The sequence below is a fragment of the Trachemys scripta genome, chromosome 2, assembly GCF_013100865.1.
Source record: "Trachemys scripta elegans isolate TJP31775 chromosome 2, CAS_Tse_1.0, whole genome shotgun sequence".
NCBI classification, from domain to species: domain Eukaryota; kingdom Metazoa; phylum Chordata; order Testudines; family Emydidae; genus Trachemys; species Trachemys scripta.
In genome coordinates this window covers 74,864,046-74,973,369 of record NC_048299.1, presented here as the reverse complement: position 1 = coordinate 74,973,369, position 109,324 = coordinate 74,864,046, and the positions used below count along the sequence as shown (strand labels likewise).

General features: G+C 42.7%; 2 protein-coding genes across 4 annotated transcripts in view; one reads left to right on the top strand and one right to left on the bottom strand.

The window, feature by feature from the left end:
* The window catches only part of CAPN7 (calpain 7), a 40,009-nt gene extending 9,377 nt beyond the window's left edge, over window positions 1-30,632 (top strand). For 2 of the 3 annotated variants that reach the window (XM_034760898.1, XM_034760899.1), the window contains 16 exons: window positions 794-880; window positions 4,518-4,644; window positions 7,417-7,502; window positions 8,670-8,763; window positions 10,864-11,010; window positions 12,789-12,895; window positions 14,296-14,416; window positions 14,699-14,843; window positions 16,928-17,027; window positions 18,763-18,898; window positions 19,509-19,584; window positions 22,287-22,432; window positions 24,374-24,436; window positions 25,065-25,195; window positions 29,878-29,970; window positions 30,055-30,632. In XM_034760898.1, the coding sequence (XP_034616789.1) occupies window positions 794-880; window positions 4,518-4,644; window positions 7,417-7,502; window positions 8,670-8,763; window positions 10,864-11,010; window positions 12,789-12,895; window positions 14,296-14,416; window positions 14,699-14,843; window positions 16,928-17,027; window positions 18,763-18,898; window positions 19,509-19,584; window positions 22,287-22,432; window positions 24,374-24,436; window positions 25,065-25,195; window positions 29,878-29,970; window positions 30,055-30,199 (1,804 nt within the window). In that variant the 3' untranslated portion in view covers window positions 30,200-30,632. The remainder of the gene's footprint in view (window positions 1-793; window positions 881-4,517; window positions 4,645-7,416; window positions 7,503-8,669; window positions 8,764-10,863; window positions 11,011-12,788; window positions 12,896-14,295; window positions 14,417-14,698; window positions 14,844-16,927; window positions 17,028-18,762; window positions 18,899-19,508; window positions 19,585-22,286; window positions 22,433-24,373; window positions 24,437-25,064; window positions 25,196-29,877; window positions 29,971-30,054) is intronic. The other variant, XM_034760900.1, reaches the window with a different exon arrangement.
* Window positions 30,633-36,236: 5,604 nt separating this feature from the next.
* SH3BP5 (SH3 domain binding protein 5) lies at window positions 36,237-97,850 on the bottom strand. The gene is made up of 9 exons (XM_034760897.1): window positions 97,668-97,850; window positions 94,948-95,010; window positions 82,127-82,255; window positions 59,390-59,554; window positions 50,558-50,688; window positions 46,871-46,913; window positions 44,717-44,936; window positions 39,629-39,889; window positions 36,237-37,682 (listed from the first exon to the last, which is right to left on the bottom strand). The coding sequence occupies exons 1-9, from the start codon at window positions 97,743-97,745 to the stop codon at window positions 37,504-37,506; spliced, it is 1,269 nt and encodes a 422-aa protein (XP_034616788.1). The 5' UTR covers window positions 97,746-97,850; the 3' UTR covers window positions 36,237-37,503.
* Between the last annotated feature and the right edge of the window lie 11,474 nt (window positions 97,851-109,324).

Below are 109,324 nucleotides of genomic sequence, written 5' to 3'. Positions count from 1 at the left end.
GCCTTAAAATACGTTTAAATATACTTTCAACAATGTCTTTAAATTTCTATTTTCACAAAGTTATAACTATATATATAGCTCCCATCCATAGCTCTGTGTGCACTTGAGTATCTCTTTGCAAATACACTAATAAATACATCCAGTGTTATCATTCGTACCGCCTTTACTATTTGACTAAATGATTAAAAGTGGATGAATATGAAAAAAATCATCTCTTAAAGTGCCATATCAGTTGGCACTTTAAGAGATGATTTTTTTCATATTCATCCACTTTTAATCATTTAGTCAAATAGTAAAGGCGGTACGAATGATAACACTGGATGTATTTATTAGTGTATTTGCAAAGAGATACTCAAGTGCACACAGAGCTATGGATGGGAGCTATATATATAGTTATAACTTTGTGAAAATAGAAATTTAAAGACATTGTTGAAAGTATATTTAAACGTATTTTAAGGCCTTGGACCTCAATGGTACAGATTGGTGTGCAGGCAGCAGGCAGCGTTGTACCTCTACAGAGGACCATTGGTCTACTTTTGTGTGTGTCTTTCCAGGATTGATGCCCAACCCAGCAAGTACTCCAGCTTTAGAAATGTAGAACTTGTAGTTATTCTCTATTTGAGGCAGAATGCCACCGGTTCTCAAGTGCACCATTTCTTGGCTTCTGTTTTTTCATTACTTTCATTGTTATTTCCGGGGTGTTGTGCTCTGGAAGTTGGTAAAACAAAACAGCTTTGAACATTATGGTCCAACTTTGACACTTACGATCATGTTCTCCTTTTATGATATGCAGAAAGACATCAAAGATAAATGGTATTGAGTATGTCCCGTTCATGAGTGTTGACCTGAGGGAGCGTTTTGCCTTTCCAATGCCATTTTCGTAAGTGAACATCAGTTACTCCAGTTATTTTTGTCTTGTTTTCTCTCAAAGTTTTCCTGTGTCTTCATTGCATTTCCGTTCTCAAAATCCAAATTGTTCAAGTAAGGCTGTAGCTCAACCTTTACTGTTGCCAGCCAGTAGAGAGTGTGCCATTTGCACCAAGTTAGTCTGACAGTAGAAGAGAGTGCTAACAGCGAAAACTGAGGAGTTGCATGCAAAGTTGGCTTACAACTCAGCCATGATTTTCAAAAGTGACTATGGATTTGGGGTGCCTCAAATTCTGAATGCTCCACTTGACACCTTAATGGAGCCTGACTTCCAGTAAGTGCTGAACTCCCAGCCTCTGAAAATCAGGCCCTATTAAAGTGTGTCAAGTTGAAAACCCAAAACCATCTGTTAATTGAAAATTCTGGCCCTCCTTTATACTGGCTGAACCTGGTGCTACTCCTCAATGCATGTTGATCCTACTGTGCTGTGTTTTTTCACCTTGTCTTATTCAGTTGCACTTCCAGCTCGTTATAAATCTTTGGACTTGGAGAGTGGGTGTGGGAGGAGGGGGGTGGTTTTTTTGTGTAAGCCTGACATCTTCACCACATAATTTCAGAGGGCAGCTCTAGTTTCTCTTCAGAGTGGAAATGGAACTGTGGTTTAGTGCCCTGGTTCTCAACCAGGAGTCTGGGGGCCCCAAGGGGCCCCGAGTAGGTTTCAGGGGTTCCACAAAGCAGTTCCAGCATTAGACTCATTTGGACCCAAGGCAGAAAGCTGAAACCCCACGGCATGGGGCTGCGGCATGGGGCCCCAGGCAATTGCCCTGCTTGCTATCCCCCAATGCCAGCCCTGGCTTTTATATGCAGAAAACCAGTTATTGTGGGACAGGTGGGCCGTGTAGTTTTATAGCATGTTGAGTGAGCTTCGGAAAGAAAAAGGTTGAGAACACCTGGTTTAGTGGATAGAGCACTGAACTGGGACTTGGGAGGCCTGGCTTCTATTCTTGGTTCTGCAGCTAGCTTTCTGGATGACATTGGGCAAATCACTTCACCTCTCTATGCCTCTGTTTCTCCACCTGTAAAATGGGGATACTGATACTGACCGATTTGTAAAGCACTTTGGGATCTACTGATGAAGTGTGTTGTATAAGAGCTAGGTATTATTATGAGATCAGTAACCTGGGACTCAGGTGACTTCCTTGGAAGAGGGGACCACAGCAGAGACAGACACTGCTTTTAGTTCAGTTATGTGAAACTGTTGGGAAGATTTATAAGTGTAAAGTTCAGTGACAATATGGGGGAGATGGGAAATTATGAATTACAGTCCAGTATCTTGAGACCTGCCAGGCCCTGAGTGGACTAGTTCAGCACTTTCCAGCATTGAGTAAATTTCTCCAACACCAGTGACCAAAAAAAAAATCATCTTTGTTGTTAAAGATGGCTTTTGGAATTCCCCTCTCCTGTTTGGTTTCATATGGAGGGGAAATGTCAACATTTAGTATTTTATATTTTACTTATGATATGTCCCAAATAATTATTAGCTTTGTAAGGCTATTAACTTAAACTACTTTATAGCTGTATTTACATATGTCATAGAATCGTAGAAGTGTAGGACTTGAAGGGACCTCAATAGGTCATCTAGTCCAGACTCCTACACTCAAGTCAGGACTAGGTAATAACTAGACCATTCCTGACAGGTGTTTGTCTAACCTTTTCTTAAAAACCTCCAACAATGGAGATTCCAGAACCTTCCTAGGCAATTTGTTCCAGTGTTTAACTACCCTTACAGGTAGGATGTTTTTCCTAATGTCCAACCTAAACCTTCCTATCTGCAATTTAAGCCCATTGCTTCTTCTCCTATCCTCAGGTTAAGAACAATTTTTCACCCTCCGCCTTGTAATAACTTTTTATGTACTTGAAAACTGTTATGTCCCTCCTCAGTCTTCTCTTCTCCAGGATAAATAAACCCATTTTTTTCAGTCTTTCCTAATAGGTGGTGATTTCTAGAATTTTAATGATATTTTGTTGCTCTCCTCTGGACTTTCTCCAGTTTATCCACATCTTTCCTGAAATGTGATGCCCAGAACAGAACACAGTATTCAAGTTGGGGCCTTGTCAGCTTGGAGTAGAATGGAAGAATTACTTCTCGTGTCTTGCTGACAACACTCCTGCTGATAGATCACAGAATATTTCTCTCCCCCACCCCTTTTTTTAAATAATGTTACACTGTTGACTCATATTTAGCTTGTGATCCACTATAATCCGATATCTCTTTCCATATATTCCTTCCTAGGCAGTCATTTCCCATTTTTTATATGTGCAACTGATTGTTCCTTCCTAAGTGGAGTTCTTTGCATTTGTCCTTATTGAATTTCATTCTGTTTTACTTCAGACCATTTCTTCAGTTTGTCCACATCATTTTGAATTTTAATCCTATTCTCCAAAGCACTTGCAACCCCTCCCAGTTTTGTATTGTCCGCAAACTTTATAAATTTACTCTCCATGCCATTATCTAAATAATTTGTAAAGATATTGAAAAGAACCAGACCCAGAACTGGTCCCTGTGGGACCCCACTTGTCCTGGCAGCTTCACTGTGAACCACTGATAACTAGCTGGGAAGGTTTTCCAACCATTTATGCACCCACCCCCATGTCAGCCCCTCGGCTCTGTCAGCACAGCAGTCTCTCCCACCTGCCACCCCCCGGCAGAAGCAGCTCGCTCTCCCTGCCTGCCTATGGTTCTGTGATTCCCTCAGAGTTCTCCCACAGCCTCCTCAGCTCTCGGGGAGCGGCATCCTGAGCAGCTCTGTGAGCTCTCAGTGCTGAGGAATATCAAAGCAGCAAGGCAGTAGTCCCCCTCACTCCCCACTGCCTGCAGCTGTGTTCTAGTACAGGGCAGAACAGGAGCATTCCACATTAATTATTTGCTTTGTTGTGGGAGCATAGCAGCATGCCCAGCTGTCAGATACTTCCCAGAGCTTTGAAAGGGGAGGGGTGCATGCCTGCAGGGCAGCAGAGATCAAAACAGCGAGCAGAGCCGTCCTTGTGGGATGCTGGTGGAAGCCAGTTATATCAACAAAACAAACAGCAGCGTCTACACTGACACTTTGATGCTTTAACTTTGCCGCAAAAAGCTTTATGCCTCTCATTGAGGTGGTTTTATTTTGAAGGCAAAACAAAAGAGTTTTGCCACCAAAAGTAGCTTTGCAGCGTGTACACCTCCCCTGTTTTGTCAGAGAAAGGCAGCTTTTACCCAAAAAACTTTGTAGTGTAGACAAGGCTTTAGACTAGAGAGATGTCATCAGGCCCTGTTGACCTGAAGACTTTTAACTTGTCTAAATAATTTTGAACTTGTTCTTTCCCTATTTTAGCCTCAGATCCTACTTTCAATGGCATTCACTATGTTAGACATCCAATTGCTACTCACCTTTTTGGTGAAAACTGAAACAAAAAAGGCATTTAACATTTCCACATTTTCTGTTAGTGTCTTCCTCCTTCCCCCCTCGTCCCTCTCCCCCACATTGGGTAATAGACCTTGTTGATTAATGTCTGTGAATGCTGTAAATAAAATGGGACATATCATGGAAAGTTGTTTCTGATCTGTCTTTGGTTGATTTGAATTATTTTTTTATTATTATTTTTAAATCCAGAGATAAATGCGGCAAGTTACCATTGTCACCTAAACAAAAGGCAATGTTTGCCAAGTGGGTGCGGCCAGATGACCTAACAAATAACCCTACAATGATATATACTGTGTCAAGTTTCAGCATAAAGCAGGTAAGTTGTTTTTAAAATGAAATTTACACCAGCTATTCTGATAATTACAGAATGAGTTCGGGGTCTTTTAAAGTAATGTTGGGGTGCTCATTAAAACCTAGCAAGTAGGAGAACTTTGCTTTGCCCTACATTTGATTTCACTGTGGACCATTTGACTTTGTTACGGCTGTCAATTAATTGCAGTTAATGCATGTGCTTAACGGAAAACAAATAAACTAGATAAAAAAATTTCATCATTAATTGCACTGTTAATAATAGAATACCAATTTAAAATTATTATAATTATTTTTGGATATTTTTTCTACGTTCTCCAAAATACTTGATTTCAATTACAACACAATACAAAGTGTACAGTGCTCACTTTGTTATTTTGATTACAAATATTTGCACTGTAAAAAAGATGAACAAAATAAATTGTATTTTTCAATTCACTTCATACAAGTCAACTCAGTCCTATTTCTTGTTCAACCAATCACTAAGACAATCAAGTTTGTTTACATTTGCAGGAGATAACGCTGCCCACTTCTCACTTTCAGGTGACATTGTAAATAAGAACAGACATTCACTTGGCACTATTGTAGCCGGCATTGCAAGGCATTTATGTGCCAGATATGCTAAAAATTCATATGCCCCTTCATGCTTCAATTTGAAGGCTCTAAAATTTTACATTGTTTGTTTTTTGAGTGCAGTTATAGAATAAAAAATCTACATTTGTTATTGAACTTTCACAGTAGAGATGGCACTATATTACTTGTATGAGGTGAATTGAACACTGTGATTGAAACTGTGATTAATCAAGACTATTTTTTAATCTCATGATTAATTGCAATTTTTTTAAATTGTTTGACAGCCTTACTTTATTTATGAATGTAAGAATAAACAGAGGGAAAACATAGGTAGGAATGGAAAACATAACTATTGTACACCTCAGATCTCCATATCCAAAGGAATCTAGTTTAAAAAACTACATTTGGGCAGTCATGTATTCCAATGAGCAGCCCATTATAGACTCATAAGGTATCTGCCTTCTTCAGACCTCTAAGAATCAAGAGTCATTGATCTGTTAGCTATGGGATGCACAAGGTATAACTGGACAAGGGGCAGAGCACTCTAGCTTCTGACATGTTAACAGTAAAAATAAAAATCACTGTTTGGCACCATACATGGGGGGGCACATACAATGGGTTTTTTGAGCAGCAATAAGATGAGTTTCAGAGCTTGCACTGTCTAGCCTGACCTAAACTATTCTATCCTGCAACCAGCCACAAGATGGCAGAGCCCACCTTCAGCTAGCTTTAATCTCTTTCCATCTCCACTTGCTTCTGTGGATTTAAGAATAGGAGAAGCAAGGTTTGCCCTTTTGTTTCCTAACAGTAGCATATTGCACACTTGCTTATACCATATATACTCGATCGTAAGCCGGTTCGTTGATAAGCTGAGCCCCCCCCAAGATGGATAAGAAAAAATGGAAAATTTTTATAACCCGTTCATAAGCCGACCCTATAATTTAGGGGTCAGCAAACTTTTGGCTCCCGGGCCATCAGGATAAGCCGCTGGTGGGCCGAGATGGTTTGTTTACCTCGAGCGTCCACAGGCACGGAGGTAAACCTAAGTAAACAAAGTGTCCTGGCACGCCAGCCACTTACCCTGATGGGCCGGGACAGCAACTGGTGGGGAAACTTTTTTGGGGGGGAGAAGCTGGGAGTCAGGGGAGTAACCCCTGTGACCACCCCCCAAGTGACCCCACCCCTGGCCTGGGACCCCCACACTCTCCCCATCCCTTCCCACCTTATCTGGGGAGGGCCGGAGGAGGATGTCTCTGACCTGGCTGGAGCTGCTCCGGCAGGCTGGGCAGCACGGCCGCAGCCTGCCAGCCCCAGAGCTACAGCTGCTTTGGAGGCTGGGGGTAGAGCAGCGTGCCCAGAAGTGGAGACACTCTGGCCCTGCCTCTTCCCTTCTGGCTCTGCTGGCTGTGCTGCCTCTCCTTGCTCCCTCTGTTGGGGGAAGGGCTGTGTCCCACCTCTCCCTCTCTATACCCGTTCATAAGCCGACCCCCTTCTCTGGTGCTTCCCTTTTTTTACTAAAAAAAAAAATTCAGCTTATGAACAAGTATATACGGTATGTAATATTAAACCATGTGTTTAATTTGACGTTTGTTAGTTGTTGTTTTTTTAACCCTTGCTAGGAAAATTAGTGGCAACTTAAGTTATTTGTCTCCTCTACCAAAGATATAACTTTACTTTGAGGTTGGTGGAGCTTTGTAATTGGCAATTTTTGCTCTACCAATCCAAATAGCTATGTCATTGCTCCATTTGCAATCTGAAGTCAGACAAAACTAATTGGTCCTGACAAATGATTAACCAAATTCTGTGCAGGTAAATTTAAATTTAGGCCACATAAATGGAAACAGAAGTCAGACCACCGAGAGTGGTGGAGGGTTTTTGTGGCAAAACTATATATATTTTGTCCCAATATTAAGCCACATAGGGCCTGATTCAGAGTCCTCTGAAATCAATGAGAGCTTTTCCCATTGTTCACACTGTGGACATTTAGGAATCGTCTGTCTCTGGTTCTCATCCAGTTAATTCCTTCCTTCTGTCTCAGTTTATCAGGTTTTAGTTTTCAGGAAACTTAGATTTCCCAATCTGTTGGGAGTGCCTTTGCCTCTCTTGGTTCAGAAATCCTTTTGTTTGTTGGAAGCACTTCTAATTGAACTTTTTTCTGTTAAATATTAATAACAGTTAAACCCTCACTAGTGTCTTTTGCTCCTAGACAATAGTATCAGATTGTTCTTTTGTGGCATCACTAGCTATCAGCGCAGCATACGAGAGACGGTACAACAAAAAGTTGATTACAAGGTAAATGGCTGTTCCTGTCTAAAATCCTGTCAGTTATGCAACGTTTAAAGCCTGTCTCTTTTTAACATTGGCTATAACAGATCGAAGCCTATATTATGGATGTGATGATTTAACATAGGTTTATGTTAAGCTTGCTTATAAACATACATAAACCTGAGATACTACATTTTGTACAAAAAGTCCAAATGTAGACATTTGGTTCAAAATTTCAAGCTTACCTGCCTAAAGTTAGACTCCTAAATTCATATTTGGGCACCTGAATAAAAATGTCCCTATTTTCAAAGGTGCAGAGCACCTGCCGTTCCTGTTTACGTCACTGGAATTCGTGCTGCTCAGCACTTCTGAAAGTGAACCCACCTTTTCGGACATGCTGAATATGGTTTTTGAATCTTAACTTTAAACACCCATGCTTGGAAATCTTGGCCATTTGGGGGGATTTTTTTTATTTCACTTTTATCTCCCTTATTCATGCTTCATTCACTTGTTTTCACTCTTTACTATGCCAACTGCTGTACAGTACGTGCCACATTTTACCTCTTGCTTCAGCATTGATGTTAAATAGAATTGAGATATTGTTATCAACTAAAGTCCTGATCCTGTGATGAACTCCACATGGGCTTAGCAGTCTATCACATGGAGCCAACTGTGGGATCAGGGCCCAAGAGTTTTTGAAATTTTGTTTTAATCAAAATTAGTTTTTAGCAGTATTTTGCCCAAACCACTGCCATTTGTCTTTTTATTACCTTATCCCTCGGGCAATGGTCTCTTAAAACCTTAACTTCTTCACTCATAGTCTTTGATTTGCAATGCATACAAATATTGTATGTATTCAGAAAGATATACAACATTGCTTGAATGGTAAAATATACAGTTGCATGCATTTATTTTGTTTGATTATCTATGAATGACTAGCTGACTGAGTGGGTGACTGCAGAAAGAATTAGGTATACAGATCTTGTTTGAAATATAAATTAAAACAAGAAAATTTAGTTAAATTTCTCATGCTGTGATTCACACAGACATTCTAGTAATTTGAGATGGTGGCATGAATTTTTAAATTCCAAAAATAGATCCAATTAATGTAACGCTTTTTTAAACATCAGACAGTAGGTATACATACAACACATTGTTCAGATATATTATAATTTCTTTTTCTTTTTCTAATAGCATAATTTACCCTCAGAATAAAAAAGGAGAACCAGAGTATAATCCATGTGGAAAGTACATGGTAAAACTTCATATCAACGGTGTCCCTAGAAAGGTAATTAGCTTTAAGGAGAGTAGTATGATTATTGGATAAGCTAACTACCTTGAAAGTTCATTCCGTTTCATTGTGAAGCTGTGTTTTATTTCTCAGTAAGAATTCAAGATATACGTTTGTTGGAAAGCACGTGCAATTATTACACCTTGCTACATTTCATTTTGGTTACATAATAATGTGTAATATAGCATCGGTGCCTGACCCTGTAAAGATGCTGTGACACTCTGGGGATCAACACAGAGCAGTAAGGGGTTTTGCCCTGTAACCCTGGGTGCTGCTGTTCTGGGCTGCTTTCGTTCAGACAGTGTGCTTTGTAGCACAGTAGCCTTACCCTGACTTTCACCAGCCTGGTTACTCCTTGGAGGGTGACATCAACATCCTTGCAGATCCAAGTTCTCCCTCAAAACGGCTTTTTCTGCAGTGCTCCGCCCCTCTTACTGCAGCACCACAAAACATTATCACGTTTGCTGCGCCTTTAAAGAGACAGTACGCAACAGCTTATTCACTGGGGTTGACAAACTCTCCACTTCAATCAAAGCACTGAGTTGGTTTGTTGTAAAAGTAAAACAAGTTTATTAACAAATGGAGATAGGTTTAAGTTATGCCAAGTATAAGCAATAAGGATAGAAATAGTTTCAAAAATACACCTCTCAGACTGAAACTCATCAAACTAGAGTCTTTGGTTCAAAGAAGTTTTTTCACCACTGTCATTCTTCCAGCATGCCTGGTCCGTTATTTAGCCAGGACCCAGCACATGGAGCTCAGAGCACTTGATTTCTTTGCCTCCTTAGATGAAGGATAACTTAGGGGTTCAGTAAACCTTCGAAGTATATTTTTAAGTGTATCCCCAGGTAAAGTAGCTTTCCCTTGCTGAGTGTAGACACCATGCTTTCTGGCCTAGACACCGCGCTGACTTCACCCTCTACTTGTGATTTTTACAGTGCAAATGATCTTTCTGCAATCTCCAATACAAATTAATAGCCCACTGTCCTTGGCCACACCTGGCTTGAGGTGGCATCCCCTTTCCTTTGTCTGGAAAAACCTGTTTATCAACTTTCCCTGACGTGCCTGATTTAAACACATTTTAGTTACGCATTTCCAGCACCTCTGTATACGTGGTTGTAGGTTAACCATACATCACGCAAGAATATTAAGGGTCAGTGAGTTATTACATGACACCTCTTAAATAAATATCATGCCAACTATAGTGTGTGAGGTGTGTTGAGCAGGTTATGCCAGCTGAGTTTTACATAGCAGCTGTGTTCTCCTACGGTAACACCTGCATGTAAATAGCCTTACTCATGTGAATGAGTCCCATTGAAGTCACTGGGGCCACTCAGGAGAGTAAGGTTACTCACATGCAAGGTTGCGGGGTTGTGCCATAAGTTTGTGCTTCATTAATGGTCTGTACCAGTGACAGATTAGTGTCATGATGAGGCTGAGATATTTTCTTTGTGGAGCCATTACAGACCATTTTTGGAGTAAAAACGCACACACTATTCTGCCTAATTTAAAACAGAGATTTTAATAGTTTCAAAACCACCATCATGTGGCTGCTTCTTTCAAGAAAAGGAAAAACTACAAACAATCGAATGAAGGAACTGGAATAGCAGATGTGATGAAGTTTGAGGCCATCTTCCCTTTGGACAAATATAACTATTCATATTTCTGATTGACCGGGTGAGGGGGTTTTGTTAGACTTTTCTATACATTTAATAATAATAATACCTAGCTTATATATAGACCTTTTCATCAGTAGATCTCAAAGTGCTTTACAAAGTTGGTCAATACTATTATCCCCATCTTACAACTAGAGAAACCGAGGCACAGAGTGAAGTGCCTTGTCCACGGTCACCCAGCCTGCTAGTGGCAGAGCTCAGAATAGGATTCAGGTCTCCCACGGTGAGTGCTTTATCCACTAGGCTACACTGCTATTATGAATTAATTGTTGTGTTTTTTAAGTCAGGGAACAATGTTTAGTTTCCTCGCAATCTGAAAGCAGCTATATGAAATAGAATGAGCTTCTGAGGATTTTCATCTTTTGAGAAAAGTTTGTTTGAATTATCACTTTTATGATAATTTGTTTGCTTATTTGCTCAGGTGATAATAGATGACCAGTTACCTATAGATCACAGTGGAGAACTCCTCTGCTCTTATTCCAACAATAAAAGTGAATTGTGGGTATCCCTGATAGAAAAAGCTTACATGAAGGTCATGGGTGGATATGATTTTCCTGGATCAAATTCTGTGAGTACCAGATTATTCTTTGCAATAGGCAAAAGTGTCCATGTAGTTCATCCCATAGCACATAGCTTTCCTTCGAATGAATAGTGATAAGATCTAAATGAATTGTCTGAGGAGAGGAATGACTTTTTTCTTTTGTATGTTGCTGTCTGGGTTTATTTTTATATATAGATTTTAAAAGTTACTTTGATTTTAGTAAATATAAATTAAGTTGCTTTTAGCATCTCTCGGATCACATACACTAGAGACCATGGCCCCGATCTTGCAAATGCTTACACACATGCTTAACTGGACTCAGTTGGAATAGTCCCATCAAAAGAGATTTCAGTGAGACTGCTTGTGGGTACAGTTACACATGAGTAAGTCTTTTCAAAAATAGGCCCCAAATCTGCAAAGTACCTATGTTTATTTTGAGAAGTTTCATTAGGGCTCTTGTATGTTTCATAAAACCATAGTTTTGTGTTTTACACTAATAATCCTTTTGGTCTCTAATGCCATTTGTATAATAAGTAAAAGAGACATTCTCCCTTATTAAGTTGAGGAATTGGCTAGGGGAGTAGCACATCAATCATTTTAGTGCTCTTATGCACATGATGAGAATGGGTACATGTGTAAGTTAGTATTATTTGATAGAATAATACTAACATACATAGTTATGTAACTTGGTATTCATATAGTAGTTTCTTTAGCAACCGCAACATTTTTATATAATGCTTAAGTTTAATCTGAGAAGCAAAACACTTGCAACAAGAACTGGACCGGTTTTGCTGATCCAAGCAGACTTTGGTCTCTAATCACATGAAGAAATGCTTCCTAACATTTGAACTCTCGCAGCATATTTCTCAGTTCATACCAAGGTTCACGCCTGATGATGTCCTGAAAACCAGACTTCATTGCTTTTTACTTGGTTGCTCATCTTCTTTTGATCTTTTGGGTAGGTTATCGGGGACTTTCTCGTTGAATTTGGTTTTGTATAGAGAGTAACAATAGTGTAGATTTTTCTAAGTTTGTTCAAGTCATTACCATGACACAATTTCAGAGAATAGGGAAGTTGTCAATGCCAAGGAACAACTTGACTTCTAGCATTTGTTTCAATGAAACATAGAAACTCCAGCTCTTGACAGTATGTCTCCTCCTTTGCATAATCAGAGAAGCATTTCCCAATGTCTGCACCGGATGTGTTGCTCTCCAAGGCCTATCTGTCAGTACTGTTCTTAGACAAGTTGGGAGGCATTTCTTTGCACTTTCATAACCCTGCTTATTTGGGAGAGGGAATAGGGGAAAAAAAGACCTTTTTTTCCTAAGTATTTTTGGGAGAGTGAAGCCCAGTATTGTGCTTGTAAAGTGCACCACTGCTAGTTAAATTGAAATTGCTTTTATTGTGCAGGACTTTTCACCATGTAAAGCTAGTTGTGTCTTGGAGACCAGCTAGAGAAAAAGCTAAACTATTGAAGGTGCACCTTGTGGCAAGACTCGACCAAGGCTTGTTTTGGGACCTCACTCCGCGAGTACTGGGAATTTGAAACCATGAGCTTGAAACACTTTAATTGTACTTTAAAAAGATACCAGTGAACAGTACTGATTATCAAGCCACTTGTTTGAGAAAATCATTTTCTTAAGCTTAAGCACAGGCTAGTCTAATGAAAAATTGCTCTCATAAGTGTTATGAGGCTGGTGCAAAATAGCTCTGTGTACAATATAAACTAATTTAATAGGCATTTTAAAATACACTTAAAGGTAGCTTAATGTGTCTCTTATGACCAAATATGCTTGCATTTCAGAACATTGATCTCCATGCACTGACTGGCTGGATACCAGAGAGGATTGCTATGCACTCAGACAATCAGGCTTTCAATAAGGACAGTTCTTTCAGAATGCTCTATCAGAGGTAGAAGTTTGTTCTTCCTTGGTGAGAGAAGATGCTCTTCATGAAACAGATGCGTTAATGATATGAAAGTGACTAAAAACGTGATGGTCTTTGTCACTAGCTCTAAACACACCCTCTCTTCACTCTCCTTTGAAATCCGCTGGAGGAATAGGTTATTAATGGTTTTGACATCAGAGGCTAATGGAGAAACAAGGGGGCTCAGTTAATAGATGGAGAACTGGATCCCCATCTCTAGCAGAACTATAATTTAAAAAAAATAATAATCCCTCTTTCCTGGCAATGGTTGGGGGGCGGGAGGGGGAGAGAGTGGGAAATGGGGAGTGGAAGTTGAATCCTCCCCTGGGCTAGATTCAGGAGGAAGCAGGAGCCAGAGAAAGGAGGATGGATTTCCCAACTATGCAGCATGAAGCTGACTTCAGAGTGGAAACAGGTGTGGTGAGGTTGCTCTAATAGTGCCACCAGAGTCCTTACTAACTGCCCAACCAGTAGCTCTCCTCTGGAGGAGCACAGAGGTGCTCTGTACCTGTCAGGACCAGGATACTAACCTGGGGCTTAGTATATCAATCCTGCTGTCATGATACGTGTGGCCTAATTATGTTTTTCAGCTGCGGGCATTGTTCCTTTTTCCCCTCCCCAAATTAAGAAAAGTCTCATTTAGCCAACCACTTTCTCCTCATTGTCAAGGAAGGCAAAGCACCAACATGATGGGAAAGGGATCTCAGCTTGGCCAAAGCATTAAAACAAGCAAACGCTGTACACCTAACACAAAAACTCACATTTTCTTCAGTAGATTTGTGACCTCCTAGTAGGTTGACAATCACTCTTACGATCTGTTTCTCTGTATTTAGGCATTGGGGGGGCTAAATTTTCAGATACTACAGACCTACACTGATGTTAAACCAGCATTTGTGCATGCAAACTGATGTAGGAATATGGAAGCATATACTTTTCACCCTCTGGTCCTTAGAAAATTTGCCCCCAAGATCATAAGTGCAGAGACTTATTTGTTTCAGTTTGATGTATATAGCAATTGACTAGCATCAAAGGATCGAACAATGCGTTGGGTAGAAGATTTATTTCACTGAGCGTCTTTAATAAATGATATTGTCAGTGTAAGACTGAATCTGACATGTTGTTTTCATGACAACAGTAATTTTCCTACTAGAGCCTGATCTTAAATGTTGAAAAGTAACAATTATACCTTCTTTTATTGAGCTTGTACAAATAATTTCTGTCTCCTTCAGAAAAGATTACTTGCACTCCAGGTTTGTAAAGTTGGGTCTTAACAATACCACAATTTGGAAGTAGAGAGTTTAGTGTTCAATAAATGTAATTATATTACACTGGTCATTTTACATGTGCTAATAACCTAAACTAAGCTTCCTTAATTTCCCCTCCAGATTTCACAAAGGCGATGTCCTTATCACAACAGCAACTGGAGTGATGTCTGAAGAGGAAGGAGAGAAATGGGGTTTAGTTCCAACCCATGCATATGCTGTTTTGGATATTAGAGAATATAAGGTATCCAGTAAAACAAGAAGCTTTGTAGTGGGTGCTTTTTACATACTGTCATCAGTTGTAATAGATGGTGGATTTAAACATGATTGTCCAGTGACAGTGGAGTTTTGCTCAAAGACGGGGCTTGAAATCTTTATCTTGCTCGAGAGCTTTATCAAGTTATTCCCAAAAACTTAACACTGTATTTCCTTCAGTGTTTAGTTTATGTATCTGTTAGGTAAGATTAACAATATGTTCGCTCTTACCCTGACAAGATAAATCAGGCGATTTCTTTTGTTTCTCTAGGGGCTTCGATTCCTCCAGTTGAAAAATCCCTGGAGTCACTTACGCTGGAAAGGAAGATACAGTGAAAATGATGTGAAAAATTGGACCCCAGGGCTACAAAAATACTTAAACTTTGATCCTCGAACAGCTCAAAAAATAGACAATGGTAAAATGAATTTAAAAGATGTCGTCAAATCAAAAAGAATCATACTTCTGTTTGACTTTTTTTTGTTTTGTTTACTTTTGTTACAAGTAACATTTAAGGATACTATCACTAGAAGATTAGGAAAAAAGACCTCTTGTCAATTTGAGTAATTGAGAGCAGGGGTGTGGGGGTGGTGGTGGGGGGGGGCAGTTTCCTTGTTTTTGTGGGTCGGTCAGACAGGGGGGGGGGGACAATAAACAAGACTGTAAAGCAAAAAAAAAAAAAAAATGGCAAAGGCAGGTAAGAAGTACCTGATATTACTTTAAACTCATGTTTCAAAATTGACTAGATTTGAATAGAGTGGGTCGTTTAATATATTTTAAATTTAAGAGGTTATTTCTTAGTATTAGCGTCTATTTTCCTTTTTTTAATCATGTGATTTTGGCCATCCTTAATACTTCATAACACATAATGAGAAACCTCATACCACCATTTACTAGTACGTGAGTGGACTCTTCAGTACTTCATTAGCTGTTTTCCTAGCATTCAGAAATACATATTCATACACTCCTTGTAAGGAATGTTTTATTTTTTTTTTTTATTTAAGAGATTTGTGATGTCTGTAATGGGGACCTGAAGATTTTCTCCCTGTGCTACACTTTAATGTACACAAATCTTTAGTTGCATTCACTTGTTGACTGGATGACTATAAGTTGCTGAGATATTTCTTTGAGCCCAACCGGACTACTACATAATTATGTAGAGAGATTGCTTGAGCAATACCAGGCACTGTCTTGTTGCCCCATCTTCCCCAGGTAGAACTAGTGCACTGCATCAAGGAAAGCAGCATGGGTTTCCCATTTGGCAGGGCAAAATGCTGCCACTAGATCAGCCAGTTCCCAAATGCTACAATAGCTGCTCCACTTTGGAAATACAATGTAGTTCTTTTCCTCTATGCGAACAGTTGTGTCTCTTGTCTCCCCCACTGTAATTAATTAACCCTTTTTGGGTCTGGTGTCATATTTTTTACAAAACAATGGATGCAAAGGCACCGGGATTCCATGTTGATGAGTGTGGTGTAAATAGCTAGGTGGAAAAACATTATTTGTTAGCAGAAAGTAATTCCATCCTGACACTGGCTTTATAATCTTCAGGAAGGATAGCTAGTTATTCATTTATTAATGCATCACTTGACAGTACTTGGATTTAAATCCCTGGGTTCTGTAAAGGGATTATAAAGATGTTACTTTTTATGATTGGATTGGTATCTGACTAGTCTTGGTATCAAAATGTACAGTTGCCATGACACTGGATATTCTTTGTACTGTAAGTCTGAAATACATCTGTATTAGCAGCTTGTGTTACAGTGCTGTGAGCATATGGAGAGTTCAAGGAGCAGGATTTTAATAGCTTGTAGTAGTGTTGGCTGTGGTTGCAATTGGGTGTGCTGAGGAGAGGATAATAATTGCCAGTGAATATTGTAAAGATTGTACAATATTGTAAAGCAAATTCCAGTGTGCTAGAGCTCACCCAAATGGATGTTAAGTGGAATGCTAGGGAAAGATCTCAAACAATGCCATGTGTACTTTCCTCTCAGAGTAAGAGCTTGTTCTGCTGGACAAGTGATGTCCCTTCTCTGATGGACCTTCAGTTAAATAGGTAGAAAACAGTGAGCTAGATTACCTAAACTGGAGGTTACCTATTAATTGTATCTAATTTTTCAGACCCCTAAGAAAGTAGGGGGCAGTACCGAAGTGGTTAACATTGCCACTCTTAGGCGGGCACAAGGATTACGGCTTTTGCTCATCACTTAAAAATGCAAAATATTCTTTCTGCTGAGGAAAAGCAAAGGCCTAACTGATCAGCAGAGACGGTGACCAGATGGTGTCTCAGAGGTCAACTTCAATCTCTTTTGGTTTACCAAACTGGCCTATTGTGGAGGTTGTTTGTAGACGGGGAAGATGAACAGCGTGGACATTTGTATTCAGGTTTATGAGAACGGATTTTATACAAACCTTGGCGCTTGTGTGTAATTAGGGTCCTGCAAAATGTGTAGAGCAAAGATATTTTGCAAGCAAACAATGAAAAATGTGTTTCCTTTGTAGGGATTTTCTGGATTGCCTGGGAGGATCTTTGCCAGTATTACGATGTTATTTATTTGAGCTGGAACCCAAGTCTTTTTAAAGAATCAACGTGTATTCACAGGTTGGTCCAACAGAAAAGATTGAAATGTTAAGATCTACAACATAGTCATATACAATATTGATGTGGCATTTTCCTTCTTTCCATTCTCCTCATCAGTCCCCAATTTATGAGCATTGATTGGAGACCAGTCTCTTCATTCAGAGCCTGACATCCCACTTTAAAATCCATGGTCCAGATTCTGTTCATTATCGCGCTCACATAAATGCAGTGTAACTCCACTGACCTCAGTGCTAACTGCTGGGTGATTGGACTTGTAGCCTTCTGCATCTTCCATCCATGCTTTCCTTGAATAGTCTGCTGAGGGGTGCTTGAAGAATAGGGCAGTTACTTTTACTTATCCCATGTCTCTGGGAAGTTAGTATGTAGCCTGTGCAATGCACACAGTCTCTCCCAGATAAACTGAGAATATTTGCACTTTTAAAAATCACTGAAATTATTAACTTGGGATGGATGAGTCCCATGACCTTACCCATAACTCTGCTTTTCAGCATTCAGTGTCATAAGTCATCTTCCTTGTCCATTGATTTGATCACATTGCTCGCCATCCTCTGTCGCATCAAATTCTGGCTTCTTGTCACTCCCTTCTAAGCTGTGTGTAACTCTGTCTCTCCTTACTTCTCTGAACTCCTCTTACTTTGTGTTACCAGCTCCACTTTGCCAATGTTCTCGCCCTGTTGGCCCATATATCAGACTCACACAAACCCCCTCATGCCGTCTTCTGTTCCACTCACTGGCAGTGCATGGTACAACTTTTGCAAAGGCTCTTGCTGTATCCACATTTAACTCAGTCTTGAAGACCCACTTCTGCTGTGCTGCTTACAGCAAGACTTTTTTTTAATGTGTATATTAAGTAAATCAGACAGGAAAATATTGTTTCCAATTTCCCAAGTGTCTGGCTGTCCATATATTGTTGGGGACTGTTCCTCCTCTGTCAGGAAAGCACCTGGCACATAGTGGCCATTACCATAAAGGTGTAACAGTAATAGTTGGGACCCGCTAGTTGATAACGCAGCATTCCATGGATCACATCTGAGTAAAGTGGAAAAAATTAATTCTAGATGAGAAAAGAGCCTGTATCTCCATGTTCATCCCCACAGTGTTCTGGGCTTTTTAGTGAAGCATTAATCCCCTTCTGTTGTATTTCACATCAAGCATCCTCCTCCAGGCAACACATGAGGTAGTGTGAAAGCTTTGAAATTATGATTCGAGCTGATGCAGGTCTAAAGGTGGAGCTGCTAATTAAAACTAAAAAACCCCCTCTATGTGTAAAATTGGAGAGACCAATGTGTGTAGATTTTGGATCTAGCCATATTTTAATAGCTTTTAAACAGTCCTACAATTACAGAAAGCCCAGGTTCCCTTCCACGTGCCAGGTTTTATGCCATACATGGCAGTAACTCATTACCCTGTGGGTGTTTTCCTAAATCATGGTTTTCGCTTTTATAGTGTTTTGTGCATGCTCTTATTATTCATGGTGCTGTTCCTATTCAGCGTTTGTACTGCAGCACAGCCATCTGTAAAATCAAGTGTTAGGGATAGTGTTTCTCACAGCTGTGCTTTGTAACCATTGTCATGCTTATGGCTAGAAGTTACACAGGTTTGAGTGGGAAATCATTTAGCTTCTGTTACTTAGTTTTCCTTAAGTAGGAGTGGTATCACTTCCAGACAGGATTTGCAGTTACTTTTAGAAATATGAATTAGTATCTTTTCATCAACTTATTATTATTACTTTTAGTACTTGGGATGCAAAACAAGGCCCTGTGAAAGATGCTTACAGCCTGGCTAATAATCCACAGTACAAACTGGAAGTACAATGTCCACAAGGTGGAGCTGCTGTCTGGGTTCTGCTCAGCAGACACATTACAGACAAGGTATTAAATTCTTCTTCTGACTAATATAATACTATTTTTCCTGCAGATTTATTACAATTGAGAAATAGATCTGAATACAAGATAGTCTGATTCTCTAGATCCTAGTAAACCTCACTGTATGACTTTTTCAACTGCAGAAGTAGTGGGGAATTCAGATCATGGTACATAAGTGTATGTCATACAGCTTCTGTTCTGCCCTAATCATGGTGTTTAATTAGTTCATTATGGTAGGATGTATGTAATCTCTCTAACAGTTTTTATTCATATATTTTAAATAAACTTGTTATGAAATTACTTCTACTCCTGTAAGCTGTCGCGCTGTAGTGTAGACGTGTTACTGCTGTAGAAGGATTTTTTTCTATCACTAGGGATGGATTTACTAATCAGGCCTCAGAGCAATATACTAGAGGCCTGATCTGTTCTCAGTGAAGTCCTTGTCAAATTCTTTACTGGCTTCCGTGGGAGCTGGAATAGGCACCTCAGTAAATATAAGTGCCAAATCAAGCCACATTGCTAATACAAAAGCAGCGATGAAATATGCATTTGAATTACACAGTGCATTAGTAGTAATTTCTGGATCTGTGTTCAACTGATTTTAATATCTTTTTAGGATGACTTCGCACGCAATCGGGAATTCATCACAATGGTTGTGTACAAGACTGATGGGAAAAAAGTTTACTATCCAAGTATGTGTGTTTTTTAGATGTCCAAGTGATGCTCACGAGTGGATGAAGACTTGCTAATTTTTTTAAGCTGGTTAGAGTCATTCATGAATGGGAAACCCCAAGTCTGAAGGGGTGAGGGAGGATTCAGACTTCAGTGTGGTCAGTTGGGCTCTGATTGACCAACCAATAAAGTCTCAATGTATGCTTTGGTCTGCTTCCATGGTGGAGAGTCCTAAGGGCTCAGTCCTGCCCTCGGATATACAGAAATCCATTGCCGCTTAAACAGGCACAGTTTTTATATCTATTTCTCTTGTAAAACCAGCTACTGTGCCTGCACAGACAGAGGGTAGTGAATATTAAAAGGGAAGTGACAACGTGCTCCTGATTATCTAAAGGCACAATCATTCCCTACTTTTGTGGAGTAAAAAACAACAAGAAGTGGAACTTTTTTATGGCTATTTGCATTGAGTGGAAGCTGTGGGTGCTCAGCACCGCTGATAAATGCCGTTTATTTAAAGATCCAGTTCAGCAAAGCTTTTAAATCTATACCTAAGGATGTACTTGGAGATAGTCACATGTTTCAGTGCTTTACTGAGTTAAGGTGAAGTGTTCAACTATGGATTTACATTGCCTAACTTTAGCCGCCCAAAATTGAATGCCTTGGCTGTGGTCATTATGGGCTAAATCCTGCTTGCCTTGAAGTCAGTGGGACTATTTGTAAGGCTTTGTCTTCATTGCAATAATAGGTGGGGTTTCTGTATCAAGATAGCTAACTGTAAAACCCTAGAGCCGATGAGGCACAGGTAGTTTTCACCTTGATATAGCAAGCCAAGGTCCAACCCAGGTGAGAGGGTATAAAGTTGATCTTGACTTGATACTTCAAGGTAGAAACTACCTGTGCCTTATCTCCACTGACATCAAACTAGTGATCTCAATGTACAAACCCCACCCTTTATTGCAGTGAAAACAGTCTAAGGCAATCAGGACTAGGCCCATTGTTGGTTACAGCCAGGCAGTTCCCTGTGTAAAACTGAATTTGAGGTTGGGTTGCTGGTGGCTTTTCATGTCCTTTAGAGTGTTTATTATCTTATTATCAAACTGTCTGTACTGGGCTAGCTTGATTATCACTTCAAAAGTTTTTTTTCTCTTAATTAATTGGCCTCTCAGAGTTGGTAAGACAACTCCCACCTGTTTATGCTCTCTGTATGTGTGTATATATATCTCCTCAATATATGTTCCATTCTATATGCATCCGAAGAAGTGGGCTGTAGTCCACGAAAGCTTATGCTCTAATAAATTTGTTAGTCTCTAAGGTGCCACAAGTACTCCTGTTCTTCTTTCTGATGTGACTGGCACTAGCAGCAGCACTTACGTGGCATATTAGACCAAAAAATATTCTCACTGAATTTCAGTGCATTTGTACAGTGGAGGAACTGAAGGTTTAATCTGTGTCTGAAAGATCTACAAGGGATTTTCCAAAGAGGCAGTTTGACCTCTTACTTTCAACAAATGATCTGTCCAGGTTTTGTTTTGTTTTAAGGCCCAGTTTTTTTAACAGAGCTTTCAAACTGACAGAGTCATCAAACTGCTTTAAAATACTCTTTCCACTGAAACTGGGAATTGCAACAGATTTGTAAAGCTGCAATATTATTTCACCCATCTGTTAAAAATACAGTTTAATCCTTTGGCATGGAGAGGTGGATTTCCCAATGCTAAGCTTCAATTTATTTTCTATTAATCCCTTTCCCTTCCCCCTCTCCTCCCACACAGTTAAAGAACAGAGTCCCTTGTCAAGAGAATGAAGGGCCTGATCCTGGACATATTGAAGTCAGTGACTAGATTCCTATTGATTTCAGTGGAACAGAAACAATCCTGAAAAGAACCAAGGTGCCTGTAAGAGGCTGAATATTCCTGAAAGGTTCTTAAGCATTATCTGTCAGATTATGTCACTGTATTATGTAGCTATAGTAAAGCAAACATTCAGACTGCAGCTATGTGGGTAGCTAGTGGAATGCAGTCTACAGTTGAAAAGTTAGAAATGTACTGTGTCCTCTCTTCTAGGAGAGTGGGGGTGGGAGGAAAAGGGGAATTGAAAAAGAGAAAATCTAGCATGTTAGGAAGCTGTACTCTTAAAAGCTTTGGACACTTCCACAGCCCAGATCCAGTCTTTTGATTCCCTCCCAGCCGGGAGCCTCCATAAGGAACTCATCACAGGAAAAAGTTTGAGGGTCTCTTCCCCTCAAATATATTTTAATTTAAGATTCTGGGTCTTATTTAAAATGTCTACTTAAAATCACAGTAGGACTGTCTCTAGAGTAGAGCTATTGGGCCTGATCTACTCCCATTGAAGTCACTGGAAGTTGGATGAGGCCCGTGATGCAAGAAAAGGGCATTAGGTTGCATTTCCCAATGCATCCTGAAAAGGCATCTATGGCACAATGAGTGGATGCCATATCATACCCAATTCCCAGACACTGTTTGTTTGGAGTTGCTCTTGAAAGTGTTTCTTGCTTTTGAGTGTTTCATCTGTGAAAGTGGAAGATATTGTTATTTTTACAGTTAGCTAGTCTGGGTGTAGCTTGTATTTCTGTGTCACCAGCTTGTTGCCAGCAGAATGACATTCCTGGCATAAAGCCCAGTGATGAGGCAGAATGGATAGAGATTTTCACCACTGCTGGGGGGTTTTTTTGGTGGTGAGGAAACATGCATCTCTTTCTTTCCAGCTGATCCTGCCCCATATATTGATGGGATTCGGATCAACAGTCCCCACTATCTGACCAAGATAGCGCTGACATCGCCAGGGTCCCATACGTTTACACTGGTGGTATCCCAGTATGAGAAACAGAACACGATCCACTATACTGTCAGGGTATGTACTATAGAGAAACTACAATCATATTATAAGCGGAGTATTGAATTCAGTGGGAAAACATAGCAAAGAGAAAATCCTCCCCATTGGTAAGAGTGATGGGAAGTGTCTGATCCTGGGGACGGTTTTCAGATTTTTTTTTAAATTGATTGCCCTATATTTCAAAATACTTATTTTTCGATGAATATAGTTGTGTTTTTGGAAGGGGTCAGGGGAAGATGTGAATCATGGATGGGACGCACTGGAGAAAGGGAAGCACGGTGTAGGTGCTTTAGTGCATCTCGATAGAGCAGCTAGGAGGTGTGATTCCTAGCTCAGATAGACAGACACACAGACACACTAGCTCAGCTTTGGCTAAGGTGTTAAAAATAGCAGAGTGGCCATGATGGCACAGGCAGTAGCTCAGGCTAGCTGCCCGAGAACATACCCAGGGGGTCAGGTGGGACTACATGCAGGTGGCCATGCTGCTATTTTTAATGTGTTAGCTGAGCTATAGTGTGTATGTCTTCCTGAGCTGGGAATCACACCTCCAGCTGCTGTGTAGACATATCCATATATGGATCTCCATCTAGTGAGGGCAATACAGAGTCAGTTCTTGCGTGCAGTGCTTTGTTCCATTACCGCAGTCCAGAAACTCTCTCGATCATAATCTTATAATTAGACTAGGTTAAAAAGATGAAAGTACTTGTTTTATTTCCTCAGCTAAAATTAAACATCTGCTTCAAGGTAAAAGGCTCTAGCACTAGCTGCTCATTGCACTACCCAGCCTTCATCCACTTCATATTTCAGTAAAGATGGTTTAAAGTATTTTCTTCCCTAAATCCTCACGTACACAGTAATCCGAATGAAAGGTCATCCTGTAACTGACAAATCCTATGCTAATGTGTTACGCATTTTCTTTCCCACTACAGAAAATAAGACCGTTCACACCCTCTCCCCCTACATTCTTTACGCTATGAAAATGTGACATGGAATTGGACGCAGTTCAGTCATGCTTCCCCAGTGCACCTCTGCCTTACTGGACTTCACTACAGGCCACTTTGACAAGCACTGGTGGAAACTGAGGCCTCTATTGCTACTGGTTTGCACCTGTGTTGAGCTCTGCATTTAACATGACTAGACTGCTCACAAACAATGAGAGATGAGCTGCGTTCTCAACCATGTATGAGGAGGACATAGTTCAGAGCAAACAACTGGCCCTTATTTCACTACTCAAATATTAATCTCAATCCCCCCCCTCAAAAAAAGCATTCTGGGGGAAGGGAGGGCAGTGGAGGATAATGGTTGGAGCCCAAGCACTGTAGCCCCAGTCACCCCATGGTGACTTTACATATCAAATACACAAACTTTGAAGGGCATGTTATTGTGGGTGGTATCTGCTGTTTCCCAGTACTCACTGGGCAGAAAGTGCTTCTGGTTCTCATTTAATATCACCAGCCTTTTCTTCTCCATACATAATCCTCTTGGTGTCCCTCTGCTCTGCACACTAAACACATTGAGCAGCTAGCTGGAGCTTTAGGGGCGCATGCACTGTGCTAAGTATCAGAAAGCAAATTAAAGCACCACTCTAGGTGTTCACAGTTTGCTTTGGTGAGGGGACTAGGGCTTAATAGTTGAAAGGAGTATGGGTGCCCACAATTCCAGTTCTATCCTGTGCCCTCCAACTGTTAGTAATGTTCGAAGTATCTGTTCCCCCCCCCCCCCCCCCCAATGCCAGGAAGGGAAATAGGGAATGTTCTCTTTTTGTATAGACCATTATATTGTACGAATTAGCTGATGTCAGTCTGTATCTTTTACCTATTGGAGACAGATGGGGACTCAAGATCTCCAAAGTTGTTGTGCATGTAAAGCTGTTTTTTTCCCATAATTATACTTTGTCATGGTTTCATACTGTAAATGCTTGGTTGATTTGTGTGACTGAATCCTTCTTCCACAATCTAGGTGTATTCAGTATGCAAGTTTACTTTTACCAAGATTCCTACCCCATACACCATCTCCAAACGGGTAAGAAATTGGATTTTCTTCCATAAATCAGTGCTTGTTGATAATCTGTTATGGGTGTGTGAAATTCCTGATGTTTAGAAAGAAGGCCCCTCTCGGTCTCTGGAGTTTTTATATAGTTTTGTGTTTGGTATTTTCCATGCAAAGTGAGCCTCTTAATGAAACACAAATGTATGCTTTGACTTAGAATGTCTGTATTGTGCATCCTCTACAGTAGTGTGAGTGGAATAACTTGTGAGCTTCATTTTTAATCTATACTCAGAAACTCTTGCTTTTTTGGGGTTGTTAGAACTTGAAGGTAGTGGCCTGAATATGATCAAGGAAAATTTGGATACTGGATTGTTTAATCCAAATGAGAAGGGGTCTGAAGCTTAATCTAAATAGCTTTAATATTTGTTGAAGGGGAAGGCACTTTTTTTTTAAATTCTAAACACTAAAAATAATTCTGATCTTGTCTATGCTGGTATAAATCAGGAACAACTATTGAAATCAGTGGCGTTACACACTTAGTCAACTGAAGTGAGAAGAATCCAGGACTTCACTTTTTTATTTCTCTGTATTGAAACTAGACAGAGAAAAAACAAGATTTGTCTGTAATAAATTGGGCACCGTCTGTTTTGTTTCTTCTCAGGTTAATGGGCAGTGGAAAGGTCATAGTGCTGGAGGCTGTGGAAACTTCAGAGATTCCTACAAAAACAACCCCATTTATCAATTTCAGCTAGAGAAGACTGGGCCATTGCTAATTGAATTAAGAGGACCAAGGTTTGTGAAGAATAAATGTTGTGTAGCAGTAGTTAGAACATGAGATACAGATCAAGTGTAAGCTTTTTTTTTTTTACTTGTCACAAACTTGAACTTTAAAGGACACTTAATTTCCAGCTGAACCAATCCTCATTAATGTTTTTTCCCTTCATTCTCATGATTTTCAAGCAGCTTCCACTCTCCACCCAGCTGTTAAACAATGAATCCTTTTTAATGTTAAGGATAACTCATCTTTCCCTCTTGAATTCTCCCCATATGCCAGAATCCTTTTTCTATCTGCTGGCTAGGGGTCAGACCACAGCTGCACCTTGCATGGCAGGGCACAGGGGCCCTTCCTTGCCCTGGCATGGCCCCTAGGACAGCTATCCATGCCTGTGGCCCCTTTAACCCTGCAGGAGAGTCAACATGCAGGAGAACCTCACCCCACCCCTGAAGTTGTGACAGAAGATGTGCTCTCAGTCTGGCAGGCTACAGCTCATATTCTGTTTGTGCTCTAAGACTGTGCCACTCCACACGGTCACCAACATCGAGCTGCATGCAGCTCAAGGGCCTGGTCGTGCTATGACAGACTAGCCGCATGCATTGAGGGAGGCATGTGTATAGCACTAGAGCGCCATTCATCCTGAAAGCCCCCAAAGTATTTTATAAGCATGCCTGGGGCATTTGCCCAGCACTCACCTCTGAGGTAGCAAGTGGTAATTGAGCACCACCTCTACTGCACTCCACTTCCTAAGAACAACTTGTGCAGTTAAAACTGTAGGAGGAATTTGGAAAGGCAGACTCATATAGACACTGAGGCTCATCTGATCTGGCCCCTACTTTATCCTACAGAGGATAAAGTAGGGGCCAGATCAAATGATAAACATTCACTTAAAAAAGAATCTGACACATCAGAAAAGAGCAGACAAATAAACAGTGACAAGTTTTTAAAGTGCTTGTACACAAATGCTAGAAGTCTAAATAAGATGGGTGAACTAGAGTGCCTTGTGATAAAGGAGGATATTGATATAATAGGCATCACAGAAACCTGGTGGACTGAGAGCAATCAATAGGACACAATCATTCCGGGGTACAAAATATATCAGAAGGACAGAACAGGTCGTGCGGGGGGGAAGTGGCACTATATGTGAAAGAAAATGTACAATCAAATGAAGTAAAAATCTTAAGCAAATCCGCATGTTCCGTAGAATCTCTATGGATAGAAATTTCATGCTCTAATAAGAATAGAACATTAGGGATCTATTATCGACCACCTGACCAGGACGGTGATAGTGATGATGAAATGCTAAGGGAAATTAGAGAGGCTATCAAAATTAAGAACTCAATAATAGTGGGGGATTTCAATTATCCCCATATTGACTGGGAACATTTCACTTCAGGATGAAATGCAGAGATAAAATTTCTCGATACTTTAAATGACTGCTTCATGGAGCAGCTGGTACGGGAACCCACAAGGGAGAGGCAACTCTAGATTTAGTCCTGAGTGGAGCGCAGGAGCTGGTCCAAGAGGTAACTATAGCAGGACCGCTTGGAAATAGTGACCATAATACAATAGCATTCAACATCCCTGTGGTGGGAAGAACATCTCAACAGCCCAACACTGTGGCATTTAATTTCAAAAGGGGGAACTATGCAAAAATGAGGGGGTTAGTTAAACAGAAGTTAAAGTACAGTGACTAAAGTGAAATCCCTGCAAGCTGCATGGGCGCTTTTTAAAGACACCCTAATAGAGGCCCAACTTCAATGTATACCCCAAATTAAGAAACACTGTCAAAGAACTAAGAGAGCCACTGTGGCTTAACCACCATGTAAAAGAAGCAGTGAGAGATTAAAAGACTTCCTTTAAAAAGTGGAAGTCAAATCCTAGTGAGGCAAATAGAAAGGAGCATAAACACTGCCAAATTAAGTGCAAGAATGTAATAAGAAAAGCCAAAGAGGAGTTTGAAGAACGGCTAACCAAAAACTCTAAAGATAATAACAAAATGTTTAAGTACATCAGAAGCAGGAAGCCTGCTAAACAACCAGTGGGGCCCCTTGATGATCGAGATACAAAAGGAGCGCTTAAAGACGATAAAGTCATTGCAGAGAAACAAAATGGATTCTTTGCTTCAGTCTTCACGGCTGAGGATGTTACGGAGATTCCCAAACCTGAGCTGGCTTTTGTAGGTGACAAATCTGAGGAACTGTCACAGATTGAAGTGTCACAAGAGGTGGTTTTGGAATTAGTTGATAAACTTAACATTAACAAGTCACCGGGACCAGATGGCATTCACCCAAGAGTTCTGAAAGAACTCAAATGTGAAGTTGCGGAACTGTTAACTAAAGTTTGTAACCTGTCCTTTAAATCAGCTTCTGTACCCAATGACTGGAAGTTAGCTAATGTAACACCAGTATTTAAAAAGGGCTCTAAAGGTGATCCCGGCAATTACAGACCGGTAAGTCTAACGTCTGTACCAGGCAAATTAGTCGAAACAATAGTTAATAAAATTGTCCGACACATAGAAAAATTGTTGAGCAATAGTCAACATGGTTTCTGTAAAGGGAAATCGTGTCTTACTAATCTATTAGAATTCTTTGAAGGGGTCAACAAACATGTGGACAAGGGGGATCCAGTGGACATAGTGTACTTAGATTTCCAGAAAGCCTTTGACAAGGTCCCTCATCAAAGGCTCTTATGTAAATTAAGCTGCCATGGGATAAAAGGGAAGGTCCTTTCATGGATTGATAACTGGTTAAAAGACAGGGAATAAAGGATAGGAATTAATGGTAAATTCTCAGAATGGAGAGGGGTAATTAGTGGTGTTCCCCAAGGGTCAGTCCTCGGACCGATCCTATTCAACTTATTCATAAATGATCTGGAGAAAGGAGTAAACAGTGAGGTGGCAAAGTTTGCAGATGATACTAAACTGCTCAAGATAATTAAGACCAAAGCAGACTGTGAAGAACTTCAAAAAGATCTCACAAAACTAAGTGATTGGGCAACAAAATGGCAAATGAAATTTAATGTGGATAAATGTAAAGTAATGCACATTGGAAAAAATAACCCCAACTATACATACAATATGATGGGGGCTAATTTAGCTACAACAAGTCAGCAAAAAGATCTTTGAGTCATCATGGATAGTTCTCTGAAAATGTCCACACAGTGTGCAGAGGCAGTCAAAAAAGCAAACCGGATGTTAGGAATCATTAAAAAGGGGATAGAGAATAAGACTGAGAATATATTATTGCCCTTATATAAATCGATGGTATGCCCTCATCTCGAATACTGCGTACAGATGGGTCTCCTCATTTCAAAAAAGATATACTGGCACTAGAAAAGGGCAACTAAAATGATTAAGGGTTTGGAATGGGTCCCATATGAGGAGAGATTAAAGAGGCTAGGAAAAGAGGAGACTAAGGGGGGATATGATAGAAGTATATAAAATCATGAGTGATGTGGATAAGGAAAAGTTATTTACTTATTCCCATAATACAAGAACTAGGCAGCAGGTTTAAAACAAATAAAAGGAAGATCATCTTCACGCAGCGCACAGTCAACTTTTGGAACTCCTTACCTGAGGAGGCTGTGAAGGCTAGGACTATAACATAGTTTAAAAGAGAACTGGATAAATTCATGGTGGTTAAGTCCATTAATGGCTATTAGCCAGGACGGGTAAGGAATGGTGGCCCTAGCCTCTGTTTGTCAGAGGGTGAAGATGGATGGCAGGAGAGAGATCACTTGATCATTGCCTGTTAGGTTCACTCCCTCTGGGGCACCTGGCATTGGCCACTGTCGGTAGACAGGATTCTGGGCTAGATGGACCTTTGGTCTGACCCGGTACGGCCTTTCTTATGTACAACCTTTACAACCAGTGCAGTTGTAGTGACATTGCATGGTCACGTTAGGGCTTCTGCCTAAAATCCCATCAGAAAGACTGTTCATGTCTTCACTCTGTAATGGGTGAAGCAGTGAGTGGCAAGCCTCCTGGCCCCCACTGTCACTTTCTAGCAGAGCCCCACTAGCAGGCACCTATGCATCGTTCCTAACTGACACTAGAGGGTCAGTCTGGTCACTGAACAGTATTATAAGGAGTCAGGCAAGTAGGTAGGTGTTGGTTTTGGCAAAGTACTCATTCATGCTGCTTCAGGGTACACAAGCAACACTTGCTCTCTCAAAAAATGAGGATCTGTAGAAGCAGTTTCATGTAAGCAAGACTAGATCACTTACCTGTCACGAGCCTGCTGCTGCAATAACTTGGCACTTCCGTTCTGGCACCCCTGCTCCTTCGGATTTGATTCCAGGTTGAAGGGTAGGGGGTATGCACCTCCTCTGATGTGTGTGGAGCCAAACTTGTGCTCAGTTATAGAGATGCAACTTGGGGGAAATTCCATGGAAGCCAGTGAAATCTGGACCCATGTAACTTAATTTCTGTGGTCTCTGCTATTCAGCATATGCACTGATCTATAAAAGCTGAAAGCTTTTTTGCAGCCAAATACTAAATTTGTGTCTCTGAGTTTCTGAATGCAAGTGCTGACAAGTGTAGTTAAGTGGCAAAAATAGCCTTGCTCTAATTAAGAGAAATAACTTGCAGATGTGCTAGTTGCTTGCAGATGTCTTCCAGTTATAGCTCAACTTGAATTTGGTAAATCATCTATTTGACATTTAAAACAAGGGTAATGAAATCTGTCTTTACATGTAGGCAGTACAGTGTGGGGTTTGAACTTGTCACAGTCTCTACAGTAGGAGATCCTGGTCCCTCTGGCTTTCAGAAGAAGAGCAGTGGTGACTACAGGTAATGCTTATTTGCTTATATATACACTTTTCCTTTCTCCCTTAAATAAATCTTATTAAGCTGGCATTGTATTTTTTTCATCAGATGTGGATTTTGCTACATGGAGGTGGAGAATGTACCAGCTGGAGTTTACAATATTATTCCCAGCACCTTCCTGCCTCAGCAAGAGGGTCCTTTCTTCTTGGACTTTAATAGCACTACCCCTCTTAAGACATCACAACTGCAATGAGGGGGCACGTCTCTACATTACTTTCTAGGGAAGAAGTCAAGAGCTAGAGCAATGCCATCTCCTGAAAACACTGGGGAAATATATCCCTCAACCATTGACACAAGATGCATAAAACTATCTGGAAAAAGTAATAGCCCAGGGCTTGGGCCACCAATCTCACTGCATGAGCCACTTCAGAGTTTGCTCATGCTTTTTGCTGTGCAGCCATTAGGGTGAGAGAACGCTTCAGAAATTCTGATTGATGGTAAATTTTTGTGTGAAATGCTTGAATGTAAATCTTATTAATCATGTTAACAAATGGCAGGTATTAGCTTACTGCAGTTTGGCACCTTATACCTCATCAAGTTTTGAAGTCTTTCCTCTCCCCCCATAGAGGGTAGCTTAGTTCTAACAATCCTTGCTTAACTTTTACAGTAAACATTGTAGAGAAAAAGGAGGGGGTTGTGTGTACTGTTTGTTTAGAGCAGGGGTTCTCAAACTAGGGCTTGGGACCTCTCAAGGGGTCATAAGGTTATTACCTGGGAGGTTGCAAGCTGTCAGCCTCTACCCCAAACCCCACTTTAGAATCAGGGCTGGCTCCAGGCACCCAAGCACATGCTTGGGGCAGCACCTGGTAAGGGGCGGTGGGGGGAGCGTGGCGCGGCATTCCGTGGGGGGGAGGGCGCTCGGCAGGGGGGCAGGCTCCAGCAGTGTGGCACTTGGCGGGGGCGGGGGGTCTGGCAGCGCTCGGTGGGGGGCGGGCTCTGGTGGTGCTCGGGGGGAGAGGGGTGCGGTGCTCGGCGGGGGGGGGGGTGGCGCAGCGCGGCGGCGCTTTTTTTTGCTGCTTGGGGCAGCAAAAAAGTTAGAGCCGGCCCTGTTTAGAATGGTGTTAAATATGTAAAGAAATGCTTTTAATTTAAAAGGGGATGTCGTACAGAGGCTTGCTCTGTGAAAGGGGTCACCAGTACAAGAGTTTGAGAACCCTTGATTTAGAGGAATAATGAAGTAAAAGCCAGGGGGTGCTGTTCTGGATGTTAAAGCAGAGTTGTTTATACTGCCCCTTCCTCAGATAAGAGCCATTAACAGGGAGCACACTGTAGTACAACACTCCTGTATTCTGCTTCAGTAGTTGAGTAGTTAGCTACAGGAGCTGTTGATCAGCTTCAACAAAAAGGTTGTTATTTAAATACTAGCTCTTTAACTATCATTTCTGCAGGAGCAGGGCTTTGTGGAGTTCTGATGGGAGAGATAAGAGGCTACTCCCTTCTCTGTAATAATCCACACATCTGCAGCACTGGCATTACAGCACCACAGACAGAAGAGTGCTTAAAACAGCATTCAGGCCTTGGCTATACTGGCGCTGTACAGCACTGCAACTTGCTGCGCTCAGGGGTGTGAAAACACACACACACACACACCCCGAGCGCAGCGCTGTACAGCACCAGTGTGATCAGAGCCTGCAGCGCTGCAAGCTACTCCCCTCGGAGAGGTGAAGTACATTCAGTGCTGTGAATTCCTGAGTGTAGCCAAGGCCTCAGTTAGAGAAGCAACCTTCTTAAGCTGTAACCAGCCAAGAAGAGACCCTAAATCTGCAGCTAGGGGTGCCAACTGTCCAGGATTCTTCAGGCATTAATCTTTAATTAATGGTTGTTATGTGATGAAACCTCCAGGAATATAGCATTTGACCGTACTTCTACTGCAGTCAGTGGTAAAACATTGACACTGTGGGGAGCAAGCCTCAAAGCAACCAGCAACTTTGGGTTGTTTTTTCACCAGGAGAACACCAGTGCATGAGTTTGGGGAGATTAAGCAGTAAGATTCTCTCCCATTAAAGTTTGCTGCTGCAAATGTATCTAGCAGCTTAATAGTACAGGGACATTTTTTTTTTTTTTTTAAATCTCTTGGGGTTAGACAGCAGCTTTGAGGAGAAAGTAGTTTGGAAAAAAACATTAAGATGTGCCTTCTAATTGAATTCTCTGAAAGACTATCTGGGTTAGGAACTGCATCATGCCAGTAACTAACGCACTGCTTATCTTCTTGGCAAGGAAGTTGTAAGATAAAAAGTAGGACAAAAGCATTGATTTAAGAGCTGTCCCATTGCAGATTTTGGAGAGGTGATGGTGGGAGGATGGAGTTTGAGGACATAGCCTAAATGATGTCTAACTGCAGTAAGTTGATTATGGGCTCTGCAAGGTGGACTCAGCCAGCTCTAAGGACAGCTGTTCAGATGCAAAGCTGTATGTCCAGTTTAAAACATGTTGTGGGGGGAAGGTTTCAGCTCAGGCTTAACCTAGTCCTCATTATGCACATACAACTGTAGCTGCAGGCCTTTGCGTATGCACAGTTTAGGTCACTTACTCCATTTACAGGCCAGAAACAATTAAGGCCCCCTAATTGTGTGTGTTGCTCTACCTGCTGCTGTTTGCACTTTGGCCAATATTTTTTTAATGTTTTTAAAAATTACTAGTCTTATTCCTTTAAAACTCTGTACAAGGTACACTGGCAGGTTGTGAAATTTTACTATTTTGCTGACAGGGAATTAAGCACAAAGACTTGCACAAATCACCTGTTAAGTCATCCTCTTTTGGCTGATACTGCACAGGAAGTCAATTTTTCCCTCTGATCACCACCAAGCTAATTCAATGGCTTTTATATCAGTAATTTGACTTGAAATTGAACAAGTGAGAGTTTCAGCTTCCAGGCACTAGATCACAGAATTTAGTATAGATTAAATAAAGGAACAATCTTCAATCTCTATGCAGATTACAAGTTTATAACTGTCCCTGCTGCCAGGGCAAGCTGTGCCTCTGAGAATAGATAGGCTGTAAAGGCCTGCAGTGTGCCAGTGCTACAAAAACACAGCATTACTATTTGACTGTCCAGATCCCATTAATAGTTGAGGCCAGGTATGCAGAACATGAGTCAGTTATATTCTAAACCTCTTAAAACATTGCAGTCTTGGTGTTCTCTGATAGTTTAGACCCATTTTATATCACCCTACTTATCTGGGGCATGGAGCACCTTAGCACAAGAAGGAAATTTTCAGTCATAGAACCTCAGACAGTATCAGATGTATATGCTGCCTTTCTGCATGCTAGCCTTAGCTTTATGGCAGGACTTGCTTTTTACATTTCATTTGAGTATCGTCGAAAGAGGAAAAAGCAGATTACCCAACTAATAAAAACAATCAGACTATTGCATATTTTAATCTAGTTCTAGAGAGATTTATCAGATGTAAAAAAGTTATTGGGAAATGACCCTATTGCCCAGCCAGGAAAACAAAACTGCTCAACTAAATCTCCCCCACTGCCATTCAGAGATTCTGATTGTTAGGATTACAAATATTTGTAGAATGCTCCATTCTAGCACTTATAGAAGAGATGGGAGACTGACAAAGGGATATACAGATGTCTGTAAAAAGTTGCTTGCAGTCAAAGTTTCTTACTACACTATGATGGATCAGGCAGTCTGAGCTGGAATTTGCACATTGTAATTAGCTATTTTGCTACGCTTCCAACAGTCAAATATGAGACTCCTACTTCCCTTCTGCATGCAACTGTATCAACTCAAACCTTTTTTAAACCATAGAACTATAAAGATCCACATTATAAGTATGTACTGCACTTAGCTAGCTGGTGACTGAAACTACTCTAGTACACAATGAAGGTGCTGCAGCTAAGGAATTGTGTACACAAGGAGCATAAGTCACCAGATGCAAACCAATTGCCCTAGAAATGTATTTTTAAATAAAAGGAATGATACTTACTTTGATCCTCTAAGAGGAGGAATAGCTCTGTTTACTGGGTTGCACGCAGTGAGAGGAAGGATACTTACAAAGCCGTTTTCAGTATCCTTCAAAAGGATTTTTGGCATGTCCTGCACTTTCCCCTTCAATTTAGGCACTGTAGATGCTACATTGTTTGCTAGTGAATCCTACCTCAGTGCTGCTGCGGACATCATGCTTTACTTCCTTAGGGCCCAGAATTGGGCCTTCTGTTTTTTAAAAAGCCATTAGGTTAATCATCCGTCTTGCTTAATCCGTCAGAGTTCAGAAAGAGACTTAATCCACATAGTTACCTTTCAGTGGGAGTACTAACAGCATCCACATGGTCCTAAAACACAGTAAAGCTGAGAGACTCCATTAGAAGTTAGACCTCTTCTACCCCTAGCAAAATGTTTGAAATTAACATTTTTACGCAGTCTGACAAGATTGCGTATATGCATATTTTGTACAGCAGACATACCTAAGGCTTCTGTACCAGAAGGTGAACATGCCACATACAGAAGAGTTTCAGAAACATGTTAGAACAGCCTATGAAAAAATGTAAGATTAAAAAAAAAATACACTGAGTACCAGTTTTCAGTGTATATTACCGAAAGTATGATGAAGCTTAAAAGGTGATAAGCCATCAATTCACTGCTCTTTGGTAAAGCCGTTTACATTGCATCTCACTTCAAGGCTGCTAACTTGTTACCACACATGCTTTAAATGTTAAAGGCTTATTTTTATACTTTCAGCACCACACTGCCAGCTAGTGTAATATTAAATTAACGGATGTTTTGAGCAGTCTAACAAAAGGTAACTCGAAAGAACTTGCTCCTTTGGTATTTGATGGTAATATTCTATTCATATCCATTTGTCATTATGTATTTGATATACAGAATTGGCATTTATAAAAAGTTTAAAAATAAAATGGTAAGAGCAATTATTTATGAAACTGCATTTTCATTTCTACTTATGTCTGTGTGCTCTTCACAGCCTGCCTGAACACAGCGAAGCAAGCTATGCACATACACTTCAATTGTACAGTTAGCTACTGAATGCGGAGGTGTCCAGAGGAAGAGGCCCTTCCACATATTTACTCTTTAAAATTTAGTTTGCCCTTCTGCTGCACGTTTGCAGGGTACCAGCTCCTAGTTTCTTGGGCCACATCACCCCCCAACATACTTTCTGCTAGTAATGTCTCACCCTACTGGAATCTGGCTAGAACTTTCATGGAGGTACACTGGGTAATAAGGAAAACTTTCTGTTTTGGTGTCCTGTGGTGCACAAACAAGTCAACTTTCCAAGAGTGCAGGTGTTTTGGATCTTTAAGTAGTAACTTACCTTTTAATAGTAGGAAGGATTTGATGCCAAGGGAAGTAGGAAACAAGGAAGTGCATTTGAGAGTTGGCATATCTGCAAAAGTAGGTACTCAGCACTTAATTGCTTGGTTGCTTACTTAACTAGAGGCAGAATAGACAATTGGTTTAGCTACAAAGATTAGGTGAAAACATGAAAATTATGCAGTTTTATTAAGAGACATTTCTGTATTTTATTTAAGCTACAATCTATCCATGTTTCCCAAAGTATTTGTTGCTTCATAAACTGGAGATATAAACACTTCTTCCTAAGTATTTGTCTAGCTTGAAGAGGCTAATGATCTAAACCTTTGTTCTGCAAGTTCCAGATCACAGAATGCCCATCTCTGTTCAAATGATCAGTAGCTGTAACACACTGAATCTCCATTAATTCTGACAACAGGCTCCCTTCCCCATGACTTTGCCTTGCTTTGTTACAGCTTTCCATAGTGAAATGAAGCACAGAAGTGTTAGACAACATATAAGACCTTCCTCTGCTGCATACTAAGTGATCTTTCAAAAAAGGCAACACTGTATACAAGTTGGCTAATCTTTGGTCATAGGAAATTCATAATACCAAATGAGTCATGAATATAAATCTAGTTACAAAGCTGTAATGAGACAATACTTGTCCACATACTGCAGGGTATTCCTAGTGTTAGGTCTTGTTTGAAAATTTACTGTCCCAGAGTTGGGTATTCTCCAATACACTGATTCTGGAACTGCATTAAGCCTCTGTTTTCATTTCAGTAATTGCCAGTGCATTTGGCATTAGAATCATGAGAGATGATGATTTCATTGAGTGAATGTGGACCACGTGCACATTTTAGTTGTAAAGAGGTTTAAATATCAGACTATGGTTTTAGTATGGAACTACTTTAGAATAGCTACTGAAATATTTAGTACTTCAAATACACTGATACTGTACAACACAAAATAAAATGTGGAAAACGAAAATGTTTACTGTAGTGTGAAGAATTTTACATTTACTTTGAGAATAGATACACAAGCCAAGGGGCAGGGACAAAATACACCAGGACTGCAAAACATGGAATAGAAAATACTTTGGGTGATGCTAAACTCCCATCCAATTAACAAAAAAACTGAATACTTTAGATATAGTAGGGTGCTTTCAGAAATGTTCAGCTACCAAAACTGAGAAGTCCTAGGATTTTTGCTACCACTTATTAGCATAACTACCAGACACCACTACTGCCTAACAGCTGCTGCCAAAACATGCCCCCATTCCCTTTCTATTTTTAGTGAACAGTTTCTCTAGGGGATACTAAAATTGTAAGTCCCTTAAACAGTTCTAAAACCCCACGTTACAACCTACAGAGAAATTAACACATCATCAATCCACATTAGCAACTCCTTTTCTTCATGCGTATCTTAAGGACGAGCCTCGGTAGGTCGAGATCTATAACTACTTCTCTCTGGCACACACCAATTCATGCCGTTTTACAGTAACAACACTTAAGGTGCTGAAAAATGATACTCAAATTCTTAGAAACAAGTTAAATCTGTCATTTTGGCACTGGATTCACCGTGGAAAAGTCGCACACACTCCACCCCGGAAAGTAGGGGCCTAGAAAGAGCACGCAACTATTGAGTAATAATGCCACATTTCTGCCACCCTCTCGGGCCAATACTTTAGATCATGACTAGTTTCCTCATGAGCATTGGAGGCAGGCCGAAGACTTCTAGACCCACACATGCAACAGCTGCCTTGTATATAAAATACTCCTACAGTTTCAGAATAATACAGACAAATACGGCTGTTTAAAGGATATGCCAATTCCACTTCAGAGATCCACTGTATCTAAAGTGCATCTCATTCTACAAAACTGAAGCCAAACTGCTCACAAGTGTTTGGCTTGGATTTCACACCCCTACTGGCATGTGTTTATACGGGAACAATGCTAGTTATTGCTTCAGCCAGGCTGCTACAAAACAGTTTACGAAGGCTGTGAAATACAGCGAGCACAACTTACATGTTTGACAACTTGTCTGTCCTACAAAGATTTTACTGAAAAAAAAACTTCAGCCTTCAACATCAATTAAACTTCTTTAGTGCAGTTTTAAATTTGTAGAGTAAACGCTTAAGATTTGGCATATATTAAATAGTTATTGGCACAATGTTCTTCAGACATTTTGAAGTTCATGTATATTTATACTCCCATTAACCGGAGCAGCAGGAGGACTCAGCCAATTTGTACAGCTTTTCTGTCTGCAATGATCCCCTCTTTGACTTTCATGCACTGGAGTGAAAGCTGCTTCATTCGGTTATCCAAAGCCAGACCCTCAGTGGAGTTGCCACTGCTGCTCCTATTTTTGTTCACTTTGTTGCTCATCTTGTTCTCAGCTCCTTCTGCCCTATCCCCTGCAAAGACACAATTAAAATATTATTAAACCTTAAGTCTTAGAATGCTATATCGGTCAAGTGGGCACTCATACAGCTTCCTTCGCCAAAGTATCTAAACCTAGGACAAGTAGTAATATACTTAGGGCTCATCTACACTTACTGGAGGATTGACACTGTGGCAATCAATGCATCGGCAGTCGATTTAGCAGGTCTACTGAAGACCTGCTAAATCAACCGCCGATCGCTCTCCCTTCGACTCCTGATTGAGAGGAGTATGGGGAGTCAACAGGAGAGCGTCTCCAGTCGACATCGCATAGTGTGGACCCCACAGTAAGTAGATCTAAGATACGTCGATTCGAGTTATGCTATTCACAGACAGTAACTCCTCTCTTAAAGTCGTCCCAGTTAATGTTGTTATGTTGCTGATCAATTAGGGAACATGCTTGTTTAAAGTTGTGCAATGCTCCCTTCTAACACATTGTTTGACAGCCACCTGCTTTGTCCACTGCTTGCAGGAAGAGCAGCCTGTTGCAGCTAGCTGGTGGGGACTTGGAACCAGGGTGGACCCGCAGGCCCCCCATCAGCTCCCTGTGCTGCAGCTGCCCAGCAAGCTATCAATTGCTGGACAGTTCAGTTGTCCCTCCCCCCAATGCCATGTGCTGCTCCTGCCCTCTGCCTTGGAGCTGCTCCCAGAGACTCCTGCTTGCTGTGCGGGCGGGGAAGGAAGGGGCTAATGTCAGGGTGTCCCCCTCCCCCCTGCTTACCCCCTCTCCATATAGAGCAGGGAGGGGGCATGGACGGAGAGAGACAGAGAGAGCTTGGGGCAGCAGCTGCTGTCTCAATTTCCTGATCCACTTAAAAAGACAATGCACTTAAGAGTGGGTCAGCTTACTTAAAGGGGCAGTGTGCATCTCTCTCTCCCTCCCACACAAGGTGTGTGTCTGTCTCTGTCTGCTATGCGGTCTCCCCTCCCTCCTGTTTGTGCTGCCTTGATGAGAGGCTACATTAACAACAATGTGGTAACACTTGAGGGCTCAGCCAAGTGCTAGTTCATCATTTAGCAGTAAGGCATACCCTGGAAAATAGCCCACCCTCTTCCACCCTCTAACTTCACCACCTCAACCAAGCTTCACAATCATCATAGCTGTGAACAGTATTAAATTGTTTAAAACGTATACTGAGAGTATATCTATACAATATATAGTTTTTTGTCTAGTGAAAAAAATTTCCCTGGAACCTAACCCCACCCCAGCCCCCCATTTACATTAATTCTTATGGGGAAATTGGATTTGCTTAACATCGTTTCACTTAAAGTCACATTTTTCAGGAACATAACTACAACGTTAAGCGAGGAGTTACTGTAACTCAAATTGCATAGCTTAGATTGACTTTTCCCTTTAATGTGGACAAGGCCTTAAATAATGGATGTTGGCCTTCCAAGCTGAGTTTTGTCTTGTGCCCTGAATTACCAAATGTAATGACTGACAGACTTCAGTAGGAGAGTGATTAATCCTCTAAGCTCAGTTTCTCTTTGGCACCTTATTTGATCAGAACTGGGAATCAGGATTTTCCCTCAAGCAGGACATCATTCTCCCCTCTTCCCCCCCAAAAGAAGCTCAGCGCTTATCCTTCCAATAATGTAATATCAGAATCCAAATATTGGAAGGCAGCAACTGATGTATCAGTTACTGCTACGCCGCTAACATCATTGCTGTATAGAACATGGGTTCAGGCGGAAGTGAAACAGGGGAACCTCTCATTTTAGGGAATAAATAACTCAGTTTTTAAAGGGTAGTAATACTGTGGGATGAAGGGGGCTCTGGCACCACCCCCCAAGCACCCAGAGAGCAGATAATGTGTCTGAACCAATCAGCACAGCATCCCTGGAGGAGTTGAGCAAGTTCTTCTGCTCCTTTATAAAGCTGCATAATAAATTGGTCCTGTGCTAACCCAGCTCTGCTTACCTCTTTCAACTTCACATTCAGGCGATGATGCCCCACTGCATTCACTTCGAGGACCTAGTACAGGAAACACCATCCCAAATTCAGAGAGGGAGACAGGACTGGGCAGATCCAGGCTTCCAGGTCGCGTTGCTGGAGGAAACTGAGTGGGCATCTCATAGGGACTTGTAGGACCAGAACTGAAACTGGACACCGACTGGGTCTCAGAATCTTCTTCAGACACAAAGCTGCTGCAGTTGTCATCCTCAAACACTTCAGAAGCCACTGTAATGTTTAAGGGGAATTCCAGTTAGCCTACCCATTTCCACAAAGCAGCTTTTACATGCAATTTCAGTTGTTTGCTTTTCCATCAGCAGGATGTACATTGCTATCTTAAGGGCTGCATTTACACGTAGAGTTTCACTACTTCTCTGTAGTCTATTAACATTGCATCTCATTAGCAGGCCTTGGGTGGGGGGGGGGGAGATTCCCATTTCTTGAGAAGCTTTTGGGAGAAACAAGCTAATGTGATGTACCATCCAATACTGTAACAACAGCTACTACTCATTGTGTTAAGATAAGGTTGTTTTTATTTGTACTATCCCTCCCAATTGTGTGTCTTGTCCACCTATTATAGTCTGTTGTAAGACAGACAAAGCAGTTTGGGACAGTGACACTCTCTGTAATAAGTGTACTGTACCCAGCACAATGGGGTACCTGACTGGGGCCTGTCAATATTTATCTGGAGTAATACTTAAAAGCCAGATGTGGCAGAAGGTGGGAGCTCAGCTACTGCATGTTATCTTAGTGCTTATGCAGCTAAAATCCAACAGGACTCACTAGAGCAGTGGTTCTCAACCCACAGCCCAATCAGCACACAGCTGCAGCCCATGTGACATCCTCAAGGCCATACAGGTAGTTGTGGCCAGTGCCAGGTGCCCCAGAGGGAATGAACAGAACAGGTAATCATCAAGTGAGCCATCCCCCGTCGCCCATTCCCAGCTTCTGGCAAACACAGCCTAGGGACACCATCCCTGCCCATTCTGGCTAATGGGCATTGATTGACCTATCCTCCATGAATTTATCTAATTCTTTTTTGAACCCTGTTATAGTCTTGGCCTTCACAACATCCTCTGGCAAGGAGTTCCACAGGATGACTGTGTGTTGTGACACGAAATACTTCCTTTTATTTGTTTTAAACCTGCTGCCTATTAATTTCATTTGGTGACCCCTAGTTCTTGTGTTACGAGAAGGAGTAAATAACACTTCCTTATTTACTTTCTCCACACCAGTCATGATTTTATAGACCTCTATCATATCCCCCCTTAGTCGTCGCTTTTCAAGCTGTCCCAGACATAAGTAGTCCCATTGCAATTAAAGGGGTTACTCATGTGCATAAGCCTTTGCAGGAGTAATGCCTCTGACAGAATCATGTAGGGCTGAACAAGCCACATTCAACAGGGAATTTATAATGACTGGAAGTTATCTTCAGTTACACTTCCTTGCAGTTCTTGCTATTTAAAGCAAGATTCACTCAGAAACCAGAACACAAAGCAAAATAACAGTGATAACAAGGAAAACATTCAAAGGAAAACATTCAAGGATTTTCTATTTTCTCATAAACCTTTGGCTCATTATTTACAAACATAAAGGGGACAAACAAAGAAACCCATCAACTTTGTTGTTTCAAGGATCTCCAGCCTCCATGTATTACATGTTACAGAACTGACCTAAGAATGCTTCAGCAGATAGATGGATAATCACAGCAGCCACCTCCTGATTTTTTTTTAAACATTAAGTCCAAGATTGCACAGCCGAGTTCCAGCTCCTCCAGACATAAAAATGGTACGTAACTGGTTCTTCCCACTCACCATGTTTTATCAATACACATGGGGCAGTGACAGATAATTTTGCAGGGAATGAGCAACAGTGGCTGCACAAAGTAGTTCCTATTTGTAGAAATTATCTGCTTCGTAAGTAGCACTAATCTGCTAGTCTAGGACAAATACAACTAAAGAAAATTACAGTTTATATTTAATTGCCAAAGACAGGCTATAACAAGTAAAAAAACTGAACAGTATCTATTATTGTCAACAAAAATCAGTGTATGGTGCTTACAAGTTTCACCTAAGCCTGGCAGACAGAACTTTGTTCTGTATTCAAGAAATAAACAGTCCTGGGTAGAAAGGGATCACCCATTATGATGGGCAGTAAGTTAAATTTTCTGGGGCTAATGTTCTTATTGGACTGGCAGGTCTTTAATCCACTGTCGGGCCCTGATTCTGGATTTTCTCTCACCAGCGAGAGTCAGGAGTAACTCCACTGAAGTGGAACTATTTGGTCCAGGGTGGACTGATTTAAGTCAGAGCAATTTAAATCACTGATTTTAATCACCGAGCAGAAAACCCTGATTTAAATCTTGTTTTGCATTTGTTCTGCATAGTGGTCTTCCTAAAGAAAAGTTGATTCTCCTTAGTTAAATCACGTTGATTTGCAACTAAATATAGCCTTTATGCTAACTTTGGTACTTAATCTATCCTCCTGGTGAGGAGAATGTTTATGCCCATTTAGATAAGCAATTATATAGCTTAATATACAGTTATTCCGAGTTATCAGCTAGGAAATAAGTGCCTCATTCACCATTTTAGTGTGTGAGAAAGTAAAGTATTAATTTTCTTTATTTGTGATTTGTGTCAGTCTCTATCTGGATGGAAATCAGAATTCAATTAATGCATAAAACAGCATTTTAATTGTTTATATTAGTTAATTTTATTTAAGTGTACTGGATACATAAGAAAAGACGTTTATTAAAACATTATTTGCATTTAAAACGGATGCATTAAACAAAGGCAGTATTATCTGTAGTCAGAATTGAAGTAATGGTTGCTGTTTGCATGTTCAAGATTTTAAAACTAATAAATCTCATTCTTTCACACCTACTTTTTATTCATAGATTTGCAGAGGGGAAACAAGCTTTCCTGCTTTTTCAACTCCCGATTGGTTTCTGTACTAGTCATTGAACTGAACTAGTTGAATAAATTGAAATAAAAAAAATTCTCTGCACCTGCAGAAGAGTCTACTGCACTGTCAAAAGCTGGCGTAGCACTTCAACAAACTCTGGTTCCATGTGCTTAGCCAGTGGCTTCCACCAGTTGAGTTGTTTGATTTTCTTTAAAACTTGGCAGCAAACTGCGTAATATTATTGTTTATATTTAATTTAAATGATTTTAACACATTATAAGTATAGGCTTTAACACAGGTTGCCATAATTTCATATAAAAACAAAAATTAAAAAAAAATCAGACCTTTTAATTTAAAATCAGGGTATTTTTAATCATCTATATGTATTCACCATGATATGGTAGTAAGATTGGTGCGAGATCAGAACCAGGCCCAATATATCTGTCTACACAGAATGAGTTGTGGAGTAGTTGTCCTAGTGTGTATGATCTTGGAAAGTGCAGGCAGGGGAAGGGCAACAAATTGGACATTGTGTGCACATTTCTAGCTACTTTACATCCCTGGCCACCAGGAGTGTGCATTCCATGAATGAGATGTAAACATCAACTAACAGACAATGCAATATTGAGGAAAACTAAATCTAATAATGCCAAGGTGGTGGGCGATATGGCATGTATCAGCTTGTACTTATATATAGGGACGACAGACTTTCTAAAGAAATAAGCCCAGTAATACTTAAATAAATAAAATTAATTAATTAATTAATGGAGATATCCTATCTCCTATAACTGGAAGGGACCTTGCAAGGTCATCGAGTCCAGCCTTCACTAGCAGGACCAAGTACTGATTTTGCCCCAGATCCCTAAGTGTCCCCCTCAAGGATTGAACTCACAACCCTGGGTTTAGCAGGTCAATGCTCAAACCACCTAGCTATCCCTTCCCCAAAAGCTATCCCTCCCCCTCCCTCTTCTGGGGGACCTTCCTCAAAATTTCAAGGAGCCCTAATGGCTGGCTTATATCCATGACAGCAGTGTATTAGGGCTGCAGGGAGGACATGCGACTGGGTTATGGAGTTATAAACTGTGATCATCAGCACTTTGACAGGGTTCTTTCCTGCAGACAAGAGCTGAGATGCAGAGAGAAGGGAGCTGTGGGATTGGATTTACAGAAAGGATAATTTTTGGAGCAGAAAACTAGAACTGGGAACGACAGAAACAGAAGCCTCTTTTGGGTCTCAAACTATTTTAGTCTCTCCCCTTTAGCAGCTCACTCTTCCTAGTAGAGAGGGGCCTGAATCAGAATCCCAGATCCAAGGCTCCCCAGAACTTGGGGAATGTTCCGATCTTTGCAGCTCAAAATCATCTCTGCTAAACAGCGTGACTATCTGGGCCTGTGGCGCAATCTTACTGCTGTTTGTCTATCTCTCAAAGAAGATGCATCTCCAGTCCTGACATGCAGCACACTGAGCTAATATGTTCCTATTTCTTTGCTTCCCTTATTCAAAGGACCAGGCATGGCTGCACTATTTACATGGCAACATATCAAAGGAGCCCACATCATGCAAGCAGCTTGTGTAGACAAGGCCTAAAGACAAGAGTTGTACTGCTTTAACTATAGCTTACTATATAGATGTGCCAGTGAGATTAAAGCAGCACAATGCCCCCCAGTATGGATGCATTTGTATCAGTAACCCAGCATACTGGCATAACTGCATCCAAACAGGGGTTGTACTGGTATATTTCAGTAAAAAAAATAAATACCATACCAACAGAAACAGTTATATCAGTACAAAACGGTGTGTAGATCAGGCCCTAGAGTTACTGCATAATTGTTGTCACTTGTGTGCATTTATTTACATGCTTTGAAGTGTGTTGATTTTGTTTCATGCATGCAACACTGTTGTTTGCAACAGCTGTGATGCTAGGAGCAAATAGGGAGTTTCCAGTCTTCTCTATTTCCCCTGAGAAGGGAATTCTCAAGTGCATGGTAAATTGTGGAGTTAACAGAAGGTGCAACTGAGTTACCTGAAGTTGTAAAGTATCTGACTAATCACCAGCTGTAGGATACAAACAAGGTCCTTCATTTCAGCCCCCAAACCTCCTATATGACACTTGCCCATGGGAATTTCTGAACACACAACTTTATACTTACTGGAGATGGAGTCCGACTCCAGTTTACATGCGGAAAGATCTTCCAACGAGGTGTTACTGCCTTCTGCACCCACACCACACCCCCGGGGTCCCATGGCAGAAGACCGTCTCCTCTCGTGGATCTCATCTGAGATCATCTCCAGGTTTTTCAAGGCTGTTTTGTACTCTCCCTTGGCTAGGGCCAGCTTTGCCTGCAGGTCATCCACAGTCTTCTTGAATTGCTAACGAGGAAGGCAGATGGGGTTTCTTTAAACGATTGCGGATTTCAAACAAATTGTCATTATGTAAGGAGGGAAAAGGGGGCTTCATTTCCCCAGCTAAGCAGGCAACATGGCCTAGTTGATAGAGCACTGACTGGGACACAGGCGACTTCTATTCCTGGCTCTGCCACTGGCTTGCTGGGTGACCTTGGACAATTCATGTCTCTGCTCTGTGCCTCAGTTCCTCATCTGTAAAATGGGCATAATGGGGATCCTTTGTAAAGTGCTTTGAGATCTACCAATGAAAAGTGGTATATTAGAGCTAGATATTATTAAATAATTTGAGTGTATAGGCTAAAATGTAACTAATAATTTTGGTGCACAGATGATGAGAGAGGTTTTTAGTTGAAAAGTACCTCGATTATGCAACAAGCCAGGGAAGTTGTGAGGGGATACGTGGGGGGGGGAGGGGGACGAACAGTTGTGGTGTTCCAGTTTGAATGAACACTCCAGTGCATTGGAAAGGATTCTCTGTGTGTCACATAGCCAGGAATGGCACATAAGCCTCTATTAGCTGAGGGCAGGTGATCCATGTTAAGATGAAGACCTAATGAAAGTACTTAATAATAGACTATGTTTATTCTGACCATTTATTGAAGTGAATGGACATGCACAACTAGCAGAAAACTATTTGGGACAGTTCTCCAGTTCCTGATCACCTAGACTGGGCTCTGGAGCAATTGGGGGCATTACTGCCACATGTTGGAACAAATGCCTAAATCTGAATGTGCCTGAGCGGAGCTATTGTATATACCCTCAGCAATTCAGTAGCTGACAGCATGAATGCTAACAGTCCTTTCCTCTCCCCCTGCAGGGTAAGGGAACAGGAAAGGCTGAACTGCTCCACTTGGCTCCAAACAGATGCAGGAGGTTTTCCGGGCAGAAACAAAACTAACTCATCACTTCCTGGTCACTAAAACTGCATACATGAGTTCGGACCCAGGTGGCAGCAGGCTTCAAAGCCTTGAATATTGTAGTGTGCAGCTTTAACTGCCCCTTCTTTCCCCCTCCAGGCACAACCCCCCTTCCACAGCTAGGAGAGAAGACTGGTGTTAAGGAGTACGACAAAGAGCAAACATGAAATACAGCCTGACAGGATGGGATAGGACCGTATCAATTTATGAACTCCATTTTGTATTGTATGTTGAACACAAGACAACTTGCCTGAGGGCAGCCGACTGTACTGCATTTTCAACAGCTGCCCTGGGGCATATCAAAACCTGTGTAAAAATTACAAGCTGTCACTTTAATTTTCAGGGGGTTCCTGCTCCTGCTTGCAGGCTAGAGGGCTCTGTAGGGAAGCATGTGATCGGTCTGTGGACAGACAGCCTAGAATAAGGGGAGGGTGAGTTGCGCCTCTCTGTTTTAGGGAGTCGCCTAGCTTGTCACTCTCCGGTTTTGGCTCTTGTACGTTATCGTTCTGAACTCTAAGAAATAGAGTTATGTAGCAACCTTCCTGCAAGAGCACTTCTGTTTTTATCTAACTTCTCCATGTGCCTGCCATGAACATGATGTGCCCTGCCTCTGAGAAAGACACTGGACAACACAGAGCTGAAGGACTATCATCAAGAGAGCAATCTAGGGCCACCAACTTTGCTGTCTTTCAACCACTGGCCCCACTCCCATGGAACAATGGTTTCTTTGCACAGGGGCTCACAAGGTAGGGCAGACATGACTGGGGGGGTGGGGGAGTTGGGGCCCGCCTACTTCACAAGTGGAAACAGTCTCTTTTGGCCTTTTATTTTTAAAACAGGCTTCGTGTATTCTTCAACATGAAGCATTTGGAATGGAATGTACTTTGTACAGAAATGCAGAGTGATTATAGCAGCCCTTTGCAGTGTATTTAAAATTTTTTACTGCAAGCAGTCATTACTAGATCTGAATTAGATACATACCTCTAGCTGTACATAGTACTTTGCCTTCAGTTCAAAATAAGGCCTGTGGAAAAACAAAGAATAATTTGTTACAGTTGCTGGGATAACAGGGGATTGGAGTAGGAGAGAGACTCTGGCCCAAAGCATTAAAGCAGTTATGTCTTATGCCAGCAATTTAATCCTCAGGCTTGCCTATCTAAAATGTAAACATCTATAAAGTTGCACACACCAACTTTAAGCACAAATAGTCACACTGTAGCAATGTGCTTTCAAGTTAGGCAAATGCTTAAGCACCTTCTAGAATCAGTGTCTTAACCCTCTAAAAATGGATAGAGTTTCCCCCTTCCCGGCCCCCTTCTTTTTAAAACACAATTCTTGGGGCACATACACAGATCTTTGGTGTTTTTTTAGAATGCTGGAAGTAAAATGCCTGTCTCTCTCCAGACTGCAGGCAGGAGTCGGATGAACATCTGCACAGTTTTCCCTCCAGCTGCACGACACTCCAAGGTTTTGTCCTTGCTCAGTCACAAAACAGAAAGATGCTACACTTGAGCTGTTTCCTGCTTTATTTATAGCATCATCAGATATCACGTAGACAAAAGGCACAGTTTAGAGCCACGAATGCACATTCTATTCCAAAGCTTTGAAGACAGAGTCATCAATTTGATGCTACACGGGGCAATAATAAAATCACCTTACTCAACTGAGATAGACCTTCCAAGCACTCGCACATTTCAGAAGCTATCCTAATCAAGGCCAGGCAGTTGAATAGTCAGATAAGTCTTCACATACAATCAAGACTTCAACCACTACCCCGTATTTCCATACTGTGAGCTAGATTCTGAGATACCAACTACCATTGAGTAGCACCTCACTCTGCAAACAGTCCCACTGAAGGTTCTTGGGGAGCAATGTGTTACTGAATGTAAGGGTGCCAGAATCCAGATTTCAAGTACCAGACACATAGATATGGTTAACCTGGCTTATAATTCGAGCTCATCTAATAAAACCTGACCTGCACAGTACAGCCAAATTCTAGATTTGTCATGAATTCTTTGTTTGGATGCATCGCACACTCTTTGGGTCCCCTACAGCCCACTGTGCACTACAGATATTTGTAACTCAACAGCCCTCGCTCCATTATCGTAACACGTGAAACACACTTCTCTGTTTACTGTATTATCAAAAACATCTCGGGCTGCACTGCGACTCTACACCCTCAGGTAAGTCACTACTCCACTGCGGGCCCATTAACGACTATTCATATGGCTGTAACTGCCCAATATTGGAAGCAAGGATTCACAATCTGGCTCTGAAAATTAAGAATTCGTTGTCCTCTTTCCATTTAGCCTCCACACGTAATTGATCCTTACAAAGAAGATTAAGCTCCTCTGAAATTCAAACACATTCTATGGAATCTATACACAACCCTGGTTCAAAGTGAAGGTTTCTCCTGAGGCCCCTCAGTTCCACCCTAATTTTAGGCTAAACAATGCAAGCCAGTCAAGTCACAGTGTTCTCCCTACCGCATGGGAGCAACCAAGCTTGGATCCTGGTCTTATTCCTTGGGGCATCTCACCAGCTCTTAGTGTGGGAGAAAATCAGTGCCTTATAATTAAGGCTGCAAGTTGGTCACGGACTCGTGACTTCTGCACTGGCCGGTGCGCCTGGCTCAGGGGCAGCGCTCAGGCAGTCCCTGCACCAGGTTCACCGGCCACTGCTGGGGCAGTCTCGCCCCCACACAAGCATTCCCAGCGAATGGGAGCTGCGAAGCCAGTGCTCTGGGCTGAGGCAGCATGCAGAGCTGCCTGGCCATGCCTCCGCCTAGCAACTGAGTGAGGGGGATGTTGCCGCTTCCCGGGAGCCCCCAGTGAGCGCCACCCACCCCCCTCACCCCGTCCCATACCCCACACCCAAACTCTGCTGCTGGGAGAGGAGGGAGGAGGCACAGAGCCAGGTAGGGAGCCTGCCAGCCAGCCCCGCCAAACCCTCCCCCAGCACCAGCAGGGGGCCCAGACCATGCGCCCGCTTTCCCCCCCCCAAGCAGCCAGCACCACCACCCCCAGCACCCCTGGGGCCCCCAGTCTCTCTCTCTCTCTCTCTCTCACACACACGTTTTATTCACTGGTATTTTCAGTAAAACTCATGGACCCGTTACGAGACGTGAATTTTTGTTTACTGCCCGTGACCTGTCCCTGACTTGTACTAAAAACACCCATGACTAAACCATAGCCTTAGTTATAATATTTTATATATATGTTTTTTTATGGTGGTTACCACTGCCATAGTATCTGAGCACTTCCAAGAGTCATTAGCTCAGCCTCAACATCCCTGAGATGCAGGAAAGAATTTTTGTTTCCATTGTTCAGATAAAGAATACGAGCAGCTTTTCCGTGGGGATGAAGTTTGTTTTTTACATCCCCTCTACCTGAACTCATGACAGTAGACTCCTATTCCCCATAAAAATCAGTGGGATTGTCTTCTGTTTAAGTGATGAAGCTCACATGAGAAAATGAAAAGTCTGATGTTCTGAAAAGTTTTGCAGTGTTAACTAATTAAGCCTTGGAACACCTCTGTAAACTGGCAAGGCATGTAGTAGGGTCCATTCCACTCACCACTGCCATAGAAAGCTCTGAAGTGAAGTGTTGCAGGACACAGCATCCTTACACAAACAGTTTGGGGCAGGAGGGGAGGAATCTATATCCATTTGACACTGCAAGGTGAATCGAGGGTAGCAGAATGTACCCAAGGTAACAGCTGGTCAGGGCACCAGGATGAACACCCTTATTCTTATGAAAAGGCCCATAAGACCTCAATGGTAAGTGGTCAGGACCTTCATTTTCCATCCCATTCAAATAAAGGCTCTTTTGGTAACTTAATGCCCCTACCACCACTCTGATCGAGAGGAAAGAGTGCCACCTGCTGAACTGCAGAATATTTATTTCAGCACCTATGGAGATTTCCCATCCAATACTGGCACCCTGCTTAGCTTATCTTATCATAGAAACACACCGCACAAGGTGGAATGGCTGCAGGCTACAGATATGTGGCAACAACATGTGAGAGAGAACACATGCTCAGAGTTTCCTTGGAAAGTACCAATACTTGTATATGTATTGAGCAAAATAGTAACAGACATTGATAAAGTCATTTTTAGACTGAGGGATTAAACACTAAATAAATGATCACTGTTTAGTCAAGCTGCAGAAAATGGAAATTATTAAAATTAAAAATATTAGTTGGAGATTACCTAAAGCTTTTTCCACGGACAGTAAGCAAGTATTACAAAAGGCTGCTTTTTTAGACGACCACCACATTTGCATAGACTTCTATGCAGCAGAGGAGAACCACACACCAAACACATTTTATCATTTATCACACACGCTTCTTAGCTATGCCCTCTGAAGCGTGCGCCTTTCCACGAGAATAGCTCTCACATGACTTGCCAAGAAGGCTCCGGAAAGCGAACAAATCTGACGTTCGATATGCAGCTCTGAGGTAGTCTCACACTTTTGAAGTTTTTAATCAATAGCCTTGCTGCTTTCTTAGCCAGTGTAAAGTTCTGTGACCACGTGGACTGGGTTGCAAGTTAGACACCAGCTACACTATCTGTGCAGCCCCCTGGACGGAGTCCTGAAAGCCACGTGCGTGAAGCACCCTGTGCAAGTAGGCTTAGCATGTAAACGCACCACCAGCTAAAACACATACTTGGATTTATTGATGGCCCTTTTCAGTTTCTTCTCTAGCTGTTTCATCCGGCCCATGGCAGCATTGTATTTGGCTGCCGTTTCCTTGTGCACCAGCTCACTTCTTGTTTTCGTCTGCTCTGCCTCCATGACCTTCGAGAGGAAACAAAGGGTTTGATTTGTAACAGGCGTGTCACATGCTTATCAGTTTCATATAATTTTAATTAACAGCATTTCCATAACCTCTCTGAACCTCTCACAGTATAGCAGGGTGGAGGGGAGATACAGAAGAGAAGAGACATCTTCTTTCAATTAACCTACTTAGAAAAATCTTTCTTGGAAGAAACAGCAGCACGTCTGGTTAGCAAATAAAATATTAACGATACAAGGAGCATACTGCTGCTTAGTGCATTCTGGGGGAGCTTTGGTATAAGCAGCCTCAAACGTGAGAGCTCAGTACCCCTCCAACCCCAGTGAGACGTTCAAGATACACTAGCATGGCTCCATTCTGAGCTACCATATCATCCCTGTTATTTCCCCATTCTCTTCCACAAGTGTAAAAGTATTTCCTTTACAGAACATTCCTCTTCTGGCTGGAATGATGAGCCATCATGAATGCTGCCACACGCACTAGGCAGGCAGAGATGCATGTGTATGACTGGTCCAAAGGTTAAGTGTATCACGCTCTCCATGAACACTTCCAGTCCAACACACACAGGGCCATGGCTCGGGCACAAGTCAAGCAAACATTTGAACATTTATAAATAATGCTCACTGCCTCAGTACTTGAATGTGTGTAAATTTTGTTTTAATTGCTGTAAATATCCTCGTCATCTGCTCCAGTGAATGTCCTGCTTTGTTTATGATGCCAGCAATGCTATCAGGGATATTTTTGATTTACAAATTTGAAGAGCCACATGGCAAATTAGGACATCCATTTTTCTGTACTACCAGGCAAAAAACGTAAGAGTGGAGTGAACCACATAACAAGGTCCAGCCAGAAGATACACTAAAGTCATAATTACTCTCTCCCCCGCAACATTTTAACAAGACATGAAAGTTTCCATTGTGTAGGTAATACGCAGGCTCTCTCACAAGCAAGCATTGTTACAGAAAGTGATGGGACCCTGTTTTCTGTGATATTCCTTTTCCAAGAATTCAGAATGCAAACCAATTTATTCCCCAACTCCAAAGTAAATAGCTCGAAGTATATTCCATTATTTGAGCTATTCGAACACATGCCAGAAGGGGCAGTCTACCTCAGACCAAAGTAGCAGGCTCTTATTTCAGAAAAGACAACCAACTGCAAATAATTTTGTTTTCAAATAATATTAGTCTCATCAGCATTGCTGTGTTCTCCTACGATCAAATGAGCAGTATCTCTTGGAGGCCAAACCAAACAGTTAGTGGTATTCAAAACACGCAAAGGGATGCCACCAACTTGAAGCATACAACTGACCTTTGCTTTCCATTGCATTCAAAGTAAACCTGTGCTTTACCCCTTTCAATGCTTACATGAAAGACTGAACAATGATGAAATTGGTGTCTAGCAATTTCAATAATGAGAAGTTTTATTTAAGGCTACATTCCCCTTATCTATACTACATATTTTGCAACAAAAAATATATGCATTTTTATTATAGAACCCTTTACCCTAGAAAGAATAGTTTTCATAGGCTCTGACTAGATCCAAGAATATATATTCAGCTCCAGTGCCCCTCAGCTGCCTGCATATATAAATAAGACTCTCTCCTTTGGAGGAAAGGTCAAAATTATAAAATATTCAAGATAGATTCTGCTCTACATCCAGCACGTTAGTTGATCTCTTTTCTGCTACTCAGCTTGTGCAGCAGTTAGAAAGCTAGAATGATGCTTTGACCTTTCCTAGAGGACTGCATTAGACCAATGGTTATAAACCTTTTTTCATTTGCAGACCCCTACAAAATTTCAAATGGAGGTGCCGACTCCTTTGAAAATCTTAGACAGTCAGCAGATCCCCAGGGGTCCGTGGCCCACAGGATGACAACCACTGAGTTAGACAAGCCTGTCTTTGGCAAGGAAGTGTCATATTTAAGATAAGCATTCTTCTGGGACAGCAAGGAAGTGGGTTTGCCTTCCTTGGGCATGGCAAAGAAATTTAGCCATAGGTGCAGACTCCGTGGGTGCTCCAGGGCTGGAGCATCCACCAAAAAAAAAAACCAAAACAAACAAAAAAAAACCACCAGTAGTGCTTAGCACCCACCAGCAGCCCCCCTTATCAGCACCTTCCCCACACCCCCAGCACCTCCTGCCCACTGGTAGCCCCAATCAATGCCTCCCCCTCCAGCACGTCCTGCCCGCCGTGATCAGCTGTTCCATGGCATGCAGGAGGCCCTGAGGGGGCAGGAGCGAGGGCCAGACACGCTTGGGGGAGGGAGTGAATATGGCAGGAAGAGGCAGGGCAGGAGTGGGGCCTTGGAGAAAGGGGTGGAATGAAGGCCGGGCCTGGAGTGGCACATTAGAAACTTGGCACATATGAATTTAACCCTGCTGGAAGCTCTGCAGAGATGGAGCTGTTCGTTTCCGGTTGTTGTCACTTCTCAGTTGAATGCCAAAATGATTCTTTCCAGGAAGTTTGTTTGGTTGATACCGCTGCTGGCTTAGACATCCTGAATCATACATGCTGACTCATGGCGTGATGAATGCTGCAAGCACCAACATACTAGGTCGCTTAGTGGCCTCTTCAAAATATAAAAGCCTTTTATGAGGTGAGCAGATTGTTTATAATTTAGTCTATCAAAAACATTCAACCAAAAAAGGTGAAACCTGTCTTACTGAAGACACACACACACACACACTTACACTTTGTGAAAGAAGTCAATTGTGAGAGTGGTTGTTTAATCCTTTTTATAATTTCAGATGACCAAAAAAACACACCCAACCTTCCTTACTTCCCTAATTCCCACATTGCACAAGTAACTAAACAAACAAAGAACGTGCCAGATGGACAGCCCTGAAAACTTAAGTCTTTTCTCTCTCTCTAAAAAACAGGTACAGGACAGACAGTGGCTCTGAAATCGTCCCCCCACAGCCAGCTAAGAAACAACTCTAGGAGCAATAGGATAGCTAAATCCTTAACATCTCCAGAACAGCCAACTAACATGTGCTTGGGCATTTGATGTGGAAATGAGACAGCCAACTCTTTTCACATTGACCACTAAACAGCCTGCAAATGGAGACAGTTGGTCACCATGGCTGGATGCAAACCAATTATTTAAGAGTCTATTACCAGTCTCCCCACGCCTCCACCTCAACGTCCAGGCATTAAGAATGCTGCTCTAGAGGTTCACGTAGGGGCTGGTTAAGAATGCTGGTCAGATGAGAGCTTTCTGGAGGTGATCACAGCCTCTCGTTATTGTGTTATACCCTCTCTTTTGGTTGTTTATGAAAGACGTTGATGCTATTAAAAGTTACAAATGCATTCATAGAGTAGCTTGGCACACAAAGATCAGCATTATATTGACTAGTCCCCCTGCTTGCTCCTTGGTGTGGTCTAAAAATAGACTATCCCATTAATGTAGTTAATTACTAGATCATCAACAGCGTCAGGTAGAACATCGCAGCATGGACAGCAACCAGTAAGCTGCTAGATAAAAGGCAAAATCCAAGACCACCATCTGGGTATTCTATCGAAGGGGACATAATATAAAATAGATGTTCTTGGAGAACAGGTTTGTATGAATTGCTTTGTTTTCTCCCAAGTAATCAGGACAAGCCTAAGTAAAGAACGTACCCTCATCAGGACCTCAAGAGAGAAACAATGATGCAGTCAAAACAGAGAAAGCAGGGCGCGCCAATGAATCTTGTATGGACACCAAGAGTTGTCGTAGAAATTAAGTCAGGTGCCACATTTATTCTCTTTCTCCAAAAGCAATCAGTGTATCACTTAGAGGGAAATGTTAGAAACAGGGTGGTGAGAGAGGCAATGCAAGATGACTAAACCATTTTTCTGAATGCCCCATATATTTCTGAGCAACTGAAGGGTAAGATGAAAAGGAATTAGGGGAAAAACCAAAGCCATGTTGCATGTGATTTGTTTGGGTTTTTTTGAAAGATTAATTGCATACATGAAGGAAATGTGTGAAGAACGTTCCTTTTTAATGCAACTAATCTCAGACTCCAGATTTCACCCTCTCCCCTTACACATATATTTGTGCACCACATTGACATTCTGCCAAAACATTAATGCCATTATTCCCCTTTCATCCCTCTAGAACCATTTATCCTTCGGCCCCTATGGAAGCCTCTTGGTACACACGTATGTCTAAAACTGGAAAATAGTGAAGTTGGTTTCTTAAGCTCTGCTATAGAAGGAGACAAACCCACACCCGTCCTCTTCCCAGAAACCCCCCTAAACAGGGGCCAAAACATTGGGTCTATCTCATTAACTGAGAATAGCTAAGTCAACCTTAAGATGATGCACTTTTTGATAGCACTTTTCAGAGGAAAGAAAGTGTCATTATCCCCATTTTACAGGTGGGGAAATGGAGGTAGGGAGAGATGAAATGACTCACCCAAAGTCACACACCAGATTGGGGGCCAAGAATGGGACTCTAAATTTGACTCCCTGCTTCCTAGTCACTTGATCACGTTGCATAGGAGTGTCCCGGGTACCACATGTGTATGTTTGATGGAGTTCTAAAGCATGGGGGTGTAGGGGGATTATACAGACAGAGTGAAGCACCCAGCCTTTATTTAAATTCAATGGGATTTAGGTGTCTAATTCCCTTAGGCTCCTATGAAAATAGGAGTCAAAGTTCAAGGCACAGCCCTCTTCAACCCTCCCTGCAGCTGTTCATACCAGTCCTGGTTGCTCCCCTGAATAAAAATACCTGCTATATTTTATTCTTCCATCCCTTTAGAATAGGCAATATCCTTTCAATGGCCCTCTAGGTTTTATTTTCTATACTGTTGGTTTTAAAGGTCCTGTGTATACCCTGTTATAGACTGACCTGTTAAAAATACGGACATTAGCAGCTTTTCAATCCCTGAACAAATCAGGGGTAGTCACAACCGTCCAGACCCATCACCATTTCTTCCCAGAGAGAGTCTGCAAATGAAGCCCAGTTTGATATTCTGAAGTCTCAGACTCTGTCCACACCCATCAACCCAAAAGCAGCTGGGGTAATCTTGCAGTATTTCCACAGCATCTGTGTATAACAGAGCCACTTATCCTGCACCAGTTCTTTCATCTATCAGTTTGCTTCATAATCTCGGCTTCTATCGCCCTTCAGTTACCTACTTACTTTTGGGCTCAGTTTTATACCACGTCAGATAAATTTTAGCCAGTCCAAAAATACCTGCCCTCCCTGTATATGAAGAAAGAGTACGACCTTATTTTACCCTTGCCTGGCGATTTCAAACAAATGAGTTTGTAGCCAACTTTGACATTTATAGATAGATGCTATTCTGCATGTGACTCATTGCTGCGCCAATAACTGTGGAAGTCTACTTTGTACCCAACACATTTGTCATTTACTAACAAAGAGTGGTCAGTACAATTGAAGTGCTGTAACTTTCCATCAGAGGAGTTCTCTATGTGAAGCAGCCATCACAGGCGAACTAGTTTATTTGAAGCCGATTTTTGTTGTTGGCTTCCTACCCCAACCCCAGATCCATAGCTTTGTAGTTTGTTCCCCCTCTCCCCAGCCACAAAAATTCATACATTCCCAAACTCCTCATGGCATCACCTAGCTGGGTCTGGTACCAGGGAAGAAGGAGGAATCCTCCCCCATCCAAAGGACGGAGTGACCGTTGACCCCAATGATTGAAGTAGCCCTCCAGGCCTTTTATGTGTACATGTCCCTGTACAGAGATGCATTGGAGGACCTCCTGTAGGGCTCTGTGACATATATGGGGTGCCCACCTCAGCACACACCATTCCAGTCCTGCCTTCCCCTTGCACAGTAGACCCAGTTCCATTGCTGAAGGGGAGACTCCCTGAAGCCCTAGCCCCTAAACACAGACTAACTGATATGACGTGAAGAGCCATGAAATGCCCAATAAAAATCAATGGAAGTCATGTGACTAAAATCCTATTGCAGAAGCACTTGCATTTCTGGTGTCAATGTGACGCAGACTACTAGTGGAAATAGTATGGTGTATATTCCATGAATCAGCATTGATTACACCACCACTCTATTGCCACCCTTCTTAAGTACTGATATTTAGTTACTTTTAGAAACTATTTGAGAAAGAACTTTACCCAGACTGTTCTGTCAACAGCCAGAAAGGATGAGTAAGGTGGGACTCTTTCCAATGAGGAAGTTCTCCGTTGGTGTATATGTTCCTACAGGATGTTTTGTCACTAGATGTTTTGACAACTGCAGCCAATACATTAGGGTCCATTTCCTATTCAACTCTAGTCATTGGAGAGGTTTCATTATAAATAAGTCATCCTGACAGGTCCAGGACCAGAGATCATGCAAAAAGTCACGTGATTAAGTGTCACGACAGAATGGCATTGCTCCCAATATTGTTTTACTGAAGAATGTTGGGCTAAACAACAGAACAGACGCCATCTCACGTACTAAGTCTCTGGGCTTCCATAGCTCAATTGTATTTTCATCCCTAGATTCTCTCTTAGGCAGCATTACGGGTTTAGAGAAAATTTTTCATTGAGGCCATCTACAGGAGAGAGATTTCAAAAAGATTCCCAATTTAAATGCTGGTGTGTCTTCCCTCACCTGGTCCACCACAACCCAAAGCATCCTTTCTGATATAGTATTAGAGTCATCTCTCTAGAATGCATCAGCATTAACTGGAGGTCCTTCTTTGGAAAACAAAACATACATCACTCTCTCTCTCACACAGAGTTTCTAAACAAAAATGCTCATGTACCATCTTTTTTTGGAGCTTTTCCTTCACGTTCTTTTGACAAACAAGACACTTCTCCCCACCCCCTCCAGAAAGTTGTGCTTGTGGAAGGTGTTGGACTGCCAGCCCTGGAAATGGAAGTTTTCTGTTTTTCCACAGCAAAGGCAGCAGCAGCTGCAGACTTTTCCCCATACTGACTCCCCAAAGCACTTCAACCCTGTCTTAGGGTGACCCCCTGCAGAGCTAAGACAGTACTTCAGTCTGAATATTCATTCATTGCTTGGTATTCCACAGGGAAACAACCGGCAAGGGTGCCCATTGTAGCACTATCTGTTTGGTATGTAAGCTGCACAGCTCACACTAGTAACTGGTCACTACCAAGCTTAACTGAACTTTAAGAGGCAATGTTGTATTGCCCATTGCAAACCCACAGAAGCATCCAGTTTTCATTCTCATGCTTCAAGAAAGAAAAATGTTAGTGTGTTAGTGGACTTCTCATTTCAAATAAGGGCTACACCTGATTGCTTCTGGGCAATCACAATGAAGGGGTGGAGCTAGTCTTGTCATGCAATTTAGAAGTATAGGAACCTTAAACACACAACAGTGGTGACGACGACATCAGCAGTGTTCAGTTTTCACATACTAGGTTTCCCATTTCACACAACACATCTGTTGCTCTTTTAGTACTGTGCACCATCTGGCAGCGCTGTTGTATACAATTTATACATGAAGACTATGTTGTCTTATAATCAAATACAGTTTCCACAAAAGGATTAGGATTTCAGGACTAAGATAATGTTACACTATTGCTTCAGCCAGCTTGGAATAGTGGGTTAAGCTTTCCTGGCACATCTGGAGAGACTTGGCACAAGAGACTTTAAGTTTGGTTCTTGTATGTTCTTAAAAAAAAAAAAAAAAAAAAAAAAAAGACACCAAAGCCATTTTTGCATTCTTTTAGGAAAGAAAGTGGGAAGAAAACATAAAAAAAGTGAGTAAGAATTTCTCTAACACAAGCGTTTAAGGTGACTGCCACCACCTAGCTTTTATGCAATATTTGCCTTCTCTAGATTTCAAAGCACTTTACAAAGGAGGTCAGTGTCATGATCCCTATTTTACAGATGAAGGAAGCAGAGGAATGGAGAGGTGAATTGACATGGCCAGGTCACTCAGCTGGCCGGCAGCAGAGCCAGGGAGAGAACTCAGGTCTGTTGAGTGGAATCCAGGGCCCTACTCCCACATCCAGGCTTTTGATGTCTCCGTGTAGTTTTATCCTGCACTCTTAACATTTGGGGCTCATGGCACTTAAAACAGCAGCTTTGGTCCTCAAAATACTAGTCTTATTTTAGTCTCCATTTCCCCATGGATGCCTCATTGGAAGGGGTCTTCCTTGGGCAGTGACTCTGCTGCTGTCTCTGCAGCCCAGTCAGTTGGCATGGGCCAGCTCTGGGTTTTTATTTGCAGTGCAGACATACCCTAAGAGGCCTCTGGGCCTTGAGACCCGCTGGAGCTGCTTCCTCCCCCTTCCCCGGCCTTTGCAGAGACTCCCAATTCTGGTTCCTTCCCACTCAACTTCACCTGCAAGTCTGATTCGGCATTCCTCTTCCTCACCATACAATTGGGGAAGGGAGGTGCTGGCCCAGGAGCTCACATACCATAGTGACAGGCATGGTAAAAAAAACCTACGCAGATTCCACTTTGTTCACCCTCTCCATCCCCTCCAATCATGGTGGGAGCAGCTCTTAGCTTATCCAAAGTGGCTCCCCTTAACCCTGCAAGCTACCTTCTTCCCCATCTCACAGGTAGCCCCATCCTATTTCATCTTTAATAGTGCCCCAAGTACCTGATTCACAAGCCATTTCTATTCATTTGCCAGTGGAATTACAGCCCTTCTGCATCAGCCCTCGAGCAAATCAAAAAGAATTTAGGCCCTGTGGCATGCAACAAAGCCAACTCAAACTGAGCAAGAGACTTAAGGCAAGCAGCTCCTTATTGATCTCACCCTTTGGGTGGCGTGATTGAGCATCTCTTGCCAGGCAGAGTCAAACTGACGCTTGTCATCCTCCAGCAGCCTCTGTTCAGCAAGTGAAATGGTTTCCTTGGCAGCACGCAGCACCTCAGTAGCCCTCTGGAAATCCTGAGTCGCTTTCTGAGCTTCCAGTTGTGCCTAGAAAACAGACACTGCAATTAGGCATCAAGGAACACTTAGTGTGGCAGTTTTTAAAAATAGCTAAGACCAGGATTTTAAGGACAAAAACACTCCGGTGTTTTGATTTCCCACCCTTTTGTTTGGCAGCACATACATATTTCCTTGCCTGGGTCACTGCTAGTTCACAGCCACACATGTCTTCTGTAAAGCATTACCATGCTGTTCATATCCTATAAACCCAAAATGCAGGAGATCAGTTCTGCATAATAAGCATCTGGATGACAGATGGAGAAATACTGTGTGGAACAGCTTTAATCCATCAGGAAGAAACAGGAGGCAGCAAGACAACACAAAAACTCCTAATATCTCTGCTCTCCATAGCCAGCTTGGTGTTGAGTTTCACAAGAATGCAATGGGGAACAACATTTCGTGAGTGCAGAATTTAAGTCAATACCAATTTTTTAGTCACTGCAGTATTAACCAAGCAGAAGAGCATTTCTGAGCGGTTACGTTATAACACAGCATGATGCACAGTTTTCCAGGGAAGAGATCTGCAAACCAGTTCTACGTATTCTCTTCTACTCTGTTATGAGAGGGGTAGAGTAGGCACTGTAGGTCCCAGGTCTGACGGATAGGGGCAAGGGAAGAATGGAGGTAGCCAAATAGTTAAGTGCAGTACTTTATAGTGTGTGTAGATCAATGTTCAGTGGACATGTTGATTTGGTTCAGTCTCCATTCCTGGGTCAGTCACTCAAACCTAGGGATCCTCTTGTCAACAGCTGTGTTTGAAGTAGTAGTATTTAAAAGTCTGGATGAGAGCTATGAAATAACTGGCTTTATAATGACCTAAATTCTAGCTCTATGAGCAAGAGGATTCATTTAAGTACTCCACCCATACAAGTACCTACCAAGATATTAAGTTACAATACTTCCAACCAATGAAAATACAAGTTAGAGGCATCACAGGACAAATTTACTGTAATTATCTGACTTTTGAGGACATTTACTTAGGCCTTGTCTACACTACGAGAGTAGTTCGATTTTACTTAAATCGAATATTTGGAATCGATATTGCAAAGTCGAACGTGTGTGTCCACACTAAGGACAGTAATTCGACTTTGTGAGTCCACACTAACGGGGAAAGCGTCGACATTGGAAGCGGTGCACTGTGGGCAGCTATCCCACAGTTCCCGCAGTCCCCGCTGCCCATTGGAATTCTGGGTCGAGCCACCAATGCCTTCTGGGTAAAAAAATGTGTCGAGGGTGCTTTTGGGTAACTGTCGTCATCCATCCATCACTCACTCCCGCCCTCCCTCCCTCCCTGAAAGCGCCGGCGGGAAATCATTTCGCGCACTTTTCAAGTCATTGACAGCGCGGACGCCACAGCACTGTGAGCATGGAGCCCGCTGCAACCATCGCTGCAGTTGTGGCCGCTCTCAACGCCTCGCAGCTTATCATACAGGTTGCCCTGAGGCAGATGCAGAAAAGTCAGGCGAGGAGGCTACGTCAACGCGGTGATGGCCTGAAGTGTGAGAGTAGCACAGACCTCTCAGAAAGCAGGGGACCCAGCGCCGAGGACATCACGGTGGCAATGGGTCATGTTGATGCCGTGGAACGGCGATTCTGGGCACGGGAAACAAGCACTGAGTGGTGGGACCGCATAGTGCTGCAGGTCTGGGATGAATCACAGTGGCTGCGAAACTTCCGCATGCGGAAGGGAACTTTCCTTGAACTTTGTGAGTTGCTGTCCCCTGCCCTGAAGCGCAATGACACCCGGATGCGACCAGCCCTGACTGTCCATAAGCGAGTGGCCATAGCCCTCTGGAAGCTTGCAACGCCTGACAGCTACCGGTCAGTCGCGAGCCAGTTTGGGGTGGGCAAATCTACCGTGGGGGTTGTTGTGATGCAAGTAGCCAAGGCAATCGTTGATGTACTGCTGCCAAAGGTAGTGACCCTGGGAAACGTGGAGGCGATCATAGATGGCTTCGCAGCGATGGGATTCCCAAACTGCGGTGGGGCCATAGATGGAACTCACATCCCTATCCTGGCACCGGACCACCAGGCCAGCCAGTACATTAACAGAAAGGGCTACTTTTCCATGGTGCTGCAAGCACTGGTGGACCACAGGGGACGTTTTACCAACATCTACGTGGGATGGCCGGGCAAGGTTCATGACGCTCGTGTTTTCAGGAACTCTGGTCTGTTTAGACGGCTGCAGCAAGGTATTTACTTCCCGGACCACAAAATAACTGTTGGGGATGTGCAGATGCCTATAGTCATCCTCGGGGACCCAGCCTACCCGCTAATGCCCTGGCTCATGAAGCCCTATACAGGTGCCCTGGACACTGAAAAAGAACTCTTCAACTACCGGCTGAGCAAGTGCAGAATGGTGGTGGAGTGTGCTTTTGGACGTCTCAAGGGGAGATGGAGAAGCTTGATGACTCGCTGTGATCTCAGCGAAACCAATATCCCCATTGTTATAGCAGCTTGCTGTGTGCTCCACAATCTCTGTGAGAGCAAGGGGGAGACCTTTATGGCGGGGTGGGAGGTTGAGGAAATTAGCCTGGCTGCTGATTACTCACAGCCAGACAGCCGGGCGATTAGAAGAGACCAGCGGGAAGCGCTGTGCATCCGGGAGGCTTTGAAAGCAAAGTTCCTGAGTGAGCAGGGTAACCTGTGACTTTCTAATTTTGTGTACAGAGAAGCCTTCACCCCACTTCCAACACACGTTTCAAAATAAAAATAGTTCTACTTTGTTAAAGCACACCGTTTTCTGTAATACTGTTTTCGCGGGAATTTTTTAAAACTGGGACGCAGACTGTGGTGCGGAGCGGGTGTAGTGTAGTCGCGCGAATGCAGCTTCTAAACTGAAGGACTGACAGGCTCCGGTGCGGTGGGATGGTTCTTTCAACGGAGCCTGTCACCCCTCCTGATAGGGACTGTGTGTATGGGGGTACTATGTGACTTTGTGGCGGGGGGGGACGCTTACAGATCCCCTGCTGTGTGGCTCTGTGATCCTGCCTAAGGACCGCCGCTTCAGATCTCTAACTGCCCTCCCGTGCCACAAAGTCACAGAGCAACCCACCTCCCACCACATAACATGAAAAGAACCTCCCAGACTAACCAGGGTAAGTAGTCACTGCATCACTGCACTATGTATGTGCCCTGCTGCTGTGCCTGCCCCCGACTATGTACCCTGCCAAAGGTGACTGTCCTGTCCAATTACCAACCCCCTTTCCCCCCCTCCTCCAAAAGAACATGATGGAAACAGTAGTTAACAGAAACATATTTTTTATTAACAACTACACAGGGGACTGGGAAGTGAAACTTGGACGGGGGCTTGTGTCAGGCGGGAAGGAAAGAACTTGTCAAACTTTGGGGACTGAGAGCCTTCTGCTGCTCGAGCTCTCTGCAGGGGTGCAGTGAGAGTTAGCAGGGACTCTGCCGCCTCTCCTTCTGTGCACTTTGGGTGAAGGGAGTATGGGACTTGGTGGCGGGGGAGGGCGGTTAGAGATGGACTGCAGCGGGGCTCTGTCCTCCTGCCTCCGTTCCTGCAGAACATCCACAAGGCGCCGGAGCGTGTCCGTTTGCTCCCTCAGTAGTCCAAGCAGGGTTTGAGTCGCCTGCTGGTCTTCCTGACGCCACCTCTCCTCCCGATCCATGTTGGCTTGGTGCATTTGGGACAAGTTCTCCCGCCACTGGGTCTGCTGTGCTGCCTGTGCTCTGGAGCAGGCTATAAGCTCGGAGAACATGTCCTCCCGTGTCCTCTTCTTCTTATGCCTAATCCTCCCTAGCCTCTGGGAGTGTGATGACAGGCTAGGTTGTGAGACAGTCGCAGATGGGGCTGTGGGAATGGGAAAAAGGGAGTGAATTCCTCAGAAACATAAATGTAGTTGTGAACAAAGAACATAGTCTTTCTCTGTGAACAGGACCATGCACAGCACCTATCACATGCGCACTCAGCACAAGGTCGAATTCTCGGCCTTCGCATTCACTGTCTGTGGTTTTGCAGAGCACTTTTGAGAACCCTGTCAGGACAACGGAATTTCTGTTGCAGGCAGACATGGTAAGCCGTAGATTCGTGGCAGCTTAAAACTTTAATATTAGCAATGGCCTCATTTCACATTGAAATCAATGTCGGTCCCTGCTGCCAGCAATCCGGCAAGCAGGAAGTTTGCTCCTGTCCCACACCCTCGCGGCTGTCCCCGGGAACGATCCCTTTCGGCTGACCCTTTCCCGCCTCCACCGCGTGGCTGCAAACCAGCCAACACTAATAACATTCCCCTACCTCATTCAAAGCAGGTCTTCATGAGCGACATCACCCTCATGAGGATCTCTGAGAGCGACAGACAGAGAATGCTCCGGGAAAGCCTCCAAAGACCAGGGCCGTATGCCGCCATGCTGTGCCAAGCAATGATTCCGGAGTACTTGCTAGTCTCGTGGCGCGGCAACGTGTCCTACTACGGAGGACCCAATAAGGCCGCTCTCCCCAAGAACCTAATGCAGCGGATTTCAAATTACCTGCAGGAGAGCTTCCTTGAGATGTCCCAGGAGGATTTCTGCTCCATCCCCGGACATATAGACCGCATCTTACTGTAGCTGCAGTAGCAGGGACTACACAGTAGAGCGGCTTGGGCAGGACAATCATGCAAAACCGGACATTGCTAGATTTTTTTGAAATACTTGCACTGCCCATGACTGAACCGTTAAGTTATTCAAAGTAATCATGAGAAACCCATTTTTTACATTGTTAATAATCATGTTCTGTTACAAATAAATGTTTAGATGTTTACAACACTTACTGGATGATCCTTCACCAGATTCTGTGTCCGGGGTAACGGCTGGGGAGGGTTGGTAGGGGATCTCTGTAAGGGTGATGAAGAGATCCTGGCTGTCGGGGAAATCAGCGTTGTGAGCGCTGTCGACTGCCTCGTCCTCCTCATCTCCTTCCTCATCTTCCCCGTCCGCTAACATGTCCGAGGATCCGGCCGTGGACACTATCCCATCCTCAGAGTCCACAGTCAGTGGTGGGGTAGTGGTGGCGGCCGCACCGAGGATGGAATGCAGTGCCTCGTAGAAACGGGATGTCTGGGGATGGGATCCGGAGCGTCCGTTTGCCTCTTTGGTCTTCTGGTAGCCTTGCCTCAGCTCCTTGATTTTCACGCGGCACTGCGTTACATCCCGGCTGTATCCTCTCTCTGCCATGTCTTTAGAGATCTTCTCATAGATCTTTGCATTCCGTCTTTTGGATCGCAGCTCGGAAAGCACGGACTCATCGCCCCACACAGCGATGAGATCCAAGACTTCCCGATCAGTCCATGCTGGGGCCCTCTTTCTATTCTGAGCTTGCACTGCCATCAGTGCTGGAGAGCTCTGCATCGTTGCCAGTGCTGCTGAGCTCGCCACGATGTCCAGACAGGAAATGAGATTCAAACTGGCCAGACAGGAAAAGGAATTCAAATTCAAATTTTCCCGGGGCTTTTCCTGTGTGGCTGGTCAGAGCATCCGAGCTCGTACTGCTGTCCAGAGCGTCAACAGAGTGGTGCACTGTGGGATAGCTCCCGGAGCTATTAACGTCGATTTCCATCCACACCTAGCCTAATTCGACATGGCCATGTCGAATTTAGCGCTACTCCCCTCGTCGGGGAGGAGTACAGAAGTCGAATTAAAGAGACCTCTATGTCGAACTAAATACCTTCGCGGTGTGGACGGGTGCAGGGTTAATTCGATGTAACGGCGCTAACTTCGACATAAACGCCTAGTGTAGACCAGGCCTTAGAAATTTCAAAAAGCTGCTGGTTTTACAGATTAAGCTTTTTAAAAGAACTGGGCCCAAGTGACCATATTGTCATCCTAGTCAAAACTGTTTTGAGATTGGGGAGTGTTCAAATCCAGGGTCTCAGTTTTGAACCATCTGTTTTTTCATGTCTGAAACACACTACACAGTCTTCCAAAAACCCTTAGCCAATGTGGTATCAGCAACCATTTGCCCATGCGGCTGGACCGGGGAGAAAAAAAATGGGTGGCATGGCAACCAATAAAATATAAATACAGCCACTATTGCTGCATATTCATATGAACTCCAGTGACCAGACAAAAGGGATTATAAAGTCTACGTGTTCATCAGCCTGTACTATTATATTTTGGCACCAATGACTGGTGTTAAGTGTTTGTTAGAGAGAGATGGTTGGTTTTAACAAGATAAATTATAGGAAACAATCCTTTTAAAAAACCTAGCTTCAAGTTACTGGAAATGTCCATATTTTTAAAATGAATACTCATTTTTTATAGTTATCCCTGAACCAACTCAGCTATCTGGAGATTTTGATCTTTAGGTTGTTTTTAAGGTTAGAGGTGTTTGTCAGAAGCTCACAACTGAAGCGTAATGACCACTTTCAATATCATTTCATTTACCTTCACCTACCTATGGACATCCATTTAGTATACCACATTAGAAGCCCTTTTTAAAGTGTGAGTTTTGTTGTTTAACTGAAGATCATAGCCTTTTGTATTCGGTCTAAGTTTTTATTTATTTTTTTTTTTTTTAATGAAAAAAAATGGTTTCCAGCTCTTCTGCCTGGGAAGAAAACCTTTCAAACATAAGCAACTGCATTTCTTTAGCATACAGCACTGGGGAAGATGAAATTTTCAGTTACACTTCAAAAGTTTTTAAATGAAATTAACCAATTTATATCTACTGAATAAAAATGTCAGCTTTGACCAGATCTGATAGAACACCCTAAAAACCACGAGTTTACATTTTCACAGACCTGAAGAAGAGCTCTGTGTAAACTCAAAAGCTTGTCTCCCGCACCAACAGAAGTTGGTCCAATAAAAGATATTACCTCACCCACCTTGTCTCCAGGGCCGGCTCCAGCATTTCTGCCGCCCCAAGCAAAAAAAAAAAAAAAAAGCCGCGATCGGCGGCGGCAGGTCCTTCGCTCCTAGAGGGAGTGAGGGACCTGCCACTCCCGAATTGCCGCAGGTGCCGCCCCAAGCACCTGCTTGTTAAGCTGGTGCCTGGAGCCAGCCCTGCTTGTCTCTAACATTTGGAAAGGGGTTTGGACCTGAAACAGTGCAAAGGATTCGGGAATATAGGGTCACGTTGGGGGGGGGGGGGGGAGAAGAGAGAGAAAGAATAGATCATTTTGTTTTTGCAGGCAGAAAAAGGTGGTCACTTGGGAAAAGGCTGCTAATCTCTGTTTTAGATTATGAAATAAGCAGAACAGCAATCTTTTGAAAGAGCTGTTTGCAGCTTGTTCTCAGCACCAGATGTATCAGCCTTCACACTTTAAACGTCATGCTTATTTGTATATGTAGTTACAGAACAAGGCCTCCCTAGGGGAAAAAGTATCACCTAATTTAAACAAGAGTTTCAAAAGGTAAAAACCATGTTCAGTTCCCCTCAAAAGCTTCTGAAATGGTAGCAAGCTCTTTCGACTTCTTCCCTGTTAGATCACACTTCAGAAATGTGTTTTACCGCACAGTGATGGTGGATAAATATATTCATGCTAGAGCTTCTCGATTAGCCTAGAAAAATCAGAAGCCACAACAGTAAGGATGTGTTTCACTACCAGCTCTGAGCAGACTTGGCACACTGCTTTCCGAAGCAGTGGTTAGGTACTTCCTACGCACACAGATCCACCCAATCCCTTGCTGCTTTCAGTCAGCTTACAACCTACAGTCCTTAAGCAGGTCTTCTTAGCTGCCAGAGCCCTAAAACATTAGAGAGCATTTAATTTCTGGTAGAAGTGCACATCATGAACACATTGTGCCTTGTGCCAAGATTAGTGGATAAGAAATGTTTTTGCCAGCCCAGTGCCAGTTCACTGTTAAGGCAGTCTGACAGGCAGGCTCACGACAGCTAAAAAGCTCCAGCTGCTCACGCCGAGTGAATAAATGCATTTTATAAATCCTAAACCCCTGTGGGCAAGTAATATTTTAAATTAAGCTACTAGCTATCTGCCTTTGACTTTGGTATCTAGTGGATATAGCAAAATCTTCAGATGATCTTTAAACAAGGTTAGGTCCGAGCCTTTGATAAAACACATTAGAAGAGCATAAATCTCGGTCCCAAAAATATCCTCCGCGGCTTACTGGGAAGTCGTAACTATTTGTTCTTCCAATAAGTTTCGTCTGTCCTGGTAAAGAGGTCACTGCAACTGAAGGTCAGAAGTTCTCCATAAAGAGTTGGCTGACAGCCGACCCTGGGTGCTGGGAAAAAAGGTTTTCACTTTCTAGAAGACCATGTGCAGGATAAAGGGCTCTTAGAATTTCACCTGGTTAATCCAATAAAGTAATGTTATGAATTAGGTTTCTGAAGTCCAAAATCAAGGGTTTTAGCTGCACAATTCTCCCACTGACTTTAACAGAAGTTGAGCTACTAAAACCCTGAGCAACACATTTAATGTTTAATGGTCCTGCAGTCATTCATACCTCCTTTCATTATATGTTTAAAATAAAATTGGCTCGACACTGAGAACACGCTCTATCTGTGGAGATCTCCATTCATCATAGGTGCATTTTAGGGCTGATGAAGTCATCCAGTCCTTCCCCAAGCAAAAGGATGGGTTGCTCTATTTCTTTCAGTACAAAATACAATCCTCTCTTGAATCCATCTAGCTTTTATGCCTCACAGCTTCTCCTGGAAGCCACTGCCAAACTGCAGTGGAGAATTTTCTTCAGTCTGCCACCATAACTTGAATGTTCAAGATGGAGGTCGAGGTCATTATTCCTAGTCTTGTCCTTTTGTGTATATCAGTAAATTCGTCCCCCCACTACCACCCCACTTTTTTTTTTAAAACTTCTACTCCTGTATTAAAGGTCTGTGTGCTGTGCCCTCCCTCTTTGCCAATTCTCTTCCAAATTAAAGGTATTTCCAAAACGTTTATGCTGGAGGATGCAGTTATTGGCCCATGTTCACCCCACATGCTAAGTGGCTTCTCTACCACTGGAGCCAAATGTCCCTATTATTGTCACAAAAGGCATCTTTTCCAATACATACAACGATGCTGATATTACATCAACTCCCACCAACACAAAAAACAGAGATTAAGAATATTAAACCAAAAAGACAGCATATTCATTCTTCTTTCTTTCCTTTCATCCACATTTTTTTTTTTAAAAGCCTTCCAAGTTACACAACCCTGCAAGCTGGCAGACCAATTCATTTATACAAAGCCATACTGCAGCCCGGCTACAGCACTCCTTCAAGGTTAACGGACAACTAAGGATCCATTGCGACAGCTATAATCTCCAACTGTATGTGCATAACTAATGACAAAACTCAAGAGTTGCCAAGAAGAGGCACAGAAAGGGCTACGAGTGGGATAAATCTGCTTGTACCGCAACAGAATTTCTCCTCCTTGGCCAATTTTATTCACCAAGGGCCTGAACCTGTGCACACTTACACACATTGTAACTGTAAGGGGACTCATTTAAGTGACTTGTGTGCATAAGTGCGTGCAGGACTAGGACCTAATATAGCAACAGGCAAGGATTCCATTACGGTCAATGCAGAGAAGTTATTTTAAAATGTTTTTAAAGCAGCTTCCAGTTTTACATTGGTCAGTAAGGAGGATGCAAGTTTGGCATCAGTGAGAAAAAAATCAATCTGCAAATTCAGATGCTGCAGAGAACTTAATATGTGTATTAAAATTAAGAAAAAATACAAAAGGTACAGTGTAGTCAACCTGTACACTGCGTAGGTCCTTATAGAACTATTCATCAGTCATTTTACTTTGGATCTTACAGTATATCCCAACCACAGTAGAACCTCAGAATTCCGAACTGACCAGTCAACCACACACTTCATTTGGAACCAGAAGTACATAATCAAGAAGCAGTAGACACACACACACACAAAAAAAAAAAAAATACAAATACAGCACAGTAGTGTGTTAAATGTAAACTACTAAAAAAAATAAAGGGAAACCACAATTTTTCTTCTGCATGTAAAGTTTCAGAGCTGCATTAAGTCAATGCTCAATTGTAAACTTTTGAAAGAACCACCATAATGTTTTGCAAAAAGAACAGGAGTACTTGTGGCACCTTAGAGACTAACAAATGTTTTGTTCAGAGTTACGAGCAATCTCCATTACCGAGGTGTTCGTAACCCTGAGGTTCTGTAAGGGGCATACACAATTCCTTTTTATAAAAAGCCCTTGACTGAAACATAAAGAGAATGTAACTATTTCTTTACATAAGGAACTGGGAAACCACATGTTATAGCCCAAGGTCACTGCTCTAAGCTAATTTGTTTGTTAATGTGAAACCCATGTATTTCTTGCCTGCTAATCTTTAAACAAGTGTTTAAAATTTGTCTTGCTACTAGCCAATACTTGCTTACTACTCAAAAATAATTAACTGGCTCCCAGCTAGACTGTTCAGAGACAAATAGGAAGTTTCATATACCTCCATTTTGGCTATCATCTCTTAAGTAAGTAATTACTCATTTAGTTAAGATACTAAGTAAAGTACAAGAAAGAACACTATGTACTCTGCTAGATCATCACCGGAGTTGCCATATTTAATTATTTGCAACATGGGGCAGGGTCACTCCCAAACTGGTTTTGGGCTACCTTTAGCACTATCCAAGGCTTTTAGCGCTTGTGCACACTCATTGTCCAGCGAAAGCAGTCACTATATCTGCACCATGGTGAGCCCTTCTTAATTATTACCGGGGTGGGTTTACCTATTTGACAGCCAATGAGTCCTAAGCAAACAAGCACTCTTTCTAGCTACCAGAATTAACTGAATATAGCAGCCACTCAATGTCCATTATTTTGGACGGATGTGCTGTCATACTTCATACTGAAGTCAAATGTTATTCAAATAAGATGATAATGTTACTTTTCTACAGCATCCGTCATACATTCAAACATTCCAGAGAGCACAATGTGTGCTTAAAAGAAAAAAAATACTCTCCTCAACCATCCTCTCCTCCTCAAAAACAAAACAAAAAAAAAAGGAGTCAGATTAAAGGGACTGGGATGAGTCATCTCAAATATAGAACGACCCCTCTCCACACACACGCAAATCAATCGCTTATAAAATTCAAAGCCTGTCCCTTAATGGCAGATTTACGAGAATCTTTACTGAGCTACATAAAAGTCTACAATTATTCTCTGCATTACTATCAGAACATCCAATTTCTCTGCTATTCCTATCAAGAGCTTGAAACATTTCGGTATCTTTGAAGCTGCCATTAATGAGCTATTACACTGCACAGAGGTTAAACTTGACTTTTCAAAGATGGGTTTAGGGACCTTTTAAAAAAGTCATTTCAGCCCAACCGTTAGACCTCCAACATCTTGGGAGCAAACTATTTCCTCCCTGCACCATAAATAATGGAAATGCCTGTGGAATACAATGACCAGATGTCCCTACTTTATCGGACTCCTGCTTTTGGTTAAATATCTTGGTTTTTTCCTTCTTCTGGAGGCTGAATTGTTACAGCTCCAATTGTCCCCTGGACCTCAGCTCGTTTACATCCATGGCAATTTTTTGCAAGATGGGACAGGGAAAGCAAGGCAAGGCTAGGGCACCGTAGCAAATTTTGAGAGATTTCTATCACTGCTTACAGCAATGGTTCTAAGGCAAAGTGTCCCCACACACCTCTGCTAGACAGAGAAGTAGGCCTGCTGCAGACTAAGCCAAGATCATCACACTCAAATCCCTCATCACCTAGCCCAAATCTGAAGCCACATTTCCAGAAATAACAAGGCTCACACACTAACCCAGTGTGGCATCTAATTCAGCCTGCCGCCTCTGCTCACATCATGTATGCAGTTGCTTTCGTGCATTCAAGAGATAACCATCTTCTAGGGCCTCTTAAAGAAAAAAACAACAATTTTAATCTGGACAAAAACAGCGTATTTAAAGAATTCAGTCAAGTAACAGAGGGGGCCTGTGTCAATTACGTGGCACTGCCATAGGCCTGACAAGAAGGGGACTTTATAAACTGGAGGCCCCTTCTGCTATGACAGCACCTATGCACAGACATCATTGGAAGCTCTAATTTCAGATGTTCTCATGAAGGCCAAGTTCTCCAGTCCTACTCTAGTGGTTGATAAGCCATCAAGCCTATTCCCCTCCATCATGCTCTTAGCCACTCAAAAGCTGTTTGCGATTGCTTGATAAAACTGAGGCTTCATTCTCCCCACTCCATTGTCAAATAAATTATGCTCTTTGTGATGCATTTGAATAGGGCATATATGGAGATCCCAGAAGATGCATCACACATCCAATCCTTGCTTGTTAGAGCGGGATTGTCTCCGGTTGCAAGTCAGACTGAGGTTATTCCCTTATTTAGCATGCCTATGGCACCAAAGACTGCCATGCTATACTCACTAATACTGTACAGACTGCCTTCTTGTGCAGCCAGCACCATCTGTTAGTGGTGTATTTCAGCATGGCCAAAAATAAAATATAGAACTGTCCCTCCCTCTCTTTGAAAGATGGGTTTACAGTAACTTGGCCAGTTTTATAAGAAATCCTTATCGTCAAGAAGAGAGCTAGAATGCCAGGATGAAATACGGAGTTCTTCATCTAGAATATAAAACCCTGCACAACAAAATCTCTATAGCACATACAGTAAGTCTAAGGTTATATTTTATAATTGGTTGTTAAAGTTCACAGTAGCCAGCCAACATGCTTCTTTGCATCTGACAGCAGCCTTCCCTACTGAAGTCCTAAAAACAGATGCTGCAAGATTTAAGTGGACTGCCATAGTACATTTCTCTTTATAATTACTTGAAATAATAAGTGTTCAGTGAACCAGGCTGCACACTATAATCACATCTCATTTAATCATCAAAGCAGCAGCAGGTTCTCAGAGGGTTGACATTAAGGATCTGTAAACACTTCCCTACCAGAGATCCTAGCATAAGCGAAAAGAAAAATGCATGAAACATGAAGACTTTGGGATTCCAGTCTCAACTACAAGGACATGTGCTCAGTCCTTGGAAAGCCTCACATCAACCAACAGTGTCCAAATCCTTTGGTTGGGTAATGAGCAGCAAGAGTGTGCTCTGAAGGCAAAGCTTAGCCAATTCTACTCCACTGCAAAGAAGGTGGTTGGTACTTACAGACCATAAAATATGTTTAAGAGGTCCAAGAGCAGTCAGGAATACAAGCAGACCTACCTGTAGGTCTGGAGCCTGGATAGCAGCAGTTGCGAGAAGCTTACCTAAGGATAGATTTTAAATTGTTTGCAGCAACAAATTTTTTTTTTTGAAGTAGCAGCTGCGATTGAATACCCCCCCTATATTCCACCCTACACGCTACTGTAATGACCTTTGTGCAAAATATGCCTTGTGAGGTATCATTTGAAAACTAAAAACTGGCTGGTCAATAATATGGTGAAATGTATGGACACGATGCATATTAAGAGTTATGAACATAAGCTGAAATTATGACTGAAGTGTGCTTACCAGACAAGTCTGGGGAGGAGGGCACACCTGTTTCTCAAAGACAAAAGACAAGCTGATGCCTCTAGTGAGGTGTCAAAGTTGGCTGGCCATCACCAGTCAAGCAGCCATTCTTTGCAAAGCAATTAGCATTTTAACAAACATCAACCCGGAACTTCTTTCACCATGAGTCTCCATCCCTCCATCCTCTCAGTGGGAAGGAATTTTATCTAAGGGTAACTAACCCTCAGATGACTGGACTATAAAAGTGAGGGGCAAACACCCCCCCAGAAACTCTCTTTCTTTCTCTCTCACACTCTCTTTCACCTAAGATGAAAAAGGAACCAGCCCTTTGGACTTTGAGGGCCAATCCTGACTTGAGAATTTGGTCAACTACGTTGCTGGGAACCTGTGGTAAGATTTCAACCTTAAATCAAGTCTCGTTTGTTACGTTTTAGTTCCTAGAAAGCGTTTTCTCTATTTCTCTTGTAACCATTTCTGACTATAATACCTTGTAACCTGTACTCATTTAAAACCTCTCTCTTTGTAGTTAAATGAACTTGTTTTATTCTTTAATCAAAACTAATCCAGTGTTGTGTTTAAAGTGAACTGTTGGGTAACTCCAATTAAAGCAGCAAACTGTTGGATACTGACCCCCTTACAGCAGCAATGGACCTTTAATATCCAAACTGTCAAGGAGAGGGCTGGGCAATGCAGAACAGCACACATGTTTTGGGGGGGAAATCCAGGCCTGGGAGCACGTTGGGGTCACTCTGCTGTGAGTGTGGCTGCTATGTAGCTGACAGGCTGCTGGAGCCAGAGTTGCTGGACCAGGACTGGAGCTACACACAGACACTCAGAGCATGACCTGCATGCTGTTTGTGAGAGGCCCAGGCTGGGAGTAACATCAGCTAGGCATTGTGAGGCACCCAAGGTTGCACACAGGTGGTGACACAGCCCGTCACTAGTCTGGATTGCAACCCAAATGTCATAGCAGCCCAGAACACTCTTTACCTAATCAAAACTCAAGCAAAGACTAGATGGGGAGGGAAGAAATACGGACAGGTCTTCCACAGTCCTGCCAGTGACATTTATCTTCTTTCCAATGATGTTATGACAAATTATCTTACTTGAGATTGTGGTTCTTTTATTTCTGCAGCTAAACTACTCAATATCCAAATCTCAACCCTTCCTGCACCACCAAACATGTAGGGCACAAACTAGCCTCTGCCTCATCCTTCTATCCTGGGCCATTCTTTGCATGGCTTCTATGTTAAGAATAAATAAAACTCCCCATACTTGCTAGTCAGAGCAGCCTCCTACTCAATAACAGCCGCCTAATGGGGAGGAATATATTCAGGATCTTTAGTTCACCAAGCGGCTCTCCAGTGGTGACTTTTCAAGTCTCACTGGGAAGTATCCATTGTCTTCCTGCTGGTTTAAAATTTGTCCAAGACACCCAACATTCTTCTACTCAGCCAGCTGGCAAACCCAATGAATAAATGTTAAATCAAGGCCTAAAGAAAAGTTAAGTCTGTCACCCAATGCCTAATTGTCTAACCAAATAAAGTCTCTGTGACCTCCCTTTCTCTGGTCACACATATATCTGTGCCCTGAAGCAGCAGCAAAACAGAATGTTATGCAGGAATGATCGGACCAGAGACTGTGATGTGTCTAGCCTGATGTGCTTGAAAGCAGGATGGGAACTACCACACTGAAACTTGACTGGCTCCTGTATTCAGAATACACTATACAGTGATTAACTGATGTTGATCTGATATCTCTAAGGCAGCACAAAAGGCACTCCATCAAATTTAGAGTGTGACAAAAGATTTCCTTTCCCTAACCCAGAGGGCATCCTGCTTTAACTAGAGAAGGAGCGTTTATTTCTACTCTATTCCTTAGCAGAAAAGCAGGGAGTGACTTCCCTCCCTAAACAGTGCTATCATGTCCAACTCCCTTTCTTGCCATAATTCATCCTGGGCTTTGAGCTGAATTGGTGCCTAGTCACACAGCCAGTGTACACACTGCACTGAGTCTCAAAAACAAGAAGGGAGACAAATCTGTGCTGAAGGTTCCCTCGCTGCTGTGCCAAGGGAACTCCGTGTTTCACAGGAAGACTGACGTCACCCTGCCCTCAATTCCCCATAGGGGTGGCAGGAGGGGAGCATTAAGATTTAATGACGTGCTTCATAATGAAAAGGAAGTAGTCACTAGAGAAAAAACATTGCCCTTCAGAGCAGGTCCACAGGGAATAAAATACTGGGAGGGTGTGGGAGAGAAAGAGCTGAAATAAAGGTCCAGTTTAAGAATCAGTCACAGCCCACACTAACTCCAGAAACCTTGATGCTATACGCAGATCCAGCTGAACGGTTCTCCTTGCACTCGTCACATCGATTTCCCCCCCACTAGCAACTCCCTTCAGTTGTCAGGCTCCCCTACATTTCCAGATAGGCCAGAGAAGCTTGGAAGTTGGCTCTGAGGTAAGCCTCCTTTTTCCTTCAGGGCTGTTTCAGCCACCACTTCCTGGAACGGTTCTGTCCTGCCTCAAGAAATGCTCCGACTGCCCTTCAGAGCTGCCAAATGTGGCAGGGGAAAGTTAAAAGAACCCCAAGTCCCATTTCTCTCTTCCCTCAATATGGGCTCTCCAGTTACAGGAACCCAGCATTTTAGAAAGGACTCTCCACTTTGCAGGACCTCTTTAAAAAGGATGTATACTACTACTAACCCTGTCACAATGCACTTCTGAGATCCACTTCAGATCTAAGCCACTTCTTAGCCACATAAGTGGCTCCTCTGCACAGGTGATGAGGCTTTTCAAACCATTATGCCTGCCTTCCTACAGCAGTCTTAAGCCATTTATTTCCACTTCTTAGCAGGAGAGTCTGTAGCATTCAATACAGGGCTGCAAGAGCAGCTCCCACTCTACAGTCTCCCTTCAAGCATTCGCTCCTATATGGAACCCTTATTATAGCCACACTATAGACAAGCGACCCAATACGCAGGTTGTGGATTGGTCTCATAGCGTGCCAAAAAACAAAAAGGTCACACACAGTCACTTTTACTGAACAGAAAGAACATTTACAAAGAATATCCAAGGAAGTACTCTCAAGGGCCCTTCATAATCACTTCACAAGCGTTGAGCTTTAGTCATCCTTGTTCGAGAAGCTGCTGTTAATTCTGTTCCAATGCTAGTTCTCACAGGCTTTGTCATGCTATTTGCACCCGTTTTATTTATGAGCTAAATGGTTGTGAATATGAGAAGAACTGTAGTTTGCTAGCAGCAATATTGCATCTAAGATGAATGCAGTTATCCCCCATTTAAGAAGTTACAGTAATTATCCAAACACGCTATACCAGGGGTCTCAAACACGCGGCCCGCGGGGTAATTTTCTGCGACCCCCTCGCAGCCCCCCCGCTCTCCCCCAATGTTTACCAGAGTGGTGGCCAGACGTGCACTGGGAGCAGGGCAGGCTCCTTGAGCAGCTCCGGGAAAAGGCTGGAACGTGGGGAGGGGGGGACGGAGGGGCTGTGTGTTTCTGTTGCTTTAGGCAGAGCCCCCAGCAGCTCCCATTGGCCAGGAACAGGGAACCGCGGCCAATGGGAGCTGCTGGCGGCAGTGCCTCAAGCAACAGAAACACACAGCCCCTCCGCCCCCCCTTCCCCACCTTCCAGCCTCTTGCGGGGGCAGGGAGCCTGTCCTGCCCCCAGTACGTGCCAGGCCAGGTCCTGCCCCCCCCCGAACCCCTCCTGCAGCCGAACCCCCTGCACCCCGACCCCCTGCCTCACCCCTCACCCTTCCTGCATCCCAACCCACTGCCCTGAGCCCCAGGCCGCACCCCTCCTGCGCCCCAACCCCGCCATACCCTGCACCCCTCCTGCACCAACCCCCTGCCCTGAGCCCCCTGCTGCACCCCAACCTACTGCCCTGATCCCCCTGCTGCACCCCACACTCCTCTTGCACCCCAACCCCCTGCCCTGAGCCCCCTGCCGCACCTTGCACCCTGACCCCTTGCTGTACCCTCACCCCTCCTGCACCCCACACCCCAACTCCCTGCCCTGAGCCCCCACCACACCCCACTCCCCTCCTGCGCCCCCTGGGGGCAGGGAGGGGGCAGAGTTGGGGTGAGGATTTTGGGGAAGGGGTGGGAAGAGCCAGGACAGGGGCAGGGCCTCATGGAAGGGGTGGAGTGGGGGCAGGGCCGAGGGCAGCGGGGGGCGGGGGGAGAGGGAGGTGTCAGTAATGTGGCCCTCGGGCCAATGTACTAGTCCTCATGTGGCTCTCATTTGAGTTTGAGACCCCTGCACTATACCTTACAACAATACTGCTGAATCATGGGTTTTGGCTGTAGGTCATACCTTTTTTTTTTTTTTGGTTTGTTTTTATTGAAAGGATTTGCAAAAATTCAAGACATTTAAAAGATTCACTGTATCCAATTTCCTTCTTTTGTAGATGTTAAGTGGTTAAACACACTCCTTCAACCAGAAGAGGTCAGTTAGTTTGTCTACTGCATCTGTGCCAGTAGTTTTGCTTTTCACTAACTCCATGGCAGGCTGCCAAATATGAATACAAGTCTGTCACAGTTTTGCTGACATGTAATTTTTGCTTCTCAAATTTCTCTCCCCCTTCCTTTAGCCAAGAAAAGTTTGCTAGTCAATATGAATGGACCTCAGCTCTTTGCCTTCTAAACAGACAAAAGCAACAAGGTTTCACATTCCAAATACGGTTGCATTTTGTGGTGAAGTGATCTCTGTATAGATTGTTTCTAATGCACATAGGGTCTAGTTTGCAACAAAGAGATGTTACATAAGAACATAAGCCAAGACTATTACAAGAGAATTGGTCACAGAGCTGGGCCAGGGAAGAAGTGCAAGACCTAAGAAGAAATAAACATGCATTCCTTTCCATGAATCTTCCTCCCAACATTTCTGAAAGGTACTGTAGTGAGAGAGATATACATAGATATGACTTGGCACACGTCGTTCACCTCTTTTTGCCAGCAACAAGTTTTCTAATGGTCCTCTGTGAAAGCTGCGCCGAGAACAAACTGCAACCAAGCTCAATGCTAGAGCTGCCACAGTGTTCAACTCCTCCTACACCCTGAATCACTACGGAGTTTGGAAGAATCAGGGAATGAGAAGGTATCAAGAGTGCTGTACTGTAGCTCCCATTATCCTCAGGGTTCACATTACCAGGGTTTTATTCTGTATTATTCTGGTTAGCTTCATTAAGCCAGCTTGCTTAATTGCTTAATTTTCCCCTCCCCATCAGAAGTGGAGCAGCCCATTATTGCATGTTCAAGTCACTGGTTCTTAGCTTGGCAATCGCATGAGGATCACATGAAGGATAATACTTTACTCTTCTGTAGCATCTTCCAGCCAAGGGCATCAAAGCACTTCTACATACATTAGAAAATTAAGCTTCAACACCTCACTGAGCTTGGCATCACCATTTTAATATGCTCAAGGCTCCACATAACAGTTGGAAATCAAACCTCTCTGATTCACCGCCTGTGCTTCCCAGGTACTAGGTACATTTATTATGCTCTAATAAATTTGTTAGTCTCTAAGGTGCCACAAGTACTCCTGTTCTTTTTGCGGATACAGACTAACACGGCTGCTACTCTGAAACAGGTACTAGGGTGACCACGCTTGCTTTTGCATAGTGTGTTATTCCGCAGTGACTGACAGGAACATCTATGGTGGCAACACACCATTCCCAAATTCTCAGCCAGCTGATGAATCAAGACTTGCAGAAAATCCTTGTACAGTGAAAGAGTCTGGGCCCAATCTTGAGAGGTGCTAAGCAGCTTCAACTCTTCCTAAACTCTCCACGGCATCAGGCCCTGTCCCCGTGATTAAACCATTAATGTATTCTTGTGATTTCCTCTCCTCCATTCATTTCTCCATTCCATTTGCAATTAAATATCATTCTCAGACCAATTATCTATGGCAGCAGGCTAGGAACAACAGATTTCACACAAACAAGATGCACACATTGGAAAAAAATGTGATGAGTTGCAATGACAATGTTGACTTGCTAGCCCATGATGTAGCTAAATCATCTAATCTTGGTGCTCCTGATTAAGGCAGTGCAAATGCTGTGCTGCTATCTTAGCCAACCTCCCTTCTGAAGCCAGAAGAAAAGTGCTAAACCCTTTTATATGCTCAGCTTCCCAGGCAGTACATTTTCCTCCCCAAAGACCCCTCACTAAGATATATTTTAATAGTTAATGTACAAAATAGTAAAACATCCCTGCCACAGACCTTAACATTCCCCGCAAGGTTTTCAGGTCCTCAGTTTGCCAGGTCACTTTGGCCCCATTACAAATTTAACGTTAATGCTTTGGTGCCAATAATCTACATCCCGGCTCCACGCAATGGATTGGAAGTACAGAAAACCCAACTCCTAGCCCCAAGTGATCATCGTTACATTGTACTAGAGCTTCATCTCAGACAGACAAAGCTGACTTTCTCCTGAAATATATCATACAGACAAAACATTACAGGATTCTTACTTAGGAGATTCATTAGTCTTGAGTTCTTGAAGTTTTCCTGTCAGTATAAAATTGCACAAGATGGGGTAGGGACAGGAGGTCTCAGGGTTCTCAGGCTGCCCTGAGGAACAGTAAATACATCCTTAATTAGAAGCCTGATTTAATTTGTTTTTTATGCTTCATGTCAGAACCCTTGCCTTACCCCACTGTGACTGGCTTCGCCTTAATAAAGGCACTACCAATGTTTTCATAGGAGAATAATGTCAGTGCACTACTGAAGCCAACCATCTCATCATGACTCAACACAGCTTGCATCAGACAACTCAGAAGAGGGGGTGGCAACCATGGAGCATTCTGAATCCAAGTTACTTGGGACAATTGGGCATTTCAGCTAGTCAGAATGTCAGCAGCAAGACAGATCTTTGTTCCCAGAAGACAAGAATTTATGGATCCAATTTACACTTCCCTTCAATGAAAAGAAGGAAAAACACACTTCCCACTCTCCACGCCGACTCTGAAGAGGGAGCAAGTATTTTCAACTTAACTATTTCATCTGTGGACAGCCTTGTGCTCAAGTTGGGAGGGAACTATAATAATTCTATGGTGTTTGGGTGAATGAAGAGAATTCATAGGTTATATAATTATTAATATATAAAAGGTAATTAGACAAATAAGGGGGAGGTGCTTTAGTTCCCATCACTCCTCTACACCTCTGGGAATCAAAATTAACAGCTGGGACCACCCGACTCTACCACAATACAAATGATAAATAAGGTTTTTGTTGGGAAGCAGGCTATAAATAGCTAGAAGATAAGCCTCCAAAAAGGCGACAGTATCAAAGCATCTAAATAACGCAGCACACTATTAGTCTGAGTTAGTGGACAAGTCTGGAAAAGATAGCATTTTACTTAAGCCTAACAGAATGAACTGAATAAATATGGTAATCTCTACTGATGAATCGGTCATTACTGGACTATTAATATTGCAATCCTGTAAATTTTTTTCAGTGTTATCCACATTTTTTTAAATGCAATGGTTACATGTATGTTTTGGAAATAAGATCTTTAACAGAGCGCAAACCTCTCCTTTCACAAGATGCTCTAGCTAGCATAACTAAAGGGCTTTTACAGACAGCAAATAGGCAGAGCAGTGTTTCCTAAATGGTGGGTCTCAACCCACCATAGGTTACAGGAAGGTTCTAGATGAGTCACCACCATGTCCAGGGCCGGATCTACACATGACCAGGCTCTAAGCAACATATACTTCTGGCCCAATGCGGGTGGGGCTGGGGGGATGTAGTGGTTTGAAGGGTGAGAATGTCTTACACTCACCCCGTCCTGGGGGACAGGGCTCAGCTCCCCACTCCAGACACCACAACCTCGTACATGGGATCGCAATGCCTGGAGCTGGCAGCTAGGCCACCCTGCAGGACAGGCGCTGCTGCCACAGAGTGAGCTTACTCTCCAAACCTCTGCACCACCATCATGCCTCCCCTCTGCATTGGGCCAGGATTAGGGTTGCGGTGCCAGGGCAGAGGGTGCATGCCTTTAATGACGGATCACAAAAAGAGACAAAACCCAGGGGGTGGGTCACCTTAGTAAAAAGTTTGGGAACCAATGAAGTAGAAATAAATTGTCATTTGCAGGGACTCAGCAGTAGCTGCCAAGTTCCAGTCACAATGGACATTTTTGTAACCTGGTGCCTGAAGTTATGTACCTAACAAAGTGGTCCAATTTTCAGTAGTACAAAGCACCCACATCTACCATTGACTTGTAAGGGAGTAACTTACAAAGTTTTAAGTTTGGTTTTTACTAAGTCATTTTTGTAGAACTATAAAAACATGCTTGATATAAAAATATATGTATTGCACAAATATTGCACATGCACTTCCTATCTTGAGAAAGAGAAGTTACCTCTGTGCTTCCAGGAGCTCTCACTCCCTTTACAGCCAGCAGCTCCAGCCATTCTGCTCCCGAGCCCAACTCAGCCCATTCACCTGCCCCGGGCAACTGGGATTTTCCAAGCCCCAGTAATGAAGTTAACAGATTTAAGTGCTTAACTTTAAACATCCAAGTTTGGGTGATATTACCCAAAACGGTCACATAAGCGCCATAATTCATGTCAGAGAGGAGAGTATAGACATCCCTGAATATTCACCCATTTCAGAGAATATTGTGTTTATACTTACCAGGAAAAATCAGAGCAGAATTCTCTTGGTTGTGGGGGAGGAGGAGGAGTGGGGTTGAACAAATTCCAATACCCTTCAATTTTAGTACTTAGCATTAAGCTTTGAGAGAGAGACTCAAGAGACAGGAATTCAAGCTCTATAACTAGTTTTAGAGCAATTAACTGCTGAGAGGAAGGAACCTGAGTAAGTCTTTTACTGTCTGAAAGGCCATTATTAGTGCTAGAGAATAAAACAAGCCTTTTACTATTGATAGTGTATGTTTATATGGTTGTTTTTGGACTAGAGTGCGCACACAGTTGTTGTGTGGGGTGGGAACAGATTTTGCCACCAATTCATATGGCAAGCATGCAACCCCAGACATCTATCAAAGCATCAGCCAAATGCCTACACTTAGGGTGCTATAAATAGTACCCATGTGATGCATCCAGTGTGTACTTTCCAGTGTGTGTCGCACTGTGATCCAGTTACCAGCATAAGCTTAGAAGAGAGTTCTCACCTGTCTGGCTACTCTCCGAGCCTCCCAGTAAGGTTTAGAGTCTTCCACAGCTTTTCCAATCTTCTTTACTAGTTCATCTAGTTTCACTGTAGCTTCCACCAGCACAGAGCGGAATTTTTGGCGTGCATCCTACAAGAGGGGAAGAAAAGATAAAAGAAAAATTAGAGTGTTTGTGTAATTTTACTTCTCTTCGTCGGTTGTTCCTAGTGTGGGGATCTTGATTAGGAGTCAAAGAGCAGCCAAGAATGTTAGGATAGTGGCTGTCATTAGTCTTAAGCTAGAACTGTTCCATCATAATAATATCCAGTACCCTGTAATGCACCTAAGAGCAAATATTTCCATTCTGGATGTCAGAACATCTCCTCAGAAAGCAGCATATATAAAAACATCAGGACAGCATAAGCCAGAAAGGGAAATGCCAAGGAGGGGAGAGGAAGAGCAGCAGTGCACCGAGCTCAGAGCGGGATAAAGGACAAAGATACACCTGGCCTGTTGTGTGATTTTCTAATACGACGATACTCAGACTGAGCTCGCAAGCGGCAAGTGTCTCTTTAATGTGCTCCTGCGGCTCTCTGCAGCATACGATATTAAAATACTGCGTGATTTAATTAACAACCAATCAGGATGCTTTTACTAGGTTATTAACCAATTGTAGTTGATAAAATATTAATACTTGGTCGGTTTTGCTATGAGAATAATTATATATACACACATGTAAGTAAGTAAACGAAACTAAGTCTCACTACTGTGGCTCTTTGGGGTAATGATGATCACTAAGTTGGCTCCTGAACCACTGAGGTCTGAGTATCACTGTTCTAATACTAGAGAACAGTTCACGTCCCTGCACTATATCAAAGAGATTTGGACTTGTCCTTTTAAGTGTCCTCTGGAAAGAATACGGACATCTCTTGGGAATAGTTGTCATAACAGACAGCTACATGTTTACTAAGGAATTTAAAGAGACTTTCAAGGCAGTTTTCAGATTTCTGGTCACTTCTTTGAGCATTTCTGCTCTGTAAACTGGACCTGGGTCACAGTGGGTCCTGCCATCTCAAGGCCCAATCCCATGTTGTGTTGAGATCTCTCAACTGTCATTAACTGCACCAAGAACTGAAGGCCCTTTATGGTATTTTGCAGAAGGGGCACCATTTTACAACGGAAACTAGGATTCAAAGGACCTGCTTGCTCCAGGAGAAAGCACCAGGAAACTTTTAAAGAGTCTGTATGCTAATTTTCAGACAAAAAAAACACGTTGATTTAAAACACGCCCTCCTGGCAACATCTCTGTAGAGCTTTCAATTCAGTTTTCTGCCATAAAAGCCAATCTTTTCAGTTCTAGTTGCATCAGTTAGAGAAGATGATTGCTTCCCATTTGACTGTTATCAGGGCCGGCTCTAACTTTTTTGCTGCCCCAAGCAACAAAAAACAGCGCCGCCCCGCCGAGCGCCGCAACCCCCCCCACCCAGAGCGCCGCCCCCCCCCCCCCCCCCGAGCCGAGCGTCACACCGCCAGAGCCCCCCCCCCCCCCCCCCCCGTGGAATGCCATGCGGCACCGCGCTGCCCCCCCGCCACCCAAAGGTTGGCCGCCCCTTACCAGGTGCCGCCCCAAGCATGTGCTTGGTCGCCTGGTGCCTGGAGCCGGCCCTGACTGTTATTCTTTTATGTTTAAGAAAGCCAGAACTTCTCCTGTCATTCCCAAACTGATTTAGCCCTCTTTATAATTAGATAAGGTGATTAGAATCCTCCTTCTGTTCCACTTTTATTTTATTTTTTTTTAAACAGAATGGATCCGATTCTGATTTCAGCATCCAGCATAACTCTGAGTTATTCCAGACTGACAGATGTAATTGAGATTAGAATCTGGCTCTATATTTAAAGGGACCAAGAGCAAGGACCATGTGAGCTCATGACAAACCTTCCAATTCTAATTAGAAAGAAGAATTTAGGCACACTGCTGGAGTGACATTTTGATTAACTGAGAGCAGCTGGTTTGGAGCTCTGTCTAATTCAGACCCTGTTTCCTTTTTTCCTGAGATTTCTAGAATACAAAGTTATATATTCATTGCCAAGATTTAAAAAAAAAAAAGATTGCAACCTAACACTTGGCATTCATAAAGGCAGAAGGGAAAGATTCAAAACAAACTATTAACATGTATTTTTAGTATGCCCAATTATGGTTGATTTTCAGTATTATCTAAAATCCTAACAGGATCAATAGCATAATTTTTTGTCCCCAGATTAATAGTTTTAGCATCTTAAAGTATTCTGATCCACTTTAAAATAATATTTATATGTCTAATGTGGCAACAGCCAATGTTAAAATACTAAATTAACAGTTCTATTCTATTTTATAACTCTGATCTAGCTTAAGTCTCTTTTCTTGGAGAAAAAGAGTTAGTATCAAACTGCATCATGAGATAAAGGCCAGACTATACATGTATGAAATAAGCAAGCTTCTGAATCAGAAGAGTTAAACAAATTACAGCATTTCTAATTAGACTAATGGATTTTATATGATTCACTATTCAAAATGTGAGCTTCACAAATAGGTGAAATTAAATTGCTTTAGCAAATATGATGAATTCATTGCACGAAAATTACTTTTAAAATAGCAAAGCATATTTAGAGGGGGTGGGGGAGAGAATGTTCTTGCCCTGCTGGGAAACCTACCATTAAAAACTCATTTCTAAGTGACATCGTTAGCTAGGTTTATTTTCACTTTCCCCAGATTTTCAGATGGGGGCAAGGAGGGTTGTGTGTTAAAATGTGAGAAGTCCTTAATGCATATGAAGAGACCCTCACAGCATCTAGTTCAAGCAGCCTCATTCTTAGCTCCATAAAAACACTCTTGGAAGGAAGAAAACTGTCAACAAAAACTCCTTATAATGACTAATTTGTGCATTGAAACCTTCCCCAGTTTTATTCATGTTTAATTATATGTACTCTCATCCCTTAGGGAAGGGAATGTGACTATCTCCACATGGAATAAAAACAGCATGGAACTGTCAAACCAAGAGCAAATCTGGTGAGAAGCCACAGATCTTTATCCAATGAAGCACCTCCTAATTACTGTGCTGTAACAAGAGCCTCTCTAATTGGCACCTTAAGCATACATCTTGCAAACACTTAAGCACATGCTTAGCTTAACCCCTGTGAATAGTCCCATTCAAGCCAATGGGTAAAATTACACACATGTTCAAGTGTTCTGAGGATTGGGGTCTTTTTTTTTTTTTAATTAAACAAGACACCCACAATGAGGACCCCAAATGAAATTCGGATGAATAAAAGAAAGTTGGTGATATCTATGTTAAGTGACAATTGTTTTTAAACCCTATCGTTTATCAGACAGCCCATTTTAAACCAGAATATGTCCTCAAGTTTCTGTTTATCAGAAACAGAAGATCCTAATTCTGCATGTTCAACTTTCTTCTGAATTATAAAAAATGATCAGCAGACTCTCATCTTTTATGTGCCTTGCTCATTAGCAAAGGTTTCTAATTATTTTCTCAAGTTGGGCCTGTGGTGTGATCTAACACAACATTAGTGGTGGTTGCAAAACCCAAAGCACCAGTAGCTCCCAGAGAGGTTACCACCCCTCCATTTCATTCCCACACACTACTTTCACTTTTCATTAGCCCCGTCAACATGAAAGGCACTTCCACGTTAAATGTTTCAGCTAAGCAACTGTAGCACTGTTTGTCCCTGCAGTTCAGTGCATCCACACTAGCCAGACAGTTAACCTAAACTGATTCCACTCCCACCAACAGCTGCTGTACCACCTGCCCAAATTCCCAGGCACAGCTCCCCAGAGCAGGGACATACAATGACAGCACAGGCTCCATCACCTTCTGTCTGACCTGCCAGTGAAGGGCATAGAGGAGTACCATCCAACTGTGCTGAACCAACTGAACTAGTGCAGCTGCAACAGCTGCACTGCCCACTGACACCAGCTCTGCCACAGTTTGAACTGAGCTGGAGTGGACAGAAACACTGACCAGGCTTGCTCAGAAGTGCCATGACACCTGGAGTGTTTGCTCAACATCCGGAGAACTTATGTGAACGGACGGGCATTCCAAGCACTCAGATTCATTGCAAAGGAAAGATGATCCAGCAATTGGGGCATTAGCCTGGGACCTGAGACACCCAGGCTCAAGTCTCTGCTCCACCACAGAGTTCCCATGTGACCGTGGGCAAATCACTTAGGTCTTCTCTGCCCCAGTTCCCTGTCTTTCCAATGGGGATTATAGCACTCCCACCTCTCACAGGGGTGTTGTGAGAATAAATACAGTAAAGATTCTGAGGAGCTCAGATACTATAGTCAGAGGGGCCATATAAATACCTGAGATAGATATACCAGACAGGCCTATCACGTGCACTGGGAGGACTCTTCTTCACCTGCACCTCCAAATTATCTATTGCCTTGCTCTCCATGACCAGCTGCCATCATGGTTCTGTAGGTGTACATGTTTTGCATTTACCTTGTTTAACTGCAAGATACCTCTTCTGCCTCTATCTAATGCCCTAACATGTGCTTGCTGGGGAAAGGAAGTGAAAAAACTAACGGTGCAGCATGGGGCACACGGCAAAGCAGTCACGGGAGTGAGAGTGCTGCAAGGCTGCTCAGACGAAACCCACAGAGATTAAGTTCTTTCTCCCCATCTATATTCGGTCTTTCGGTTCCTCGTAAAAATAATTAAAATATTTCATCATCAACTTTAAATCTGATTAGAAGTAGTATTCAAAGTCGTTTCTCTGCAGTTTCAGGTACTATCCCTGCTCATGAGTCACCCTGTCAATTTTTTGTGGTTTTACAATTATATGTTTTCCCCCTCTCCTGTTGCTATGCTATGCCCTGCACATAAAACAGGGCAAACTACACAGAATGGAGAGCAAAGCTAACTGTACAGAGTTTGCTCAAATGCCAAAGTAAACAAGCCGAGCAAAGCCGACTTTTTCCTCCAGTCTCTTTTGGCAATAGAGCCTGCCAAATGTTATCCTATCATCCTTCAAAGTTCCTTGTAAGGATAGTAGGATAACAATGTTTCAGATAAGAGGCTGATTTTTAAGTAACTGTGTCTAACATTTCATTCTGTCTCCCCCTTGTTCAATTGCAACTGTAAGAAGTTTTTCCTTAAGTTTCAACAGAAGTCAAGGTGTTTCACTTCTGTATGCATTATGGTGGAGAGAGGAGAAGGAAAGGGTCAAAACCTAGCTCTTCACACTGGGAGCACTTAATAGCTAGAATTTCAGATAATTACTTGTTTATATTTCGCTATACACTGAAACGTAAGCACAGTATTTGTATTCCAATTGATTTATTTTATAATTATATGGTAAACATGAGAAAGGAAGCAATTTTTCAGTAACAGTGGCTGTGACCCTTGTATTTTTATGTATGATTTTGTAAGCAAGTAGTTTTTAAGTGAGGTGAAACTTGGGGGTACACAAGACAAATTCAACTCCTGAAAGCCGGGTACAGTTGTCTGGAAAGGTTGAGAGCCACATGGAACTAAAACTGGCAAGTGCAGCACCAATATGTATCAAATGGGGACAACTGGGGTTTACTCTTCAGCACAAAGGGAATATTTATTGTCCTAACAATTCCCCACTAAGAATTCCTTAGCTCCCTCTCCTCTACCCCTTGCCAATAGGGAGATTCTAGAAGTGTAGCTTTGGGTAGAAGACTGGCATGCTCCCCAACACATGCTGCTGTTGGAATAGTCCTTTTTGAAAAGCAGACTGTTCCAATAACTGTTTCTTTTGAGCAGTGGTCTGCTATTGAACTACAACAGAGGACCATATCTGACAATAGACTGTTCAGACAGAAGGCTCCCCACTTTACCGCCCACCCCCAAAAAATAAAATACTATTTTGCACTTACATAGCAGCTGTTAAGAGGATCAAATATGTTTTTGTTCCTTTCTGATGCAAATGTCAACAAGTGAGGTTTGGAGTTAGATTCTGGAAGGCAGGCAAACCTCGGTTCCCGCCCTTCAGGCGGGGTGTATTTTCAAATGCAGCATTTAAAAGCAGTTTAAAATCCAGAGCTCTGTGGAATGTGATTTGCTACAGCTTTGCAGTTGAGGGAGATTAGGGGGCTCAGCTCACTCATTCATTGCTCAGTTCATCTGGACTTCAAATGCTGGGGCTACAGTATCCTCTTCACAACGCAGTATGCAGAAACTAGTATCCTCTTGACAACCCATTATTCAGGAGGAAGGAATGTATTAGTGACTGCAAGATACATTCAGGGTTAGGGTTACTTTACAGTAGTGTAAGTTTCCAAGGGCCAGAGGAAACATTCATTCGGTTTTCCCATGCTATAGATATCTAATGCTGCTATGATATTTAAGATCGTCCCTTCAAAGTTAGGGACATACAAATATCTAACTTATGCCCACAAATTCCAGGTGCACCCAATTTGCACGCCCGCCTGGTATTTGCACATCTACATTAGAGACACAAACATTCATGCACTCCTAACACTGAAAATCTGGCCCTTGAAAACTCAAAGCATTATCAAATTGTTTATCAAGGTCCTCACTGTCTGGTTTGTATTTTACTAGATCATGTGGAGAGTATACAACTGTCAGCCTTTCAAAAGAAAAACAACCAACCCTTAATACTTAATTTTTTTTAATGAGAGTAAGATGTCACCTGACTCACCCAGTGATCTATTCCTTTGCCAGCTAAAAAATAGAGATTTGGGGCATCCCCTGTACCCTCCAGCCCCACGAACAGTTGCAGGCAGGGCCCACTGCCAAGCTGAAGTTTAGTTTTATAAAAAAGGAGAAATTGGGTGGTCTTTCTAAGCACTCTTTTTTTTATTAACTCCCTGTGCCAGCAGCACACTTCTGCTTCGGGAGGTGGAGGAGAGGTGTCAGGCTGAAAAACCATCTGGCCCTCTTGGGCAATGGTTCTTTCCAGAAGGGGTAATCAGAAAGAAATCACTCTTGTACAGTCAGAAATGGAAGGAAAAGAAAAGTCCATGTACAGATGCCTATTGCCCATTTCCACAGCAAACAAATGAATTATCAGAAAGAGCTTGAGGGGGCTGAAGTTGGAAGGCCAGAGGTTTGACCCATGATACCAGCCATGTTTTAGATTGTGAGTACATGTGCATGCACACAGGCACACACCCCTCCCCATTTCCATCTACTCCATACTTTTGAACAGGTGAACTTTTCACAAATCCTATTCGGCAGCTCTCTCATCACGCCCCAAAGAGCTAGCAAACAGGGGACACAAGTCACAGACACTGCGCTCTCAACTGGGCCATTTTCTAGGTTCTTGTGAAAATGCTGCATATAGGCATTGACAAAAATGATACTGTCTCTGAAGATATGAGCTCTTACAGCAGGCACATACATGCTCTGCGCATTAATCAAACCAGCCACCGCTGATGAGCAATTTTTCTAAAATTTGGAGGGGGTGCAGTGATCCTAGCCTAAAATCTTGTACAGCAAGTTCCCACCTGAAGAATTGAAACCCTCACCCCAAAAACAAGTTTACAAATGAGGAGAAAGAATTTTATAATAAAAAATTGTTGACAAAAGATTTTTCCTCCAAGGTACAGAGTTTAGTGCATTAGCCTTTCATCTTTGCAGAGGAGTTCAAATGCTGACAGCGTGCACAAGTGAAAGCGATTTTGATGATGTGCATCCTAGCTCTCTAACTGTGACCAGCACAAAGGCAACCTACAATTCCAGATGATTGGCAGTCTCTGTAAGAGAAGCCCAGGACTAAAGATAGCAAGCGGTCTTGCAGGTCAGGAAGGATTAGAGGACATTGGCAAGCTTGGGTAGAAAAGCCTGCACAGTGCCGGCTTGTGGCGTGCATGGCTGAATGCAGCACTATTAATCCCACATTTTCATGGAGCATTAATCCCCACCACAGAATTTAAGAAAAGCTGCAAGGCTTTAACTACAGCAGTGCAAGAGATAGTGCTACAAATGCAAGACACGATTCGGATTGTTGGGATCCAGTGGTGGTTTGTTATATTTATGTCATAGTGCTGATGTAGTGCCGCCTGTGGGTCAGCTGAGTCTTTTATACCTGCATCGTACTTTTCAGAGTTTATCAAGGACATCCTTTTATGTAGTGAATGTGTTTCATACTATGGATTAAAACACATTCATTAAAATAGTTTAGGATTCTGATTTTGGGGACAGGAGGACACAGCATTTCTAAGACCCAGGAAGAAAGCCCCCAAAGTAATAAGGTAGCGCTCTAACTTGTCTTTGTCTGATTTATTTTCCTATTGCCACTTAGATTTTTACAGCAGGCTCCCTCACCTCTTCACGGATGTTTCAGATATTAACAAGAATATTAGAGAAGCCAAGTGTTAAATCGCTTTGAGGATCCCCATAATCCTTTGCTGCATCAGTAACGTTCAGCAGTCCACTGTGTGAGAGCAGAGGTATAGATTTTAAAACAAGCCTAATCACAGATTCATTAATAGGCGGAACATTAATTAATCCAGCATGTAAATATCAGCAGCCTGATGCCCTTTATAAGGCTAAAAAAAAAAAAATCCTGAATGCACTTTATCAGTAGGCATCATCTGGTCAAGGTATTTCCCCAGGGTTTAAATGGGGGTGGTTGAGAGGGCAAACGGTATACTTATTCACCACCTCACAGAACTGATAATACCACTGAAAATGACTTCATAGCATTTACACCCACACCCTTCTAAATCCTATCACAAGCTTGCTTTGTTTGTTATGGAATTACTTTATTGGATAAGAACTGAAGTGGGGCTCAGCTGCTAAAATAATAGGCTGTTCCTCTTACTGGCTCTCTGGAATTAACAGTGCTGTCTCTACATCAAGCAGCTGCGTACTTGTGGGTCTGTCCCTCCCATCAGCATCGTTTCTCACCACCTTACAAACATCAGTGAATTTACCCCATAACACTCCTGTAGAGTGTTAGGAGGTAGAAGAGCAGTATTATTGCCATTTCATAGATGAGGACCAGAGGCACAGAGATTAATGCCTGATTTTCAGAGGTAGCCAGCATCCATAACCTCCTTTACAGTCCATGAGAACTGGATGTGTTTGCCACACTTGGGGGGAGGGGAAGATAATCAGGCCTTAAGTGATTTGCTCAAAGTCACACAGAAAGTCTGTGGCAGAGCCAGTTATAGAACCCAGAATTCATAAGACTCCAACCACTGAGTCACCCAGAAAGCCATCCGTCCTGCACATCAATAGTGAATCAAGCCACACAACACATGCCACCACATTTTTCTGTAGTCCTTTAAAGAAGGCATGTTCTAGGAAATTGTTTTTTCCTGATTATTTTTGGAATACTTAACACTGAGAATTATGCGACTTACAAGACTCACTTCCTTGATGTAAGTTAAGTAGTTCTTGTTAGTCCAGTCATTGCTGGTGGGCTAATCTACAGTCCAAAATTATGTGCCTCAAATAAAGATCCAGTCTCCCCACACATTTCACTTGGGTACTCATCTTGCAGACTGTTCTCTGAAGGCGATCCCTTAAACTTGTAGAGTCCCACCAACGTCAGTGCAGCTCTGCATGGGCATATGGGCCCACCTACATAGGCCCACTTACAGGATCAGGATTTAAATATACCAAAGGAAACTGATATGAAAGTAAATACATAAAATAAAATGGTCATAAAGAATGTCAAGTGGGCATCCAGTCAGTTAATATTTCAGTGTGAAATTCCCTTCTTCCTGAGGTTTGCTTTAGATGATTAGGGCTCAATCTTTTCTACGTATATGAAGTCGTACACTGTTGCACATTTTAGGTCAAAACCACTCTATTTCCACAAGAGCTGATTTTACAAGATACAGAACGGTGCAGATCTTATCAGTCAAAGCATCAGGACCATGCGGATGTTTCAGTGACCTGGGACACTCAATGTAATAAGGGCAGGTTAGTGACAAGAGTGAGTTTCTTTGGGTCTCCACGCCCCCATCCCCCAAAAACAGCTCAGGAAAGGGCAAGCATTCCCAAGTACAGCAGTAGCTGTGGATAAACCTGTTGCCCCTTCGGAAACTGCAAGTATATTTAAGTATGCCCTTTCTTTTGGCTGATAGTCTGGGAAAGGTCACAGCTGCAAGGGTTGAATCCTGGAGGAAACATGCAAGACTCCAGCTAGTAAGGAGAACAAACTAAGGCTCCAAACCTGCAGTGAGATCTGCTTGCACAGACTCCTGCATTTGTGCGGAGACCCATTGTTTTCAATGGCGATACAGGTCTATGTTCACTTTCACTGAAGTTGTTAGGGTAGTAGCTGGCAAATTTGAAAAGTGAAAGGAGAACTAGGATAAATATAATTCCACTGTCTGTTTAAGCTGAAACATTCTGTCATCTTTCTCTTGTCATCCAAATATTTAACCAGGTCATTTCTACAACAGCAGCAGAAACTGCTGTCCCAAACTAGGAAGAGGCAGCAACAGATACGTTTTGAATGGGTGTCTTCTCTCACTCAGGTAACAAACAAAAGCTCCAAATGCCGTTCAGTTGAACATAATGTTCTCAGGTTTTCACCCTCTTTTGAAGGATCCTTGAAGTAGAATGACACTCTCAAATTTAGGACTGAGATCATCTCTTCCCCAGAGAGAACAGGAGTACTTGTGCCACCTTAGAGACTAACAAATTTATGCCTACGAGGCACCTCTGTAGATTTTTTTTCTCCTGTTATTTAGTGTGAATATTAGGGTTTTCCAAGTATAATTTTTTAGGAGTTCTAAATTTTATATATATTTTACATTGACCAATTTTGTCATTGTGCACATAAAATGTTAGCAATTACTTGCTTGTGACAGTCAACTGTCACAAGTTTAAACAGATCAAGAAAAATGAAAATTCTGGAATCAAAGATTATTTGATTGCCTAATCTTACATTGAGGCCAGTTTATGTAATAAGGAGAAACTTTCACAGAGACACAACGTCAATAAGAATTCCGTCAAACGCTGCTTGCAGTAAGCATTACAAACATATCCTAGCGAGTGTCTACTCACGGCAGAGGCAGGAAGCCTATGACAATTGTTTCCTTTAATGTTTAAAATTGACTATTTCTTATAATAAATAAGGGGAAGGGGCAGAAATTGTGTTAACCCTTTTGTCAAAATATATCTCTTATTTAATTCCAATGGTGCCAGTAGATCAGGGATGAATTTAAGCTTTAGAGTTCAGCAAGTTTGCTTCAAGCATAGTTCAACCAGACTAAGTACAGTAGCAACAAGTTTCTAGTAGGTTGTGAATACACTTAAGCACATGAATAACTTAGCCAGGTGAGTAGTCCCACTGAAGTCAGTGGGACTATCACATGTATAAGCGTTTACAGGTTGTGGTTCAATACTACTATTCCACCTCTGGTATAATATGCTGTCGACACAGGTTACCACAGGTCTAATGAAATTCAAACCACCATTCATAGTGATGTCATTCAATTTCGGTACCTCAGCATGAAATAAGGAGATTGCAAAAATTTGCTAACAGCCAGTACTACTCAAGACCATTTAATTGGTGGCTGTTGAGATGAACTGACTATTATATATTGGATTAAAAGCTTACTTGGGAAATTTAAAATCAAGCTGCAGAGCTACTTAAAAGTATATTTCAACTGCAGAATTATTAATTCTGCATGTCCTATAGGTAGCTCTCTGTACCACTGATAATTATATTCACCAATACATTCTTCAGGATTTACAGACTTATTAGCCACAGACAGAAAATGAAAGCCTGAAAAGTGTAAGATAGTTGTGCAAACAGAGGAAAAAAGCGTAAGTGTTTGATGTGAAAGGACCACTTATTTACTACAGAACTTTGCAAGTCTACGCAACACTGAATGTACATTTCACTGTAATCTTGTATTTTAAAATTCAAATAATAATGACATACACCTAGAGGTACCCATACAATGCTCTGGACACCTATCCCATAAATTAAGAAGTCACAACAGGAAGCAAAAGATATACCCCAAAATATATTGGTCTCAGCCCACACCTTTTAAGGGCTAAAAGAGACAATTCTGGGGCAGTCCTTTTTTTTTTTTAAATGTTACAATTTTTAATTTACAGGATAGATGCTTATAGTTGTATTTTTAAAATGTAATAATAATTTACAAAATTAAAGTGAAACGTAACATCCAGAATTAAACAGATTTACATAATATAGTGAAATATAATTAAGTGATCCTTTTGCATCACTTATTTTATGTTGATTTTCTTCCATCTGCACAGCCATCTTATGCTATTGCAGGCTTTCATTTTCATCGGTGGCTAATAAAGGAAACTGGCAGGTAGTTTAGGTACAAAAATTAAGTTCTAGTTTTTAAAAGTTGTACAGAACCTAGTACAGGGATTTAAAAATCCATGAAAACATTTTATTTGGATTTAACACCTTTCTTTGCAATATTTGCCACCCAAACAGAAACTTTCTCCCACTTGACAGCCAGAAAGTGAAGATATAAGTGAAATTGGCTAGTAAAAAAAAATGGAGAGACTTTCATTATGAAGGGCTAGCTAGTGGGTGTATTTTCACTGACTAAGATTAATGAAAAACAAAAAGTAAACTCTAGAAAACAGTGAAATTGAACATAGTTTAAAAATAATTTCAATCATCTAACCTAAGAAATTCTCTTTTTAAATGTGTTTTTTAATCTCACAGCATCTCTTTACAATTGACCCACTTCATCTCAAACCCAGATATCTACTGTTTCAGAGTCATTCATCAGGTCCCTGGTGTCAAATTATCACAGAGAATTGGACAATCCCATTAAAATAAAGATGTTTCTCACAGAAGCCTGTTTATACAAAAGGACAGTATGAGAAGCAGCTCTGTACCTCAAGTTCAGTTTCTCTTCGATTGATGTCATCCGTGGATTGATTTAACTTTTCCAGTTCCCCCTAGAAAAGAGCAAAAACACAGGCATGCACTGAGTAATCAGACACCAACATGATGGAGAAGGAAAGGTTCTATTAAATGTCATCTGGCATCCCCCAAAGAAAACACATTAGGGCTCTGGCTGGAATGTTAAATGAAAACAGAGATTTGAGACATTTGGAGGAACTCAGCCAGAGGTTATGGATCTATTATAGGAGTGGGTGGGTGAGATTCTGTGGTCTGCAATGTGCCTCAGGTCAGACTAGATTATCAGGATGGTCCCTTCTTGGCCTTAGAAGTCTGTGAGTTTACCACCTAGTTGCAGCATTCAGCTACTCAGGAAAAAGAAAAACAAGCTGAGAAACTTCACTTATGTTCTAGTTTTAATGAAGTACAGTTCTTGCTTTCAGTTATGTCATTTTTATTAATACTAAATAAGAATACAATCTGTATCTTAAAAGAATGTGACTAATGTCAGCTAGTTCCCAGTAAGACAGTTTTTAACACAAGGCCATTTGTCTTCACAGTGGTAGGGAAGGAGGTATATACACAGACAAAGGCACAAAGACAAGGATTAGAACATAGTGTCAATACTGTAACAGAAACAGGCACATGCAAAGACAGCAAGTATAAAAAGGGACTCATTTCACAATACATTAGAAGCAGTTACAGCAATACCCTCTTTCTGCAACAGAAGTATCAGAATTTGGCCCTCAATGTTGAATTGTACTAAAGGACCCACACCCCGAATTGATCAACTATTGAGTGACTGTCCACCAAATTACATTAATTAATCTGGTCACAATGAAAAGATGTTAGTTCTAACAATATAGCTTTATTACCCACAGAAGTAAGATTTGATTTCAGACTTTAAAGACCATTGTTTTTATTTTTTCTAATAGCAGGTTTTAATACACATTTCAAATTACTGCTTTGTTATCTAGGTAAGAAGGTTTTGCCCTATAAATGTTAAAGCAACAGACATTTATTTAGCCAGATGACCAAAAAAACAAAAACAACCCCCACCACAATTTCATTAATAGCACGCAATCAAACTCCCAGTGTTGATTAGATAAATAGAGTCATATTCCAAATAAAAAAAGAACCCAAAGACAAAATTTCAGTCACTGGGAGATAGTGCGCCTCAGTCTCTGAAAAATCAGGCCACTTAAACATTGCTGAAGTGTTTGCAAGATCAGACTTATCTTTAGGCACCCACATCTGAAAATGTTGCTACAAATCTGTACAGATCTGGCAAAGAGATACAGAAGACAAGAGTAATGACAGGTATAGGCCCGATCCAGCAAAGACTTCTACATGTGCTTAACTTTACACACAGCCAGTAATCCACTAAGGGAGTACTCAGGGCATAAAATTAAGCCTGGGTGTAGGTCTTTGCAGGATTAGGGCCATACTGCTCTTTCCACCAAGCAATAGATCAGGGTATGAATTTGAGGGGAGGGGAGAAAGATGGGGAACTCTGTTCAAAAAAAGATTCAAGAGCATTTAAAAAAATCACAGGTAAAAAGAAAGTAACATTTTGTATTTCAAGCCTGTGTTTTCCTTTTTAATTAAAATCCCACCATTATTATTATTATTATTATTAAGAGTTTTATCCTCTCCCTATAGGTTTACAAAAAAGGTTTTGCATTTTTTTTGTTGTGATTAAAAAAAATCAAGGTCAGAATTTTAATTTAAAAAAAGGGAAGAGAGTCATGGCACAGAACATTTTAATGGAAAATATAATAATCTTAAACAACCAGCATGAACAGCTTAAATCATACTAATACAACTTCACAAATGCCCTTGCTCAGCTGCAGGCACCAAGCTAAGAGAGACCATGACCCCCTCCAACAACCTTATTTCAGGTCTCAGCTTCAAACATGTTTTGTTCCCCACCCCCAAGCCCAATCTTACTTAACGGCCAAGCCACAAATGATTCAGCTCTGGTCTTGTAACTATGGTACAGCGTTTTGAAAGACGCCCTGTACGAATGGTACCGAAGAAAATCACAGTTGCATTGTCTTGTCTGTGTGCAGACACACACACACGCACCGCAGAAACCACTCTTCAGGTATTCTTGCAGCCTGTGCATAATATCACAGGAGGTTTCCCCTTGGGTTTGGAAAGGGGCCAGGTTGCTTTAAGTCCTGGAAGGTTCAGAAAAGCCCCCTCAGTGATGCTGCCTATCGGGGGGGGGGGGTGGCTTGTCTCCAGCGCACACACTGGGCTGCTCAAAAGGGGGTCTTTTAAACCCCCTCTCCCGAAGGGGAGCAGGCAGGCACCCGGTGCTCCAGCAGCCTCTCCACCCATCCGCAGAAATACCCCAATAGAAACCTAATGAGCTCAGCGGGCAGATGCACAGCGGCTGCACGCCCCATCGGGTGGGGGGCGGAGTAGCAAGAGGGTAACACGGAGGAGATCTATGGGAGACCTGTGCAGGGATGGGGAGCAAACGCAGTGACACCCCCCCCCCAAACCAGCATTCCCCCCTCCGCTCTGCGATCGCAGCTCCGTGCAGGACCGTCCCACCCCAGTGATGAGGCCCATGGCTCCGGGCGCAGAGACTAGGCATTGTCCGCCCAACGCGTGCGGGCTTGGGGCTCAGCCAGCCCCCCGGGACCGGCTTCCCGGGTGCCGCCGCTCCGCAGCATCCCCGGGGCTCGCTCTCCTGCCTCACCTGGATCCTGGGGTCCACCTCCTCCTCCTCGGGGAAATCCCCCTCCTCGGGCCGGCTCCTCCGGCCCGCGGGCTCCATGGGGCCGGGCTGCCAAGCTCGGACCTGTCTCTGCAGCTGCCCGCGGCCGCGCGGGGAAAGGGGCCCCGGGGAGGTGTCGGCGGCCGCGCTGAGGAAATCCGCCTCCCCACGCCCCGTGCCTGCCGCTAGCTCGCTGTCAGCCGGCCTCGGCCCCTCCCCCGCCCGCCGGCCTCGGCCCAGCCCGCCGGCCGGGCTGCCAAATCAGCGGGCGAAAGCAGCCTCCCCACCCCCACTGTGCCAAGCGCCGCCCCCAGAAAAGCCCGGCCCCGTGTGCTCTTGACAGCACCTGGCAGCCGCCTGCTGCGTTCTCGCTTCTCCTTTGTGCGGCTGCGGAAGGGGGGCAAGAGGCAGGGCCGCGCTGCTGGCTCGGCAGGCAGGGTTCCCATCGGGCCGCTGTCCTCGCCACGCGGGCCGGGCTCTGCCCAGCGTCCATAAGAGCCAGCCCCTGGCAGGTGTTACCGGGGATGAGCAGCCCCAGCAGGAGACAGGCCAAAAGAAGCAGGGACTCATTCTCACCTGCCCCTGGCCTAAAGAGCAGCTGATGCCTTGTAGAAAACTCTGACAGCCAATCTCCTGAGCCCCGGTGGTGCCCGTCTCGTTTGGCCCAGGGGTTGTTTGGTTTTGTTTTTTAATTTAGGACACGCCGGTGAAAACGGGACCTTAATTGTTTCACAACCCCTCGCTTGCAAAGGGTCCTTTGTGACATCACAATCCGCGCCACGCAACTGCGGTACCGCCAACAACGCTTAGGGGCTTCAGGTGCAGGGCAGTGGCTAGCTCATCAGAAGGCATTTTTTCAGCAGTTTGCTGGAGAGGTTGAAATGTTTTTGCAAAGCACTTTTAGAAGCCTTGAAAATTCAATCCGAACGAGGTTTCTGACGTGAGTCAGCTGAGCCAACAAATTTTGTATCTGGTGCATGCAGCAAAAAAATAAGCGAACTCCACCCAAAAAACAAACAAACAGTCAGTGATTGTCATCATTGTGTCAGCAAAAAGGAACCTCGTCCTAGAACCCGTGGTGGTGTGTAAAAATAAGGCTACTGACTAACATGTATGCTTTGCTCTTGCTACAACACAGGGCTCTTTTTGATATTTGATTTAGCACTGCATTAGTCCTAGGTTTATTACAGGATTAGCACCTCAACCCTCGTGAGAAGATAGAGTTAACCCCTCTTCTTAGAACAGGAACAGCAATGGGAGGCTGCAGTACGAATTCTGGCTCTTGTTCCTCTTACCTCCAGTTTTTGATAGAGAAGTAAAATCAAAGCTCCCCCACCCATAGAGTATCAGAGTTGGAAGGGACCTCAAGAGGTCATCTTTGTTTCCTTCTGTCCACACCAAGGAGATTAAAAACAAGGGAGATTCTTGGTCTCTGATTACAGTTGCCAACTTTCTAATTGCAGAATAGGGAACACAGTTGCCCTGCCCCAAGGTCCTGACCCTTCTGCAAAGCCCCACCCCCATTCACTCCATCCCTCTCCCTCACCTGCTCCTTTTCACCAGGGTGGGGCTGGGGATGAGGGATTTGGAGTGCAGGAGGGAGCTTTGGGCTAGAGTGGAGGGTTGAGAGTATGGGAGTAGCCTCCTGGAGGGAGTTTGGGTGCAGGAGGGGGTATGGGCTCCAGGTGGCTCTGATCTCAGGCAGCTCCTGGGAAGTGGCAGCATGTCCCTCCAGCTCCTAAGCAGAGGGGAGGGCCAGGGGATTCTACACACAGCCCCAGGCACCGCCCCTGCAGCTCACATGGGCTGGGAACCATGGCCAATGGGAGCTGTGGAGCCAGCATTTAGGGCAGCACCTGCAGCCTAGGAGCCTGAGGGACACAATGGCCGCTTCCCAGGAGCTACGCAGAGCCTGCCTGCGCCGCTGGCACTATAGCCAACCAGACTTTTAGCAGCCCGGGCAGTTGTGCTGACAGGGTCCCTTTTTGACCAGGAGTTCCGGTTGAAAACTGGGCACCTGGCAACCCTATCTCTGATCATATCTGGTACAGAAAAAGGTTTGTTGTGCCCTTTTCCATTTTTTGTGAGAGATTTTAAAAAAACACTCCTCCTTTAGATGAGCAAGGAGGTTCTCCCTTGGGGACCACCCACCCTCTGGCTAGAAATATCAGCTCTTGATTTAACCCCTTTTTTCTGGAGGACTGAATTTAAAACCTATCAATCAGATCTTTTTAGAAGCTTCCCCTTATCTCATTAGTTCTTTGAGCTAGACATCCTCCCTACCCTATTCCTTCTGGCCTTATAACTTACGCCAGGTCTACACAATAGACCTATAGTGGTAGAACTACATTGCTCAGGGGTGTGAAAAATCCACACTCCTGAGTGATGGAGCTATACTGACCTAGCTTCCCCCCATAGATAGTACTGTGTTGACAGGAGAGCGTCTCTCGCTGATGTCACTACTGCCTCTCTGGGAGGTGGATTAACTAACAAAAGCATAGTAGCATCTTCAGTAAAGTGCTGCAGTAGTGCAGCTGTGACCCTATAGCACTGTATGTGAAGACAGGCCCTTGTTATTTTCAAGGCCTTCCTTCTGCTTGCTAATAAGGACCTTTTTTACACATGCATACATATTTCCTTAACCAAACTTAAGGTAACTAATTCTTTAGTTTCCTATTTGTCTTACAACCTGTAAGAGGGGACTGGACTCTATGACCTCTTGAGGTCCCTTCCCGTCCTAGAATCTATGAAAAAAGTCTTTTAAAAAATGAGTGGCCCTTTGTAAAAGTCACTTTCTTTGCAAGAGATTCACCACTCCTACAACTGAGGGCTGAGAAAGCTCCAGCTCCCATTCTCTGCTCTTGCAGCAAATCAAGGAAAGATGAAAAAATAATATTCCTGAGATTTGTAAGGTGAAAAAGTAGACAAATTACAAATAATGTTCGAGCCTTCTTTATATGACATAAAGCAAAAAAAAAAAAAAAAAAAGGAGGGGCCAGATGTAAACACTTTTTATTTTAAAATACCATACACCTTTGAAGTGACACCAACAGCCTAGAACAATGAGAAGGACAGGAGGTGCTGCATAAAAGCAGAAAGAGAACACAGCTACAAATCATAGCTGGACTGTTTGAACCTGCTAAGACAGCTTAGCACCACAAAAGGCTGTGTCTTTTTTTTTTTTTTTTTAAACTATTTCGTTAAAGAAAAACAGTTATGGCCTGATCCTAAGAAGGGCTGAGCACCCATAACACCTACTGAAGCAAATTAAGGAAATCTACAGATAAAAACCCCACAGATTTTAGGACATCTGTGTCAGATATCCTTCATGACAATCATCAAGCTCTCTCATTCCCATGGCAACCTGGCTCCCTGTGAAGCCATGCTGGCCCACTGTCTCAAAGCCCAGAGCAGAAACAGAGTTAATGCTGACAAGCCCAGAATTCCCACTACCATTTTCCCATGGGTTTTCTGGAAACTGGTGCTATGTAACATGGATCTTCCTCAGCTTTGCCATCCCCACCCACAACTCACATAGCTCCGATCACTTAGATTTCATATGTAAGGGCAGGCTTCTACAGGGTTGAGGATGGAGGGGGAAAAAAAATCACTGCTTAGGCTTCATTCTCCTTTCATGGACAGATTTTAGGCCATTTGAGTGAGGTCTCTGCTCCTGTCGTCCCTACCAAAGCTGCCCATGGAACAGAATCCTAAACAGAATACAAAGAAAAAAATACAATGGGAAAGATAAATCAATAACAAGCATAATTTAGTAACAAAGGGGCAACTTAAGTATGTAGTGCTTGTGATGGGTTGGACCCCCTGGAAGGTCACCTGGTGTACTGGGACACCCCTGAGGCAGACTATTCTGCCAGCCAGTGCTACCTTTTACCTGGCCTTGCTGGGCTAGGCTCCCCAGCCTTTTCCAGCCCAGCACACAGGCAGGGCCACACCCAGCTGCACAGAGAGACAGAAATCCGCTCTGAGGAGGCTCAGCGTAAGGGGCTTGCCACAGCACCCAGATTTCCACCTCCCCGCTTTGGAGTACAAACCCAAAATTATAGGAAATTCGCCTCTTCCCTCAGTGTGGAGGAGGATATGCACAGCTTCTTGCCCCCCCTGCCCCCATTAGAAATCACATAAACTGGGTTATATTGTAAAGCAGAAATAAATTTATTAACTGTAACAGGTGTATTAAGTAGTTAAAGCAGTAGCAGACAGAACAAGGCAGCTTACTACGAAAATAAAACAGAGCACACAAACTAAGCCTAATACATGTAACCTGTTTCTTTAGTGTAAGTTCTCACCCTAAATGTGGTTCTAATCATCTTCTTCACAGGCCAGATGCCCTTTCAGCCTGGGTCCAGTTCTTTCCCCCAGGACCTTTTCAGCTTGGAAAAGAGGAGACTAAGGGGGGATATGATAGAGGTATATAAAATCATGAGTGATGTAGAGAAAGTAAATAAGGAAAAGTTATTTACTTGTTCCCATCATACAAGAACTAGGGGGTCACCAAATGAAATTAATGGGCAGCAGGTTTAAAACAAATAAAAGGAAGTTCTTCACACAGCGCACAGTCAACTTGTGGAACTTCTTACCTGAGGAGGTTGTGAAGGCTAGGACTATAATAGCGTTTAAAAGAGAACTGGATAAATTCATGGAGGTTAAGTCCATTAATGGCTATTAGCCAGGATGGGTAAGGAATGGTGTCCCTAGCCTCTGTTTGTCAGAGGGTGGAGATGGATGGCAGGAGAGAGATCACTTGATTATTACCTGTTAGATTCATTCCTTCTGGGGCTCCTGGCATTGGCCACTGTCAGTAGACAGGATACTGAGCTAGATGGACCTTTGGTCTGACCCGGTACGGCCTTTCTTATGTACAACCTTTACAACCAGTGCAGTTGTAGTGACATTGCATGGTCACGTTAGGGCCTCTGCCTAAAATCCCATCAGAGAGCTTAATTCAACCAAAGTACTTGAGAAATGAAATTAGCATACAAAACAAAGATGCATCACAGCCCTTGAATGTATATAGACACTGGTATTATACAGGCATTTTCTGGACTGATTCATGAATATTTGATTACTAAAGACCCATTTGCAGTTGATGGAAAACTTTGGAAAAACTGATTTAGAGACAATTCAGGTTATAGAATTCTATGTTTCTCTTCCTGAAGGACAATTTGCATGAAAATAATATCCTTGTCTTGAAAAATGCTATGGCTCCTGCTGATTATTCATGTCAGCCCAAAGCATTTTCAAACAATATATATTAAATGTTTTATAATATTCAAATAGTATTACAATTCAGTTTTAAAATAAAACTCTTACCATTGAACCAAATACTGGAAAGACAAACAGTACAATTTCTAAGAAAAATAGACATTTGAAAAACTAGAATTTGGACCCATAAGTTCTTAAATACACAAATAAGTGGGGATAAAATCCTCTAGATAAACCTGTGGAGCAAAAGTCATCCCTAAGCAGTAACTCAATTGACTTTTGTGCACCAAATATGGATTTGGCCCACAGAATTGCCCTTGTAAAACAAACATGATCCCTTTCTTTTAAACGGCAGTGGAGTTGTTGCTCTATTAACTAACTTTCAAAGCACTTATACTTTTGGAAGCCAGGAAGGTATATTATATGATATATAGAAATATATTTTAAACACAAAGCAGGATCTTGCCCATAATCATAGGCATGAAGATGGAGTATTTGAAGTTCCTTGGAAGCTTATATATGACATTAAACACACTTTTTTTAAAGTAGTCAAATTCCTATAGTATTCCTGGTTTATGTATGTTCATAATTATACTATGTGTGCTACACTTCAGGAAGCTTTGAATTTTCTAGATTACTTTTATTTATAAACACAATCTAGGAAATGTCACACACATATGAACATACATATAAGTGGCCCCCTCCACCCCCAGAAAAAAAAAAAAACATATACACATTCATTGGTGGGAATGAGCATTTATTCTAGGGACAGATCATCCCAGGATTTCCCCACCTCTGCTGCATTTTAATTAGAGTAAAAAAAAAAAAAAGAGTGAGTGAGATAAGAGAATAAGTATTACCCCAAAAATCCCCTTTGTTTCACTTCTGTTTAACAAGCAACATTTAAGGGTGATTAAAAACATAACCACCTGGGCTTTACAGAGCTATAATGTAAATAGGCTGATTTAAAGAGATATCATGCTATTTTCTAGCATTAAAGTTCAAGAAGTTTAATATTCTTTATTTAAAAAGAAAACAATTAGCATTACTAGCCAAATTGTTTACTGGGCTGACTAACTGTATCTTACATTTTTATGCAACTTTTAGACTGAACCAGAAATAACATACATTGGATCATTGTTTATATCACTCCTTCAGGGGACCATTTTTCAACTTTTTTTTTTAAAAGAGATTTTTACTTTTTTCCTGCAATTTCTAATTAGATTGAGCCATTATCTAATAGTCCATAGACACATTTCCAGGCACATTATACTCAGAGAGAAATAGCACAATTTCTTGTGTATCCAGAAACAAACTCTGATCTAGCCTTCCAACCTACCAGGTACAAAAAGTGTTGCTTGCAATCCCCCCAGAAGAACACATACATTGGCAAATCCTATTGCTTGAATATGAAGCCCTTGATCACAATAATTTGAGCAAACTCATTAGCTAACTATCTCATTATTCTAAAACCTGTTGTTATTTTTAGTATATGGGGTTTCACACTGTTGAATTAACAGTTTTATGGACTTCCCCTGGTTCCTGTTTGTTGGTCTTCACAGGGACTTTCCTTCTTCACTCTCAATTCCCCTTGGGTTAGAGTGATCAGATGTCCCGATTTTATAGGGACAGTCCTGATTTTGGGATTTTTTTCTTATATAGGCTCCTATTACCCCCACCCCCTGTCCCAATTTTTCACACTTGCTGTCTGGTCACCCTACCTTGGGTGGGCCTTTAGTTTTGAGCACACCTATGTCCATCTGTTTCAATAACCACAATAAGAACTCTGAAATCCCCTCCTTAGGCATGGAGGACTGTATGGAATTTCCCTTTGGAAAACCACAGGAGTCCTAGTTCTGTCATAGGGATCACTAACTATGAAGCACTGTCTCTTTGTCCCTCCCCCAAAAGGTAGAATGCACTACCTCTGTTGGATCCATGGAATGGGAGACTAGGCTAAGGGACTCTTCAGATCTCCTGTTTAACAGCCTTGGCTAGTAGCCACAGGGAAATCAGGCCATTCCCCTCCCTGTTATTATATGAGTAGGGGGAAAAATAGCATAAAAAAACATTGTGAATAATAAGTGTATCCAGAATCCTGAGGCTACCTCTTAAGCACTCAATCCCGCTGCTTGTCAGATCAACAGCAAATCTCCCACCAATTTCAATAGAAGATCAAACCGAAAGGTATTAATGTGCCCCCAGCAATGTCTCTTAGAAGCAGTGTTGCCATGTGAGCAGCTGAGTCCTAACAGCCCTTCTTTCCTCCCCAGTCTGAGAATTCAGTGATGTTTCAGTGGCAAGAGAAACACGGCTGCAGTTCAATACAGAAAACTCCCTTTCCCCTCCAATCACTACTCATGGGTCACCTGACCCAAAATACTTTTGACACTTAATAGAACATAATACTGAGACAGGAAAAGGGGGCAGGGGAGGGAATTGCACAAATTTAATTACAAACAACAAATTCCAGATAAAGCATAAGCAGGCCTGATTTTCAAGAAGTAATGAGCACTCATAAAGCTAGCTGACTTCAATGGGAGCTGTGGATGTTCAACAATCCTAAAAGTAAGGCCCTATACTTCTTTTTATTGAAACCTCCTGGGTTAATATTACTTGGATTCAGGGACAGAATAGTTCTTCCAATTTACCAGAAAGGAGCGCTTTATAAGCTGTAAACATTAATTAACATTAACACCCTGCAAACACTCAACCATTCAGAGACCTCAATTTTGCAAATCCTTAAGGACTTTGCAAAACTTCATTCACATGAGTCACATTAACATCCATAAGACTAGTCAAGTGGGTAAAGTTAGACATGGGCTTTAGTGTTTGCAGCATTGGTGCAAAAGTGTCTAGTTCATACAAGGATCCCCTTATGAACTAGTGAGTTCCCCTCACAGCATCCACCTGAGGCTACAGTTATTTCACTTTTAATCTTTGAAGTTTGTTTTTAAAAGTAGAGGGTCGCGCTTTGCTCCTTCTGTAGGCTGAGCTGTACACTCAATGAGAGAGCTACACATGAAGCAGTTGTCTGTGATGTACAGGCAGCAGCAAGGGCACCAGAGAAATTCCTTTGCCTGCTGCAATGTGGTGGCAGGGGAGGCAATGAAGACCAGAAGTGCGGGGGACCAGAGCTGAGGGTGATAGGTGGTTACTGACACCCCCTAGTCTCTGCACAGAGCTGCTTTGTCCTTTACCTTCCAGTTACTTGTTAACCTGCTCCTCATCTGCTATTTTTTCCTCTTCTCCCATCACCACTGCCCCATCCCTCTGGTCCCTGTTGCTTTCTTCCCCCTTCCAGTCCAAAAGGGACTCTATTTATAGCTGCCAACACCAGCCTGTCACATCTCTGTAACTTCTTCCATCTGAGGATCTCAAAGGACTTACAAACATTAATTCATTAAGTCATAGAATAACCCAGTGTGGTTTGTACTTTGTTTTGCAGCATTGTTCTTACCTTCAGTACCCCTAATTGTTTAACCCTGTAAATCATTTAAGTCAGATAGTTAAAATATAAAAGAGCACAGAAAGACACTGAGAAAGACATGTTTTCAAAATAGCTTTCAAAACAGGAAAGATAGAGAGAGGCAAGCACAGATTAGGGGATGCAGATACCATTGTTGTGATGAGCACAACATAAAGATGAAGAAAAAGGGTGGATCTACGCCCAGGGACAAAATGTGGAATGGCAAACACACAGGAACACCTGCCTCCAAAGCACACAGCCAGCCTGGCAGTTAACAAGGAAGCAGCAGGGAGGCACTGAGGTAGGGGCAGTCTCTTAGCTAGTCAAGCCTCCGTGGAGAGGCATTATAAAGGTCTTTGCACAATGCTTCTGCTTCCTGACCATATTTGGCTGGTCCCTGGGCAAGAGCACAAGAGATAGGGAGAACTCCTTGTGCCCTCCTCCTTCTAGCACAGGACCAGGCAGAATAGGGCCTGTATCCCTTGTGCCAAAAAAAACAAACTCGCCTGCTATTTATCTAGATTTCTGTATTAGCACAGCTTGCCAGTTCAGCAAGTTAGGGTCTGTTAGATATTGACAACCATCCACCAAACTCAAAGGGCCCCCTCTGAGCATCATTGCAGATCTCCCATCAGATATATCTAGAAAAAGCAGTCAGATGAAAAAAAAAAAAAAAAAAAAAAAACACACACACCATATGTAGAGACACTTCCATGATCACCTCCCATTAATAACCAGAGTCACCATTCCACCCTCAGTTTGACAGAATCACATTCCCTAATGCTGCCTGTTATATAAAATCAAACACATTGTGTGGGGGGGAAGGGTTGCAGTGGTTTAGCACTTAATGTTATTTCTTATAGCATTATAAAGGTTATCTGCCTTGGGTTTTATACTTCCTTCTACTGTCGCCTCCCACTCCCCATTAGCTCTTTTATTCTCCCAGTCTACCCTCTCACCCCATCCCTTCCTCTCCTCTTCCTCATCTCCATTGCTTGCTGCCCAGTTCTCTTTCCTGACCCTTTGGAGCTCTCTCCACTGGAGTCCCACTGTCTCCTCATTTTCCAGGTCTTAGCCAACCCTCCTTCTTTGACGGCATGGGACGCTTTTTACCCAATCTCCTACTGCAGTCTCTCTTCCTTCTACTCCTTCCTTTGGGTCTCCCACCTCTCACCCTTCCCACTTTGCTCCCCAGGGATCTCTTGCTCTTTCATCCTGCCGCTGAGTAGGAGTTTCTCTCAGTTCTCCTCCATGGGGTCTTCTCCTCTTGAGCCGCCATTCTTCTAGGTGCCTCTCATCCGCGCTCTCACAAAAAAAGACAAAGCACCAAGCAGCCCTTCCACCATCCATCCTCCACTGAGAACCCATCAGCTCTTCTGTCTGATGCACCTCTAGCCTTTCAGCCTTGCACCCAAAGCGCACACACCAGACTCCATTTTGACCTACATCCCCCACACTTCAGCAATGCCCCTCCAGTCCCTCAGCACCTCCCCCAGACTCATCCAGCCCTTTGTCTCTTACTCCTTCGTTTACACTCTAGAATCCCAGCTTTGCAGAGGGATAGCTAAAGTTGCTGGCTGAGGCTTGAGGAAGCAGTCAGAAAGGGAGACAGGAACGCACAGCTCAGTATTGCCTACCAGAAGGAAGCCCAAAGAGCAGCCTTATAAAAAGAATAGAAAAAATAACCCCTGAACACTGCTGAGAAGCTATTTGGGATCCTGTGAGGAATGAGGAGATAGGGCCCCTAATGGCTCCTCATAGTGACACGTGAGTGGAGAGGACAGTGGAGAAGCCAAAGGGGAGGGACAAAGGACTCAAGAATAGGAGACAAAGAAAGGGCAGTAGGTTCTGGGTGAAGGAAGTATTAATTTGGGGATACAACTGAAAATTTGAGGAAAGGCAAATTTTTGTTGGATCTAAGGCCTAGTAAGTTTTAGTGCATCCCTGGAGTAGAGCTGTTCCAGATGGCAGGAGCTGCAGAGGAGAAAGTTCACATACTAACAGGGGCAACAGTAAAGGGACATTGAGAAGCCTTGTGCTAGATTAGAACAGAGAACAAAGATATATTTTTGTCCCCATTTTGGTGATGGGTCAGCTGAAGCACAAAGAGATTCGTTTCAGAGGGGTAGCCGAGTTAGTCTGTATCAGCAAAAACAACGGAGGAGTCCTTGTGGCACCTTAGAGACTAACAAATTTATTTGGGCATAAGCTTTATTTTGGGCATAGCCCACGAAAGCTTATGCCCAAATAAATTTGTTAGTCTCTAAGGTGCTACAAGGACTCCTCATTGCTTTTACAAAGAGATTAGATGACTGCAGCAAGTCAGTAGCAAAGTTGAGGACAGAACTCAGGAGTCATTCCTTATACTCTGGTCTAACCATTTAACACCACTCTCTCCAGTGGATGAGGAGTCCTTTTTCCATCCCCCACTCCTCTCACCTCACCAAAAGTCCTTTATTTGGGGAATCAATGTCCTCAAACTGCCCAATCTTGTATTACACAATCACAAACCTTTAAAAAACAAACAGTCCTTCAAGTCTACACCAGGTAATCTCTCTTGCTGAATTCCTTTTTATTGGTAATACCTAGTTAATAGCAGGGTGCTAGTTCTTAGCCTTTAAAAATCACACTAAGATTTCCATAACATTTCTATAGATAAAAATAACACTACAGTGACAAGTTGCTGTAAAAAGAGAAGTCTCATGTTTATATACCCTGTACCATTAGCAATGGTTCGACAAAGTGTTTGATCAAGGCTGTATGTGAGTCAGCTAGTCTATCGGTAGTATTTTAATTCCCATTTTTAAGTCATTTCTTGACTGGTTTTGATGTGTGGAGGAAAATGGCCTAAGGCCTAAACTTTGGTCAAGTGAACTGTATGTATGTCAGGTGTGTGTGTGTGGCCAGGAGGAAGGAGGAAAGGGGGGGGGGGGGGGGGGGGGGGGGG

Coding starts and splice junctions, on each gene's coding strand:
- SH3BP5 (XM_034760897.1), bottom strand. CDS start 97,745: ATGGAGCCCGCGGGCCGGAGGAGCCGGCCCGAGGAGGGGGATTTCCCC. Junction 50,689..59,389: donor TCAATCACGCCACCCAAAGG/GTGAGATCAATA, acceptor TTCCTCTCGAAG/GTCATGGAGGCAGAGCAGAC. Junction 39,890..44,716: donor GGAGTCGGACTCCATCTCCA/GTAAGTATAAAG, acceptor TAAACATTACAG/TGGCTTCTGAAGTGTTTGAG.